Here is a 110,543-nt window from a genome sequence, read left to right as displayed (position 1 = left end):
ACGAGCTGAATAAGCAGCGAGTGTACTTCAAAAAAGCTTTGACTGTTAGTAAATGGGCCCTGAAGGCATCTTTGGAGGTGAGCTATCTCTGCTATGAAGCCGCATAGCATTGCTGAGACATTAATATTGCCAGCTGCCATCGAAATGGTAAAAACGATGAGCGGAGATGTCAATTTGTGCACTAATCCTGGCTATTCTGCATTTGCAACACAGTATAACAAACATGTTCAAAAACTAATTATAGCAAAAAAAAATTCTCTGGGCTCGCCAAAAACGTTTGATGTCAAAATGGGGTCACAGCCCAAAAAAGATTGGAAACCACTGGTTTACTCTCTCACATGTTGTGTGTAGATGGACAAATCAAGGATTACTCACCACCTTAGATTTATCTGAGTAGGTCTATCTGTTTTTGTTTTTGTTTATTTTGTGACTGTAAAGCACTCTGAGCTGCATTTTATGTATGAAGGGTGCTATACAAATAACGATTATTATTATTATTATTATTATTATTATTATTATTATTATTATTATTATTATTATTATTATTATTATTATTATTATTATTATTATTATTATTATTATTATTATTATTATTATTATGTGTGCAACACAAGATGTTGCGTTTTTACTACCAGTCTGTTTTTTTCATGCCATTTTGGACAGCAGCTTCAGAGCAAGTGACTCTTAATTGAACAAAATGCTAAAAAGGACTGGCTCTTTGCTGGGGATTGCTCTTGAGCCTCTAAACTTGTTTGTGGAGAGAAGGATGTTGCACAAGCTGCTGAAGATAATGGACAGCACTATACAACCCCTACACAGCCTGGAGTGTTTTTAGTTGGAGGCTACTTCAGATGTGTCTTGTCACACTTGATAATTTAGGGCACAATGGATGCACCTCTTCAAATTGTATCTTTTGTAATTGGCTTGTCGTCTCACTATTTTGTCTTCAAGTTAGTATCTCAAATGTTTCATATCATTATGAAATAGTAGGTGCCATACTTTTTGCAGTGGATATTATTTGCTTCTAGTGGTTTATTATGTGTATGATAATCACCTGACCTTTTCTGCACCACTGCTACAAGGAAAAAATTTCAACATATTTCCCCTCAGAACAGTTTCTCATAGACTCACACAGACTTTTCAGGCTGTGTGTCAACATGGTAGGCCTACTGTAAGATCTGAATCTAAAGCCGCCTGTACTTAATTTATTCATGATCTCATTTTGTTTTTCTCAGGATTCTTTACAATGGATTACTTCTGTGAAACACACCGGCCGTGTTATTGTTCACATTGACTTGGGAAGATGAGTCACTTCCTCCATCTGCCAGTAAATGGTTACCGGGCGAAACCAGACTAGTAAGAGCTCTCTGAGGCTCAGGTTACACTGTACCGCCCCTTAAGGAGGATAAGGTGTCATGGTGGTGATCCCGATAAGACACAGGCATATCAAAATAGTTTGCACTACAGTTACTCATTAGCCTGGGACAAAAATTAATAAGTTCCTGAAACAAACTTTGCCAAATTATAGCTACATTGTTAAAGGTGCTACGAGGAATTTTTAAATGTTTCTGAAACAGTCTAATTTTTTCTCTGATGATCATGAATGACATGCAACAGCCAACTAGACCATCTATGCAATGAATGCTATTTTATAGTCTTTGTTAATGCCTGTTTAATGGGTACTCTCACCGAGGAACAACAGCTGGCATTGTAAAAACACTACCGCTTTTGTCCAAAGTGGGTGCAAAAATGTACAGAAACTGCAAGTTCCTCGAAGCACCTAACATATAGAAACCGTTGGCAAGTGTATGTCCTGTTGATTTGGTAAAACCCAAACCTGCATATAGACATTGCAACTGGGAATGATTGTGTTGACATTGAGTTTGGTGGAAAATGTCCATGTATTTTTGGATGTTGAATGTTTGATCCATCCAAAACACAGGCTTAAAAAAACTTAAAAATCCAGCATTTTAAGTGGGTGAATATGTAGTTTGAAGTTAACAGCGAATTGTACTTTTTACACTTCAGTTTTTGAACGGATTAAAGGATTTTTAAACTTTGGGTATGCTGATTGATGGATATGTTAATTTTTAAAAGACCCATTCCAGCTGTTCCCAGCCTTTGTGCGAAGCAAAGCTAGCTGGCTGTTGCCAAATATGAATCTATTCTTTTCACACATTGACACATGTGTAGCAGAAATCTGTTCTTTCATGATTCTTATGAAACAAATTATGCATCCTGAAACCTTGCAAGTTCCCTTGTGATGTCACAGAATTCAGCTGAGTTTTTTAAAAATCTTACATTTCTTCACACCCTCAAATTCACAACGATGGGTTTGCCTTGTGTTTTATTGCAGGTTTTATTATGATTTATTTATTAACATTCAAAGGTTTAAAGATTATATTCCTTGAATGTATTCTTACAGACACAAACTGATATATAACTAATCCCATCCCTTTCAGGGATATTTGTTCTACCATGTTTATTTTTTATCAATTTTCCTGTTTGTCTAGGGACTGTTAGACCATTTTTCTTCTCTTGTATTCATTTGCTGCTTCACTCCGGAGGGGTATCTATCATGCATCAAACGCAAAATGAAGCCAGTTTTCTAACAGTAAACACCCCACTCCAAAATAATTAAGCCCAGTGTGCCAATAAAGCAGCAAGGACGAGCCATGCACTTGAGGAAAAAACTGTTCCAGACAGAAATGGTCGGACTTTATCCTTTCATTGGTTTGCTTTGTTTTTCTTTGATGTAGGCTTCACTGATCTAATGATGTTGTTTGAACTCACTTGGAGCTTTAATATTAAGTAGAAAAATAACTGAATGCAAAGCGCATTTTGAAATATTTGTCTTTATCACAATAATAAGAATGTACAGTGGTTAAATAAAACCTTAAATGTGTTCAGTAACTGGTACCATGTTTTTGCAAAAATAAACCTCACATTTAATTATTGAATTGTTATTATAAGTGAAACTTTCTAACGGTCCATTTACAAATATGAGAAGACAGACCTTCCCATTTAAAAGCCAGTTGAATGATAAGCTAATTCAATATTTAACAATTTGCACTTGAATTCTTGAATTCATGTGGGAGGCATCTTCTGCAGCTGATCCAGGGCAGTGGGAATCCAAATTGCAGTTGGTCCAATTCTAAAATAGATGCCTTAATCCAGGGGAAATACAGGACTACTCCTAATGTATCATGCATTTATTTGGGACGGGAGGAAACTCATATGAACATGGAGGTAAACATGTATGCAAACTCAACACAGAAAGACCAATGTTATCCAAAACATAGTTTAAACCCAAGTTGTTCTTGCTGTGAGAACATAGAGCTGTTTCTGAGAGTGTAAATGTGGCCTGATATCCTGAAAGTGCTCTGAAAAAAAGGAAGAAAAAAAGGAAGACATTGAACATCTACAGTATATTTCCACGTGTGCAACTCCATCTGCTAGATTGTGTGATGTGATTGAGATCCCTAGGAAAGCTACTGAGTGCACTTTGAGGGGAGATTAGTTTTGTCAGCTTCTGGTCCTAAAGTAAAAAATGATCTCTCATGACTGGAAACATTTGTTTCGAATTGATGACTGCAATAGGTTTAATGATATGAAAAGAAAGTTTTACCAGGTCTGGGATCATTTTATGAATTACATAAAGGAGGAAATAGCTGCATACAGTGGCGTCATTAGGCCTATTTTAGGGGGGCTTCTTCAATAGCTTCTAATTCATCTGACCCAGTGTCTCCAAATGATTTGTTCACACAAAATTCCTCAGATTTAGCCTCCTAATTTTCCTCTCAAAGTGCACCAGATTCATGCATTTCACTCTAAAAAAGTTAAAAAAAATCTCCCGGGGGGGCATACCCCCGGACCCCCCTAGGAAGGTCTGAATCTCGGCTGTCTAATGCCTCGTTTCCACCGAGTAGAGCGGGTCGGATCAGAGCGGCTCAGAGCGGGACAGCTCACTTTTAAGAATCTCGGTGTTGTTTCCACCGCGGACCCTACCCTTACTGGTGGGGCGGGGTTTAGGCTGGACTGCGATAGCCGCCTCCAGAATGTGGGTTAAACTATCGGGCTGTGGAACAACTGTGGTCAAGCCAGCGGTCTCTCGTTTTTGCTTGGTCAAACCAGCCGCTTCTTTATTTATTCCCCCCGTGTTGTTGTGAGCACAGAGACGGCTCGGTGCAAGTTGCAACTGATAGAGACAGTGAGAGAACAGCGCTGGCTGCGGCAGCTACGTGACATCGTAGCAGTGGGACACAGTGTAGCCAACTGATTCATTTAATGACGAGGAAAAACACCACACAATAAACAGTGCCGCGCTCACAAGCCAGCGATCTCTCGTTTTTGCTCGTTTCTTTATTTATTCCCCCCGTGTTGTTGTGAGCGTGTATTTACTAGCCTACTATCTATGGCGAAAACACACAGAGACGGCTCGGTGCAAGTTGCAACTGATAGAGACAGTGAGAGAACAGCGCTGGCTGCGGCAGCTACGTGACTAGTGGGACACAGTGTAACCAACTGATTAATTTATTGTCGAGGAAAAACCCCACACAATAAACATTGCTGTGCTCACATTTTCGCCAATACACAAGACTCTCTTCACTCTTGCCGAGATGGCTACACATGGCGGAAATGATTATTTCGACCAATCAAATGACGGCTCCGCCGTTTCGGCCCGCTTTCAGGCAGCTAGTACCCCTACGGAGGAGTACTGAGATCGGGAGCGGCTCAGAGCGGTTAGGTGCGCTTAAACTGTACCCTACCCAACTTTTGGCAAATGAAAAGCCAAACTACCCGGACCGAACCGCTCCGATCCGACCCGCTCTACTCGGTGGAAACGAGGCATAATATTTTCACACAGCTGCACAGTGGAGGCACTAGCAGAAAACACTGGGTGTGTGAATGATATTTAACAAAGATCTATAGTTTCAGCAGCGCTACAATTGGAGAGGGGCACCCTAATCATATTTCGCTTAGGGCCCCCTGAAGGCTTGGGCCGGCTCTGGTGAAATTAAACGTTCGCTCACATTCTGTGCATCTCCTTGGGGCTAAGCCCCCCCTGTCCTTAAAACCTAGTGACGCCCCTGGCTGCATCTAACATTTAAGGGAAGGAAGACTGTTAAGAAGGAGTCTGCTTCGGTGAAACCCTCTGTCAGCAGGGACTAAACACTTTAAATTAAGTAAACAATGAATAGAGCCAAATGCAATACATACACATGTGTACATGATACATGTTTCAGTAGTAACTATCTCATATACAATGCTAAAGATTTAAAACTGGGTGGGTTATATATGTAAAACTAACTCTCCAGCACCAAGAAATACAGAAAAGTTACACTATTTAAAAGTATAGTGTAGCCTTTATTTTACCCTGGGTTTGTGAATTGTTCAATGGAAGCTGATAAATGACCAATTTTCACAAAGTACGGTAATACAAAGAGAATATATCCGTCATATGGCTTCTTGGATTAGACAATTTCTTATTAAAAAAATATAATTACCAGAAATAAATTAAGAATTTTAATTTGAGTCATCACAGAACAATGGAAACCATTGTGCCGTAATAAATGTATTGAGTAACTTATTAAAGTTAATTAAAATCACCAGAAAATTAAGCTTGACAGTATATATTTTTTTTTAGGCAGGGCAAATGTTGAACCATTTGTATTAAACAAAATTAATGAGCCAGTCAAAATAACACATACAGCTTAAAAATAATTTAAGTTGTACTTTTTGAATGGTTAATAGATTTCAAAGCCAGTAGGTGGTGCTACAGTGCCTTCTGTTATTCTTGTCAATGGAAATTGTTATTTGTGTTCATTACACAGCAGTGTTCTATGTGATGGTCAGACTATAGTGCAAACAAAAAAGAAAAAATATGTCTGTAAAAGTGGAATTCATGTTTTATTCATCAGCACGATTTTAACAGCTACATTTTTGAACACACATATTGTTGAAAGGCTTCTACAACTCAGTCAGTGTCATTCCTTGAACATGAGCTGTGCCTTTATTTTGCTAATGCGCACACTCAGAGGTAGAAAAATGTCCCCCAAACGCTTTGACATGTGTTATAGAGCACAGGTGTCATTATTCAACATTAGCCTGAAAGTAGCACAACTGATTGAAATGTTATATAGAAGCTCTGCTTGCAATGTCAAAATGCACTGTGAGAAAGATCTGTTAAACATAACATTTTCAATCCACGTTTGAATCCCCCAAATCGATGCGACTTTACCCCCCCCCCAAAAAAATAATAATAAATAAATAAATAAATAAATAAATAAATAGATAGATAGATAGATAGATAGATAGATAGATAGATAGATAGATAGATAGATAGATAGATAGATAGATGGATAGATAGATAGATAGATAGATAGATAGATAGATAGATAGATAGATAGATAGATAGATAGATAGATAGATAGATAGATAGATAGATAGATAGATAGATAGATAGATAGATAGATAGATAGATAGATAGATAGATAGATAGATAGATAGATAGATAGATAGATAGATAGATAGATAGATAGATAGATAAATAAATAAATAAATAAATACACACACACACAAATTCCACGGACACCCTGGTACTTCAGGATTAGTAGAGCTCTTTACTTACAGGGGTGAGTGGGTCAACAGTTTTGAAAACTGTGTTCGAGCGATCAAAAACCAGCTAGAGTTTGGTCCATATGAACTGATGCTGTGACAACAGACTGTTAGAGTGTTAGAGTTTTGCACATGTGGCTCAAATTGTGCCCACTTTCGTTTAGAAAATCGAAAAAATACAATATGTCCTGTAAGGGTCCAGGACATATTGAGTAGGAGGACACCTGGTGTCATGCGCGCTATACCTGCAACCTTGTTTGGGACAGAGTCCTTACTCATCAAGCCGCCCTGCAACCAGAAGGTGCTCATTCCCAAAATAGCATAACCCAATAATTTCGGTGACAATGCACTTTGCAAAACTCAGAGGCATCATTGGGGCAGGCAATTTCCTTGGGCCTAGAAGAAAATATAGGAGATTCTTCTTCTGCTGTACGAAACCAGTCAGTGTAATGTACTGTCTGCCTTGGGAGAAGTCGCCTGGCCTGGTTCAGTGAGGACAAAGGAACTAATGTACTGGGCAGTACGAAAACATCTCCCCTCAACACCCAAACAAGTAATAAAGTCATTTATCAAAATCACTCTGTGGCAGCTGCACTGAAGCCCAATGCTCTAGTCCGAACCAAAGGGCGGCCCGATAGGGTTTATTATCTTTTCAATGAGAGTTTATTGCTGCTATCATATGAGGGTTAAACAGAGTTAACAACTGCACAACACAAATTGAGATCTACAATTAACAGTCCTAAAAGATGCAGTATTTTTTCATGGCCATGGCTAACCGCTTCAATGTCTCTAATCTTTAGCGTAGCTAATGACTTTGCTTTAAAGTAATTGTGCTGGATTAAATCTAGTTTATTATAGGCTTTAAAGACACATTTAAGATCTTGATGATGCTGCTGCAAGGTAATAGCAGCTTCTAAATGCACAGAATATCACCCTGTTTTTGCATATTATTTCACAACAGCGACCTTGGTCTGATGTTTTTTTTATATCCTCCTTCGTGATAGACTTCATAATTGCTTTCAATGATAGATAATAGCGTTCTCATTTCATGTCTCCTTTTGCTGCTCAGTGTCAGGAATCAGCATTTTCTACTATATAAGTTATAAAGGAACAAGCTGGATTCCATAGGGTGTGTACGGCTGATCATGGTTCAGTGAATATTAATATCATATATTCAGAGCATGACAAAGTAACTATGATAGATTCATTTAACATAGCAAGTGCTGTCACACAGCTAAATGTCCTATTTGTCATTGAAGAATGTATATAAACCTTTAATGAAAAGAAAGAAACTAGCTGTGCCATCTCTCACGTACATACATCCTCTAACCCCCTTGTTCGATTCTACGGAATTAATAAATTAGGAGACACAAATTAAAAGGGCTTGACAGGATTTACAGAGACAGGGAGGATACCCTGAGGGGAGTCAACAGTATGGCTTCCACTAATGAGTAAATATGAAGAACATGGATAAGATTATAGATCTGTTTAGTTTTTTGTACTCAGTATGATTTGACATACTCCCTACTCCTTACTGTGTTTCTGTTTATCAGCCGATTTTAAAGTAGGCTAGTGAAAAAGAAAAACAGCTCAATACCAAATATGTGCAATATAGAGTGGCGCTCAAAATCCTCCTCTAGTCAATCTGAGATGGCAGAGTGAATGGCAGTTGCATGCACTGCACGGTTGGACAGATGAACTGCTTTAATCGTATAAATATTGATTAGATGTATTGGCATTTCTTCTGCCTTTCTGGGGCATTCTATAGAAGCCACTCAGCATAAAACTAATACACTGAAACATGCAGAAGTTTTTGAAAAAAGCGCTGAGATTTCAGCCTGTTGAAAGAGGTTTGGGCCATCATTCAACCACTCACTCCACGCTGTTGGAAGGTCTTTTGACCAAATTACTGAATATTCATTATACAGAGCACAATGGAGTCAAACAAAATCCCTGATTGTCAGTTTATGACAGGATGGATACAGCCCAGGATTTTGACATAACAAAATGTATTCTACATAACATGCCATTTTCCCCGCCAGACCACTTTCAGAAAATTTGCAGAAATTGTATATTTGCTTCTCAATTCTGCTTATTGCACATAACATAAATGTCTGTCTCTTTATGTAAATGTAATTTATAAACAAAATGGAAATTATTGGAAGAGATATTTAGGTAGATAGATGGATGGATGGATGGATGGATGGATAGATAGATAGATAGATAGATAGATAGACAGACAGACAGACAGACAGACAGACAGACAGACAGACAGACAGACAGACAGACAGACAGACAGACAGACAGACAGACAGACAGACAGACAGACAGACAGACAGACAGACAAACAGACAGACAGACAGACAGACAGACAGACAGACAGACAGACAGACAGACAGACAGACAGACAGACAGACAGACAGACAGACAGATAGATAGATAGATAGATAGATAGATAGATAGATAGATAGATAGATAGATAGATAGATAGATAGATAGATAGATAGATAGATAGATAGATAGATAGATAGATAGATAGATAGATAGATAGATAGATAGTCAGATATATACACTCACCGGCCACTTTATTACTGTAAGTACACCTGTTCAATGGCTTATAAAAACAAAAAGCTAATCACAGGGCAGCAATTTACAGTTTTTCTCAGTTGCTTTGGTGCTTTTCTCAGATCAGAATGAAAATTCTCATAACTATTAGTTCAACCTCTGCAACATTTAGTCATTTGAGCACATCATAGTAGCAATTTCTCCTTCCTCTGAACAAATTGCAAATTCTTTTGGACATGTATCAGTTGCTTTCATACAATTCTCTGCTGTTTTATAACATTGTCATTTGCTTATGTCATGTCAGTAAAAATGAACTATACTTATGGATGCTGAATAGTCGTTCCCAATAAAACTAATAGTCTTCATTTCATTGTTTGAGTCATTACATACAAAATTGTTGAACTAGTTATCAAATTCTGTCAAGCAAATTTTATACCTTTTCTTTATCATAGATACTTTCCTCGCTGCATTGCAAGGGATAATATCCGTTGTGATGTAGATGAAAATATGTGGCCAGACAGAAAGGAACGTCTGGATGTGCCAGAATGATTTACCTATATATGTTCAGTTACAATATGTCCTGTTATATTGTTCACATTTGTGCACAGCTCTACCAAAAGGGTGTTTTTTTATGTTTGTTCTAAATAAGTGACTGAAGTGTATTTTTCTTTTGCACAATGCTGTAGAATTGCAAAGAGCATATACAGTAAAAATGTAAAACACATGTATTCAGTGTCTTGTACTCACTTACTCCCCTAACTACAGCAATGTGTAACTTTACTGTAGTTTTCAAATGGCTGTACAAGTAGTGTATAGTGCTGTCTTGAGCATTTTCAGGTAGTGTCAGTGACCTTTTTTTTGCATTGGAAAACACTGAGAGAATAAACTGTCATAATGAAAACATGACAAAGCCATTTGACTATCTTGTTCATAAACGATGGTGTCAAGACTTCTCATTTTGATGACACAGGCAGTTTCATTGACATGAATACTTGCTTTTGAGGAATAGACTATCCATTTTGAGCAAGTGACGTACTCTTGCAGGTTATCCACCAGGTTTTGCAGTTTGCACTAAGTGTTTTGAGAAATGCACTAACTGCTGCGCAAATGTTAATAGTGATGTGAGAAAAGCACCAAAGCGACTGAGAAAAACTGTAATGTATTTGCATGTAGATGTGGTCAAGACAATGTACTGAAGTCAAACCGAGCATCAGAAAGGGGAAGAAAATCCCCTCTTTTTCCCATTCTGTTGCTCGGTTTCAACTTCATTACAGTTTTTCTCAGTCGCTTTGGTGCTTTTCTCACATCACTATTAACATTTGCACAGCAGTTAGTGCATTTCTCAAAACAATTAGTGCAAACTGCAAAACCTAGTGGATAACCTGCAAAAGTACGTCACTTGCTCAAAATGGATAGTCTATTCCTCAAAAGCAAGTATGCATGTCAATGAAACTGCCGGTGTCATCAAAATGAGAAGTCTTGACACCATCTTTATGAACAAGATAGTCAAATGGCTTTGTCATGTTTTCATTATGACAGTTTATTCTCTCAGTGTTTTCCAATGCAACAAAAAGATAAGAACTCGGTGACACTACCTGAAAATGCTCAAGACAGCACTATACACTACTTGTACAGCCATTTGAAAACTACAGTAAAGTTACACATTGCTGTAGTTAGGGGAGTAAGTGAGTACAAGACACTGAATACATATGTTTTACATTTTTACTGTATATGCTCTTTGCAATTCTACAGCATTGTGCAAAAGAAAAATACACTTCAGTCACTTATTTAGAACAAACATAAAAAAACACCCTTTTGGTAGAGCTGTGCACAAATGTGAACAATATAACAGGACATATTGTAACTGAACATATATAGGTAAATCATTCTGGCACATCCAGACGTTCCTTTCTGTCTGGCCACATATTTTCATCTACAACGGATATTCTCCCTTGCAATGCAGCGAGGAAAGTATCTCCTGGAGTGGCGAATCCACCCTCTATATGACTCTGCTGTAATGTCATCACATGCTGCATCCATGGCTGCTAGCAGGGTCATTTGCACATGTGGACTGGACGCCGGTCATACACCTTCCACCTCCAGGCAGAGAAAAACTCCTCTATCGGATTAAGGAATGGGGAGTAGGGAGGGAGATATTCAACCAGCATTCTGTCATGTGCTGCAAACCACTGTGTGATCAGATGTGAGTGGTGAAAACGGATATTATCCCACACAACAACATATTTGATAACTAGTTCAACAATTTTGTATGTAACGACTCAAGCAATGAAATGAAGACTATTAGTTTTATTGGGAACGACTATTCAGCATCCATAAGTATAGTTCATTTTGACTGACATGACATAAGCAAATGACAATGTTATAAAACAGCAGAGAATTGTATGAAAGCAACTGATACATGTCCAAACGCATTTGCAATTTGTTCAGAGGAAGGAGAAATTGCTACTATGATGTGCTCAAATGACTAAATGTTGCGGAGGTTGAACTAATAGTTATGAGAATTTTCATTCTGATCTGAGAAAAGCACCAAAGCGACTGAGAAAAACTGTAAGTTGTCCCGTCCAGGTCTACATGCCTAAATGCATTGAGTTTCTGCCATATGATTGGCTGATTAGTTATATGTGTTAACAAGAAAATGAACCGCTGTACCTATAATAAAGTGGCCGGTGAGTGTATATGTACAGTATACAGATAGTTAGATAGATAGATAGATAGATAGATAGATAGATAGATAGATAGATAGATAGATAGATAGATAGATAGATAGATAGATAGATAGATAGATAGATAGATAGATAGATAGATAGATAGATAGATAGATAGATAGATATTCAGACAGAAGGATTATGGCAGGCTATTTTTGTAGTTGAGTATAAGTTCCTGCAATTTAGCTCTAAAGAATGACAATGTCTGACATTTTGACATCTTTTTTTTTCTTTAATGCATTCTCTCTCCCTACGTTCCTGCGTCACCCTCCGTGTTTCTCTCCTCAGGCTGAGATGTATTGACACTGATAGCTGATTCCCTCGTGGTACAGGCTATAAGGTTTTGTTCCAGGAGTGCATTACACATGTTGACAGATGTCTCCCAGCATAGACTGAGACATGGATAGATCCCGGTAGAGCGTAGTGACAGGGTGAGGACTCAGCTGAGACAAACTCCATTCAGGCTGAGGTAATGTGACCAGGCCTGAGGTTGTTTGCTAAGCACAGGGGGGAGGAGGGGGAGCTGAGCTTCTGTCTGCCGAGCTCTTCTAGCATCTGTGTGTCTGTGTGTCTGTCGCTCTGTCTGTCTTTCTTTCTGTCTGTCTGTCTTTCGCGGTACTCAAGTCTGGTCTAGGAAGCACTGAGTTCTTGTTCACTGTTTCAGTCTGTCAGCACAGATCAGAGTCATTTTAGACATGCCTGAAATGTACCTGCAACCTCAGTCATTTATCTACACAGCAAATCCACAGAACATCTACACAACACAACATACAATTCAACTTGTAACAAATTAGAGAGAAAGAGCGTTTGGTGATGTAATAAAGTGACAATGTAGTGTGTTTGGACACTTTGGGCAAAAATTAATTGATGATAAATCCAGCTAATTTCCTCTCCAGATATGATGTGATCTTTCTCCTCTGACAAGTAGCTAAAGCCGTTAATAATTGCTGTTCATACATTTAGTTGTTACAAATATGTAAAAATGTCTGAATGTGCAATCAAGAACATCTGCTTGGTGAGAAGTTAACCAAGAGCTGCTAATATCACCCCAGTTATAATGAGTGACAAACACATCATGTGATGCTGCAAATGAAGCAGTGATGGTGTCACACAACATACAGCCTCCTTTAGATCAGTGCTATTACTCTGGGTTCGCTTCACAATGGCACTATTGTGGAGGCAGGATTTGTGTCACTTTGGATATAGCTACGATGCGCCTTACTCATCCTTTTGAGTTCAGTTAGCACAACATGCTGTTTGACAGGATGTGCTGTTGGTGTGGTGTGGCAGGGACTTGTCATATATGTGGCCTGATTTTGAGGATGTTCTACGCCTGCAGACATCCACACAGTGTTGAAGGAATAATAAGAAATAATGTAATTTTTCATTTGTTACCCAACACTTACTATTGCTGTGAAAAAGGGTGAGGGTGTGTAAAACGGGGGAAAACAGTTGGGAGGAAGCTCCTTTTTTTAACATTTCAGAATGCAACAACAAATCTTGAGCCATAAAACTAAATGTTGCATGGTTGTGTAATCATTACAGACACTCAATACCCAAAATATTTAAGCGCCATCGCCATAATGGGGGGCCTAATGGACCATCAAGCTGCTGTTCAAAAAGAAAAAAATTACAAAATCCTCCTCCAGCTTCCCCGCTGCACTGAAAATCAAAAGCCTATTGAGGCAAAATATACTTTGCTTTCATTCTAACTTCAAATGTATCTGCTTTACTTTTCGCCAACAAATCCCACGAAAAGACCAAAAACCATCCCACTAAACAAAGTGTATTTTATGCGTAGCCAAAGTCTGATGAATTTATATAATAAATGTACATATACAAAAGCTGTTAAAAACATATCAGAGCCACACTGTTGCAAAGGGTGACATGTTCCCAGACATGGGCACCGTAGTTATAGTCAGGGGGCCAAAACTGATATTAAAACTTTGTCGGACACTTTTTGTTACAAGCATACAACCTATCCAGTATTAATATTTAACCCCTAAACATGTATTCTAGCCAGGTTGTCAGCTGAGAAAATGTTTTTTTGTCCATTTTAACACTATATTCTTAAAAGTGGTAAAAGCGGATTTTTTCCCAAAGTGCTTCCTCTTTCTTCCATGTTACCTCCTGGAATTTGGGGCAAATGTGCAATATAATCCAATGCATGTGCAAGCATGATCTTTAAAAAATAATAATCAATAAATACCAAGAATATCACACCACAAGGGGCACTGTTGTGTCAGCACAGCTGTGATTTGGCATGAAGCAGTAGATCCAGTGAAGATGATCACAGCAGTTGTCAACAGTCAGAACAAAACTTAGAAAGGAGTATATCACACAATCACACAACAGATTAAGTTGGTCTATTTGTCTACAAAATACATGACCCTTGTGTCTATTCTCCTGGCATTCACAAAGGCACTGAGATGTGGTGACTGGAAGCTTTACATGTCTGCCTTCAAGAGCATAATGCCCTGGTTTGCTGCATATGATCACACCCACTACACAAGATGGTGTGCTGTATACATAGCAGACATGGAACATCTGGCACGGACGGCACCACAGGTCTACCAGGGCTTCCTAGATGGTGATTTTGTAGCCAAACAGGCCAAACACAGCTTCAACAAGGTGCCATTTGATCTTTGCCTTGAGCACATCAACAAAACCGGAAAGGTTGCTGGAGGATTGGCAGTCATTACTCGAAATGAGACAGCTAGAAACCGTTGGTCCATCACCTACAATGAACGTGCATCTTTAGCACAGGACACTAGATCCCTGTTTGGACTGACACATGATGGAGAAGATGATGAAGACAACCACGAAGACTGCCTTCCATCAAGACTCAGAAGGGATAATGATGATGTCATTCAACTTGTAGACCAATTCCAGAGATATCATGTCTTCCAACTGGAGAATATGTATGAGTCGGTGTCTTTGACAACCGGTTATGTTGCTTCAGAAGATATACTGAATGACCTAACACATACTGCAAAGACTGGGAAACAAATGGTAACTGAGCTGGTGAAAAAAAGAATGAGCACAATGAACACAAACTTTCAGAACAGCCTCACTAAGAGAACACTCAAAACATTCTCAAATCTTTACAGAACCGATAGCAAACTGGGAAAACTCAAATCCAAGTGTGTGAAGGCTGACAGGGATATTTTCTGTCGCATCATTGTATCCATGCACAGTGGCAGAGAGGTTAACATACATGGGCTTCTCCAAGAAGAACTGTGTGCAATCCCCCCCTCACTTGCCACAACAGAGTCAGTGCTCAGACCTACTAGCAAAGCTGACTTAGCCACCATACTACAAGCTGGTGCAAAAGAGACAGGGCTAAGTCCATCTTTTGTGAGAACATGCACTATCATTGATGGAATGGCTTTAGTAAGAGCAATAGGAAAACCTCAAAATACACAAACCTTTGGGGATTATGCTGACATTTTCATACAGAAAGTGACTGGCAATCTACACTCACCGGCCACTTTATTAGGTACACCTGTTCAATGGCTTATATAAACAAAAAGCTAATCAGCCAATCACATGGCAGCAATTTAATGCATTTAGGCATTTAGACGTGGTTAAGACAATGTACTGAAGTCAAACCGATCAGAATGGGGAAGAAAGGGGGTTTAGGTGACTTTGAACATGGCATGGTTGATGGTGCACGGCTGGATGGATCCATACTTTCATGTTGTTTACGCCAAATTCTGAACCTGCCATGTGAATGTCGCAACTGAAATCAAGACTCATCAGACCAGGCATGATTTTTCAATTTTCTATTGTCCAATATTGGTGATCCAGTGAGAATTGTAGCCTCAGTTTCCTGTTTTCAGCTGACAGGAGTGGCACCCGGTGGGGTCTTCTGTTGCTGTAGCCCATCTGCTTCAAAGTTGGACGTGTTTTGCGTTCAGAGATGGTATTCTACATACCCTGGTTGTAATGAGTGGTTATTTGAGTTACTGTTGCCTTTCTATCATCTCGAAACAGTATGCCCATCATCCACTGACCTCTGACTTCAACAAGGCATTTTACGTCCACACAAATGCCGCTCACTGAATATTTTTTTCTTTTTCGGACCATTCTCTGTAAACCCTAGAGATGGTTTGGAGTGAACATCCCAGTAGATCAGCAGTTTCTGAAATACTCAGAACAGCCCTTCTGGCACCCTCAACATTGCCATGTTCAAAGTCACTTAAAACCCCTTTCTTCCTCATTCTGTTGCTCGGTTTTAACTTCAATAAGTTGTCCCGTCCAGGTCTACATGCCTAAATAAATTGAGTTTCTGCCATGTGATTGGCTGATAAATGTGTTAACAAGAAAATGAACCGCTGTACCTAATAAAGTGGCCGGTGAGTTTACATGGGAACATTACTAGAGTGGATCTAGTATTTGATCAATCAGTACCTACAGAACTCCATAAAGGGTGGAACCACAGCAAAACGCAGCACCACTCTGCAAAACATTTGCACCATTGTAAGTAATGATGTAAATATGTCAGTTAACTGGAATAGTTTAATTGAAATGGACAAAAACAAGGCCAATCTGACACAATTCCTTTCAATTGAACTTGAAAGGCATGTCATTCAGTATGGTCATGAAATTGTAATAAGTTGGGGATTTGATGATGTTGAAAAAGTGGCAACGGCAGCTGGGATGGATGTTTCCCACCTACCACATGAAGAAGCAGATACCCGCATATTACATGCTGTTGATGCCACAACCAAAGGGTATGGAAGGCTCATCATTCAGAGACACAGATTTACTCTTGTTGTTTCTTGTGTTTGCACTCCTGCTGAGCCCAGACATTTGGATGAAAGCAGGAACTGCCAAGAAACCACGCTACCTTAAAGTGCATGGTATTAAAATGTCAAATGAGATTCTGAATGGTCTGTTGGCATGTCATGCCATCACTGGATGTGACACTACCAGTCAGTTCACTGGAATAGGAAAAAAGGACGTGAAAGTGTTCCAGCAGTGCCCTCATCTTCTCCACAACTTTGGTGAGGATGAAGTACCGAGTCCAGCTATTCCATCATAAGCAGAACAGTTTGTCTGCTAACTTTATGATCCAAAAACGACCAGCACTTCAATCCATGAAGTTCGCTGTGCCCTGTTTCGGAATGTGAAAGCCAATGTGGATAATTTACCACCAACTCAGGATGCCTTATCTCTGCACCTCATGAGGGCCCACTATCAAACAAAGGTGTGGAAACAGTCACTAGTGAGGGACCCATCCACAGTTGCTCTCACCAACCAGTTGTGGTTGGCACATGAAGGATGGCATGCTTGTCCCCCAGCTTTTAACCAAAGAACCTGTACAGGCCAAGTGCTCGGAGCTGACGATATGTGGATGTAAGGAAAGTGGAAGTCAGTGCAGTACCAGGCACCCTTGGGGTAATCCATGTTTTTATTGGGAAGGTATTAATTATCAAAACAGTAAACTCTTTTGTGTCCCTGACCAGTACTCAGACCTAGCACATGGTCCCTGGGTGCCTTCTGTTGGCTGCATACCTGAGTGCCACTGCTTGGATGGGGAAAAACATACCGTTGCCATATGACTATTATATAGTTATTACGACTAACTAGTCACTAACCCCTAACCCTAAGTGAGAGAGAACTAATTTTTAGGATGTAATTAATAACTATAGTGATACTGTATGTCAATTAAATATAATTTGTGTTACAACCTGGTACATTAATGAAGTCAAATAGCACCATAGACCACCATAAACTGTAGTGTGCTACATTTCCGCCTGAACATGTAAGTATTATAACTTGTGCAGAATTGCACTGTCTCTCCCTACAAGTTTTAAACTTGGCATGACTCATTCCCATAGATAGGGGTACTGATTTATAGAGGTTTTGGGATACCATGTTATGTTTCCAAGCTGCTATTCACTTTGAAAACTGGTTCTCTTTAGGCGGAGATAGTTTTTTTCATGTTCTAGTTCTGTTTTCTCTTAAACTGTACAATAAATGTTTATTCTGACACTTCAGCAGACATCCCATGAGTGTTAGCTTTCATTTGATACCATTTTTATGTATATGGTCCTTGTGGTTGTGGAGATATTCAGCATTTATTGTTGGCATGTCGTATTGAGAAGGAAACCAAAAAATTGTCCTGAAATTGCTTGTAAAAGTCACAAAAATAAATTTTCAGCTTGACAACCACCCTAACATCTTACCTATGGGTGTCTTCTAACTAAAAAAATAAGGTGACAGCTTGTAACAAAACATGTCCGCAAAAGTCTTAACGGAAGCCCTTTTCAGAATTGGCCCCCTGACTATTAAGCTTGCCTCATTCCCACATACACCCTGTTGCTGACAGGTTTTCAGTAGCACAATAAAAAAAAAGTGTCAAAAAATTTCAAATGTAATTTTACTCTGGTTTGAATATTTTTTACTTATAACTTCAGTGTTCATGTGTTTTGGAAATGATCTAGCATAATCAAGCACTTGAACACATATTTACAATCATTTTTAAAGGCTTGTGTTCAGAAGGTACAAACAAGTTTGGAGCTATGTGCCACAGACTAAATGTAATATCGGTTGGATATAAGAGTTCCGACAAATTGGAATCCATACAGTAGCTTTTTTGTTAATTATATTTATCCATCAACCCACATGCATAACCTGTACTCTCACATTCAACTTCATTTTTTAAACATCTTGCTTTTACGACATAAGCTTGTTTTTAAATAGAGTGCAATAAACTGTACAGTGAAAGGGTTGTGCTGACATGCAGGCGACAAATCACTTTGCAACTGAGAAACTAAGTGCATCTCTCAGGAAAAATATGTCTCTTTGTGATGTTAAAAATACTAAACTAATTTAACACTTAAACCCGCCTCCCCTCTGTTGGTGCTGACGCTTGTTCATCAATAGGTGAGAGAGAATCTTCAAGGACCATTTGGCTTTTGGATAATCAAACCCTTTTTACAGCACAGTGAAACTCATGTGAATGAAGCAACAGAGTGTTTCACATTGAACAGTACACCCACCTCTCCTGGTAAACAATTGAGTGAATAAACCTCACTTTGTTTTCACTAAACATAACTGTAAGGCATGATGCTATCACTCCAGCTTTGTTTCTTCTTCACATCCTCTTGCTGCTCAGTGTTTTCCTTTTTCTTTGTTTGTGCTTGAGCAGGCACTTCAAGCAGGTTGGAAATAAACCGTTTTAACAAGGGGATTCCAGGTGTTTGGACATTTTGGTATCGACAGTTTATGAAATACTGTATGTCAGGTAAGCAGATGATTGAGTGATATTAGAAATCTGCATAGTTTTCCAAGTGTATAATTTTCTTTCTTTCTGTGAGGGTACAGTGAAACCATGACACCTTGAAGTCCTGAACACTCATGCCTTTCATGGCTCATGTGCACGTGCTAACATTGTAGTCCCACCAGGCCAGACGGCTCTCCTTAAAAATGTCTCTTTAATGGGATGACTGTTATTTAAATTTTTCACCAAATTGCTGAATTTTTCTTATACATATGCATACTGGAGTCATCAAAATTCCCTACATTTAAATAATTCACATCAAGAATGCAATGTGATCAGAATAATTAAGCTGGTGACTTTGGTGCTAATTGCTTATCTCCCCATAACCTTTTAGCGGAGCTCCATGTTTACTACATCATGTCCCAAAATAAATCCCAACTCCCCTTCCAAAATAATTACATAGAGAAATATTGATGCCAAACATATTTAGAATGAAAAGTCCTGAAATGTATTTTTTTTATATAGGCTTTACGCTCCCCTCCAAATGGCCTAATGTCTGATTACTCTGGAGTCAGGTCAAAAGCTGGGGCCCAATAGGAAACTGGCTCAGCACCTCCCACTCATTTTGCTGTTGTGAATCAGCCTCCTTCGATTAGGAGCCCAAAAGTCTGCTTGAGTCTGTTGTGCTCCATTAAATTTCTAATGATCCTCTTCAGTTCAAATTAAGAATCCAATATAACTGTCAGCAGCAGATGTTTATCTGCATGATACTGGATGAGGAGACTAGGGAAAAAAATGCTGATCATTTCACACCAAAAGCTGCAATACACAGAGCATGTAGTCATGGTGGTGAGAATAAGATGCTGTATCTCATTATTCCAATGTTTCGTCAGTTTTATTTGCCTATGAAACAGCATATTACCATGCTATTATGATAAGGTATATGTATGTATAACATGCTCATTATGGCATTTCTTGGTCTTTTTGTAAGAATAGAGGCTCATATTATGTAAAACTCTAAAGGAAATTCCTCAACTTTCTCAATTTTACTCTCACTTGACACTAATGGCTGAATAGTAAAATGTATATGTGTCCCTCTAATCAGCCCATTTATGACGCAAAGCCGCAACCGTGTGCAATTTCTTACAGAGAGACTGCATCATATCAGTATCCTACTACACAACGCTATAGGTGTCAGCTGCTGTAATTAAGTAATCCATGCACCATAAGTAATGAAACACAAAACGTGCAGTGTGTAATATCTTAATATTAAGTGGCATCTAGTGGTGAAAGTGCTAGAATGCAACGCTCCCTAGATAACTCCTCACTTTCTATAATAACAGAAGCTCCAGTTGCCTTCAAGGCCAAGAAGCTAGTTACTAAAGATGGCATCATCCACCACTGCCTCATGTCTTTCCAAAATATCAAGTGATGAAGTGAAGATGTATTTAGTTATTTATTCTATAATACTTCTTCTTGGTCTTCCAACAGGTGCATTTCCCCAGGACACCCACTTTATCAAATGCAAATCGCCATTCATCTAGTCCATTTTGTGCTACCGTAAAACCATGGCAGTGCAAAATTGTGGCCTCCATCTAGGGGGGACCTGCTCCTATGTAGATATATAATAGGCTAATTCTAAGGAAATAAAAGAAAAAACTAATTGTATTTTTAAGCTATTATATACTATTTAAAAAATACTTGTGAAAATTACATTACTTTTTTACCAAGTATGTTCTGAAAAATTACAATACATTCTACATACTGTTCCTTGAAGATTATAATGTCCCTGCACCTTTGAGTGCACATCGTTTAGTTTTGATTTTCTTCATCTTTAAACATGGGGTATTACTATATAATATGCAAAGATAATTATGATGAATCAAATTTTTATACCAACATTCATTTTTCAAAAATATTTTGAGCAAACTGCTTTTGCTCCTGGGATTATGTAAAGGCAACACTGTCTGTACATCGTTGTACTGCAGACGAGTTGCAGAGAGGTGGTTGTGAAGGATGATAAGCTAGCACAGATCTACATCGCCCAGTAGCACTCAGTGCTGCACCACTGAAAATTGAGCATGTATATGTGGCTATAACAACACATTCATTTAGATGACACTTTTAATCGAAAGTGATTTACAATAAGTGCTTTTAATCATGTGGGGACAACCTCAAATTTGCAAAAATTGTGTAAGTACCGTCTTCATCAGATAAAACTGCTACATAGTCAAACAATAAAAAAAATCGCAGAATAGTCTTTATAGGCTGTCTTAACAGATAGGCCTATGTTTAAAATCTGTGAGGAAGATGTGTGGAGTTCCTGCTAATGGGAAGCTTGTCCACAATTGTGGATTCAGCACCCAACACAGTTGTGATTTTGTTGACTTTTTTGTGAGTGAGTACCAAGCTGATAACAGTAGCAAAGTATATGACAGTGTCTTGGATGTCGTATGTCGCTGAGCCATTTGCAGCAATTAAGGTAGACAAGTACCAGTGTCTAGACTCATATTCTAGCAGCCACTGGTAGCCACTGTAGGATACACTTAGCCCAATTGCTCCTTGACCACACTAAACACACTATGAATGCAATTATAATCCACCAACAGCTTGCTTTGGGAATGCTCTACATCCAGAGAATGGTACCAAGGTAAATGGAATTTGAAATATCTGACATTTGTATTGCAAAATGCCTGCACATTTGATTTTAAGTCCTTTGTGTTTTTCCATGATATTTTATAATCCAAACTACATAAGCAACAATCAAATTTAACAAACACAATTAAATTTTTTTGCACTCAGCTCATCTTCAAAAGAAGAAATACAGTGATCCCCCTGGTACCACATATTTTCCTTGCCTTTAAATGAATATGGATTTGTGAATATAAATCTTAGTCGGTGTAGCCTCAGCTATTCTGAATTGGTAATGTTGAATATCATTGGGCTGATCCTCGACAAGATGTTATGCAGAGGTAACTGCGAAAAATGTATGTCCATTTTCTTGCCGAGTTGGTGTTTCAGTGGAGTGAGAAGAACTGGCAGATACAGTATAATCCCAAAACAATGTCTGTCCTGAATGAGTCCTCCTCGTTACCTCCCTCTACCCGAGGGTGTTTGAAAAAAAAATTTGGGAGCTCAAACCACTTCAGTTGGCTTATCTCAGTGCAGTGGCTGGATGCCAAGGTCCCCTGGAATTGCAAATCCCTCATTCTGTCACTCAGAGTATGGCCAGCTCCTTTCCAGAGGCATCTCATTCCAGGTGCTTGTGTAGGTGATGGTCGTAATGAGGATTGGTCGGTAAATCAAGGGCATTGGTTTGTGCTTTGGCTCTTTTTTCCCCTCACTTCCAAGGTCTGATAACAAGATGCGTGGTGCTTTGGTTGCAAAACTGCCATGCACCACAGCCATCAATCACACAGCTCTCCTTGCCCTCGTTCATGACCCTGGGTGACTCCTTTAAATGTGCCAAATACAGCTCAAATAGGCAACCTTACCTGTAAGTCAAAGAGTAGGGCTCAGCTGCAGAGTTTATTGTGCAGGAGGCTGTTGAAGTTAAAGTGCAGCCCTGCTCTCTCACAATGGTGCAGACAATATGGCCATCCATCATCCAACACATACTGTACCTGTGGGCATTGTGCCTTTGCCTTTGAATATGTTTGCTTGTGTGTGTGTGTGTTTGTCTGTTTGTGTTGGCTCTGCACATATGCTTGTGGGTGTTTATTGGTGTTCCTTTCATGTTTTTTTTTACTGACCGAGCTCATTAGCATTTCAAACAGTTTCAGCATCTAAAAATCTGTCACATCTCCTATTTCAGGAAAACAAGATCAGAGTGGCTCAGACTGCTGCCTCATGTTGCCCAGGTCATTTGTTTTGATTGAAGATGGTGGAGTGAGAAGGATATTTAAGATGTGATTGTTAACGAACTGCCCTCTGTTGTTTTGAATTATCCAAAATGGGCGCTTTGGCCCCATTTAGAAATGAGGTCAGAGGATCATCCAAAGTGTCCAGATAGGTGTAATGATCAATCAGTGCACATCCCTTTCTCTTGTCTGCTTTGTGAAATTTCTACAGTACAAAACTGTGGTTATTAGCAGAGTTTAAAACAACATTTCAAAATACTGTAACTCATCGTATGTCATGTAAAAGCCTATTGGTAGATATTTGTTTATTTGCAATGGAAATGGGATCCAATTACCCTGGAAATCCAGACTTGCTGCAAGCAAATTTAAATTTGCTCCGCAGCTTACTTTGGGCACGAACCATTGGAGCTCATTAACTATGTGAGGAAATTTCGATTGACCAATCAAATCATACTATCTGATATGGGTGGATGTATCCGGCTGACGACAGTGCTGTGCCTCGGAAGTCGTGATTAAGCAATAGCACACGAGAGGGAGCATGTTGTCGCTCTATATCAGGACTAGAGCGACAACATGCGACCTCGAGTGTGCTATTGCTTTTATACAGCAGTTTTACAACTGAAATTCACAAGTTAACTTTAAAATGTTATCTTTAATCATTTAAGAATGTATTTGCTTCCGCCAACACTGTCACTACTTCAGCCACAATTTAGTTTTTTGTCACTTGTCTGTTCCCTCAGCTATTAGCCCCACAGTATACTGTGGGGCTAATAGCTGATGGGGAGCAGGTGAGTGTGGTTAGGCCAGGTGGAAGTAATCAGCAGGGAGTGCAGAGCAGGGGGGAGTGGACGGGTCTGAAATGACAAGAGAGTTAATATGGGAACAGACAAGTGACAAAAAACTAAATTGTGGCTGAAGTAGTGACAAACACAAATAGTTCGACAACAGCAGTCAGAGCGGAGCGCGTTGCTGAGCAACAACTTTACGCGAGTGAGCTCGTCTTGCTTTGTTTACTCTGGTAACATTAACCACGGCGGCCCGATGTCCCGTAAAAATCACCAAAGAAACGGAACGGCGGATCTTAATCTAGTTGGTAATAAAGTCCGCTGCCCAATCCAAACCCCCACGCTTCATTTCCCAGAGTTTAAGAGTGTATTTCGGCCCGGGGGAAGTAACGTTATACAATGAGGTGGGAAAGCTAGGCTAAAGCTATGCTGCGCTCGTATTATTCAGCAGCCTGAGTTTATCTCCACACACTATTGCTGTCTTCAGTAACGTGAGTGTGAGCGACTACCGCACACTGTCTCTGTCTGTGTGTCTGTGTGTGGCAGCGATGTCCTCTCACAGGGGAGAGACTCGCCACAGTCAACCTGAGTCACACACACACAGATAACACACAAGTGAAGCTCCGGCTCATCAGTGAGCCGCGGAGTGATTTTGACAGTTGGTCTACAGTTTGGTGAACAGTCCCGAGTGATGTTGTTGGCTAATATCAGCACTCCTTCAGAACGCTCAGAAGGTCTCTCGTCCAATCAAATCACTCGCTCAGAACCAACTGCTGTATAATAGTAAATAACAACGGGTGTGGATAATTTGTAAGAAACAGCTTTTGCCTCGACACCTATTAAAGCTCCCATATTATACACTTTTCGGTACTATTATACATCATATTATATGGTCTTAGTGGTCCCTAATACGTTTTTCTTTAATTGTTTGCTGAAAAAAACTTTCAGATAATTTATTGTACTATGCTGATGTTCAGCTAATCTCACAATGGCCTATTTTTTAAAAAAGAGCTGCAGCTCCCCTCGTAAATATACAATCTTTGAGCTCCCCCCGCCCCCTGTCCGGAAGCGAAGCCAGATACGCCTCGCCCTCTGTCTGTCAGGGCCGTGGACCAATAAGAAATAGGGGTGTGGGCTGCACAGTGGAAGCTTCTGGCTTTCCAGTTTGTGAGGTCAGAAACGAGGAGAATTCTGACTGGAGTATATTGGGGGGGGGGGAGGGGTGGGGGTTTCAGAAAGGGGGAGAGTGAGAAAAGGAGAGATTGTTATTTTTAAAAATATTTTGGCAGTCTCTAGGCACACCGTGGACCCATGGATATGTTAGAACACATTTAAAAAGTGCATTTAGCATAATATGTGACCTTTAACAGAAAATGAAAAAATTAACAGAAGGCAACTTTCAAATCTTTCATTAGCAAGAAAGATTTATTTGCTGTTTTGCCGACCTTATATGGCAAACATTTCATTTACCAGTTTGCCCCACTGGTCGCAAAACAAATGGGGCTTACGTCACCTTGTTCATTACTCTGATTGGTCGTAGTCAGTCGTAGTGCTAGCCAATTGCGTGCCTATTGCTCATCGCCAGAACCTATACATACATCATTCTAGACGTGGGTCTGGATTTCCAGTCTAGGATCCTATGGTAAAATGGATCTAAAAATACAGTTTATTTCCACTTTGGTCAACACAAATGAAGACTTGAAAGCCAGATTGGAAAACACAAAAGCTTCCTGTTCAATTTTATGGCTTCTGTTTGCGATTATGTGGTATCTGCTTCACAAAAGCAGCTAATTACACAATTAGTGTGTGTGACTATCTTCTGCAAAGGGAGGATGAGCTGAAAGGCACATTTCAACTGTGGATTTATGAAACATGCGATTAACAACATTCAATAACATTTACTAAGGCCACACTTTGTTCATTTAGAGCATTTCAACTCATGACATTGTAACAATTATGTGCAGTTGCACAGCCAATGCTGTGTCAGATTCTGACCAAATAAAAAAGAAGTCTAAAAGGAAATTCTTTGGTAGCATCCCATCTAACTGACAACAGCCGATCTCTGTCTGAAGCCTGTGGCTGTAGCATATACACGCAACAATCTGTCGTCCCTTTCTGTTTCAGAGAGGTGAACCATCACAGTGATGTGCTCACAAACGTGTTCTTGACACATCTCCATTCATTGTCTAATTAGCACAAACCTAAGCTCAGCTGCATGGGAACATCGACTGATCTGACCTAGTCTTCTTCTCACCCACTGAGACCCCTGTTGATCCAGTCCAACTAATAGATCCTCACTTATTACAATCATTGACTTGGATCCATCAGCTGTCACCAGTCTCTGCCAACTCTCATGTTCACAAATGAGCTGCCCGCTAACGTGGCTTTGGACAATAACAGTATTTACCTTTTTTTAGGGGGATTCTGTGGTTACACCTTATGGGAATCATTAGAAATACAGTATTTGCTTTCTGGCTGAGAGTTAGACCGAAAAAATGTAAACCACTTTCATATCTGTTTGTGAAATACGTGTCTACAGCCAGCAGGCAATATGCTCTTGGCACTTGGGTTACAAGTTTGGCATTTTCTTGACTCCGAGCAGATAATGGACCAGTAGCCTACACGCTCCCGGCCAAGAAATAGTCTGGCATTTACAAGTAGAACGTGAAATTCTCATTTTAATTTGAGATAATGATTGAAAGTGAGCTGTAGAGGTGCTGGTAGGAAGATGGTTGCTACCTTTGTACTTATTTCTGGTCTTAAAAGAGTATTTCCCCAAAATTTTGATTTTTTTGACCTGAAATAGTAATTCTGGACAGCTCTCACTTTATCTCAAAGAATATTTGTTCCTAATGCTTATTTATTATTATTTTGCCTAGAAGGACTTGGAATAAGCAATCTGTTTTGTTTCCATCTCTCAAAACAAATATAGTCTCTGTTTTGTCAGAAAGTCAGAAAAAGTCAGATTTTTCTAAAGTCTGTTCAATCCATGGATTTTCTGCTGCAATATAAGGAGAATGAAAGCTTATTGTGTGGTGTGTACTTGTGATAATTTCAGAGCCAGGTTGCCACAGAATGAGCTTTTCTCTTTCTAAAACACATGATAAGGTTACTGCGCTCAGTCTGCTTGGAAGATGCTTTTTGCCTGAATTTTCTCGGTCAGCACGATTGAACACATCAAACGGATGATAACATGAAAATAACATGAACAATAGATTTAAATGAAAGATACAAAGTATTTACTCTCCCTTCACTGAGTGCATGTGTCACATTAAATGCAATTTACAATGAAAGCAAACAGACAAAAGCTGCAGGATCATCACATTTGAGAAGCTTGAACCAGCTTGGCATTTCTGATGAATTAAAGACTTGATATACTGATGTATTATATATATATAATCTTTCCCAATGTTTGTGTTTATGGTTTTCATCATGTTGTATTATATTTACAGATCTGAGGTGACGCAGATTAGCTACTTGCTCCTCGAAGACCACTATCCGTTCATGTGGTGACATAGGGAGGAGAATCCTTAACTGCTGAAGCATTCATGATCAATAAGTCTGTTCGGAGGGATTTTATTTCCAATGCAGGTCTGCACGTGGGACGACGGGAATAGAAATAGATCTTAGCTCTAATGCTCGCAAGATGTCTATCTCAACAGTGCTGCATGAGCAAAGTCTTAATCCAGATTGCAGTGATTAGCCATTGTTGGATTGTGTCTGTGGGTTAATGGACTTTTCTATTTATTCAGTAAAGATGTGTCTGGTGTCCTAGATCAGGGGTGTCAGCCATTCGTACTGCTGGTGAGCATTCAGGAGGCAGAATATTGCGGGCAAAGTAAAATGAACCATTAATATTTATCTTCTCTAACCTAATATACTGTGTGACAAGCAGAGATTGAATCACCCTTTGAGGTGAGATTAAATTTGCATCAACCCAGTCTGTCTCAGACTCTACATGGTGCTGTTTGACTTGACAAGCATGCCTTCACAGAGCCAAACTGTTTTCACAACATCAGTTCATATATATTAATAATATTAATTAAGTGTGAGATATATAAATATATATATATATAGCCTATATATATATATATATATATATATATATATATTAGTGGTGGGCCGATAACGGCGTTAACGTGCTGCGTTAACGCCAGACTCTTATCGGCGATAAAAAAAATATCGCCGTTAATCTCTTGTTCCTCTTATTTTAGCGCGGATATATACCTGGCCGAATTGCACTGTAGTGCACGAGTCAGAACGAGTCCGACTTCGCACCTGTGTAGCCTACCACATCAAATGTAACGTGCTGACATGGATGCAGCTAGGAAGCCGCCGGGTTTGCTTCAGGGAAAATGTATTTTTAAGAAGCTTCCCAATGGAAACCTCGACAAGACCAAGGTTGTTTGCACCTTGTGCAATGCGGAATTGGTTTACTGTAGGAGTTCTAACAGTCTGTGCTCTCGGAAGCGGCCGGGGCATGCGTGTGTGCAATGGGAGAGCTTTGTGTGGAGAGAAAAAAAAGAGGCAAGGGAAATCGCCAAAGCCAATGCATAGCCTCGACTCATTAAAGGTTGAAAATCACTGAATTACACAACATGTAGGCTAGCCTATGGCTTAAGGCTATGGAAATCATTATGGAAACAATATTTTTCTTTATCAGTGATAGCTCAGCTGATCTCGTTGCTATAGAGACCACGTCCGTCCGCTTTGTTTGACAACTGACAGAGCTGCCAAGTCTCACCCTTGTGGCCGTGAGACACACTCATATCAACCAGCTCACACTCTCACACGCTAGCCTACAACTCAAATTTCTCACGCGGAGAAGTTAATCCCCAAAATAACGATTGTTTTGCGGGACTTTTATTTTGACAGTCTTATATTGAATAGCTAACGGACATGAGTTCCGTGACATCCTCTTTCTGCACGCAAGTTAACTTGATGCATTAGGTGTGCACCTGCACAGGAGATGAGCCCCTGGTCTGATGCGCCACCTGGCTTGAGAAACACGTTCTCAAAGACTTACTTTGAGTCATTATTTAGGGAGCACACACATATTATGAATGAATTCAAATGAGCCATTTTAATCTAGATTAATCTAGATTAATTCCAAAATTAATCTAGATTAATCTAGATTAAAAAAATTAATCTATGCCCACCTCTAATATATATATATATATAGGGGAGAACGGGGGAATCTGAGGCATCGGGTAATGTGAGCCACCCCCTGTATCTAGGCAACGGAAAACATTTGTGGTCATGTGAGATATATGTTTTCAAGCCCCTCTCATTTCCCCATGGCCCTGAAAGAGAGGACCTCATGGTGCTGTGGTAAGCATGTTTTTTTCACCAAAATAGGTATTTTGCATGTAAAAGTAAATTTTCTTGCTGTCAACTTAATCAACTGTTGTGCCAAAGCAAATGTATTCACGTAGAAAAACTTCTATCATACGTGTTGATGAACTACCAACATATGAAACCATGTGATACTGATAACTGAAGATTAGCCTGAAATGCTAAGAGAGGTAGTTTTTTCTCAAATTGTGGTGGTGGGGAAAAGTGAGCCAAATGCTGTGAGGCACAAGTTAAATTTATTCTTAAACATATTTTAATGTAATATTACATAACATATGTTTTATTTTAATGTCATACACATTGTAGAAAAGCCATCATGCCAAGGAAATACACCAGGAAGACGACCTGGGGCAACCACACGGAAAGAGCACCTTCTCATCTTTCCCTGTAACCTTCAGGGCTGGAATGTAGAGTAGGCCTAGTTGTAGAGTATGACAGGCTGATGTTATAATCCAGTTGGGTCTTCTCCTGTGTTCTGAGTCCCAGGCTGTTCTCGCTGGTTCTGATTTTCCTATGCTTTGACCCCCAGACACTAGCTGGCTCTAAGGGTCCTGTGTTCTGACCCCCAGACTGTGTTCTAATCTAACTGGTTCTATCTTTCATTTGAGTCTTATTAAAACCTTTTGAATTATAATATATTGTATTTGATTTTGTTCAGAGCTACTTTCAAGTGTTTAGAAAATTTGCTTTGCTTAATTGACCAAACCCCATCATTCTTTTACAGTCATATGAAAAAGTTTGGGAACCCCTCTCAGCCGGCATTATAATTGACTCTGCTTTCACAAAAAAAAGATAAAAGTGGTATGTCTTTAATTTACCAGGAACAGCTAAGTACTGGGATGTTTTCCAAACAAAGATTTTTTGAAAATCAGTATTTGGTTGTGTGAAATAAAATAAAATGTGAAAAACTGGCTGTGCAAAAATATGGGTACCCTTGTGGTTTTGTTGATTTTAATGCCTGTAACAGCATGTAAAACTGATGACTTTAAACACAAAGTTGGTTGGATTATGTTGTTAAGCCTTGAACCTCATAGAAATGTCTGTTTAATCATGAGAAAATGTATTTTAGGTGCCTAAATGCAAGTTGAATCAAGTCTCTTTGACTCTCTGCTGAAGTGAGACAGAATGGGACCATCAAAACTGCTCCCAAAAGATCTTAAAAACAAAGATTATTCATTATCATGGTTTAGGGGAAGGCTACAAGAAGCTTTCCCAAAGGTTTCAATTGTCAATTTCTACTGTAAGGAACGTTGTCAGGGAATGGAAGGACACAGGCACAGTTGCAGTTAAACCCAGGTCTAGCAGACCAAGAAAAGTACAAGAGCGGCATATGCGGCGGATTGTGAGAATGGTTGCACACAACCCAAAGATCACCTCCAAAGACCTGCAAGAACATCTGGTTGCAGATTGTGTATCTGTACATGGTTCAACAAATCAGTGCAATGTTGCCGGCTGAGAGGGGTTCCCAAACTTTTTCATATGACTGTACTAGTCCAACATTAGTTCTGGAATGTGTGGCTAGCTTTCAGGATTCTTACTGTTACAATATGTGTTGTTATGGTAGTTTCAGAGTGGAAAAAGTAAGTGGATCAGTTTAACCCACAGCTGGGGTAAACTGAGCCACATGACAACTTTTTTTAAAACAATCATATTTTCACTGCCCTTTGTCTTTAAAAAAATCTGCCAATGCCCATTTCTATGAAACATCCTGAATTAATGGGAAATGTGTAAATTTGAGTGATAAATCATTTTAGCTCCCTTAGAGGGGAGCAAATGTAAAAAGTGGCTCAGATTACCCCCGTTCTCCCCTAAAAATATAAAATATGAATTAAGTGTGATCAGTGTGATACATATATATATACTGTATATTATATAAATTAGGGCTGTCAAATTAACGCGTTAATTTCGATTAATTAATCAGAGAAAAATTAACGCGATTAAAAAAATTAACGCAGATTAATCGCACTTCTATGATGCCCTTTGACCCGGTGCAAAAGTGGTGTGCAGCTGCACCGAGCTGAACCTGTAGCTTGCATACACGGCCCGCACGGGTGAAAGGGAGAAAAGTAAAGAGAGAAGCTGGGGGAAAGGGTGGGGCCGAGGGCTCTATGGACGGTTTATGGGATGCTTCGGGCAAATAAGCATGAAGGTAGGAAGACATCTTACTTTATTCTCCGCAGTGTCTGTGCATTATTGATTTAGTGGGTGCAACAATGTAGGTTCAAAAGTATCTCTCAATCTTCCTCCGTGTGTACAATTTTGTTTGCTAGCTGTCTCAACTCCCGCGTAAACGGACATGTGTGTGTGTGTGTCAATATTTTTGCCTATGAGTACGACGATGGGGAATGAATCGGCATAGGCATCTGTGGCAGTGCAGCGCTGTCTGTTGTGGAGACAGAAGTTACAAGAGACGGAGAGCGAGAGAGAGAGAGAGAGAGAAACAAACTGTAGCAGGCTATACAGCTGTTTTTATTAACAGGTATAAAAGTGTCATAAAAGTATGCGATTAATTTAGATTAATTAATCACAGAGCCTGTAATTAATTAGATTATTTTTTTTAATCGCTTGACAGCCCTAATATAAATATAGATAGATAGATAGATAGATAGATAGATAGATAGATAGATAGATATATAGATAGATAGATAGATAGATAGATAGATAGATAGATAGATAGATAGATAGATAGATAGATAGATAGATAGATAGATAGATAAAAGGTATTTCATTTTCATTTCATTTCATTTTCCTTTATTTAACCTCGAAAGATCAATTGAGGGGTGACCCTCTTTTACAATGACGTCGAGTTTATACATATACACAATATACAATGAGAATACATAACAAGTTTACACACACACACACACACACACAGACAACAACAATTTAAAACATTCAGATCAATTGAATGAGAGACATAATAGCCTAATTAAAACAGTTACAAGTGTAGAGGGGCTGATTCAAAATAATAATTTTAAATTGGTTAACAGTTATGAGTGTATTTATTTTAATTGTTTGTTGTAGCCTGTTCCAGTAGCCTGTATGGTGTTGAATCTAAAAATGCAAGAAATTACCCATTTGATAATATTAAATTAGAGAAAGTCTGATGATTACCTTATTATAAAAACATTTTGGGGCAAATTTTCTTGCTGGGAGGTAGATGAGAAGATTGGTATCGAGTGAAATTATGAGGAGTCTGTTAGATTATCTTAGCATAACAACTGGAAACAGTTAGCTTGGCTTTGTCCAACGGTAACTGTATGGGAGCAGTGACAAGATGACCTGAAATTGAACAATTCAGTTTTTTTGTATGGTGTTAACACAACAACAACAACAACAACAACAACAACAAAACAACAGCAGAAAAAAATAAGATGTTGTATGTTGAAGTAGTGAGCTTTAGAGGTTCTGGTAGATATATTTTCTTACCTTTTTTCAGAGCCAGACAAGCTGTTTCCCCATTTCAAATCTTTGACATGTGATCTGATATGATATGATTAAGTCTTACATCAACTGTCAACATGTTTTAATGCAAATGTTGCTAATTCCTGTTATCCCCGTGATAGGACTTTTCTTTCAATCAGAGCTGCACTCATTTCAATAATACCCAGAAGGAGAATAGGGAGAAATTATGTTGGAGAGGTTTTCATTCAGGATAATGTATTCAGTATAGGCCTGACTCAGCTTTTATTTAAACTAAGTGAATCAAGATTGTGTACAGTGATTGATACAGTCGCAGCTGATGCCTTATTCAAAATAGTCATGCTATGAAAAAAAGACTTTCTACATTAAGACACATTTAACTTCTGGAAGAAGTTACTAAAAGCTCCAAGCAAATAGACTGCAGGTAATGCAGTCAATAACCATTTTCACTGTTTAGTCTGATTTATGGCTTCCTCATGGAGCCTCATCAATCTCTGTCAGAAGCCAGTGTAAACTGTGGCAGATAAAATGTCACAATATGTGCACCCTCACAGTTGTAAACACTTATGAATAGAACAATAGTGGTACACAAAGTAACGTTTAATGAAGGAATGAGACTAATGGTTGATGATTAACTTGACAGTAAGATGGAACATGTGACATTTTTATTTTTTCTACTTTTTTACTTCTGAAACAAAGGGACAATTAATGAGCCGCAGGATTAAACTACAGTAAAAGAAAAATAGTTTGCTCGACAAATAACAAGTAAAGCTGCACTAATTAATATTTAAGTATCAATTGATCAAAACATTATGTGTAATCTGAAATGTGTCGTCGTAGTGCTGACCCCACAGAGAATCAGAACGCAACTCTAAAGTTTCTCCTTGGCTCTAATGAGCATTTGAGTCTCTAAGCCCTGCAGATTCATTGCATTGGTTCACCCTCTCTCCTGAAAAAAACCTATCAACGATGGAACACTACCTGACAAAAAATAATCGCCTTATTAACTTTATGAAGTGATAATTCAGTGTGTGTCAAAATGGTAAGGTGAATATAATAATTTATTTATTAATTCATTATTCATCCTATTGATTAAAGGTGCTCATGAGGAACTTTTTCAATATTTCTGAAACAAGTCAAATTTTTCGTCAACAGCTGGCGTAGTAAAAACACTACCGCTTTTGTCCAAAGGGTGTGCAAGAATTAACATTAACTGAAAGTTCCATGGAGCACCTTTAATTAAGCAACTTCAAGTAGATTAATATGCACACAGAATAAGCTTACATTATTTCAAATTATGTCTGTAGTTATGAATCCATTTCCACTGTAATTGATGGCATTTCTGAAAGTTCTATTTTTTTATACAGTAGGCTACTTAATTTACAGTAGATTAAGAGTAGTACATGCTCTATTCACGGATAATATATCTAATGCTATAAAGTGTGTGACAATTTCTAGGAATGTTTTTACATCATGCTATTAACATTCATACCAGTAACCTGTTTAGGGTGAAAATCTCCTGTAGCCCACTGAAGCACGTCTGTCTGTCTCGCTAGAGATGATTTGGCCCTCCCTTTCAGCCTTTTTTCATTAGGACTTCTGGCGTCCACTTCATCTTTCCCCAAGTGGAGAAATTAATTTCCACTGTCGCAAATCTTGAATTCACCATTATCCTCTTATACTTCATCTAGGCTACAGCACGGACTAAAATGCACCGCCCAAAAAAACTAATGAGATTTGTCAGCCGGTTCATTCGTGTAGAAAGAAGCATTCAGGCGTGACATAAAAAAAGGGCAAAGATTAAAGTTACATCTGCATCTGCAAGCAATTACATCAGTTATTTTTAGTTATTATGCTCACCTATGGTCTGATGCCTGTGGGATATCTAAGAATATGTGGTTTAGGATGTGTAGCCATGGCAACGCAGTTGCAACTTAGATGCACTTGCACAGAAAAAATAAAACAATTAAAATGTTTCCGCATGTGAAGCATTCCTGCTGCTTGGTGAACAAAGATTCCACACCCACATGCATTGTTCTGCTACATCTGTTGATCTTGCTTTCACATTCCCTCCAACACTGGGAGTAGGCCTAGACTATGGATTGTTTAGCGAGAAGTCATTTTTATGTCTGGCAGGATTTAATGTTTATTTTAAACTGCTTCGACTACAGTATTCCCCACTTCCTGAGTCTGTGAGTGTGTGTTGTCCCACACGCCCTGCGGCAGCTTCCTCTCACCTGTGCCTCACCTGTAGGAGAGAGAACAGAGCAAACCTTCTCTCTGGATCCTGGGGTGCGTTCAGATATTCTCACTTCTGACAAGCTGCTTCCCTGTTCGCCATATGGCATTCAAAACTCTGCTGATTCCCCTGATCACACCCCGAGTTCTGCCAGGAATATATTCCTCAATGTTTTATGTCTCTGCGTCGGGGGGCAGAAAATAATGACGAGACATGATAGGTTGCCTCTCACAGTATTCTACCACAGTAGGCAAAAATAAATTAATAATAGACGCAGAGAAATATACAGGAATAAAGGCGAGAGGGAGGCAGAGAGAGAGATAGAGAGGGAGAGAGGTGTCAGGGGTGACTTTGATTTTATTTTAAGCAAAAGCATTCTGGGAATCACCATTTTCGTTGAGAGTTATCTTATATAATAATACCATAATAATATGAAAAAAGGTTGATAAAATTCACCTGTCTGCATGGTAAATATGAAGCTTCTGCAAATTAGGCTACATATTGTGCACAGAATAACAATAAAATACTTGCTGTACCCATAGGTACGAAGGGGAAAATGCAGGGACCAAAAGTGGAACCAAAATTCCTAGCACTCAGGTAACACCGTAAATACATGTACCAGTACATATAGAAAATTAAAAGGTGCACACATTTCATTGAGGGGTGAAATTAAATCAGTATTTTTCTGGAAAGTTTAAATGATTCCTTATTTTTCTAAAGCTAATTTCTTTTGGCATTTACCTGCTTTATTAGAAAATACAGAGAGACATATTGGAAATGGGGAAGAGAGGGATAAGACATGCAACAAAGGGCATCGAACCCTGGCTGCTGCGACAAGGACTTGGTTATAACGGTTAAGCTACAGGGGTGCTAAAGGAAGTGTAAATGTTTAAAAATCCTCATATATTATTTAAATTTTCATGGCAGCTGTAACCAGGAGATGTAACCGGTTAAAGTCAGTGTTTAATTCTCATGCAAGACAAATTACCGTCACGTTTGCAAATGCTAGACCTCAAATGGAAGAGCGAAATATTATCTCCGCGGCTTCATCAAAACCAGGCCAGCACTTCTCGGAGATATTGCATGTGACTCATGTTCAAACCGAGACAGCTCTGCTCAATAGTCCTGAGGGACACAGTTAGATGTTTCTTTTACTCCAAATATGAGTAAATGTAATTTTAAAAGTATGATGATAGAGGTTGAGCAAATGTACATACATGACACAGATTCCCCATCTACAGTAATTTTAAAATTTTAATTAATCCTTGGAAAGTGCACCTGCAGGCAATCAGGAGGAGAGGTCAACTAAAAAAAGGGTGTGAGGAATGTGCTGGGGAATAGTGTTTTGTTGAATTTCTCTCATTCAAAAGTTTGAGCAGGCGCTCTTATTGCATATATTAACACACTTTAGTGAGGGAGGTCCTTTTGATGAAAGTGGGTTTCCATGTATATTTAATGCCATGGTTTCTCTAAGCCTTGGGTGAATGTGGATGGTAATGAGGACTGGCATGTTGAAAAGAGGCTGTGCCACTCGTCTCCTCCCCAGGTGCCGGCAGAAGACGGAGCAGAAAGCGGCCCCGTTTCTCAGCTTCTGCTCCTGCATTTGTCATTACAAATAGACGACATCATCACTTCCATGTCTTGCTTTTTTCTAAATGCAGCATGTACATTAGTCTGCACTGTTCAATAAAAAGTCCCTTTTATCGGACATACAGTATCTGTGGTGGCTCTTGAGAGGTCAACACAAGCCAATCAAGAAAACATTCACCAACTTGACAACACAAACACAGCACAATAAAATAACTTTGCAGATATAGAAAACAACCAAACACAGAAATGCACTTAGGTTGACCACCTGTCAGTAGGGTTGGAAAATCTCAAACTTAAATAAACTTTAAGTGTTTTCCATGGTGTCTGATAGTATGATTCTCACATTTCTGCACAGCAAATATCTACAGTAAATACAGTGTCAAGGTTAATAAAGCCTATTAATGCTATCTGCATGTCTACAAAGATATGCTTCCATTTGAATCAATACTGCATTTTTATGTTTCAAGTTTGTTTTATTTTATTTACGGGCCTAAAGTTAGAACGTGTTGGGCTTCGATCTCTGCAAAACCTCGAAACTGCGCTTGAACACATCCTGTGTATACATACTGAGGACAGAATCAGTGGCTCTTGCTAACATGCTGCTCAAGCTACATCTCCTGTACAGTCAGTGTAAGTCCTAAGTAACACCATGAGCAACAAGCCATGACTTATATCCCTGAGAATTTTTATAAGATTTATTGTCCCCTTTTTAAAGTTCCCAGTTTTGCCATGAGCAGTATTTATACTTTTGCTTCTGTTTTTTCTGTGTGAATGTGCACTGAACACACAAGAAATTCCTGACAGTCAAAAAAAACATTTCAACAGTTTCGAGTCCTTTCAATTTCAATGATAGGGCGACACTTTTCAGTTAAGACTTGAATCAGGGACTGTCTTTAACAACAAAAGAAAAAAGACACTTGCACTCAGTAGTTACATAAATTATTTTACTGTTACATATGACAAATATTCGAAAAATCAACAATTTTGAAAATAATAATTTTGTGATTTATTCTAACATTTCCCCACAGCCGCATAATAAACCTACAAACCTGAGACACTAAAAGAAAATAATTACAGCAGGGACAGGTTTGGAAAGCTTGCTACACAGTAGCAAATATGAACAGTACAAAAAACATATTGGACCCATTACATCTTTAAGTCAACTAAAATGTTTGACTGTACTGTATTTACCACAAAATATACCAAATATACTACAATTTCAAATCTGCAAAACATTCGCCAACAACTATGGCTGATCCTGTAGGCAAAATAAAATGTTTAACATTTACGATGTGTCGACTGCTCATCAGAGGACATCGCAGTGCTCAAAATGATCACGTTCAATCAGGCACCGCTCTCCAGTCGGACTCCTGCTTCTTAACCTTTCACACAAACACGCAGCTCCATCCAGTCAGGTGTGCTATTCACTCCAGTGTTCCTTTCCGCAGATGATCATAAGGAGCTGCTAAACAGCACGTTGGTGATAAACCATTTCTGTCCGGTGCATTTCTGAAGTGTCAGTTGATAGCCAAACTCATTGTCACTGCTCGCTACAAGCTCTAGGCATCTCTTGGATTTCCTGTTCTGAATAGAGCCTCCCTGAAAAGATAAAAGCAGGCTGGTTAAAAGTGTGCGGGATTCCAGAAGAACGATTTGAGTGCACAAAATAACTTGTCTCACTTTGAACCCACACTGGTCTGAATGGATATGGATTTGAGCCGCTGAAGTGCCTGTGAGCTCTGAGCGTTTTGGTTGATTCACACTACCGTTCTCATTTGGGGCCCATCACCATGGTTTCAAGGCAAAGACAACAAAGCTATTTCTAGTGTAGCCATTAACGTTTTCTGTAGGGCCAAGATGTTGAGATAATATACCGGGTAAAAGAGTCAAACAAGAAAAACAAGGGAAACAAAATCAACTACGAAAGGAAAAACACCTTAGGATTGGACAGGAGTTTGGCCTGTCTGTGAGGTCCAACTTCTATTTTTTTTAAGAGATACTAGAGATTGGTAACTCCTGAAAGTGTTGTCCCAAGCTAGCCCATATCAGCTACATGAAACCTGATTCATTACAGATCCCCAACGTTTATACTACTCTATATTCTTTACTCTGGGTCCGACAGCTTTGGCTTAGTTTTTTCATTAAACTGCAGTTTGCAAGTCCAACTTTTAACCTTCGGGCTAAATCATTATGTGGCTTGATGGTGGAATGGGGGAAAAAATACTGTATTGACTTTTAGTTTTGACAGCAGAGAACAGTGCCCAGCGAGAACACACAATCTCCATTTACTGATAAATGTTTCTGTTGCGGACACAAGCTACATGGCCTTTGTTTGGGTTAGTTTTAATTTGGTAAGGCTAGATAAGATCCAGGTTCAGTTCAGGACCTATTCAGGGACTGACGGGTACTCCTGGTTGATGTCTCTTAAGTTCTTGACCACAATGTGAAACAGTTTTTACTGTTGTTGGTAATGTCTATACATTTTTTTTTTAATTTTCCAAGTAAGAAACCTGCAACATGATAGTGTAACAGGCTGAGTGACCAAGTAGAATATGCTCTGTTTACGAATGATTGACAAAACCTGGTAAACCACAACAGTCTTGTGCTACAGTTTGTGAAAAACAAAATGACTTAACATGCAAGGTGTTGTTGACTGCAGAATCCTAAAGGCTTCAAAGAATGGATATTTAATTTAGAGCGACTAACACTGACACAATAAGCTTTTTTATTTGAATCAGTGCCACTTTCTTTGGATACACGTCCATACATCTTCTTAAACACATGATCACTGTCATGCAAGTACTGGAGTTAAATTGAAGATGTGGGTGGTTGTTCAGAGGCCTGAAACGAGGCCAAAGTAAAATGCAGAATTCCTGCAAATCTGGAACGTGATTACTGATTAAAGCAGCTGTGCTTACTTTTACTTAGCCATGTTATCTATATAACATGTATGTAACATCTGTAATAATTTAAACAGCTTTTAGTATGTGTGAACATATAGAATGTCGGACGGTTGTTATTTAGAATGTTGTGGTTGGTTAGGCTTTAAATACAATGTACTATGCTATAAATACATTTAGTGGTTATTTGTTACAATACGATTAAAAGGCACCACTCACACAACCATGGAAAAATCAGAACCTACCAACATGTGACAAATCTCTACAGTACAAACACATATTCAATCTCTTTTACAAATGAAGGCTCATCAAACTCACTTCTTCTGTTATAATAAGAGCTTTTTAAAGTGGATGAGGGAAATAAAGCAAATGTGCACATACCACTGGGAAGAGATGAAGAAAATCTGATTTACTGCAGGATGAAGCCACATTTGAGTTGAGATAATACAAAATCTTTCTATCTATATCATTTATTCAGTGCTTCATTCCCCAAAGTTGCCATGGCTGCATCAAGAAAATTTATTTCGGTTTGAGCTTGACACTTTGAACATATGCAGTCAAAGCTGTGTCAATAATTGATGCCATCTTTCAGGGACGGAACATTCTCCAACCTCGCTGATGTGTGTCCATCCCACTTACTAAAATATTCAAAGTTTACGTAAACTGCCACTTAAGAGTTCAGTGTGAGGATATGTGACGTATGATTTCAAGCATATTAAACCTTTTTTAAATTGTGTGCCCAATACTCAATTAAAACCAAATAGACAGACCTTATGAGGCCGCTTGGAAGTCAAACAAGAATAATATTGTTTCATACTCATAACGAGTGTCTCATATGGATCACATTTGGGATTGCGTACATATTTGCTTAATGAGGAACAAAATCCATAATTAACGCTGCACTGGCAGCATAACAGACAACAAAAGGAGTGAGGTCTTTTTAGTCCAAAACAAAGAATGTTCAGACGTTATGGGGAATTTCATGAAGTGACTGCTTGTTCTGTTTTAGAACACAGTTTGCAAGCACAGAGCCGCTAATGAAAAAAAAGACAATAATTGAGTTTCAATGGCTCTTCATGTCTAAAAGGAGGTGCAGGACTGAGGGGGGATTCATGGTCAAACAGCAAATCAAACCACTTTCAGGATTAGAAGCTAGCTCCACAGTTGGTTTTCAGTTGAAGCTTAAAAAAAACAGCAGAGGTTAACATTGTGTCTTTCTGCGTGGGGTGCTGTGTCATGGGGTCGTTACCTGAGTGAAGAGCCAGTGAAGCTTCATGCGTTTGGCTGCGGCGTAGCTGCACTCCACGAGGCGAGGCCTGCTGTTCACATCCACCAGGCACTTGTTGTCGTCATCGTCAATGGTGGGACTAAGCAGCCCGATGTGGAGCTGCTGAGTACTGGTGTAGTACACGTTCTGCAGGAAAAACACCACATCCTGCTATGAATGGCCAGTGTAGTGTCAGTGTGTGTGCTGTACTGTATGTCCAGACCTGCTGGGGCTGACATTTAGATAATGGCCCTTCTGGAGTTGTATATGACCATGCAGGTAATAAACTATGCAGCAAATGAGGCTTGCGCCGGGGGTTGTCATTTGTTATGAAAGAGACATCGCTGAGGCTGATTTACATACCTTAAATATGCATATGCTATTATTCAGAATGAATTGATACAGTATAGACAAAGCAATGCACATGAAATAAACTCATTTTTAATGCAGTGATGGAGAGAAAACCTGAATAATTGTGCCCCTCTCTGATGGAATCCTTCCCCACTGCTTCTTTTAAGAGCTGACAAAGGCTGAAAATCATTCATAAGAATAAAGCACGAGAAGCATGTTCTGGATTCAGGCAGAAAAAGGCTTTGTGTGTGAGCAAAGAAAGAGAGCGAGAGAGAGAGGACAGACAGCAGTCGGAGTCTATCGGCATTATGCTGGCTTTAGTTTGGGTGCACACAGAGTGACAAACTAGGAGGGATTGTGTTATAAAGTTGCTCATGTGCATCTCACAAAGGTGGAGAGTAAAGTGCTGTTCTTAAGTATAAGGTCAAGGTACTTACAGTAAGTTAATATGGTAAGGTTATTAAGTACACTTCTAATCCACAACATATAAAAAAGCTAATGTTTTTATAATCACTATTTACAGAATTAACATACAAATCTATGATCGGCGCAATGCCTATAGGTTGGCTGGACCTACCTAACTTTACACTGTTGACCTTACTTAGCTCCATGTCGACCAGCTACTACAACATTTACATGCTACATACACACTGATGCAGAAGTATTTCAAATCTAACAATGATAGAGGTCATATACAGTATAATAATTTGTCAGTCAGAGGGGCCCTGGCTGAGAATATTTGTACTTTTGATATTTTACATATGCACAACCACTTTTGAATGACGTTTTTTTTACTTGCAAAAGTTTTTTTTTACATTGTAGTTTAATAACATCAGTAAAAGGATCTGAGTCTTTGTATGGGAAAGTAAGATCCATATCAGATTGAAATTGTTTAGTAAGCAGAGAATTTAACAGGTAGGGACTCATCCTGTCTGCAGGAGTGTGTGCATTTGATGAGTGTAAAGTGTAAAGATTCTGACTCACCCCCATAGTACCCTAAGCGCGTCAGCCTTTTTCTATTACTTTCCTTCTCACCCCTCTCTTACTCTAATCTCATTTGTCTGATAACGCCCAAACCTCAGGCTCCAAGCCTCGTTCACAACAGACGTGAAACAGTGTGATTTCTTTTATCGGTGCTGCTCATTTCTGGAGCAGCAGCAGCACTGACTGTCGGGCCCTTTGTCGCTGTGGTTTCCATTGTTGCCGTGTCCAAGTCGGTATGTTTTATTACAGCTTGAGCAGAAAAATACTGCTGTACAGTACAGTTTGTTGACAACGTGTTCTCCCAAAGTCAGTCACTTGTTGGATTGTGAGCTTTGAAATATCCATCCTTTCATGTGTGTCTATGAAATTTTCTTTCAGTACGTTAATCTACCGCATTTACCGCAGCGTCTTGGGATACAAAGTCTAGCTCTGCCCAAGCAAATCGGTAACCAGTAGCAATGACACATTTTGACTGACTAGAGAAAATATTTACAATGTTTATGCCCATGTATCATTATAGAGGCAATCCAGGGGCTAATTCCTCTCTATGATGTAACACTAAACAGTGAATGATAAAAATGGGGCAGACTGGGCTTGTCTTGCAGAGGAGATTCCTAATCTCATAAGGAATGCTGGTGCAACTCCAACGCCTTTGTTTTACATGCCTGAATTTGAGAGAGATTTATAGCATATGAAAGATTCATAATTAGCAAGTTTTAAAGTTATCTAGGTCTTGGAAAGGACGGCAGAAGTTGACTTAATGTTTTTTTTTGTAGGGGAAATGCTTTACTAAGATTCCACAGGATTATATTTTCTCCTGAATCCATTTTAATTTGCCGTGCGGTGTAAATGTCAATATGGGGCCGGGCATGTCAGTATGGGAAGTGTGAAACCTCCAACAGATTCATTTGCATTTGGAGGGATAACGTGAGCTTAAGCCTCACTCCATAAAGACAAGTTTACAACTGTCACGGCAAGGTTAAACAATCTCTAAAGACAATCGGCTCAGCCATAATGGGATGGAGGGATCGATAGGAGCTGGAAGTGATGCTGGAGAGTGTCCTAATGTTTAAAGATGCTTAAATGGTCCTTATTTGGGCTGATACATCCTATACAAGTAGTGAAAATATGTGGTTTGGCCGTGACTGAATCCAATACTTTAACTGTTTAACCCTTTTTCATCCTTACACAATTGCGTAAAATTGAGGAAGTTAACGTTTTGACATTTGACTGGAAGGAAGCTGGAGACGGAGACAAATGTCCCGGTACAATCTAACTTTCCCCAACAGTGACATTTTCATTCTTCAACCCTAAACAGAGGTGTATAAAGCACCAAGGACTGTTTCTGTAAAGGGCAAAATAGAAAAACCTGATCCACTTTAATGAGGTACTGCTCCTGCAGTTTGATCCAATCTCAAAGCTGAGGAAAGGTGAGGTATTTGTGTGCGAGATGGAGCAAGGTTTATTGAGAAAGAAAAACCCTGAAAGAGAAATAAAATCTGAATAGGATATATTAAATCTGGCTTTACGTTACACGCTGCATGAAACCAATGGAACTGTGGTGCAGTCGAGAGAGAGAGAGAGAGAGAGAGAGAGAGAGAGAGAGAGAGAGAGAGAGAGAGAGAGAGAGAGAGAGAGAGAGAGAGAGAGAGAGCGAGCTTACCTGAGGAGTCATCCCGTGACAGAGATACAGGATGGGGACATTGTCATTGTCGGGTCCCTGGTCCAAACACAGATCAATCTTCAGAGAGTTTTTTAGCTGATGGACAGGAGGAAAAACACACACACACAAAGTTAAGAAACACATAAAGAGAGAATATACTGGCGGTAAAAATCAGTACAAATCGTGCACAAACAAACCCACTTATCAGTCATATTCAGTTCATGTGCTGTTCACATGAACTTTTGATACCGCATGACCCTGTCAGTGTTGAGCGTATTGTTTTTTTTACCTGTGACAACATAAAGCAAGTGAGATGCAGAGCAGTGTGATATTCCATACAAGTCAATCACAATGCACACCACGCTCCATTCACCTCACCAATTGTATTGACAGAGCAATGAAGATAACTGAAACGAAATTACGGGAGGACACCTTTCAATGGATCCTATTGTTCTGCTGGATTGAACAGTGAGAAGTGTTCTCAAGGGGCGGATGTCTTGAAAACCTTTTATTCGGAATTAGCTTCTTAGAAATGATAAGGTCCTACAAAGTTTGAACAATTTGGGTTAGTTCACTTAACATATTTCTGTATTTGTTTTTTGTTTTCGGTCTGAAGTGGGCGGGGTTGGAAGACTGTGATAGACCGTCACATATTTCCGTGCAGCATCAGAATGCTGGTTTTCTAGGCGATTGTCAATCAAGTCTGATCAAAACCACATCCACACATACCCCCCCTCCACCAACATGATCTAGTTCTGGGCTGGTGCTGGTGCCAGTTCACAATGGGTTCAACTTGCCAACCCGTGTCATCATGTCACTGTATACGTCTCCTGCTCTCCCAGCAGCATTGCTAGTGCCAACTTCAAGCACAGCAACTACAATGGCGGACTACATCACTTCTTTACTATTGTGTGTGTCGAGATCAGGCACTGGCTCACCTTGGTGAGAAAGGGGATCCAGTCCCGACAGAGACTATAAGCTGAGTTTTTAAGTGCGAAAACTCGTGATAAATAATACCTTAAAATACATTTTGATAAAGCAAGGTTTGAAGTTTGAAGTTTTCAGACGGTTTAAAACAAACTTTGAAAGTAGTTTGGGGTTATCCATGAAAGAGGAAGAGATGAAAGAGATTTCAAGTTTGCTGTATTTGAACATAGAATTTGTTGCTTAGTATTTAAAAATGGGTATTAAATGTTTTTACAAACTGATGGGTTAAGATGAAGGGTTCTATCTGCTATATATAACATCCTTTACATATGGTTATTGTATGTTTTGCATTAAAAGTTGTTTATATTTATAAAGTATTATCATTATGTATTGTATGCTAATGTATGATTAGTATTGACAGAGATGTATAGGTCACGTGGCAGATTAATGGACTGCATGTTTCATAGGGAAACACACAACAGCCATTTAGACAGCCCCCAGATTGAAGGAAAGAAGCTGTACATGTTAGTGGAGTTGAATGAACCACTGTGTCCTGGAGAGACATTGTGCAGCATCTTCTTCATTATTATAATTTTTCAAATCTGAATGATAATGGAAGCAGATAATTCCTGGTGATGTGTAGTGTTGACAGATAAAATCCTCTACAGACAAAATACAGTGAGAGTGAGGAAGCTGAATAAACCGCCTGTTCTGTTCGAGTGCATTAAGTCTCACACAGGGGAGAGAAACTATTATCAAAAACATTTAGTACTGTTCACTGTGGAGCTCGTTGTTAACTTGAAAATCGGTCCACAAGATCGCGTCTCGCTTTTTTTTTTTGCTTTATAAAAATGTAAATCAGAAGTGTCACGCTGGATGGACATGACTCAGACATTTGAGGCGCAGAGGCTTATTCATGCGCATCATAACAAAAAGGTCTGCCTGATTATTTGTGAGACACACACTGCACAGCAGGGAGCTCCAGGGATGGTGGTTTGTGTGGGGAGTGAATTAAGTAAAGATGTGAGATCAGAGAGGAACACAGCTCGGGATTGATTCAGCTCAGGAGATGACTACCTCTATCTGATATCAGCTGATCCACACACATGCTCCCATGCCAAAGCCGAGGTCTAAAGATTTCAAGGGGTAAGAGTGAACTAATGGCAAATATGCAACACCTCTAACACCTGAGGGCACCTTAGCTTAGTGTCAGGCCATTTAGAGCATCTTTTTCGCTTTTATAATTACATTAGGTTGTTAGTTACGTTTCTCCAAACGAAACCCTAACACGTGGGCGTCGTTGAGTTACACAAGACCTCTTTGCTGCTGCTGTTACGTGGGTTTTGGGGGTGACACAGAGCTGTGGGTGAGATACACTGCTGTAGAGGACAGCTGGCCTCCATCCGCTCTTCTCCTCACCCACATTGGAGGAAGAGAAATGCATAAATTAGACCTAGAGGTGCATTTGGTAAAGTGAAGCAAATCCACCTCGACTGAAGAGCCTGTCCAGGTTACGTCTAGGGCATAGAATAATGAGGTCACCTTATTCTGTGAAATGTATGTAACGAGGCTGCCTTATTTACTCGCTACATCCTTTACAAGAAAACATCCTTCATACAACATAGAAAGCCATATACTACAGGGGTCTGTGTCTCACTGTGTATAAGGGTGCACCACAGTGATGACTGATGAGATGGGAGGAGCGTGGTAATAAGAAAGAACAACAAGGAACGGGTGGAGAAACAGCCAGCATGCCCTGCCGGCTGTCAGTGTTTCTGGCTCCTCAGAATAATACAATTCTGCTGCAAGGCTCTCCATTGGGAAATACAATTTAAATGTAGTAAGCCACAATTAATCTACATTATGTCTCTATATTTCTACATCCATCACATTAATCCATTTTGAAAATTATTTTTCAGTAACTTCTGAAGTGAGAAGGAAAGAGTCAAAGTGTCTGGAGCAAACCTCCTTAGTGTGGAGTGTTTGTGTTTGCTGACAGCAGCCATCCGGATCCCGGCACAAGGAAGGGCAGAGGAAATAAAAAAGAACAACAATGAATGGGAAAAGAAACACAATGACAGCCAGCCGGGCAGACTGTAGCAGGGCATGCTGGCTGTCAGTGTTTCTGGTTTCTCTGACTAAAACAATTCTGCTCTAGCTCCCCACAGGGACATACTACATCTGGATTTAACATAAGCTTCAATTCGTCTATACAGTATACTGTATGTATCTATGTTTCTGTGTCCATCACGTTAATCCAACTTGAAAATTACTTTTCAGTAACTTCTGAAGTGAGAAGGAAAGAGTCAAAGTCTCTCCAGCAAACCTCCTCCATGTGAAGTGTTTATGTTGCTGACAGCAGCCAACCGGATCCAGAGCACAAGGGATTAAAATGATTTGCTTGGGCACGGTTTAGCCTTATTTTGGCTTTTTGCAGACACCGAATAGGATCTGGGATGAAGAGGGCGGAAAGGGCAGCAGCGGCTTACCACTCCATATGCGATGGTTTCGCTGTACATCCTCATCTCTGGGTAGATATTGACCAGGTACCATCGGAACGTTTTACACTGCAGCCTCTTCCTCAGAGCCTTCCTCTCGGAAATATCGCCGATATCAATCCCAGAGTCCTGGAGTTCAAGCAAAAACACACGCGCACACACACGCACGCACGCACGCACGCACGCACGCACGCACACACACACACACACACACACACACACACACACACACACACACACACACACACACACACACACACACACACACACACACACACACACACACACAGCATAAAATTGATTAATCGTGGCCTCTGGAAAGGTGGATCCGATAATGGGGCCATTGAGAAACACTGGGCAGCCATTTGTTGTGTATTTGACATAACAGGGCTTGGAACTTTTTTTCCTATTCTGACTTGAAAAAACATCGACAGAATCACTCCAGCTGCCACATCCCACAGCTACAACATTGGTACCTGTGAAATGTTACCAGTGATGGAAAATAACTACTGCTACTACTGTACTGTGCATTATTGTGAGTGTTTTTTAGTTGTTTGTACATTCCTTTTTCCATTGTAAGTGCAACATTTTATATATACTTTTATATCTAACTGCATTTCAGAGGCAAATGCTATACTTTTAACTCTACTACATTTCCAGTATTTTAAGTAGCAGCACCAAACCTTTGGAACAGCTTAAAATCTGGCTCCACTCCCGAACAGTCCAAATCAGTGTTAAGGACACACATAATCTCTTTGGCCTTCATCTATAGATGAGAATGTTTTGTTTTATTCAAGCAGCTTCTACTAGTGCTTTATTATTATTTTATAATATCTTAACATTTACTTTGAATACTTTTTACATGTTATTTTATGATGTATGTGTGTCTATTGTTTTACTCTGTACTGTGCATCACTTTGGTCTGCCTCTGCAGTTAAAAATGTGCTGTATAAATAAGGTTGACTTGAATTGACATGTATCTGATGTCTGTAGTTACTACAATGACAAATGAAGCGAAAACCTGAACAAAATAGTGGAGAAACATAACGAATGCAGATGCTTTGACACAGGTTCACTGCATGATACAATTAAACAATTAACATCCAATCATTTTATGTGGCATGTATAAAGAGGCTGAGCAAGCCCAGCTGATTTTGATTTTGTATCAAGATGGCAAGAGGAAAAGATCTAAGCGACTTTGAAAGAGGGTGCATCGTTGGGGCACAGACGGCAGAAACTTGTGTCACAAACTGGCTCGTGTTTTAATAGGATCAGTGGCTACTTTGACATCTGCATTTAGATGTCACAGTGAGGGAAATACTTTAATAAATTGGGTTATGGATAGGGTTGGTAAACAGGGTGAATGTGATGACCGGGATGCTTGTGCATTAGTGCGCTATGCAAGAAAAAACAGAAGAGTAACTCTTCTTCAGGTGACTGAGAATGCCGTTGACGGACGTGATCAGACTGTGTCAGCAAGGAAAGTCTGTCAACTATTACAGAGGGATATTATATTAGGGTTGCCGTGCATAAACCCCTCATTACATAGAGTAATGCACATTGTAGAGTGCAATGGTGCTAACACTACAGTCACTGGTCTACTGAGATGTAGAAAATAGTTATATGGTCAGATGAGTCATCCTTTACAATACTCTTCACAAGTAGTCCATTTAGTATGGTGTCCATCCCTCCAGTAGAGTCCAGATACTTGGATAATTGATCCTAAGGTGCATTGAAGCTGTTCTGGCGTCTCCTGTTCCAAAAACTAACTATGACACTTTATGTTGGGTTTTCCTTTAATTTGCCAACTGTCTGTCGTTACTTTTTAAGATTGTACATGGATGAACATGATAAGCTTAGTAAATACAACGAATCACTCAGATTAAACTAATGGCTCCCAACACAAATGAGAAAATAAATGTTTTTTAGGGGAGCCCAGTCAATTTTAAGTTGTCTACAAGTTGTTAACGGATTTTGCCAAAGAGATATTTATCCTCTCAACTTCTCAAATGGGTTCATTTAAATAACTGTTTGAGGTTTGGGTGCAGACTCAATACGTACACCGGCACTGTGTGAATTTTTATACTCTCAGAGGTAAATTAACACTGACAATTTTACTATGTAGTTAATCCATGGGGCTAAAGCTGGGGCAACATTTCATGCTTCTTGAGTACAGACTCCGTTAAACGCCTCATTATTGACTGAATGAATTGCCTGCAGATGTTCATCTATTCATAACGTGGATTTACATATTCAAACAGATTATGCCGTAGAAGAAAAAAAGCTGCAGTGAATAAACATTTGACTTCGCCTTTGAGGGATGCTACATTTAACATGGACGTAGAGACGACATGGTGCGATTATGTTCTTTAATCTACTTTGAATTCAAATAGAAAATCAGTGTCTGGTGAAAACACTGAAATATAACAAGTTAAAACAGAAGACAGCTTGTAGCATAATTTTGTTTGGATCACTTCGATTAATGGTGACTCTGCAAACTTCCAGACATTTTGTACTTGTTGAGACTGCAGATGTCTACATTCAACATCCAAAGTCATACAATAAGGCTCAGAAGAAGAGATGGAAAAGAATAAACAAACTGTATTGCTTCTGAATAAATATGTAATTTAATAAAACTAATTGTGCACATCTTTATTTTCTCTGTAATAATTTTTTTCTTTCTGAATGAATAATTATTTTGTCGCAGTTGTGAATTCCATATGATTTCCTTTAATTAATGCTATTCTGCCGTTCTTTGCATTAAATTATTCTAACTGCTATTGTCGCTATTTTATTGAATCATATTTAGTATTTATTTATTCTGTGGCACGTCTTTAATTCAGGCCTATCTGAAAGTGACAAGAAATTCTTTCGTCAGTGCCTTCTGGAGGTGTCAGGGGCCTGATTGATCTGACATCTGCGAAGGGAGGAGCACAGCTAATAACAGATGACACTCAACCCTGTAACATTTAGATCAGACGACTGCAGAATAGAGCTGCCTGTGTTTTTGTCTTTTGTTTTACTGCAACAACAAATCCTGCTTACAGTTAACATAAAAAACAAAACAAACTGATCAATGAAGCTTTGTCAACATATGACTGAATCTATTCCTATTGTCAAATTGTCTCCATTAGGAATGGGACAAATAATCAATAGAGCAATATATTGTTGAAACAATGACACCTAAAGTAAACTGTGACATTCCCCCATGTGTTATGGAAGGAAAGAGGTGTTTCCTTCCCTCAATGCACAAGTGACTCTGCTATCTGTCAGTTCAGCCTGTAGCCAGTCTGTAGTGGACATCTGGCATTTGAAAAGTAGGACATGTACTGTACCTACTGAGGATTGTGTTAAAAGCATACACTTAGCAGTTTCATCTCAGCCGTGTATAAACCGTGAAATGATGATGGATTTCTACAGAAGAAATGATGATGGATTTCTTCTGTAGAAGAAACTGTTTAAGGGGCATTTTCTCCCTCTCGAGTCACACAGATTAAGGCTTGTAATTTCCGGGTTTGACCACTTAACAAAAACAATAATTTTTTTAAAGAGGAATAGTTTAGTTTAATGTAATGCACTGCTTTTTATATAGATTTAATACCCCTACATGTCCATATTTGGTATTTCTGCTCCAAGAAAACAGTTAAAAAAGCCTTCTGCTAGTGAGCATACCTCTGAATACTCCTCTATTAAGACCATTAATTAGAAATGGCTAATGTGCTGCGGGAATGATAGAATAACAGCTGAACTATTAAGTGGCTGTGCTTGTATGTGTATTGCATATTTTTCAAACCTTCTCACACCTGATTTTTATTCTATCATTGAAAATGTGATCCGACTTTTCCCTGCATCGCTTAATATTCAAAAAAGTTCGGTCACTTTTTCTAACAAACAACAAAAACAATGGCGACTTGATGCATCGCAGATAATAAGACAAGGTTAACGCCTGAATTATGACACCAAAGTGATATAACAAACACCACAGTTGACATGATCACTCACCTCCATGGGGATATTCCACGCCATGTAGACATGGCTTTTAAACTCATCCATCCAAACTTCTGCCACTCTTAGGGCGTTTCGCCGCACGTGAGAGGTCAGATCCTCAGTGTAGGGTTTATGAGCGCGCTCTATGTGGGCGATGCGAGCACATGGCAATACCTCGACACTACCGCCACACTGCCACACCTGGATACAAAGATTACAAACAAAAAGAAAATAGAATCTCGATCACTCATCTACCCAGTAATAAGCAAGTCTGTTTTCACTTCTAGACTCATACTCATCAAGACACAGCTGCACTAAAAGGCTGCACAGATGTTGCTGTGACACACTGTATAGGGCCTTGCACCTGGTGTTCATGCTAGCTAGGAGTTAACCTTCTCCGGAGCATTGAAATAATCCCCCCCGCCCCATTCCTTGTGCTGCAGAGGACCTATAATCTCGATAAAAACACAATTTTACTACTGACTTGTATCTCTGTTCTGGTGAGACTGTTCCTCAGGTCAGAGAGCAGTATGGGGATTTCCACAGTGGGTGCTATGGGCTATATTGGCATCATTTCAAGGCTACTTAGAGCACTTTTTTGCCCACAAGCACAAAAAGCAAAGGCCCTTCATCACCTCTGCAGCTGACTGCATCCTCGACGGTGAGGAGGGAGTCCCCATGGAGGAGAAGGTTAATATCCCAGTGCCCAAGAGGAGAAGCCCTTTGATGACCAAAAGCCAGTGGCACTAACCCTTCACATAATGAACACCTATGGGAGGCAAGAGAACCTGGTGCAGGGATATGTGCCAATCTCTTTTTCATCCAGCAGATGTTGACGGGTAACAATAAAAGATTCCTTCATAAGACTAAAATTGTGCAGAGTCAAGGACAGTAATAGTTCCTCGGCATTATAACATTTTCATATTGTTCAAGGTTTATGTTCTCAGATAAAGTCAAACCTCAGCAAAAACTTCATGCAGCACAGAACAAAGAAACACACTTATTGCATAATTAGCCTTTTCCATACATTCCTTTGTACATGCAATCAACCATTAAAATGGCTGGTATACGGTTATGGTTATTTATATAAACGGTTTGGATTTCTATTCTTAATTGCATCCTTTCCCGTATTCTTTATCAGCTCTAATTGAGCATATGAGTTCAAATTTAAATGATTTAGTCATTATTTAAATGAACATTAATACATCAAAAATTAAAAGAATTTTCTTAGTTAAAAAAACTTTCTAAAGAACTGCAAGAGAGCTAAAGCTTGGAAGGGAATGAATGACAGGATGAATTACGCCACACAGTGCTGCTGATTAGTATCTGAACATTTTGAATTCTATCTCAAAGCAATTCAAGGACTCCACAGTGCTATTCTGTTTAAATGCTCACAGTTGTATGGGGTCATTGAACGAGGATGATGCTACCAGAGCCTAAGGAGGTTTCTCAGAAATCACTTTAATATGCTGAGCTTAACATTAGTCCAGGACACCCGGTGTTTCAGCATGAATACGGTGGACAATCATCACGCTGTGCTGTTATGGCCGGACCAAAAAGCTACAGCTGACATTTTTTCATGTTGGAAATGGAAATGTGCGGTATATGTACAGTTTTTCACAGGATTTCTCTGGGAGGCAATTTATCAAAATATCAATCCAACAGTTCATACTCCGAAACTATCAGAGGAACATCTTTTATAATTGTTTGACCCAATTTTAGGATATAGATAGAATTGAGCTTGTTATCTCAGTCTGACTAGGTGTTCTGCAAGAAATTCTGCATTAAAGGATCATGTGTACCTCAGTGCCTTAAGAGAAACGGGTCAATTATTGCAGCTGCTGTGGTATCTTGGCATCTCACTGAAAACCAGGTAGTCAATTTATATTCTCAATAATGTTAATTCTAACATGGAAACATTTGTACAGCAATTACAAAAAAGAAAGTCCTAATCCAGCCATGCTAACACACAGACCAGCGCACTGATTATGTGATACATATTCAATTATACGAAAAAATTAATAGACAGTCTACACCCATTGTTGTGGCTCCGGAGGCTCTTACTTAGACAGTGAAATGCTTACATACTAACATGCTCTCAAATTACAATGTTAACCTTTGAAGGCAATGAAGGCATCATGTTTAAAGTGTTAGATTGCGAACATTTGCTAATTAGGACAAAGCACAGTTGAGGCTGATGGGAATGTCATTAGTTTTACGGATGTTTGAATACTTGTTATATACACAAGTCCTAAATGCATATATGAATGTAAATATATTATGTCATATATGAAAAATGAAAATGTTGACTTGATATTGGCACTGGGTAAAAGGTGTCACATTTCAATCTTTACCACAAATGTCGATTTCGGGGCGCTAAAAAATAAAGTCATTAGGATTCATCCTCTGGGCAACATTAATATACAGTATGTGCTGCTACCTTGAATACAATATGTAAAAAAGTGTTCCAGCATTTTCCAAGACACATTCAACTACAACACTGCTTCTATTCTTCGATGTCTACTTTCATTTCTGACAATGAAACTCATGCCTCAGAATGTTTTCCTGTTAGATCACAGTTAACTACTAATTGTCTTATTCCTTTTTACAAATGAATCACTATTAATGGATCATTACTGAAGTCGGAGTCTTTCATTTCTATGGGAAACTCTATTGTTACTCCATTCAAAATAACCATTTACACAGTTGGATATTCCTGAAGGTGCACTTCCCCTCGCATGATCAAACCCACTATATCTAATTTGCATGGTGATTGTTTTCCAGTGCTCTGCTGAAGCGGAAAACACGACTCAAAAGCATTACAACAAACAATTTCACTTTACTCCAAGATGGTGGCACAACATTGGATGGGAGACCGCACTCCAACTCTGTGCTGTCAAAAAGTTATAAAATAGCAATAAGGCTTAAAAAACATCTGACCATTAGACAGTGTCATTTAGGGGTGGTATCAAACTTCACCCGCACTGCAGTGCAAACATATTAAATCACCTCTCCAACACTTTTTTTTGCCTATGTTTGAGTCCACTTTCTGTTATTAAAAGTCAGGTCCTCAGTCCACCCAGACTTCACAATGATGGATCAAGCTCAGTCAGTGTGGCATGACCACTCCCTTATAAACTGAAAACCCATCTCCTCGAGAGCTACCAAACATCCTCCTGCTGCCACTTGCAATATCCCTCCAGAACATATGCCCCTGTATAAATCTAATCTCCCCTACCATCTTGTTTTTCTCCCTCTAATTTCTTTTCGCAGAACTGTTCTGGCAGAGAAGTGGTCTCACATTACAGCAGTGTTTGCTTGGATCTATTACCAGGACACCTGATCTGAAGCTAATTTTACTGTTGCCCTCATCATAATTTGCTTTGGATAAGAGTAAAAGCTAAATACCTCTAATGTTAATGTAATGCAAGGGGAAGTTCTTTAATCATTTTTCTGTCTACAGTGTTGCCAGCTACCAAACTGAGTGTCTAAGTGGCTTGAAGTTTGATGGGAGCACTCACAAGCTTATTGGAAAAAATCTTTGAGGATGTGAAGCATATTAATAATATTAATAATGCAGTTTTATGCAGCAATATGTCAAATAAAATGAGAACAAAATACAGTCTGAGGCTAAATGATCTACTTAGAAATGTTCAAAACCGTTTGTAACCTATTTTTGGTATTTTTATTTAACCTTGATTTATACAAGTAATCTCATTGAGACACAGGGTATCATTCTCAAGGGAGCCCTGCTATTATGGTCCGTTGCCCTAAAGTACCCCACCTTAAATCCATCTTTAGTTTGTCATGCACTCCCCCTCCAAGGCTTTGGAATAGGGACTGCTACATATTTGTGTTTTATTCTTCACTAAACAACAGCAGCAGCTGAAGTCATGTCAGTTACAGAAGATTTCAAAATGTTCACAGACAGAAAAAGGATCAAGACATTCAAAAAGTCTCAACTGCAGCGTAGAACCATTCTCTGCTGCTTAATGCGCTTACACATTTCACACTAATATTACTATGCTTGATTTTAATGTAGCGATTATGATTGTCAATAATAGTTTAGTCACGGTAATTAAATGCCCGGAAGGGGGAAGTTTGGGATTTCTCTATGTTTAAACTATGACAAAGGGCTAAAAGTGATACTGCAGTGTCGTAATCAAGACCACCTAAACCAACCATGTTGTCTTCTGTATTTGTTGTTGGTGTATTGTGTTTATGTCTTTGATTTTTTTTTTTTGTAAAATAAAAGTTGAAAAAAAAAGCTGAAAAAAAAAGACCGCCTAACCCAAGCCCATTAACAAGAGTCATCACTGCAAGCTGGAGGTGGGGATGTCATGGGTGAAGGTGCATTTCCATGATAAACATCATGCACCCTAATTCAAGCTGGCAGACATTTAAATGACACTATGTAACCATATGATGAAAGCACAGCCTCTTCTCCAGCAGGATGAAATGAGGAAATAAAACCCAGTCAGCAAATTTTGGATTAGAGACAAGATGTAAAATACAATATATTAAATCTACAGATATTCAGATAATTATTTCATCAGGGCTAAGACATTACAGACATGTCTCGCAAACTGGAGTCTAAAAGTCCAAAACCTCCTTTATTAATTTATAATGAGACATGAGGCAAAGATGTAAGCATCCTTTCTCTGAAAATGTGGTGACACCATGTCATCGATAACTGTCAAACTAGGAAAGCAATGAAACAGCAAAAGAAACATACTCCTACAGGCTGCTGACAACAAGAGAATAACCTCTGTAACTTCTTGCAACATATACCCCTGTGATTTACTATGCTGCTTTATATATTTTATACATTTCATACTTGTCTGTGTATCTGAAGCTATCTGCTTTCATCTACCTGCACCACCTCTCCTGCCCGCCCCCACTGGAAACCTTGGCTTTAAAAAAACAACGCTTAATATTTCCCACGGCAACCATTTCACGTTGTTGTGATACCAAAACCCCTCACATCAAAGCGTAGTCTCACTTTTTAAGGTAGAGCTGAGCCTCCTCTTTTGCTGCCCAGAGCACAGAGTTAAGGCAGTGCAGACAGGAGTTTTTCTTAATGCATGTGTGTCAGCTCGCACTGAAAAAGGGGAGTACATTCCCATCCTCATGATAAAGGATATATCTCCACCACTGCTCTTCAGAAAAAAATACATAGGCCTGCACCCATTTTGTCTAGCTTTGTTCTTCTTGTTGTAGCCGTTTTTCTTTGTGCATATCCTTCCCTTTGTTCTCAGCACTGTGTCTGAGTACATCCTATTAAGAGCCACCGGGGATTGCAGACAAATTCCCTTGTATGCCTCAACAAACGGCCAAAAAAGCTGACAGTGACACTGAACCTGAAAAATGCTTCAGCAAGAGAGTCTCCATACCTAATTTCCTGTTCTTTTTACCTATACTGTTGGACTCCAGGCAAACAATATGATATATGGTATATCTTATTAATGATGACATTGATGAGAAAAGTGTGTAGACGTCTTCAGGTTTGATTAGACTAGCGAGGACCCTGGGTGAGTGTCCCTCGCAATGACTAATGTCATTAATTAAACCAGAGATGAACAGTCATTCAAATGCAAAGCAACTATTACAATCCACTCACTCACTGACACAACATGTTCCCCAACTGAGAAATCAGAGAACTTCTTTTTATCATTATTGTTTTCTTCTTCAAATGTTATGTGTAAAGAAGTTTTGAAGACCTGACTTTGGGTTTGGTATATTCTAAAATGAATTTTTGACTATTTTACAGGCCAATCGGTTGATTGAGAATTTTTTTTCGCATGGGTAAAATATTTGATTGTTACAGCCTATTTAGAAATGCTTGTCCATTCTTCTGTACATCACTTTAGTCCCGCTGAAAATATCTTGAAAATTAATAACTTTGCCTTTAATATCCCCATGACCTTGTGTCCCCAAATAACATAGTGACTGGAGAGTTTTTGAATAATTGTTTCAATGCTGTGAACACTGAAAAACCCATTTCATCCATCTCTGTTGTGTTTGTGTAGAGGCAGAAGTCTCCAAGACAGATATCTTAACACCTAGACCAATTAAACTGAAGCCACTTGCATGGCTCAATACCTCTAGGAGCAAGTGAGAAAATATGTTTTTCTTATTTTTGTAATTGGGTCAACTAACCTGCTAAATCCTTAAAATTCCAAATGCTGACTGCTAAATTGACATGGGAAATTAAGCCAGTTCTACTTGCCTATCCACAATACTTCTTATACTTTACCCGACCGACACTGGACTCCAAACGTTGCCCTTGGACATAAATGGCTAATGAAGAAAAAAATGCATATAAATGTAATTTATAGCAGAAGGAGCAGTGGTAATCCATGGAGACAGCTATGTGAAGAGTGGTAGCCTTGCATTGTTTATGTACCACATACAGTAATTATCACATCCTGTCTTACTAAGGGCATGGGAGATTTCTATGAGGCTAGAGATGTTAGGGAGTTTCCTGATTGGATGTTTGTGTTATCTAATTATCCAGGGACTGTTAATGTTGCATGGTCTGACTAGCCTCATTCTTGTTGTCTCCTTATTTTCACATCATATCTTTAGAAAATCTTAGTCTTGCTGCATTACTTTATAAAGGCATAGGAAACCGCTGGCCATGTATAAAGCCTTTGTAATGGTGAAGAAAATGAAATTGAGCATACTTTGGAGTTTCACAAGCTTGGATTGATGTCGTTCAGAATTTAAAGTAACATCTTTTAAATAAACTATACATTATCTAAAATATTTAAATGTTTTATTCACAAGTCTGAATCCGGTCTCCACAGAAGAGTCGTTGCTGGAATCGCTGTAGACAGATTCTATCTCTGGAAGCAACACTATAAAGAATTTAATTCAGCAGGCTTAATGCCAAGTCTCTCCTGGCACATCTGTGCTGAGGAAATCCCACCAGTTGGAACCACTGGAGATGTGCTTTTTATACAGAAAAAAAACCCGAAGAGAAAGCCTGCAGTCGACGAACACAGACAAGCACAGTTTTGTTGTGTCGATTTGAAATTAAACCCGCTGAGAACAAAAATATATTTTTGGCATGGGACTTGATTTATTATTCCGAAACAGTTTCCTTCCTCCTTACAATTGTAATCATCAGCCACAAACTATAGTGTGAATCTGAGAAAAGATAAACACTCAAACCTGTTATCATAAATCATAACAAATTTCTTCTAATAGAAAAACACCATTTTAGGGTGAAACACACAATCATCAAGCAAGTCTCCATCTGTCTACACAATAACCGTTATTAGCACTTGATGCATAACACCAAGAGATACAATAGGCCTATATACACTCAACAAAAATATAAACGCAACACTTTTGTTTTTGCTCCCATTTTTCATGAGATGGACTTAAAGATCTAAAATTAATTCCAGATACACAATATTACCATCTCTCAAACATTGTTCACAAATCTGTCTAAATGTGTGATAGTCAGCACTTCTGCTTTGCTGAGATAATCCATCCCACCTCACAGGTGTGGCACATCAAGATGCTGATCTGACATCATGATTAGTGCACAGGTGTGCCTTAGACTGTCCACAATAAAAGGCCACCCTGAAATGTGCAGTTTTGTCTCACAGCAAAATGCCACAAGCATTGAGGGAGCGTGCAATTGGCATGCTGACAGCAGGAATGTCAACCAGATCTGTTGCTCGTGCATTGAATGTTCATTTCTCCACCATAAGCCGTCTCCAAAGGCGTTTCAGAGAATATGGCAGTACATCCAACCGGCCTCACAACCGCAGACCACGTGTAACCACACCAGCCCAGGACCTCCACATCCAGCAGGTTCACCTCCAAAATTGTCTGAGACCAGCCACTGAGACAGCTGCTGAAACAATTGGTTTGCATAACCAAACAATTTCTGCACAAACTGTCAGAAACCGTCTCAGGGAAGCTCAACTGCATGCTTGTTGTCCTCATTGGGGTCTTGACCTGACTCCAGCTCGTCGCCGTAACAGACTTGAGTGGGCAAATGCTCACATTCGATGGCGTCTGGCACGTTGGAGAGGTGTTCTCTTCACGGATGAATCTCGGTTTACATTGTTCAGGGCAGATGGCAGACAGCGTGTGTGGCGTCGTGTGGGTGAGCGCTTTGCTGATGTCAATGTTGTGGATCGAGTGGCCCATGGTGGTGGTGGGGTTATGGTATGGGCAGGCATCTGTTATGGACGAAGAACACAGGTGCATTTTATTGATGGCATTTTGAATGCACAGAGATACCGTGATGAGATCCTGAGGCCCATTGTTGTGCCATACATCCATGAACATCACCTCACGTTTCAGCAAGATAATGCACGGCCCCATGTTGCAAGGATCTGCACACAATTCTTGGAAGCTGAAAATGTCCCAGTTCTTGCATGGCCAGCATACTCACCGGACATGTCACCCATTGGGCATGTTTGGGATGTGCTTGACCGGCGTATAGGACAGCGTGCACCACTTCTCACTAATATCCAGCAACTTTGCACAGCCATTGAAGAGGAGTGGACCAACATTCCACAGGCCACAATTGACAATCTGATAAACTCTATGCGAAGAAGATGTGTTGCACTGCATGAGGCAAATGGTGGTCACACCAGATACTGACTGGTTCTGAGTCCCCAGACCCCCAATAAAGCAAACAAATTCACATTTCAGAGTGGCCTTTTATTGTGGACAGTCTAAGGCACACCTGTGCACTAATCATGATGTCAGATCAGCATCTTGATGTGGCACACCTGTGAGGTGGGATGGATTATCTCAGCAAAGCAGAAGTGCTCACTATCACACATTTAGACAGATTTGTGAACAATGTTTGAGAGAAATGGTAATATTGTGTATCTGGAATGAATTTTAGATCTTTAAGTCCATCTCATGAAAAATGGGAGCAAAAACAAAAGTGTTGCGTTTATATTTTTGTTGAGTGTAGATATCTTTTTTTTAATAGGAATCGAAGCCCATGAAACATTTACAAAAAACATTAATTTTGTTCATGATAACTGTTACGCGCTCCCACCTTTCTCCTCCTCCCTCCTCTTGCCCCCTTCATTCTCTCTCTCTCTCAGGTGTTCTGGGGCCTGATTGGGGCCAGGTGCTTCCAATCCTGTGGAGTTTAAAGGCGTGGCCGGGGCGGCTGGCTCGGTCTCTCTCCCTGCCTGACTGGAGGACGGTGTGCGGCTGACCTGCTGCGGCTGCCGGTTGTCGCCTTAGTTTTGGTTGGCTTACTTATGGGGGGCTGCTAGGTTGTGTTCTGTTTGTTTATCGTAGTTTAGAGGGGCCGGGGTTATAGTTTAGCTGGAGGAAGACCTGGGCAATATTGCAGACCAACTGTGCTGCCCCAGGCTTCCTCCCGTTTTCCTTTTTATTTGCAGCCGCCTGTGTTGAGTTGTGTTGTGGGATTATTTTTAATAAATCACGTTACTACTTTGATTGTTTTGTTTCATCTGGTTTATTTGCATGTTTACTGGCCGGCCAACAAGCCTGGGGCCCGGCCGTAACAATAACAAAATAATCGAATTTGCAAAACATTTTCATCAGGGCTGTCAAATTAACGCGTTCATTTCGATTAATTAATCACAGAAAAACTAACGCGATTTAAAAAATTAACGCAGATTAATCGCACTTTTATAGTGCCCTTTAACCCGGTGCAAAAGGGGTGAGACAATAGCGCAGCTGTACCTGTAGTTTGCGGACACGGCCCGCATGGGATTAATGAGTAAAGAAAGAAGCATAGAGAGGGTTCGTTTTATGGGAAGCGTCGGGCAGATAAGCATGAAGGTAGGAAGTTATTTTATGTTATTCTCCGCAGTGTTTGTGCATTATTGATTTAGTGGGCGCCTAATTAACAATGTAGGTTAAAAACTCTCAGTATCTCTCAATCTTCCGTCTCACTTTTGTTCGCTAGCTGCCTCGTCTCCCCCATAAACGGACCCCACCACCCCACCCCCTGTCACTCTTCCTAGCATATGCAGCCTGCCTTTTTTCCTCTTGTGTGTGTGTGTGTGTGTGTGTGTGTGTGTGTGTGTCAATATTTTTGGCTATGAGTAGGACGATGGTAAATGAGTCGGCGTAAGGCGTAGGCTAAGCGAACCTGTGGCAGTGCAGCGCTGTCTGTTGTGGGAGATAGACAGTCTTCATTTAGCCTGCTTGTTTTTTTGTGGTTTTAAGTAGGAAATTCGGCGAAGTTCCTAATTTTATTTAATGTAGAAAGCTGGCTGAGGGGAGGGGACAGAAGTTACGAGAGAGAGAGAGAGAGAGAGAGGGAGAGAGAGAGAGAGAGAGAGAGAGAGAGACAGTAAATATAACTTTATGAAGAGTAGAATGAAACCACGGATCACAGCTCAGGAAGAAATGGAAAAAGAAAATAATGAATATTGCACAAAGCCACCAAAATCTGATCCAGCATGCAGCAGGTTGGCCTTCTACTAGATCTGTCAAATTTGATGCATCCTCTCTGTGTGGGGATCTATGTTTCGGCTTAAGTATTCACTCGGTGCTATCTCCCATCCAGAGGGTGTCTTGAAAAACTCATCCACTCTGTTGCAGCCATGATGTGTTCACAGTCTCACAAAATATCACACCCCCTTCGGCCCATGGCAACAATGCTGTAAAGGAAACCACAAGCCCTCTTTGCTGCTTCCTTCGCTGGATGAGCTTTGCAGTTGGTCAAGCCAGCTTTTCCCCGTGCCTGTAAAAATGGCTGAGCTCCCACTATCAGCTCCATCTGCTGCCCCTTCAGTAAATCAATCCACTCAAGAGTGATGTTCTTATGCCTATGGGGTATCATTTTGTCTGGTTTTAAACAAAGTTAGAGAAAAAGAAAAGGAACTTACCTAGTAAAATATAATACAGCACTTTGAGAACTTTATTTTACTTCAAATAAACCGTAGTGTCCATTTAATGTAGTACTGTAGTTAACTATTATGCTTTTTTGATACAGAAATCACAGCAACCTTGGTATGTTCATAATCAAAGACACGTTAATAGTGTATTACAAAAGCAGCACAGAATAAGAAAAATGGGTACAAACATAATTTGGATAAAATAAAGGCTAGTTTGGTTTTAAAATGTTAATATGTGCGTTCGGCATCGTATTTTCCTGCAGATAATATAATCTTTTTTTTTTTTTACAATCAATTTTAAAACCAATTAGCTAGAATGAATTGAAGCTCAGAGTTATTGGAATTGACTTGAAGAAAATATAATTTAATTTCATTGTTTTTTTTATTGGGCGACACACCTATTCACCCCTGTCATACACAAGACTTCCTCATTGATTGTCCTGTGGGCTTGAGATTACTCAGTGGGATCAAATAGATTTTGCAGCAGCTCTTTGGGGTTCATAAAACTCAATCAGTGCTGATCTATATTTAGTTTTTTTGGTACATCCTTTTGGTATTCATCCTTTGTGATTACAGAGAATCTTTTGTACCTTTCAAATGATAGAAATGCATTTCTTCATGGTTACCATTTATGCTGAATAAATGAGGTTATGTCTTCTGTAAAAGTTTCATTCACTGGAAATGTGTGTTACAAATAAAGTTAAAATAAACAAGATACTGTAATGAGGAATTTAAGGCTCAAGTTTAATGAACCTGTTTCAAAAAGCACTGCAGCGGACATAAGTCATTTGTTAAGGGCAACAGATCAAGTATTACTTTTAGTTTGTGGATGAATGCTTTTTCTTTTAATTGGCAATTTATTTCATTGTATTTTTAAAATGGTTAAAAAGGATAACTGCATAGTCCTTAATGTTTCATTGGTCTGAGTCGTATTTGTCCTTTGTGCTATCTGTACATTTCACATTGCTGTTTAAAATGCTAATACAGATAATTTGACACGTTGTTTGTACTGATAACAAATTACATGCCCAACATTTGGGCGATATCTAGTGTGTAAATCATTGTTTTGACAGTAATGTTTTTTATTGCCCTTTCCATAAATACTGTGCACAATGCCCGCCTCATAATTATTTGTCATAGCCCTCAATGATCCTCATTTCTCAACACAACCTTCTTGGCACCGATTGAGAGTGTGCTGTCTACTCTGGTCTTTGTGATGCATTGTTTCAGGCTGGTGCCCAGCATTCACAGGTGTTTTGGGAAATCATGTGTATTTTAATTCTGTTTCAGTCTTTTGTCCAAATCCACTGTGTTCTACCGTCCGGTCTGATTTGAAGGTTCACCTCGCAAAAACAATATTTTATGTTGCGGCACATACATAACCAATCCAAAAAAACAACACATCGGGACTTGAAGCTTAAGAGGACAGCTGTGACTCTAGTGTTGTGGCTCTGCATTGTGTTTTATAGTAGACAAGGATCACCCTTCCCAGGTTTATCTTTCAGCAATTTATTGCGAGATGCCACAGATGGCCTCAGCATAACTTTACCTCAATCACAAGGTCTCTTCAGAAAGACAAGGAAGCTGACTAGAGACTCCCAAAATATGAGAAAAAAAAGAACCCTCTCTTTTCCTTCTGTCATAAGTGGAAAAGCCACACACCCCCATTACCAACCTAACTGAGCACTACCTACACCTGTGATAAGCACAGCCCACAGAATGTTTCAGATAGAGAGGAGATTCTGCAATGCCACTGCAAGAAATATAAAGTTTTTTTTTCGGACACTATACCATGAAAACAGTTTCTAGTAGAAACCCAATTTACCATATTGAACCTGAAAATGCCAAATGTATGTGACCTTTAAAATATGGGATGGGAAAACCACCATATGGGAATAATAGGAAAAATAACACTAGCACATAGAATTTCACTGGGATTTGTAATGCCCTTTTCATAATTTAGCAACAACACACACCCACACCCACACCCAAACCCACACCCACAGACACAGACACAAAGTAATGTTTTATGACACAAACACATGAAATAAATGAAATGTTTGTTGTAATTTGGCCGAATAAAAATGACACATTTTGGACACAATGATAAAAATATTCAGCTCCCACTTTGTGACCGAATGTGAAAAGAGAGCAGCGGTTAATTTCGCCATCACACTGCCCAGGACATCCCTTTAAGCCTCAGCCAAAGCCTGTGGCTGATGGCCTGGTTCGAGTGTGTCTCTGTGGATATGTCAGCAGCAGCCAGTCTCTGTACTGGCAGGTGGTCTGGAGGCATGACCAATAGGCTGTAGACAGTCAGACATGCATGCATTCCCTATGCAACTGCTAATCCAGGGCCACACCATGCAGGGTCCTTCGGTGCTGTCCCCCCTTTGTTTCAAAAACATTACTGAACTCCAAACAATGTTAACCTCCAAGCAAGGGCGAGTTCCTTCAGTCTAATATAACCAAGAAAGTAAACAACATGGAGTCAAAACTAAGACACGGAGCAATGGACCTAAATAATGCATTAAACTGTTTATACAAAAGGGCTAGGACCCCAGTATGTAATGTACGTGATAAAATCATTAATGCGTCTGGATGTAAATCAACCAGTGAGGCTATTATCATCAGGCCTAGGACTTCTAAGAGCATGTCATTTCTGGAGGAAAATTACTCGCGGGGCTAATCTCCCTCCTTTTACTGATGATTGCATCTGTGTCATTAGCGAGGATGGATATTTCCACAATTCGATGTAAACTCGTCTCCGTTTCCTTCTCACAGAGCAATCTAGATGGAGTGAGGCCGAGGAAGAGTTGTCCCTTGCTTCTCGCTGTTATTGAACCGGCTGATAGCTGCATTAATGAGTCTGTTCAGTGGATGTGTGCTATCATTACCTATCCCTATGGATGGTTTGTTCTTTACTCTGGCCCGTCTGCTTTTGGCTCTGTCTGCTGAACTGAACGCGCACCAACCGATATTTGGTCCAAGTCAGAGCTGGTGATGGTCTACAAATGAAGTATAGCACTGTGAGAGCAATTTAACACAACTGTGGACATGGTTACTCTTCAAACTTTACGCTAACAGTAAAAAACGACCTTGAGTCCTGCAGCCTGGGGATGAAGGTGGTTGTTGTTTAGACCTCAGAACTAATTAGTGGTGTTTATTTACTCTAGGTAGAATGACACAAGAGAGAGTGTGTCACAGTGTGCTCTGTACACTAAATGAGCTGTCACAGTGTTTACATGTTCCTGCCAAGGCAAGTTAGCACTGTCATCACATGAGCTACCCTGTTTAAAACCGTTTTAAAGGATCAGGTTGGTGATATCCTATATTTTTTCCAAAACCAACAATAAATTAATCCTAAAGTGTTGCCTGTGTGTGCCTCTTTATTCTACAATTAAAATGGTTCACATGGTATTTATTGCATATGCTGATTAAAGGATTTATTGACTATTGACATTAGAATTATACTTTTTTTTTAGGTCAACAAGTAAAATTCAAACACATTTATCTGAAGGATAAGACAAGAGGCAGAGCTTTCACAGAGTACTCACACCTTTATGTTAGAAAACTAAATTTACAGAAACAAATGATTAAACAGTAACACCAATACATGAATGTGAAACAATTGAGATTGTACATACCTGCAGAACCTTGGGTTACTTTCTGGCCCTGGCCTACTGTAATTCACTGTCAAACCCACCACCCACCATCTTGCTGTAGTTAATACTCACTACTAGAGCATCAAATGCGAATAAATCCAAAAAGAAAGTAGTCCCAAACCAATGTAGTATGTACTGCTGATTGAGCACCGTTTTGCTAACTATATATTTTTTAAAGTTTCAAAGTACTGCTGATGAAGATCGTGCAATCTAATCAAAGGCTTCAGAACAGCTGCTGAACAGAGTCCTTGAGAAATGCAGAATACCATCAGCCTTAAAGTCATAATGTAGCTCTGAGGATAAATCCCATTCAACCCATGTAGTAGATTGTCAAGAGCACAATTTTGACAGTTTTCAAAACTGTGAAAAAAGGATAATCTAATGACCAAATATCTAACTTTCATATTTCATTAACTAATTGGCATTTTACCTCTACACCCCTTTAAAAAAATGCACTGACCACATTACTCCAGTCATTGTAATGTTTTGAACTACTAGGCGTTCAATGACATTGCTCCCAATCACCATTAAGTGTCATGATCATAGCTAATTTTCCACACATTACCTGGATGAACAATGGCCCATTGCCGTATACACACAGGGGGGGGGGGGGGGGGGGGAGACATTATTACTCACCCTGATGGCCAGCTCCACATTCTCTCCCCCGTACACCTCCATCCCCTCGTCCAGCAAACCAATCTCCTCAAAGTACAGCCTATCCACCACGAAGCAGCCAATCAGGGCCGGGCTCCTGGGGGATTTAAGATAAAGATCAGTTTTGGTTCCTCTGCACTGGTAATGTAAGCCATGGCACAGTTGCTATAGTGACAGCAAAGACAAAAAGAGAAATCTGACCTTGCAGCACATATAATTTGTTCAGAAATACTGCATGTAGAATTTACATTTGTTTACCTGATGTCATATAAAAACACATCATATTATATCATTTGATTCAAGGTATTCATGGTGTTCACTCACTGGATTGGTGCACTCTTGTTGCCCTTGTGCCACCAGGACTTGGGTGGGTTGAGGTAGCGGCACCACAGCTCCCAGTCGAAGCCTTGGGCAGACAGCGGATACTCTTCAATCTCAAACGTGTCGTACTTGATGTTATCAAAGGATGGGGAGATTATTCGGGTTCTGTCTTCTTGAATTCTCTGAAGAACAGGTTCGGCCCTTCAAATATTGAAAAAGGGAAATTAAATTTTGCTGTGAACAATTGTTTTGACAGGCTTTCTCAATTACCACTGCGATCATGCAAGAGCTACTTCTTTCTAAAAAACTATTTCATTATGTCAAGATTAATTTAATCGAATATATTATTATCGCAGTGCCTTGCTTCCCATCTGATCATTTGATGGATAAAAAAAAACATCAAAACATGAAGGGATAAAATATTCATTAATTTGGTAAACACTTGACACTACCTCTACGAGATCATTTAACATTCATTTGTGCATCTTCCACTCCCCTTCTAAATAGATAGCAAACATCCAGGACAAGACCACGTGACACGTTTTCTGTCAGAAAATTAATTCAAAAGAATGCAATATAAAGAATAAAAGCAATAGTTCTATATATTGGGTAATAATAGGTATGCTTTTATTATTGAGAGTTACAATAAGATAATTTTTTATACCATATACAATACTCCAGGAGTATATTAGCTTAGCTTAGCATAAAGACTAGAAACGGGAGGAAACAGTTACCAAATCATCACGTGTTTGTCATTCATGTTTCTCGCTATGCTTTCTATTTTGTGTAATGTCTTTATTTTCTGTATGCCATTTTCTTTTCTTTTACATACATTTCAATCGATCGATCGATCAATCAATCAATCAATCAATGACTGAAGAAAGCACATGCAGTTTATATATTTTAAAGATATTTGTAAAATAAGGATTTAAAACCACATTAGCTCAATGATATCTGGTCGAGTGTGAGTATCTTTGTATAGATATTGTTCTGATCTTGTCCATAGTTTGATGTAGTTGTACATCATATGAATAGTTTCATTAGAGACAGATAATACAGCAACTTGAAATAAAAAATTCAAATATAACTTATCTCTTAACCCATACAGACTCATCGCCAGTGACTCACCAGCCAACGTTGAACTCGACGTGGGCGTCAAACAGGGCGACAACCGGGGCAGTGGCAGCCCTCCACCCGCTCACTCTGGACCGGATCAGACCCTCCTGCTTGGCATGCCGCACCACCTTAATAAATCTTGGACGGTGGCTGTTGGTCTCAGACACAAAATCCTGCAGCTTCTCCTTCAGCTCATCTACAGACAGACAGACAGACAGACAGACAGACAGTCAGACAGACAGATTAATTCTACATCAACATCTGAAGTGCTTTTTGAAGACCCTGCATGAGATAGTTGGGTAAAGTGAGAGCTGCTTGTGAGCAAACTTCCTCCCACAACACGTCGCCCTGTCCTCCTCAAGTAGGCAGTATTTCATTGGTATGAGGCCAGAAGTACTCATGCTTCACTGCTTTGATCACTGGACCAAAGAGGCAGCAGCTTGAGCCAGCACTGCAGGCCTCCATGGGGCTTACCAGTCATAACGGGATATTGCAATGTCTAGGAAGCCTCCAATGCTGTTCAAAAGGGAGGAAGTCCACTGGCTTCAATGTTTAGCTTCAAAGTTTACCTCATTTTTACCTGAGCTGTAAAATGTGCTACAATATAATCATTTTGGCAGAGTATTAAAGGTTCTACAAAACACATTTTAGGTCAAGATAAAATGATGCATCATCTGATTTACTTATCAGCTGATCGCCGTTTCTTAAAAAAAAAGGTCACGCCTGGGAGAAATGTCAACCAAAGCAAAGCTATGTATCAACTCCATACTTTTTTATCAACTGAATAAAGCTGGGGGAAAAAAAGAAGATTTCAGCACTGCTTTTTATCATCCTTTGCACAAATCACCCTTGGCAGTATTTTCACTATTTAATTTTTAACCACTGATACCTTTTTTTTTTTTTTTTTTTATAGAGTATTGCATACATCAAAACATTGTTTACAAGTTATTTCTTGTTGTTGATTACAGAAAATAAAAAACAGTACAAGTGAAACAATCAATGATCGTAACCAGCAAAACCTTAATACTCCCCTTTCTGTTTTTTTTTTACTTTTCTAGAACAATGTAACAGGGATGCATTGACAATAATAATATATCAATATATCAAAGAGAGAGAAGAGAAAAATAAAAAATAAAAATAAATAAAGAAAGAAAGACACCTTTTGAAGGGGGATAACCTAGCACCTTTTAGAGTGGGTGTATTTTTTACATCAAATAAATAAGAAAAATAGAAATAAGAAAAACGTACCATGTTTTTTCTAGACTAGAAATAATAGACATAAATAAGAACCACAGATACCTTTTGACTATAAAAGTAACAGGGAGAAGACAGAAAGCTGTGACATCATGCTGTGTTTGGATTCTTCAGAGGCAGGTTGACGTGTTTTATGAAGTCGGAAAAAGTTTGATTTTCAAAAACCAAATGAACTGGGAAAAAAGGTCTGTTAGAGAAGTAGATGATCAGATGATGTCGTTTACGGAGAAGAAGGCTGTGGTGTGGAAGTTACTGTGTTACTAAAGCAAAGTGTTCACATGATCAAGTGATCAAATGCGTAGCATTAAAGCAGCACGTTTTCTTGAAGAAGGTAGAAAGTCCCTCTGCACACTTGAAACAGTTCTCTATGAACATGCTTCAGCATCGATTTATTTGAATGTAATGTAATTTGATTTAAAAAAATAAAATAAAATTCCCTCCTACTTTGCAAACAAACAACAAACAAATACAGGCTGTTTGGTGTGGTAGTTAATTTTGGCACCTGTTCGTAATGTATCTCAGTATATCAACCAGTGCATATACAATACAACACAATCCAATTTCAATAAAATGAAGAATTTGTAATGTAAATTATTTTAGACTATTTTATTGTCATCAGCAACCCCTTTGGAGGTTGGGAGAGCAGTATTTATCTTCACCCATATGTGTGTTAATGTCAGAAGGTTCGACAGCTCTTCCAAATAATATTTTGTCAATCATTTTCTCTTCTAATTTACAGGTATGCACAACCAGTTTTGCGCACACACACGCACGCACGCACGCACGCACGCACGCACGCACGCACGCACGCACGCACGCACGCACGCACGCACGCACGCACGCACGCACGCACGCACGCACGCACGCACGCACGCACGCACGCACGCACGCACGCACGCACACACACACACACACACACACACACACACACACACACACACACACACACACACACACACACACACAAACCTCTTGGCTTTGTCCAATTACCTCAAATTGTCTAAACTGTTCCACGGGCAAGGGCTGACCTTCTGAGTCAGCAGGGAAATACATTCTAATATTGTATTAAAAGGGATCAGAGTTTTTCACTTATCACAATAGTGGATTCTGCTGATCCTTGAAACTAAAGAGAACTGCTGCTATTTCTCACCAGTCAGAACAACAATTCTGCAGCAGAATAATACTAACTCATACACACCACATGCAACACTGAATTCGATTGTACATTCATTAGCAGTGGTCGGTTTGCTATCCTTCCTAATTTACTGCAATCAGCAGGCATCCCAGGTGTAAATCTGCCCTTGACTAGATACTAGAACTTAAAACAGAGGGAGTCTGCCAGGGCCCAGAAACACTTACTTATACTTATTCAAATTTTAGCAGACGTAGTAGAAAAATATCTATTAATTCTGACTAAATAAAAGCTCCTGCAGCTACTCATGCGAGCAGCTGCTGGTGACGGCCCACCAGATTAATGTGTCTGTAATAATTTTTAACTCATCAATAATTAAGACATTGTGATGTGTGTGTATTGAAAATAAGAACGATGGTGTCTTATGCCTCATAACAAATCATAATAAAGCACAGTTTATATTACTCCAGGAATGGCTAATGGCCGACACTCATTAATCTTTCAGGACTGGTGCTGAAGCCTTGGGCTGTGGGACTTGAAGAACAAGCAAACAGGTTTCTGACACCACTACGCAGCCTAGCAGTAAATCCTGCAACATACTGTATTCATAATGCATCAAGAAAACTGGCTTTTGTCAGCAGATAAAATGTTAATGGTGAACTGCAAAATTCACCATTTGCCATTTAGCTCACCTTTATACTACCCTCAGTGTGATGTAACACCATAAAATTGCATGAAGCCTGAATATGGATGCTGCTTTTACTTAATCCACAAGAACACACTATGAAAGCTTTCTACATTTAAAACTAGGGCTGTCAAAATTAACGCGTTAACGCAGGGTGATTAATTTCTGGAATTAACACGTTAATTTTTTTAACGCAATTATACTATCTATGCAATTAACGCATGTGCAGAATGATCCACCCCGTGCATCCCACCCGCTCTGCACTACAGTCACTCTAACGTTGTGGCTGACCCAGGATCAGTAGCTGTGTGCGGCCAAACATAGCAGCACGCTAGTCTGTGTTTTAAACTGCTAACCACGGACCCATAACTACTGCTAAAGGCCACATCTGTGTCGCGGGCGGCAGTTGCTCTCGGAAGCAACAGGAGAAACATTCTGCTCCGTTCATGGGAGGAAACAAACGTCTGCAGTTTTCAGAGGTGTGTGTGATTAATACGTGACGTCAACATGACGTCGGCTTTCTGTTACAAATGAACAGTCCCATAGAACGTGGCCGCGCGACGCGTGCAAACACACACACACACACGCACTGCAATCAGGTTGTATTCAGGGATGCAAAACCATGGATTCACCAAATAAATGCTATTCTATAGCCTATCCTATATTTGCTCAAATACATAGGAATAGAGACAGCCAAATTTAAGTATGGTGTGGTAGCATATGTTTTAGTTGATTATAATTTAATTGCAGTATTTACACCATCATTTGGATTTTCAATGAATAAAAAACTACATTTAAATGTATACAGTATATTCACCTTCTGTCCTTTATCTTTCCATTCATACAACAATATACAGAGAAAATGGTAATTTTTCGGGCCTATTTCGAATGGTAGAATTAATCGTGATTAATCCACAGATTCCTGTGATTAATCTGATTAAAATTGTAATCGTTTGACAGCTCTATTTAAAACAAAACCGGTCTTCTAATCTACAACCTGTTCCTGCTTCAAAACAGTATGTTAATGTACGTCTGAATTGAGCTTCAATCTGAGCCTCGAATAGTGTTAGTTCTCTTCATGCGTGTTTGAACTAAACACCATTTATGACCATACAAGCCTTACTGTTAGCACAGCAGATGGCAAGTCGGCATTGATACGGGTATCACAGTTGCTGTGTAGTTTGCACTACACCACTTGGCAATATCTCACTACACAACTCTGCAGGTGTGAAATTCTCTGTTCAGAATATCCCATTGACACTTACTCCTCCTCCACAATTTCTGCAGTCTCGTATACAAATCCCGGGTTGTCCAGGTTTTGGAAGACTGGCAGCTCATTGTGAATACGTGTTGTTGAAGCTCCAGTACAAATGTGCACTGCTTGTATTTTATAGTTGGCCGTTTATGTTGTAAACTCAGCTTTATTGTTTTTTTTGCTGACATCATCCCAGCTTTTGCATGTCCTCCAGCTTTCATTGGCTGGACCTGCAGCGACTGCATTCGAACTGTTCTTCTCTGGATCCGTCATATGTTGACTCAATCCACTTTATGTCATTCCAGTCCCAGCGAGGCACAACAGTTCAAAGAGAGTAACGGCAAGAAGCAGTATCCTGCCAGCAACACATTGCCAACAAGGACTGGGCCCTATGGGGGGGACGTTCCTCTCTATAACCCCTACACTAGGGGTTATAGAGAGGAACGTCACATTTGTAAGGAAAATGTATTTGTGGGATGAGCAGCATGTTTAGTATGTGGTTTGCGTCCACCAAATCTTCTCTGCCAATGCCAAACAGCTTATTTCATTGTAATTTATTGGATTGGTTAATTAAAGTCTGATGACACAAGACATAATTGCAATTTAAGAAATTATTCATTAACAAACAGGGGCCTCAGTAGCATGTGGGGGCGAGCGTTGATATCTTGGAGGATAGAGTTCGGTCCCAGACTGTGGAGATGGATTGCCACTGGTTGCAGAATCTCAACTCGATATACCAGTCAATAGCAAAATAAGCAAGTTAATCATGGGCGCAACCCACATATTAAACTCTGCTGCTCATACCACAAATGCCTTTTTCCTTACAAATGTGGCACCATTTAAAAAGTGAAATAATACAGGCTTTCCAATGGTAAGATTTACTGCCAAGAAGTATTGTTACACAACAAAAAAATACTCGACCAAACATATATTTCTGCTATGTTTATAATTAAATATGAACAGGTATTTAGATATTTTGGTTTCAAAAGGAAAATATAAGTGATTTAAGGACAACTTGGGCTCTGAGAGATTATTTCTAAAAAATTTCACAATTTTATGACATTTATAGATTGCTATTAATCAATACCAACAAAATAATCATTAGTTTCGACCCTAATACCAAAGAGACTAAAGCTCTTAAAAAACATTAACCCTAAAATATCTTAATCTCCCATATGGGCACATGAAGGGCGTCATTGCCTTCACACACTCAGAGAGTCCCTGGGGATCTGTCAGAGACACCTTGGGGAAAACAGATAGACGTTTGAATAACGGCATTAAATTATCTTTGCTGTCTACAGTTAGCTAGAAACTGTGCATCACAAAATCCTTCACCCTTGCATATACAAGACTGCATTGAATTATATTTAAGTTTAAGTATGGCATCATAAGTTCTCTTGACAGCCTGTCTAATACGTGAGACGTTCTCAAAAACCCCACTCATAGACACAGAGACACGGACGAGCCTTTCTCGGGCCACAGCTTGGGACATTATCCAATTAAGGAGGAATCAGCTAGGTCAATTTGCCCTTCTCTCCCTTGATAGCAACACATTCTCCTGCATGCTAATGCGTCCTGGAGGTGAGCAGTGACACTGGCGGATGACTAATGTAAAGCTGTGGATGCCTGGAAGGGTAAGCCGCGGACGATAACCCCTTCCACAATCGCCGCAGCATCTCGGGTCAACAGGCTAATGCCATTGAGCAAAGATAAGATTCACAGTCGTGGTTATAATGATAACACCGGGCCTATCTGACGCTGAGCGACAGAGTTCTCAGGCAAACAGGGTGAAATGCCATCGGCAAAATGTCAATGCGTGACTTGGGTCCCTGATGGAGCTGAAGGCGACTGCTCCCGAGCTCTCAATTACGCGATGAAATATGGATGTTTATTGGATTTGATGTGATAATTCAATAATGTGCTGGGAGTAGTGGGAGCAAAACTTTTTGATTGATAACTTTAGATATATTCAACTTCCTGTTCAATAATGTGTCCGTGGGGAGTGATTATGTCCCAGCGTGTTGATGAAAATTTACCAAGACATACTACAGTGATCTACATTCTGTTCCAGCAGACAACACGTTTAGCATTATTGACTTAGGGACACATACTCTTCCCAATGCCAGTATTGTCCATTTGATTGCCCTGTGCCAGTCCTTGTTACAAGCAGCGCAGCACATTTAAAAGTGAATTGCCTATAAATGACCTTGGCGCAGTATCGTTACCTTTTTATAGCCTGCTCTTTGCCTTTGTAATGTCTTTCACTGGAAATTACAGGTCCATTTTTCACAGGTGACTAGTCTATTTCTTGCACTTGCATGGCAGCCTGAAGTCACCTATCAGTGATCTCACACATCAGTCGTCTCCGTAATAAGAAGGTAACAGAGCTCGACAGCTACACGTCAGCATACACCGAATACTCCCCCACACCGTTTACACTACATCCAATGCATGCAGAGGTAGGAATTAGGGTAGACAAAACAAGACACATACAAACACTTCATCACCACCCTGGATTGTTATCTGCCTCAAGGCAAATTCCCCGGCTTTGCAGCTAATTAGTGTTATTCATCTATCGGTTAAATCCAGTGAACATGGGCCCTGATTAGGAACATTGAAGGAGTCTGGAGGCAGTGAGACGAGCGGCAAATATCACAGAAACAGATTCCTACACAGACCACAGACGGTGTAATGATATGTAAACGAAAGGAATCCTTTAACACAGAGCTGCTAAAGATAATTTATGGTTTTGGAAAAGAAAAAAACTTAAAACTATAAGCTCTTCAAATGCAGAGTATTTCTCTAACAAGAGCCCAATGCACACTGTCAACAAATTCATAGATTGCTGTGACATGCTGTGCCTGGATTGGGTCGCTAAAGCACAATTGCTTAATGTGTTGTATTATAAAATGATCTTGCTTACCGTTATTGCTGTTGTCATCCACTAGGATTATCTCTTTGAGAAGATGGGAGGGCGTCCTGCTGATGGCGGAGTGAATGGACCGCAGGATGACCGACAAGGCTTCATTCACAAAAATGAACACAATGCTCACTTGAGGGAGGTTTAAAGGATAAGTGATGTTTTTGCACCTGTGGAGGACAAATAACAAACCGTTGGTGAGGCAATGTTCACACCTGTGTCTTGTCTAAAAGGATTTACAGATACATTTGACAGTGATTCCCATAACAGATTTCATTTTGCCAACATGTGCACTTGGCAGACTCTGTCAGGGCCCTATTTTCATGAATCAAAGTATAAATGTAGGCAATGGCACCAGGAATTTTACAATGAAAGTGCCACTGCAATGGTGGTAAACCTGCAATGCAGTCATAAAAGGGATCCGTTCAGGGGGAAAAATTAACTGTGTCGTGTGGTGATTTCTGACGTCACGCTTCTCTCTTTCCCTTTTAGAATATTTTTTTTGCCACCAATTGCTGACATTTTCATTGCGAATAAGGAGTCCAGCCTGGGTGCCTGTTTCCGTGAACTGCAGAGAGAGCGAGCTGTAAAACTATGATGACATAGCTGCAGGTAACGTCCCATTTGAACGTCCGCTTTGAATTAAGGGTTTTGGAAAATAAATCCTGATCAAGTTTTCTGTGTGTAATGACACAAAAGCGTTGGGAGACAACAATTCACTTAAACAGACTGTTGATTGTTAAAAAAAATGTGTTGCAATGTCCCAAAAACAATCCTCTTGACATGACCATTTAATCTAGTTGTGAAGGGTAAATTGTGCTGGGATTGTTATTTTACCTGTTTTCTTCCCTGCCAGTTAACAAAATCCCATTCTGATACCACATCATGCTTTTTTTCTAATGGCCAAAAGCCTGTATACATAACGCCCTTGCTAACACCAGGAACAGTTTTTGATGAGTGTACTGATCGGGAATTGGTTGGATGGTTTTAGGGGATTTGAGCGATGTGCAGTGGAGGTAATAGCGTTAAGATCTTTGAGCTGTGTGAACTTTTGCACCAGGATGTTGCTTCATATACTGCTGTCACCTTGGCGATTTGAACATTGAGGCTGTGCTGAAAACAGGGTCACAGACAAAGAGTGTTAAAGAGGATGGTGTGTTGACTTAGCAGGATTGCGGCGCTATTTTTCCAGCCCTTTTAAAGTGCCAACAGTGAACAGATAGCTTCACCAAGCTTTCATTTAAAAGCTGCCAATGGAAAGCGGCCTTCAGATGGACATAGTGATTTGTTGCAGATATTGGTGAAGTAAGAATCACACCTTAATCAAGCCTACTACAAACAAGAGTTTTCCTTTTCCTTCAGTCAGCAGCAGTTAATTGCACTGAAGGCTGAAGGTAGAAGTTAATTCTTCATTGGTTTTCAATTTGGGGCTCTCAGTGCTTGAGAGGCAACAATTAGTTTTTCTGCATGGTGAGTGCCTTATGACTTCCTTTTTTATTTATTCCTGAAACTTGATTGGTCCTTTGCGCTAACACACAATATTAGCTTAATTACAATTAATGGTTTGATTGAAAAAAGCAATTATTTTGATAATGAGCTAATTGTTTCATTTTATAAGCAAAAAAATGACAAACCATTTGGTTCTAGCTTCTCAAATAGGGGAATTTCAATCTTTTATGTCTTTTATTACTAACTGTAGCAGTGTTTGAGCAAACCTCAGTCTTGGGTTTGTTTTAAATACATTCATTTTAATATTCAGGCGTATGTTTATTTATTTAAATTATTTACAAAATAAATGTGCTTTCTGCAAAATTGCCTCTGTAACATCTTCTGCATGTCCCTTCTGAGGTGGCTAGCTGTGTGGGTGTGTTGCTAATGTGGAAAATATTGCAAATTACTGAGCTGAACAGGGGTTTGTCCATATTGGATTTTTTTTCAACACTGTCAGTCTGTCAGTTTGCCGGTCGATCAACTAATGTGGTCCAGTCTGAAATATCTCGACACACTGTTGATGGGTCGTCACAAAGTGTTGTTCGTATATTCAAGCAACCTGATGTTGTATCTTGATTGTTCATGTGTTGCTTTTGCTTGATGAACATCATTATATCCAAATACATATTTATATCATAAAGATATTACATAATGTTACATATTCTGTGAAAAATGCATAAACACATTACCAACTACCATGCGGAGACACAAACATATTAGCCGATACCCCAATTATTTTTCACTACAAGTTTGTTTTGAAACAGTTATGTAATACTCCACCTAATTTGTGGCAAGTGAAGTCCCACAAGAAGCAAGTAAAGAGAAAAATATTGCACAGTCAAACTACTCATTGTGCAGTTGAAACATTTGGGCACATAACCTAATCTATAATTCTGACATGTCAGAAAACAACAGAGAAAGGTATCCGCATCAAACATAGTGTACTTTATGGATTAACAGCTAGCTCATGGTGTGGGGTGATAAGTCTATATACGACAGTGTTTGAGCACTGTTCTACCTGCAGTCTTACCCATCAGGCCTCAGGTCTTGTATTGGCCTGTCTAGAGAGAGACGATCACTGAGGTAGCCGTTATATCCGTAGTACTGGAACGTCTTAAGTGCCACTCGCCGGTTGTCTGGACTGAGCTCCTGACCCCAGTGAGCGAACAGCGATGAGTCTGAGAATGATGTGTCCGCCTCAATGTCCTCTCCCCGCCCTGGAGTCTCTAGGAGGCACAGGAAGACAAATAGCATGAATATTTGTCCTCTCAATCTACCCGTGAGGCTTTGCGGTAAGGTGACATTTAAGGAACGTGGATAAATGATAGCGCTAATATAATCCCTGTGATTGATGCCGTTTTTCCGCGTGCTGCAATGTATGTTAGCAGGTGAAGGGTGGCCCCTTTAATTAAAATGCTGACTGATTGGCCGTCCTTCAACTGAAAGACAACGGGAGTTCATGCATGTGAAGGGGGAACTCTGTCCTTGGACTAAAGATTAAATCCCTACCTGTAGCTGTTGGGTTGTTCTGTGGCAAACATTGCTGTTTGACCAACGCAGAGGGGGAGAAGGTTAAACTAATTTCCCTATGGGTATTGCCGGAGTACCACACACACATTTCCTTTAATAATTTATCAAGTGGTAATGTGAGATCATTTTTGGAGCAAGTGAACCTCTCTCTGCAAGGGTTGTTCAACTGCATACAACTGCAGAATATCTCCCTTTGTGTTTAGGAGGCTGGAAACTGAAGGGTTCAAAATGAGTGCAGTCCTGACTCATTTTCAAAGCCGAGGAGCACCGTGAGCAGTGAGAACACACATTTAGTGTGACAAACAGTGTATTACTGCTCGTGGCTCTTGTTGATAGACCCAGTTCATGTCCAGACTCTATAAAACACCGGTGGCATCCGTTAAATATGCTGTGCTGCTTCCAAAAGGGTTTAATGTGTCTTAGAAGCAAAGTTCTGGGTCTACATGGGGAGCTTTACTCTCAGGCGATTGGTTTAAAAAATCCCATAAATACAAAGGAGATAAGAAATTAATTGATACCATCTCAAAGAATATACAGTAAAGTCCCAACTGCACTTGCATTATTACAATCTGTAGCGCTGAAATCTCAGTGATAACATCTTCTATAGATTTATGTTTTGCACCATAAATAAAAACATGATAACAGTGGAAAAGCATTGCCAGGTTTTTCATTTACCAGCGAGGTCCTAGCACCTGTTGGAACATACATGCAGGTATTCCATAATGTGCCAAAATATGTTTTAACTATTGCAGAACTGTATATTTTCTAAGAAGAAAAAAATATTGAATAATACACTTCATAATAATTACAATTTACCTAATTGAAAAGGACAGAATTAAATGGAATTCCATGTCATGGATAACAATGGCATATTGTTAATCAAAAGGTCCTAATCAGCAGGAAATGAAATGTAATGAAAATTGGTGCTGGTAATCTGTTGTTATATAATCATTCCATTACAAAAGGGAAAGCAGCAGTCTCCAGAAGCATAGTGAGGCTTTACAAAAATTAAAAAATATATAATTTTATTATAAAGCTACCCAGTTTCAGGTTATTGTTGACAGCCCGAGGATATCAGAAATAATTCACAACCTACAAGACATAATAAACAAGAGTAAAATGAAATGCAGGCTAGTAGCAGGGAGAGAAGAGGTATTTCTTCTTCTAATTATTATTATTTGTCATAGTAGTGTTTTCTGTCGTTTTTTATTGTCCGTTTCAAATTATCTCTCGAGTTTTATAATACCAAAAAAGATGAATGGACTGCTTCGATTAAAAAATAAATGAGCGAAGACTTAGATCCTTCTCTTAAATAGTGAGGAATGAACATACACTCAGACGCCTCAATTTAGGCCGAAAGAGGAGAGAAATGGCTTTGAGTCCTCAGTGACACAGCAAGCAAAAGGCAAGGTTATGGGTGTGTTCAGTTGCTATGTTTTTGGGGATGGTTAATATTCATGAGCAAATTGTTTTAACACACAATTGACAAACAGGCAGCCATGTACGAACAAAGACGACAATATGGAAGCAGGTGTGAAGGGATTACATTATGAAGCTAAACAAAAATAACTGCAGGAGCTTACACTCAATGTCTTGGCAAGGTGAACAAAACTATTGCACTAGTTGGAGTTTGTATCGTGTAAATGTCGTAGCACCTCTAATCAACATTTGCCTATGAAGAGGTCATGCTTATATTCACCTCAACACTGAGTCTTACAGGCAACAAAGTAAGCATTCATCATATTTTGACAGCAAGTTTCATGAAATATTGGTTTTCAGGCTTCACCACAAACTAGCTGAGGGCAAGCTAACTGGCTGTAACTTCTTATGTAACCTACAGAAATTAAAGTCGTATTGATCTTCTCATTTAACTCTATACAATAATGCAAAAAGAACCTATTCATCTAAATATGAAACTATTCCTTAACATCGGTAGCTTGTGATAAACCAATATGAAGAATAGCTAACAGTACAGTGTGAACGCTATACGAGCCTGAGGCGAAATAACTTCCACTCCTCACATTCAACACGCAGTTGTTAAGGTTTCAGTGCTGGGAAGCAGAGGCAAAGTCTCTCAGCTCGCAATATGACAACACTGTGATTAGACGAAGTTCTGAAAGTCTTTCTGAAAGCACGCATGAAGGTCAGTTCATGTCACTGCTCGCCGTGGTGATTAATGAAGCCTACAGAGACAGTCTCCTCAGCGGTGAATCCCTGAAGTCACGGCTGTACACACAATCTGTTCAGTGTTGTTGTTTCAGAGTGACACACGCAGTAGATGACCAAGAAACATGTTAGTTCAACCTTATTGTGTTTGGTTAGAATATAGCACATAGAACAAAACAATTTCACACTGTTAAATGACTTGCTTTTTCACCAGGCAGGTCATGTGATTTACACCTTGTGTTTGGAGACTGAATGGTTTCCACTTGAAAACACACATTCACTCAGCTAACCAAGCCACTAACTCAAGTAAAGCACATCAGCCAAATACCTGAGGCAAAAACTACAGATTGAGTGTGTAGACAGGTGAAGTATTCCCCAAGCTTCCAGGCAGCACTCCAGGCGTGTGTGGAGTAGAGCACTAAGTGTGCTTCCATAGCGTGCACAGCAAGGCAACTGAGTTGTAGCTGTCTGGCTGTCACAGTCACAGAGGAGAGGCAGCGGAAGAGATATGCACATACAACGTGCACACACACTCTTTGTCATTCACATAACTGCAAAAACAAAAGAAATTGTTAGAGAACAAACTCCCATAACAGAGAAGTCACTGAAAGAGAACAATGAACCCCCAGGTCCTGTATGAACTTATTTTTTGGAGGCACTGCAGCACATGTTGAATTATTAAATTTCATCCCATAAAAGACAGTTCACAGTGATGGAACTGCCCCACATTATATTTATCCAGCCCCTTCTGCTCATGGAGGAAAATGTTTAGAATTTCAAGAAACAACACATCATAGATCTCGATGCCATGAAATGTCAACTTACAGATATAGACTGATAAAACTGCTGCAGGCCTATATATCTTTTTTTAACCTGCCTCCCCATCCTCTCAACTCTATGTTTCACTGGGGAGGGAAAAGGGAAGCATTTAGCCCAATTTGGAACAGGTCTCAGGTGTAAAAACTTTAGAAAATCTTTGTTTAGGCGCTTTGGGACGTTTTCTCCATGAAAAGTACCTTGTGTTTACAGCCTACAGTCACTTTTACTTGACTGTCTAGTGCTGGTGTGCTAGTGTGTCAGGTCTATGGCAGAGCAGCACTGCCTTTGATATTGGAGGGTTTTGGTGACAGCTAGAAGAGGAAGGCATGTCTGAAGGAGCTGATGTCTGCTGATGAGGATGTTTAGAGCAGTTAGAGTAGTCTGGAGCAGCAGGTTGAGTAGTAAGCTGTAAGAGGGCTTACTGCACATCACGCTTCATTTTCATACTGAACACTGCTTTATGTCATTTACAACGGTTGCAAAAACACTAAAAAACATGTTAAGTTACATTAAAGTATATTCAGCCTCACATTCGGCACCACCCACAGCCATCCTTTAGAAGCTGTAAATGGCATTTGCGTGCACTCTCTCTTAAGTGCTGGTTAGGGAAACACTTGTAAACATATAAGAGCTTCCGCAGAAACAACGTTAGAAAGTGCTTCTTATCTTCTATCGATCGTTATCAGGAAACAGAGGGCAGTTTCGGAAGACTGTAACACTATACGATGTGTAACAAGAAAAACATTCGCAATGAAAGGGATACATAAATGCTTTTATAGCTAAAAAAGGGTTTTGGAAGATAATCACATATGCACTGTTTTTATTTCTACACATTATGTGTTAAATGACTAATGGGTCTCTAAAGACCTGACATTTAAGGGTAACTGTTAACAGTCCCACTATTTCTGAATTTGTGGATGTGGCCATAGACCCTAGTTTACTTCTGTGGTTTGCCTGAATAATTTAAAGTCTATTTGCATTCTGATTGAACTCTGATAGATCAACTTAATCCTCAGATGTACACTTTTACTTCAGGCAGATACTGATGAAGTCATACAAATGTAACTAGAAAGTAAAAATGACAAGTGATCCCCCACCATTAAAAAAAGAAGATCTTTGTCTGTTCTGCAGATTTCACTGTCTGTAAATACCTTCCAATCACAGCAGAAACTTTGCAATTTATCTCCAGTGTTTGAGTCGTTTTACATCCAAAATAATGAGTGGGAGCATAAAGCCACATCATCAAACGCCGCGGTGCCGTCAAAATGTGCATTGTGTATTCACATTGGCACTAGTCTGGCTTGACCACTTCAGCCAGCGTCTATTAAGCGCTGGCGTCGGCAAACAACGCTACGCCTCCATTGGCTGCTTCCCGGGGTTAGCCCCGCCGTAGATGATTGTGATTGGTTTAAAGAAATAAAAACAGGCCAGCCCAGTTTCCCCCCGAATAGACGGCTCTAAACGGAGTGCTTCCAGACCATACTACTTGCTGTAGTTTGGTCTGGCTTTGCGAGACTACATTGGCACCAACTGACAGGAGAAGACCTTGATGCAGACTTCAGTTTAGTAAAAAACAACCAAAAAAAACACACATATTACATACGAACATTTCAGGATAAACCAGTGTTTCTACAACTTGATATCAAAGAAACTCTCAGCTTTAGGAGATCAAGTGTTATAAAAACTTATAAATAAATCCATTTGTCAGTCAGGTGTTTGAGCACATGCACTTGGGAGGCAAGTAACTCTCCAACCAGACACACTGAAACAAACAGAATGACGCAAGCTACCTGTCAGTCAGTCAATCCCTGAGTAATTAAATCAGCACCACTGTACTCACTGGTTTGAGTATTTCCTACAATTTATTGTCTTGCAATGTTTGCCTTAAATATCAGACTACAGATGCATTAGTATTCATTACAAACGAACAACACAACTGGTTTAGTGACAATTTCTTTCAGCTTCAACATATTTTTGTGTTTTTGCTGAACGACAATAAAAGGAATCTTTAATCTTAAATGAGCTTTAATTCCATGTTGTGACAAGTCCTGCAATCTGTAAAACACATTTAGCAATGAACACAGACCAAAATACAGATTAATATTAATAATTAATTTTAATAGTCCTTGTGACCTGATTTATTTAATTGCGAATGATATGGCATCAACTTTCCGGCTGCACTAAGCAATGTTTTTATTTTATCAGTGTGAAGAAAGGATGTGAATGTGAATTTGTTTTAATTATATTGACTAATCCAGAGATAATTATCCCTTGACACTGCAGTTTTTGCATCTTTGAGCTCTTTCTTTTTGGATTCTGGCCTCCAAGTTCCCTGGAATCTTTCTTTTAGCAGCGTGTCGTTGCGTACGCCATTATGAGATACTGGCATCAGTGGCATGTATTCATCAGCGTCAGAAGAGTTATCTAATTATCTTAGAATCATTATCAATAGGATTATTCATGTTTTCCTTTTGTTTCTTGATTTACAGCTTTTGACATTTATCTGTAGAAATTAAAATTAAAAAAATTAAATGAAGAGTTGAAATACGTATGAAGTGATTAGCGCTGCAAAGAGAACAAGGCATAATTTGTAACATAGCACTGGTATGCTATACCTGTTGAACACAACCAGCACACAAGTTAGCGACTAGCTGGTGAACATTGTAGGGCAATTAGCAGCTGAAGAGTCAGGCATTTGTCTCAGGAGAGAACAACACCAGAGCTAAAATATAGTGAACAATAGACTTACAATCATAAGGGCTTAAAATAAGACTCAATGTTGCTCTGGGTCTTCTGAATGTATAAATAGGCAACTGTCACTACAATGTTTTTCCACTACAACTTTATAGGATGATTATATGTTAGTGTTGTATTTATATCTGGTTGCGATGACCAAAAAAAGGAAAGCAGCTTCAATAAATCTATACATTAATTTATAATTTATAAATTGACTTGACTTCCCAAGCCCTAACAATCTACGGACTCCTGTTATTATAAACAAGATAATTGCGTTTGCAGAACTTAGCAGCTCTTGTACACTGACCCTGACCAACTGTGCATGCATACACAGTAACAAATCATGCTATGTTTTTCTTCCCCTCTCACTAGAAGTCCACTCTACCCTTACAATAAATACAGTTAATAACCAATTAGTCTGCTTACTGGGTCCATCACTGTTTTGGTGCTCTATATCTCTCTCTGCGACTGAATATTGAGGAAATTCTCTCATTAGGACGCATCAATAGCTGGCATGTCACCCTGACATTTCCTCCTGAAAGAGGAGAGGGCTGTGTGGCTTTGTCTTATTCTTTGTTTATTCCCAAGAGGCAATATGCAGTGGCAGAATTTAGGAAGAGGGTCATGTGTACTTTCAGCGGCCTCCGTCATCTCTACCCCTTTTTTTCATTTCTCCTCATTAAAGCACTGCAATCACCCGTGCCCTTCAGAGCATCACAAAGGCTTTCTTTGTGCATTTTCGTCCGGTCGGAGAAGAATTTCTCCACAAGAAAAATTCTACGTCTGATTCGGAGCAACTTGCTGCGATTATTTCCTTGTTTTGAATAACAACACATATTGTGAGACAGTGTCGACATTTGATCTAAAGCTCCGGACATTTTGCTCTTGTGCCACATATTCCAACTGTTCAACCTGGAAAGCTGGATGTTATTGTGACACTTTTCACTTATCTTTTCACTTTTTATCTTGCATGTTTTATCTGTGCCCTGCGTTTAACATCATTTGTCCCCTCCATGGGGTCGTTTCCTTTATAAATTGGAGTCTGGGCTGTGGTCTCTTCTCAAAAAAGCAACCATCGAGATTGGATATAAAATCTGAAATATTTTACAGTTCACCTGAGAGCAGAAAAATAAACTGATGTGGCCCCAAGGCATGGAAAAGTACAGGGTGCGAAATGGTATTGATCTATCACGTAAGACCTCTATCACTCTGAGCTGATACCAGTTATTAACTGGCAATAATGTTTCGCAGGATAACAAATGGAATTTTTCAACCAAGACCTATTTGTTCTATAATTGTCTATGAAACTGCTTTGCTGCTTTCGGGGCTGAGTTTCAGAGCATTCGATAACCACATGGGCTTTAACAGAACCTCACATTCTGGCAAGTTAAATTAAAAAGAAACTGATTAAATTGTGTTTTGAATGGGGATAAAAAAAAGGAAATTGATTGAAAAAAAAGATTACCGTTGAGAAATACCCCAAATAAAAAGAACACATAAAAAGCATTGTAAAATGTATAAGTAGAGAAGAAATAACAGAATTCTTAAAATATTTCAGCATCCCTTGTGAAGTGAAGAGAAAAGACAAATTGTGTCTTCATTAAAACGTTTTGATAAGGAAGAATGGAAGAAAAAAAACAGCAGCAAAAAAAATCATTAATTTAAACTAAATCATGTGACCTTGAAACTTGTAGATGCAATTGTGTTGTCATACATTTATTGTGATATTTGTTTTAGACTTAATAGCTCCCATACAAATAAATATATGGAATTGTATGAATAAATTAATCTCTTAAAATAACAAGAATTAACAGCCATTCTAGCAGATCTGAGGGACTGTATTCAGACGCAGCTATTCTTTAAGCTACGCATGAACAAGCTAACATGCCTTTAACCCTTTAACTTGCATTGTAACCACACGGTTTGAAGACATGCTGATGTTTAGCAGGTACGGTTCACCATGTTTACAACTTTTATTTAGCATGTTAGCATGCTTACAGTCACTAATAAGCACCACACACAATGTGCATAAGGCTGATGGGAAAGTCATTTATTTTGCAGGTAACCTACTTGGTCCAGAACCAAAGAAAGTATTGAAGTATTGGACAAATTAAATTTACAGGAATAGTCAAGGAATGACCAACATTATTACAATTTGTATTGAGGGGGACATGGATGTGTATGGAAAATGTCATGGCAACTCACCCAGTAGATGATAGAAAGATAGATATATCCTTTAAATATCCTTTGCAGGAAATTATAGACAGATAGATATAGAGCGTTCACTCAAAACCACACATTTCACAGCAATCCACAGAATGTTCCTTGAGACATTGTCATCCAGCCATGCAAATGTGGCTAAAAACCAAAAAGGTTTGTGTTTGTGAGATGCACAGAAAAGGGAAAACCATGCAATTCACACATTTTCGTATCTTTGCCTTTTTGAATTTTGCTATGTATGGCGATACAATTAAAGGGGAAACAGTTCCCTCTCCAGATCAAATTAAACTACATCCTTTAGCAAATAAACGCTTGACAGAGGAACAGTATAAGAATCACAATCAAATCAGGCTTGGCATCCAGTTCATCTAAAACAAATTATATTTTCTGAAGAGCAATAACTCAAGGTTTTTGGGGTATTTTAATATTATAAGTTATTTCACCTTCAGTATCAGAGAACGGCTATATTTTCAAAGTGTATTTGACAAGAGGGCGTACCGAGTTCAGATAATTTATTTTCTTTAATATTTTACTATTTGATGCATTTCAAGCAATATAAATCATTCTGGCCGAGCTGTACAAATATGTTAGTCTACAATGTCACCACCAATACCAATATATATTTTTATAATGAATAGGATGAATAGGGAAATATCATAAGATGTGTGAGGGTTTCTGACATACGGTGTTAATATTTCACTGAGAATGAGTAACAGAATCTTTAAGACATTGCAGAGTTTGCCTTTTTTCTTACCAAGTGAATGTAGAAACAGAAGTCTCTTCTCTATATTAATGAAGTCTACATGGATTTGGATGGCAGACATATATATCCAGTATTTTATTTTATGTTTAGTGTTTGATCATGGCCTCTGTTGATGACTGGTATGATGAGGCTGATATGAATTATTCAGGTGGGGAGCTTCTTGATTTTTTTCACTATGGGAGTTTTGAGTGATATAAGGCCAGAACTATTGTGAGAGTCTCTATTCAAAATTCTGCTCATCTCCCGGGGTTTGCTCTGAGGTTATAATTGTGATTGCAGAGGTGGGCAGAGTAGCCAAAAAATGTACTCAAGTAAAAGTAAGTTACTTTAAGATTATAATTACTCAAGTAGAAGTAAAAGTACTCATAAAAATTATTACTCGAGTAAGAGTAAAAAAGTATGCAGTGAAAAGACTACTCAAGTACTCAAGAGTACAAGTAGGCCTACTGAATGACTCCAGATTTATTTTTGAAATATACAGAGCAACACAAACGGTACAGAATAGACACGAACATAATATAAAACAGCAATGTTTAAATAAAGATATGTTAAATAACATCATTTTAAATAAAACAATAAATAAGGTGTTTAAAAATCAAATGAATAACCCTTGAACTCAAACAATAATACATTAATTATCTGCCAAATTAAATACATCACCCTTCAAATAAAATGATAATAAATTAGGCTTGTCCAAAATTATATTAATTAAAACCGATACACTTATAACACTGTTGCAATTGTTTTGCACATACACATTTTAAAACAAATTCCTACAATATGTCACTGGCCCTGAGAAAATTATCTAGGTTGTGTTTAGCCCCAAAAATATAAAACACAAAATTAAACTTCGTTACACATCAAAACCTGCTGGCACACTCACTTAACGTATAGTGGCTGAACAAAGAGACCACTCTCAGACTCTCACACAGCCAGACTGGGGCATGCGAAGTGGGTAGGCTACAGGGAGAACAGGACATGTGTCAAAAAAGAACAGTTTCTCTGTAATTGCGAGTGTGTGGGAGTCTGTGTTATATGCGTTTAACCTACATGGCACGGCCACGGACACAACATCGGTGCAGAACCGCAGCCTTTAAAAAAGTCCGCGGACATTGTTGAGCCCATGGTTGAGCCCTATGACAACATGACAACACTTGTCATGTGACTGAAGTGGCTGCATTTGATTGGCAAGCTTTTGTAATGTGGTTTTTATTGGTTGAAATAGTCACGTGATAGAGATGTTGGCTGAAGACGTCCCCGGGGAGAGAAATCATGAGAGAAATAGCTCTCGCATGTAATAAATAAAATATATAAAAAAATAAGGTAACGACCGTCACGTAGCCAAATGGAACGGCGTAAAAGTACCGTTCTTTCTTCAAATATTTACTCAAGTAAAAGTAAAAGTATGTTGCAATAAAACTACTCCTAAAATTACAATTTATTCAAAAAGTTACTCAAGTATTTGTAACGGAGTAAATGTAGCGCGTTACGACCCACCTCTGTGTGATTGTACCCTGAAGAAGGAGCTGGAATACAGCACACACCATAGAGAATGCACAATTCACACTCCGAACCTCCCTGAATAGGAACTAAAAAAAGATTTGATTGAGTTTTTCTGTTGTTACACGTTCGGTACATCAGTCGGGTACAATCAATGAGCAGCTCAAACTTGCCATGTTAAGATGCGCCAATGTAATCCGATTTACAGTGACCTTGTAACCTGATTGCTGTCATGCATATGACAGATATATACTGTATATCACTTTATTACGGGGGAGGAAAGAAGGCAAACATAATCAACATTATTAAAGTTGTAGTGAAATTATAATTCTCCTTGTTTTTTGTTATAATGCTGACACTGCAGCTTAGGTGCATATTTTATTTTTGAGGACATGATGAAACTGTTTTAGTACATATTTGACAACTGAAAGCTGATGTTAAGAGATTACGCTGTAACTAGTGTGGTAATCTACTGAGAGGAGCATATCCGAGCTCCATATGGCCAATGGACATTGACACAGTACATTTTTCAAGGGGCCTAGAGGAGGTATATTTGTACCTCAATAAGTATTACAGTGAGATGGAACACCAGAGGTAGTGGTATTCATAGTTTTTGTTAGAACATTTGCATATACACCACAGAGAACATGATGACTCCTATTGTCTTCACAACACAGAAATGGTAGTTTTGGCTCAATGTTATGCAGTGTTTTAGCCTGTAGAGCCGCAGTGATCGCTGATAAATCCTACGAGTCCATGTGTTGAACCCAAGGCAACTGACTCACAAAGCAGCAAAGCAGGCTCACACCAAAGAAATCTAAATGTTTAGTTGCTTCAGTGCTCTAATCAGAGCATAGCAGATTCACTTGTACGTTTCGCACACTTTGAAAAAAAGCTTTGTTTTACATCCAGCTCTGTTCTCACCAAGTCATGACATGAACATATAGGCCTTGGTGGCGGGAGAATTGTATCTAACAATTATTCCTACAACAATACAATGAAATGTATAATTAGCTCAAAAACTCTGTGCTGTGTCGCAAAAAAAAAAAAAAAAAAAAAAAAAAAACAGCCCAGTCCTTATCAGAGTACAGCAGATGCTCCACCAAAGCAAATTACAGTTTTGCAGTGTTGGTTTGCTACTCCAGCCAGGCGGCTAGACGGCTGCTGGCTGGTTGATGATGGCAGCCTCTGCCCTCTGTATCAGGCTGACAAGGCACTGCCTGATGGCTGTATCTCCCCCCCTCCAAAATGTTCCAAAACCTTTTACAGTTAAATCTTGTGAAAAATGTATGAATAATTAGGGACGCGGCTTCTTCAGTGACAGCTAGCCGCCCGCTGGCCCTCACTTTGCCTCTGAGGTATACGTCTGCTAGACGGGCGTATCTCCCTCTCCCCAACGTCACATCAATGCCCTTTTATGGTAAGAGGAAATGAGGCAGAGTCAAAATCTGACAAGATGGTGACGTGCATAAGCCAGGACCATTGGATGCAGTTGGAATAACTGAGATCAGTCCGGATGCTACATCCATTTTATATACTATCTATGGTATCAAACACCCTGTGATTTTGCAATTCAATATAATTTCTTGTTATTTACATGGATTTGTTCATTAAGAAATGAAAACAGGGAACATATTCTTTACTATTACTCAAGAGGCAAATTAACCTGTGACTACGTGCTGCAGGGTCATGCACAATGTACAGTGCACTTATTTCTGCAACTCAGGCACCATGTCAAACTGACAGTGTTGTAAAGAAATGATTGTGGAGCTGCAATGCACACAACGTTGTTCTCAGTGTACAATTAAGCAGACATCCCTGAGAAAATACAAACCAAGCTTCTTAAAATTAGATCTACTTTTACCTAAGCATTTTGCATTCTCGGGATATTTGTAAAACAATTTATGGCTGAGACTTGCACACAAGGAAGCAGCACAGACAGGAAGTTAGGAGGCAGAATTTGAGGCATCAACTGCTCCACAATACAACCTGGAATCAGTTGTATGCGCTAGTTATTGTTATCACAAAGCAAAGGGGGTTTCACAACTATAACAAAATAATAGTAGAATTTTGCTAACCCTAACTACACCACCTGTTACTTGTGTATATAAAGAGAGATGAGAGAAGTGCCAGAATACTGCAGCAGCAACAGTAAAGTGATCCATAGTCAAGTTACTTTAAACAGCCAAGTGAGAGGATAAGCTCAGGTGGATGTGTTTGTTAATGGCACCTTGCACCGTCCGGCATCCACATGTGGCGGCTGTAGCTTTTCACTTTATTGTCAGAGCGTATTTATATATATTTTTTTGAAAGCTGAATAAATCTTGCCCTGGAACTGGCAGAAACACTGGCCCAGTTGCATGAATACACATGTTTAAAAGAGTGTGAACATCAAAATCTATCACTCTATTCAAATCAGTCTATTTTAAAACGTTTGTGTGTAGATCCTTGGTGTGTGTCAGGTGTCATCTTCAAACACAGCGAAATCACATCATGTTCTGTTTAACATTATAGGCCATATTTAAATATTACAATTCAAATCATTATAGATCTTCTTTTATGGAGCGCAGAACAGAGGTTCGGTGAGCATATGAAACCTGTCCTCTATTCCCTGTTCACTAATGACTTCATGGCCACACACAGCTCCAACACCATCGTAAGGTTCGCTGACGACAAGACGGTAATGAGTCAGTGGTGTTTTATAAAAGTTGGAGAAGGTGAATGGAGCCCTGGCTTGTACCCGAGTAAAATACATTGCACTAGTCAAAGTGAGAAAACACAAAAGTAAGACAATTTGCAGTAAATTTGGATGGAAACTCTGCTAATCTCAATACAGCTTGACATACCATTGCTGCCCCTACATCCCAAAGTAATTAATTGGAACAGTATAAATTAGTGGGTTATTGCAATAACGATCAAATCACATATTGCTGACCTCCTCTAGAGACATAAATATTATCCAAACAGGGCTCCATGTTTTATTTTACAGGAACAACCCTGCTAGATCAAAGATAACAGACAAACCACACAAGGACCCAAAGAAATATTGTTCCCGAGTGAACAAAGTGTGATAAACTGTAGAGATTAATACATGTTGGCGGTTTGTTCAAGGATCTTAGACATCTGAGGTTTATAAAGTCCCTTAACAACAACAACCCTTATAATCGAATAACCCACAACATTCATTTCTACAGTTTTATTTTCTTTCTGGATGTGAAATTCATTGGTTTGTGGCAGATGCTACAGCTCACAATTCCTTTTGATCAGCAATGGATTAATTATGAGTCAAGGTAGAGAAATATATGTTGAAGGAGATTCACATCAGAGATTATGTTCATAAATCTCTAGCAGTCCGGTTTGCGAGTTTAGTTAGTTGAACTGTACTGAATGTATTGACTTTTTTTTTTAGGTGTGAACAGATTGTCTTTGTGACTACACACATGAACTGCTCATTACACATTTGCCATGCAAGGACGCACAGTGCACAGCAGGTTCGAATGGCTCATGAAGGCAAATTCAAGCAGCTCGTAGCTGGTTGATGTTGGGTAAACACAAACAGACAGACAGACAGACACTGAACGCACCAGCAGCAGCGGACTCCAGAGCTTATTTTTTTTTCAAGAAGCACATTAACGTTAAGATGATCGTTAAATCCAAAAAACAAACCTTCTTAAACTCCAGAGACATACACAACATTATCACAACTAGAAATTATCGTAGATTAAAGAGTGCCACCTATGAGTGGGTACTTGCAGGATTCATTTAAGTATTTATTAGTTTTATTAAATTTTCCCAAATCTTCCTCTCCCGCTTTGGCTGAAATTACACTTCCCTAATGGGATATTATCAGGTTTCATATCTTCTCTTCTCTGCACATATGGAATTTATGGAACAATGCCAGGGATTCAATACTAGGGCAGCAAGTTTAAAGCTGTTTACTACAGACTAAATTTCTTTACATCCTTAACAACACCTTTACTTTGTGCTGTATGTATTTAAAGCACAGTTTATGGACAGTTTAATGTGTAAATTTACTTTTAAAGCATGATCAGCATCATCTTGCACACCAAGGCATTGAGAAGCATGTTGCTCTTGCTTTGGGAGATGTGTCAAGAGTTTGTAGAAAAACGTCTAAAACCATATATGGCTTCTAACATTTATCATTAATGAGAAACATGGCCAAGTTTCCTTCACAATTAATATAATGAATATGATGCTATAAGTCAACACTGATCAATATTACAATTTGTTAAGCTGTGAAACAAAATCAATTCTGCTGTGATAAATACTACACAAACATAAAAAAATAAATATATTTTGTAGTTTATGTATTTTTTTGCTTCAGCTTCTTAGCTTTTAATATGTTAAAAAGTATTTTTGATTAAAGGCTCTTCCAGAGGTTCTTTCACTACACATATCTCTGGAGGAGAAAGCTTAAAGCTATGTATTGTCTGGTCTTTGATTATTTGGCATAAACCTGGTCACATTTACAGATGTGACCATGACATTTTGAATGGCTGCAGGAACTCTTGTCATTCTGCAGCTGCACCTTGTAAAAATAGGCAAACAGCTTTGGCTGTCAAAAATTATTCAATGTATTTGAAAATATGTGCCGACTGATTCAACCATGCAGTCAGAACGGGTCACAGCCAACAAAAGAGAACCAACTCCTGTCTTCATGAGAAGAAAAAAAAGTCTACACTTGTTCACACACTGTAGATGAAAACCCTTGTTGTGCATAATGGCCTGGGTGTGTTTGAACCAGGGCAGGCTTCCTCACTTCTAATAAGAGAGGGAAAGTACAGAGGATGGGATAGAAAAACCAAACACAACTGCAGAGAAGTCCAAAAAGCACGGGTCAAAAATTTCACCTCATCACTACTGCTGCCTTTACTAAAAGCTCAGATATTTTGTAGCATGGAGATATGGCTTCTCAAACGTGTAAAGTTGCTGCAGCGCACAATATGATTAGAATGGCATTTTCAATTGTTTGTTTTTGTTCATCAATGTTGGAAAATAGACACATTTTTCTTTCTTGCTGAGAGTTAGAGAATCAACTCCACTCTGCCTGTAAGGCAACTATCAAGCTACAACCAGCAGATGGATAGCTTAGCTTAGCATAAATATTAGACACCAGGGGAATCAGCTAGCATGGCTCTGTCCAAACAACATCCCTCTACCAGCACCCCTTACGCTCACTAGTGAACACTAATTCATAAAACATTTTTAGGACACAAAGTTGGAAAGTGGGCTTATGATCCAGATGTGTCTTAGAGGTGGAAAGAACACAGCAGACAAAGAGTGGACTGCAGTTCATGTTGCTTTAAATGGACTTGGTAAATGGACTTGACTTATATAGCGCCTTCTAGCCGATTTTCTCAGCCCCAAAGCGCTTTACATATCTTACCACATTCACCCATTCATACACACACTCATACACCGATGGCAGTAGCTGCCATGCAAGGCGCTCTCTGAACCATCGGGAGCAATTTGGGGTTCAGTGTCTTGCCCAGGGACACTTCGACATGTGGCGGGGAGACGGGGGATCGAACCTCCGACCCTGCACTCCAGAGGCGATCTCCCTACCCACTTCGCCACTGCTTAAGATGTGCTGTGAGTTTGTATGAGCTGTTTCGCCACTATCGGTCAAAACAGGTGTAAGTTTATCCCGAGAATATTTAGAGTTTCTTTGACCGACCCAAAGCAGCGAAGCTCATACCAATCCATCACTGTTTAGCAATGATAAATCGCTTATTGTCAACCTGGGCCCTAATGTAAATCGTATAAGGTCACAGATACATCAGATTATAGTAAGATTTACAAGGGTTGTTCTCCTATTTTGGTTGTCAGAAAATCAGCGGGGAAAAAAACTACACGAGAATCTTCACAATATCAACTGATCTATTTAGCAGAAACTGTCAGGGGACGACATTTGAATCGACACTCTTGTAAGAGGCTTTTTACACATAATTTATTCTCTTCGTGAAGAGATTTTTGCCCTCTGGAGCCAGGATAATTAATTGTTTTCATTACCAAACATTCTCCAGAGCACTCACGTCCCCGTATTTCAATAACTTCTCGATTTATTGGAATAACCACGAGAAAATCATCCCTGTTTTACATTATCACATCTCACCCCAGACTCTTTCTCTCTCTCACACACACTCCTTCTACTTATAGGCCCTGGTAGATGATTCAGACTTGGAATAAATCTACAGCAAAAAGTTCATAAAGACCATGGTTAAATTCACTTATAAAAATAAGTCTTGACATTCTGCCAACCTCGCCAATCTATAATATTCTCGTTTCTCAACAAATAGATTTAATCAGAGTCGTCTTCAGTATTTTAGCACATCCCAATTATGTCGATAAGCAAATGTTAGCATGCTAGCACACTATTATAAAAGGGTTTCTGTGTTGTCATTTTGAACATCTGTAAACTTCTGTAACATTGAAGTCGAACAACAAGTGCTGCTTTGAACAAAAACAAATCATTCAAGTCATAGTTAATTGGGATGTTGTACTGGACAGCATTAGATTGAACTGTGTTTTCCCTCATGTTTAGAACCCCATTGCCTTAGAAACACCTCTCAGTATAAGGCAGTTCAGTTTAACTCCACCGTCCACAACAACCTTATAAATAGACATACATTTAAATTAATGAACATTTATAAAAGTGTGTGGAAAACATCTAAATATATCCCTTTTTAAAGTATTTCCCCTAGGATTGAGACATAGCAGCGAGGCATTTGGGGGCACATGGATGTTTTGAGTATTTGCAAAAGAAAAAAGGAGATGAGGGTTGTCAGCCATTGAAAGAACACAGTATGCAAACTGGGTCGTGAATTAAGTTTGACTTCACTTGTCATACTACTCGTTAATTGCACTGCACCAGGGATACATGTCGCTCTACTAGAAACAACATGTCTAAAATGCATGATAATTTCTATAACATATTATGATGGTAAGTTTGTTTAAAGTGCCTTAATAGTCAATCTTATCGTCTTTGGAAAAATCAATCATCATCCATCCCTCCTATCGCTGATACATTATCCGATCGCCAATCGGAACGAGCCTAATACACAAATATTTAAAAAAAGTAAAATCCCTTACACAAAACTGTGTTTTAGAATATCTCTACATACACATGACTAAGCGTGCATTGTCAACGCTAACGCAATTGTTATAGGCCAGTATGTGGTGATAATCTGTCAGAAACAGTTATGACAATATTCGTGTACGTGTGGACATGGGGCCCTAGGATTCTCGTTTTTGCATAGGAAATTTCCTTTCCTAACGAGATGACCTGTAAGTACTTGGCAGATGTGTGGTTCGAATTCTAAAAATACTTAGGAAAGGAGCCTCGATTGCATCCTTAAACCCTCCTTTAGGTTACTCCTGACCAACCTTTACGAAAGGAAAGGAGATAGTGGTATCCCATAATCCTTTACGGCGGCAAGATTTGAAAGCAACAGGCCACCGACGGAGTTTACCGACTCTACTACACAAATATGAACGAGAGACGCGGCAACACAGAAGAGAGGAGAAGAGAAGAGAGGAAGATTTAACTCGGCTAAAACAAAATACCCCTCCTCCACATAAAGATAATAAAGAACTCATAAAAGACCAACATCATAATAGTTATTTTGGTAGCCCATAATTTACACCAGGGGTGTCCAAACTACGGCCCGCGGCCCACTTTTTATTGGCCCACGGCCGATTTAAAAAATATAATGCAATATGGCCCTTTGAAAAAAAAAAAAATATATATATATAGGGGAAGGTGGGGTGATTTGTGCATTTTGGAAGTTGCAAAACCCCTTGTTTCTAGAAAACCGTGGAAGAAATTGGAAATGTGACCACATATTTAAGAAGAGCCATCCATTTGACTCATCCTGTAAAGAAGGGAGACACAAGGAATAAGATATAAGCACATTTAAGCTCAAAAAACTGTGTTTTGCCTTTCAAAGTAAAATTTCCATGATCAAGGTTTTTTGATTATTGTGTCTGAACAATTATAGACACGTTTGAAAACATTTGACACATGTTTTAGTGCTTTGGTATGCTACACTTTGAGTCTATATAGTTAGCACAATGTCAACCCTAAATTGCTGCATCATGCCTATTATCCAAAATTCTGGGGATGGGGTGATTTGTGCGCAAGGGCCTGGGTGAGTTATAAGTAAGTAAGTAAGTAAAATGTATTTATAAAAGCACATTTATGACAGTTTGCACTGTCCAAAGTGCTGTACATAGTGCATTCAGTAGGTAAACAATGAAGGTAAAATAACAATAACCAAAATAAAAGACGTAAAGCCCATACATCCACATAAACACAGATAGTAGTGCAGAGGTAAGTAAGTAGTGCAGAGGTTAATGGGGAGGAAACACCAGGGTGTACATATGGGTTTTGAGCCTTGATTTAAAGGCAGAAATGTAGGGGGAATCACATTTGTCAGGTGGCAGTTGGTTCCACAAGCACGGAGCAACTAGTGCAAAGTACATTTCTGAGAGTTGTGCCAGTGGCATGGCTGTATACGCTGGTCACCAAAAGAAAGTGATTGTCTACAGTAGCTCAGAAGAGAGTGACATCTCAATTCCACTTAACGACACCACTGATGAGAGTTCAGATGGCCAGAAAGATGATGATGGTGACTTTGTCATTGTGACACAATGACGCACAAATCACCCCACTACGTGGGGTGATTTGTGCGACAAGACAACTTTTTTTCCGAAAGCTATATTTCTTAAACAGTTTATTCCAGATCCAAAGTTTTTATTGCCAGGGATGCACAACATCCTGAAATATATGTACATATTTGAGTTGGAGACATAACTGTCAAGGCCTCACTTTAAAATCACTTTGAGTAAAAAGTTGCACAAATCACCCCACCTTCCCCTATATATATATATTTTTTTTTTTTTGCATTTCTTAGTTAACCCACTAGTGCAGGGGTGTCAAAACTGATTGATTGGCCCTTGGCACATTTTAAAAATATAATGTAATATGGCCCTTTTAATTTTTAAATAATCTAAATGCACTCATTATATTACAGAGAAATATGTCCCATAAAAGAAAAAGAGCACCAAGGCCATCCCAGAGGACCCTGCATAATATTTAAATTTAAATTAATATTATTATGGAAAATCCATGTGTCCTTCTCCAATAGCTTCTAATTCATCTGACACAGTGTTTACATTTTTTTTCATACAAAATTCTTCAGCTTTAGCCTCTTAATTTCCCTTTCAAAGTGCACCAGATTCATGCATTTCACTTTAAAAACTTTAAAAAATCTCCCGAGGGGGCATACCCCCGGACTCCTCTTGGAGGGGCGGGATCTCAGCTGGCTACTATTTTCACCAAGCTGGACATTATATGTAAAAGCAGAAAACACTGGGTGTATCAATGGCATTTAACAAGAGGGGGGATGTATCTTTTTAATGTGCAAGTAAAGTGTTGCCATGAAGAAGGATTACAATTTACGAAGACACTATTAAACTAAACATCAGAGCAGCTACATGTCCTGATAAATGTGTTATTTTTGCAAAGTGGCCTGGCCCTTCGTAGATTTTTCTGTATGTGGCCCTCAGTGAAAAAAGTTTGGACACCCCTGATTTACACCATAAGAAAATAAAATGTCAACTTCACATTTAATGAAGACTACTGGGGGCACTTCATTTCAACATCAACATAAGTGTAGCCTCTTTTTTTCACATGTGAATTGGGATTCAAGTGGCCTTAAAGATCTCCTATTACACTACTTTTCTGGTCTTAATTTCTCATTAATGACTGCTATAGAGCAACCTGACACGAATCACAGCACAAAAAAACTATGTAGATTTTCGGGAAACTCTCCCTCTCATCTGGGTGCATTCAGCATTATCTGTCAACACTAGGCTTCGTCCTTCTCCGCCCCCTCCTGCCAACCCCACTCCGTTGTGATTGGTTACCTTCCGGAAGATTTTCAGCTGCGTGCGCAGATTTGAGCAGGCAGGTGGGGGCATGGCCGGAGCATGCCTGAGCACGTTGCAGCATTACCATACATGGAAAAATCCGGATTGCTCTACGTAAGGCAAGGCACCCCAAACTGTAAACAGGGAATACATCTAAATGCATGCAAGTCATAATTTGACACTTAAGTATGGTTAAACATGACTATAAATCATTATAACAACGTCTATAGGTCATAGAAGTTGAAAAAGCATAATAAGTGCTCTTTAAATATTCCCCTTGGCCAAGTCCGACCTAAGTGATTCTCACTCTGTTGGCGACAACCTGATTTAAATCAATATGACAAGAACGCATCGATCGAAATAGCGCTCGTTGTAGTCCATTTTCGGAAAGTAGTCTCGTGCTAGAGACTTACGTCAGCAATACTCGCCACCGCGCAATGACGTCGGTTAGGAAAAGTGTAGTCTGTCGGGGAAATTCTATATTCCGACATGCTGTAATAGAAAACTAAACTCTCAGAGAATTTAAGAATTGAATTACCTTTATAATAAGACAAAACAACAGAGTGTAAAGCCTCAGACCTACACGGTCAGCCCCCGATGGGACTGACAATATCTTTTGGTCGAACAGAGTTTTTAAGGCCCCCTTCAACAATGGGGGTGTCAACTAACAGATGGTTAATAGAGTAAACAGGTCTCAGGGTTTATTGTGGTCAGCCACAATAAACCTTAAAATTGTTTAAGCAACTGTTTTTTCAGCACATTTCTTAGAGGAAATGCACATGTGTTAAACTGATGTGATATACATATGAAAAACAGATCAATTAGATAGTTTACAAATAAATCTGCCCTCACATAGTCGAATTCATTTTAAACAGTGCTGTCTTTTCTTATGTTCGAAAGGAAACACCTTTTCATCTCCCCTTGACCCCGATGACGTTTAGGGTTAAGGTATGGTAAAGGAGGCTTAAAGGATAGGAGATTTGACTATACGTAGAGGCCAATGGCCTCAGACTCTGCTTTCACTCTGCACCCAGCATGAACACTCAGCTGTTCCTGATTATCACCTGCCAGCACACCTGCCCCTAATTTGCATTAATTAGCCTTTCAGTTTATGCCCACTGACTGATTGCCACAATAGAACCGGATTAATTTGCTGCAAAGATGTCCCTCATTCCTACTTTCTTTTTCAGTTTTGTTAAATATTCTCTGTCAACAGAACCCATCATACCTTAAGGTCATGCTTTACATTTGAGAAAAAAAATTACAATATCATGCAGGCTAATTACCAGGCAGCATTTAACAACCCAATTAACACTGGAAGTCACTACTGTAAGTCTAGTTTATTTTCAGCTTGTTCTGTCATTTGATGATTTAAGTATGAATAGTATACAGAACATGCCTTGATAAATTTGCATTTAATATACATTATTACATATTTTTGTCACCTGTATCACACACCAAAACATAATATTGTCTTATGTATATTGTTTTATTAGAGGTGAAGATCGTCTTCCGTTACTCTAAAAGGACTGAGCACTTTAAAGGAACTGGACATTGTGAGTGCAACTTGTACTTAACTGAGCTGCATACCACAGCCTGCCTGCACAAGCATGCACGTGATGCAAACACCTGCACAAACCATGTTCACTCAATTCATACTACTACTGCACTCATTGTCGCTATGGAATATGGCATCAGATAAATACCCAAAAGTCACTTTTCTGGACATGTAGTCAGATTACTCCACTACACTGGAAATACAAATCTTCAGGGGAGAAACTAAGCCAACATCATCAATTAAAACAGGCTTCAGTTAAAACCCCAATGTCTTTCACATTATACATTCATACACGTTTCACCGCTGACAATTGTTGATTGTTTTAGCTTTTTTAACAAAGACAACAGCTGTGAAAGGAATCACTTTTTGAATGCCAAATATTCTACTATGCCTCAAATTTATACAATTCAATTATACATTGATAAAGAATTCTAAATATCGCAAAGTATGTGAACATATGCACATCGATTTTCAAAATCTGAACAATGAAGTATTTGCAACAAGTATGCAAACATAAAGTGATCATTTTAATTTGAAGTGAAACCTTACATGGACAATTGTAGACAGAATCATGCTGCTGCAAAGGTTTTCCTCATTTTTGTTTTTGGTAGGACGAGGCAAAGACTGCAGCAAACAGCCCTCATGGTGGGCGTGTGTGAACCTGCTCAGTCCAACTTGCCAATACATTTTCCTCGGCTGACTGTACTTAATACAAGAAAGAGTTCTGTTGGTTGACGTGCTGTTGCCACGTGGCTCTGTCTTGGTAACAGGCCACTTAGCTTCATCACGTAATGATATATTACAGAGAAAGCTGACACTGGAGACATCTCTTATGAACGTCCCAAGTGAGTTGGCTGCAGTAAATGTTTCATTCTCACATGCGCTACAGCTGTGAGGTTTGGGGTTGCACGCTGGTCTTACAGTGCACTGAAACAAAGTGCTTGTGTCTGTGCGAATAGTGCACCAGGACCCTCTTAAGTGTGCAAGTCACAGAACCAAACTAAAGAATGCAGGAGTCAGAATAGACAATTTCTGAACTTGTCTCCCAACACGAAATGGGAAGAAAATGTGTTTGAGAGTGCAGCTAATGACTCTGGCTCTGCCCGAAGCTCACCGAGTATTGACTCGGATTATGGGTTTATATTTGCAGCGGATGCATCCAGAGCAATTATCAGGGAAATGCAGACAATATGGCTCGTACTTAAAGTGACAGGTCAGGAATTTGTTGTGAGCAGTTTTTTCTTTGTTGCAAATGTGCACTGATAGAAAATCAACAGTCTCCTCCAGCACTCGCTCCAGCACATTCTGCTTAACTGTGCCCCTAAACTCTAGAAAATGACAAGCACGGAGACTCGATGTTGGTATTCATGTGATCTCTGTCCTGTCCCTGCAGGTTATGTCAGGGGTCTGGAAAAAGGTTTCACAAATTGAAATTTGGACAAAAAAACAAAAGCAACCAATAATGATGCTGGACGACTGTGCATGTGGGCTAGACGTGTGGAAATTTCTCGAATTTAAGATTCTGCATCAATGCAGAGAGACACACGGCATAATCAATTGTTTGCTGCCAACACAAAACAATTGACTGACTTACTAACATTGATGATTTGGTTTGGGCTGAAGGGACAATACAATTAAGTTTAGACTGCAAGCAATGTGACTTTCTTGCACTGGGGCGAACCTCTTTTGTATAGAGTCCATGAAGCTAAGGTAAGTGTAACGTAGGAAGCTATGGCGCAGGCAGGCAGCGAGCAGTGAATATCCAAGCTTGATGCACATTTCCCCATGTTCTTTGCATTAATGGACTTAAGTCAAACTTTGCTACCTTTTATACTTAAAGTCTCTTCTCTGAAAAAGTACTCATGTGCACTGTGCAGAAATATGGAAGATCAAGGACGCAATACATCGGAGACGCCGCAAGCATCGTTTTGCAATCAGATTGTTGACTGATTGGTGAATGATAATCCAATCGAATATTCGCAACTCTAGCATGAGCTCATGAATGCAAAAAAAGTGATGGGCACTAATTACAGAATGACTGTCCTAGTTTTGAAAGTGGCCACAGCTATGTTTTTAAAGGAAGAGTTTGACATTTTGGAGGAAAAAGCTAATTAGCTGTAATAACAGAAATAGCTGAAACATGGACTTTGGAGGAAAGTCACTGGGGGCACCTGAAGAAAACTCCACCCATGCCTATGTGGTTGCCAAGCTGAAATGGAGACCTGCCTCCAGGAGGAATGTTTACCCCGAGCTTAACACAGAGCCTTTATTGCTTGCAGCGGAATGAGTAGATTCCTGTCTTCATTTTGCTCGTGCACCAGCTCTGTGCCTTTTCAGATCGGGTCTGCCCAAAACGAGCCCCCCTGTGATGACAGGAATAGCATCTCGGGTGGAAAAAAAAATAACCGTGTGTGATCAAGTGTGAAGTAACTGTACACACCGGGAGTGGAGGGAAATGCTTGGAGGAATTTGAGAAAAAGGATTCTAGACATTCCTAAAAAGCAAGGAACAAAATATTGCATACGGAGCCGAGATTTCAGTTTGAACCCTTCTATAAATATTCCCCAGTAACATTGATCAAATAAGTACTAAAGTAAAGAATTAATGGAGGGACGGATCAGAAAATTCCTTTAGCAACTTCTCCACGGTCCTATAGTTAGATAAGGTTCTGCATGGAAACTGAACAATACACTGTGCTGTGACTGTATTTCTATGTAGACATTCTAGTGCCAGCACTAAACACTTCATTGGATTTTGGCTCTCTCAGTGAGGAGGTATTATGTTGTGTCACACTTCATTTTCAAGTGGCTCACCGTTCAATACATCATGTAAAGAATATGCAGCTGGTTTCACCGTAAACGGCATTCAAATCAACCTCATTGAAGAGGCACAAACCTGTATTTATGAGCATCAATGAATGAGAAAGCCTACACTGCCTGTACAGGAGAGCAGTGTGTTATTGTATGCTTTAAATTTAACTCCATTCTAGGTTCATAGTGAAATGATCACACTTTATTGCATTAATTAGGGCTGAATTTTCATATGTTTTTCTTATTAGCCTACTTAGGCTATAGGCTACCTTAGTATAGTATGTCTCTCATGTGTGCTGTGCCATTCTAAAATATCTTAGGTTGCAGCCTCACTGTAGCCTACTAATCATTTTCTTACTGGCTTTATCCTCTGACACGCCATCCAGATAACCTGATCTTTAACAGACAAAAGAGGTCCTGCAGTATCATTTTCCAAAAACAAAAAATGCAAACACACCTTGTAGTGATATACAATGAAATAAACTTCCTTTCTGTGGAGGTAGGAAACAGGTACAGCGGTGCAGGGAGCGCACATGGAGGCTTTACCTTGAATGTGCTGGTTGACCACATTCTCCAGCCGATCGAGCCTCTCCATGATCCGGAGAGTGTCCCCTCTTTTGTCGCCCTCCAACTTTCGCTCCGGTAAAGGCATCGGGACTTTGATGTAAATGTTGGCGATGTAGTTAGTGACCCATCCGACATAGAGCAGGCAAACAATGTTGGTCATGCCGCTCAGGATCACGCATGTGGACACCAAAGTTTTGGTTCTCCTGGTGCAAGCCATGCCGACATCCCTCCATACAGCCTACAGGATCCCTTCAAACCGGAGGACAGGGCGACAGTCGCCCGAAAAAAAAAAGAAAAAAAAAAGAATAATTAAGTTATTTCCAATGGATGTGCAGCGATGCGATATCCGAAGCGCATAACCTTTACTTCAATAGTGCCATGGTTTTCATTCTTTCCTCCTGGTTTTGTCGATGGCTAAACACAGGTTGTGTTTAATATCTAGGCTACAGGTGAAGCTCCCTCCTCGGTAAATTTCAAACCTCCGTCAGCTCCAGTTGCATTTGAGAATAAAGGAAACAGGAGCGACGCGAGGCATCTCTGCTGCAGCCAATGAGGAAGGATGGCGAGGACTGACAGCAGCCCCTGCTGCACACGCGTCCCCGATGCGCACTGATTCACGGTAAAGTGGATCTGACCGGTCTAATTCCGTAGACCAAGATACAAAGTGTGTGTGATGTAGCCTATGTGTGATTTCTTCCCCCGAGGAGTGAGTCAAGTCGCTGAAGCGCAGAAGCTCTGATAGTTGGCGATTATTTGTTTCAGTCCCTAGAAAACACTTTCCATTCGAACACGAGGGAGTGGATTTGTTGCTGCAATACTGGAAGAAGCCACGAGATAGAGACAGCGTGTCTGCGTAATAGACCATGGTGTGGTAGGGACGTAGGGTCATGTTAAAGGTCTGGCTGTGGTCCAGCATAGACACACAGGGTGCAGAGAAGAGGCTGCCGCTGCACACATCTCTAACGCAATTGCACCTGCTTAAAGGGCGAACTGAATAAAGACAAAGTATTGTTCTAACTGGCTATTTCTGTTTGATGATTAACCTCACCTTTAAAACATTTTTAAGGCATGTGTGTAATGTGATTGCCTCTGTCTACTGGTGCTATGTGTGTCTTGAGGTGATTATTGGATTTTAAAAGGTGGAATCGTCTTATAGGCCTATTTCACTCTTTTGTGCAGCAATTGATGTGTGTAGACATTATTGATTTTCATTAAATGGTACAGCAAGGATAAAATGTATCCACTGTGAAGAGTGTATTGCCCATGTTCCCTCTCCAAGCCTTCTACTTTTTATATGGAGAGTGATACGTAAATTGGTGCCTAGGGATTATACACAGCTGTTGCTTCAATATCCTTTACTGTGTCTCTGAGCCACATTGACCTGTCATTTGTCCCAAGAAATCCTCCTACATCAAAGATCTGCTTCAGGACATACAGTATCCCTTAAATGCACACTGAGACTGTAGTCATTCTAAAAAAATGTCAAATCTTTTACTATATTTTGACTGTTTTGACAGTATTTTTCAGTATCTTCTTCGCTAGTTGATTATTTGCTAATGAAAGCCTCTGTGATCCAATCCACCAGACAGCTACGGCACAGCAGGCTCCCACAGTGAAAGTCTCACATTCAGTGATGAAAAAATAAATGTTACCTCAATATGACACATCATTTTCCTAAAGGGAATTAATGACACCTGAACGACAGTGTGTAAAGTATGATGGGGAGAGGAATCAACACAGACGCTGACAGTCTTTTGTTTGCAGTCATATTAACATCACTGTGTTTTCAGAGGAAAATGCTATTGAATTGCCCAATTGATGGCCGGCTTTATTACACCTCCAATATATAGAGAATGGCAGAAAGAATATGCTGCCATTAAAAAAGAAATACAAATAAAAACCTGATCATGTTCAACTTCAAAGAATATATACCCTCACTTTAAAAACACAACCTCACATTAGAAGCTTGGCATCAATTATTCTCTTAATTAATTGTGTCAGTCGAAGAGCGTTGATGATGTTACCTACATTTAAGCCTTTCCGCCATAATCCACATCTACAGCTGACTTCACCTCTTCTCTCCTGTCTCCAGCATCCACTTATGGCTGTGAAATGATCAATGCAGGAGCCTGCCGCCCATTCATCTCGACTAAAAGTCCTGCCAAAGTTCAAAATGGTTGTTTTTTAGTTTGCAATATGCGAAGGCTTTTTCCATTTATGTGATGAGAACGTGCAGTCAAGTGTTTTTTTTCACTCATTTGATCTCATCTTAACCTTTACTGAGTACATTAAAAGTGAATTAACTCCTTGGTCCATAGTTGCAGTAAGCAATGTCAGTGTAGCTCTCTTAGAGGTGAAAACATTTAAGTGAAGAAGTCAAATGTTTCCACAAATCCACAACTTGGTTGATAATGGATTAAATGTTTACTTTTAATTTTACTCAGCCAAATGTTTACCAGTTAAAATTTCTAAATTGTCAGGATTGTCTTTTTGGACTGTTGTTTAGCTTGGCTTTTAGGATAAATGACAATTATTGTCATTATCAATCATTCTGCCACTTGATTGATTTGTCGTTTAGTCTGTAAATGGCCTAACATTTCCAGCACTCTTTGTTAGAGCCAATGGTGACGAAGATGTCTTGTTTTTCATCCAAAACCTTAACATATTCAGTGTCAATTACAGTATATGAAACAGAGAAAAAGGGGCAAACGCTCACATATACGAAGAAGCTGTTTGTAATTTTTCTTCAACTAAAGCAATTCATTGATTATTTAAATAATTGATTATAATTGTCAGCTTGTCACTAGTCATCACTCACAAAGTCTTTTTGAAAGAAATTGGCTATAGGCCACATTCAAGTGTTTTATTACCATATTATTCTACTAAATTCAAACAGCCTGGGCGATGCTTCTCAGCCCTTCAAACTGTGCACAGTGTAGACATGGTTACAATTAAAATTCAATTGAAATCATAATGCGACAATTATATGTTAGCTAAGTCACAACACGGTCACATTGAAGGAGCGATTCACAGATTAGCTTGCTTTTGTTAACTGACTCACCATAATGTGATGTTGGTGAGTACAGCTGTGTTTTAACTTTGCTAATGTTATTAACGACTCTCATCTCTGTTGAAAGGGACACACTGAAAAAAAACAAGCTTGTCCTTGTGAGTTCAATCACTGGGTGTCCATGGTAACACAAAGCATTAGAATGAAGACAACCTCAAAGCAAATGATATGCAATAAATTGACACGCCACAAACAACAAATGTTCTGGACCTGCAACTTTCTATGGATTTAATTTCATTTGGAGCCAGGGGACACGTTGAGGCCTGGTACTGGAGACCTATGATCCTCCCACTGCAGCTGTCACATTTAGTCTGAGAGAATGGTCTTCTTGTGGGCTGATTAATTACTGCGTGTGAAAGGTTATCCTGTAATCATCGCTGTGAGGTCCCGGAGACAAAGTCACTACCACTGTAAGTTCCTCAGCTGCGGAGACAGCCATCGTAAATCAACAGTCCGCACATGACATGTAAGCATTACGACACAGCAACAGATAAGTGAACTAGTGTGATAAATTTCACATCCACTTTTAAACCCTCTCCTGGAATGATGCCTGGAATGAACAGCTGGGGGAAAAAATGGTCCACTTTGAAGCAGAGATTTGGGGGAATGACACTGAATCTCCTCCAGCTTGAAACTGTGCCGCTCCCCAGGCTGACCCCCTTGATTGCATCACAATCCCACCCATTAAATGGAAGAAATGGTTGACACAAATCCACGTTTCATGTGGAGTGGGAGGCTGACCCTTTACCGTGAACTCTCTGTGGGCAGGGTGGCTGACAAGAAAAAAGGAAATTTCCCTCGAGACACCGGATCACTCTCATTTAATACATGTTGAACTGGTGCACTGTGGTAGAAAAAAAGACAAATTGAGTTAAAAAAAAATCCTACACCATTTAGATAAATAATAATAACAGGTGTAAGATTTTATTATTAGTATATCCACAGGTAGATGCGTAGTTTATTTGAATATGCAGGACAGTATTACACTAATTTCAAATGCTGTAAACACAACCAGTATCTACACATTTAGCAACACTCCCTTTTGTATGCTGTATGTTTTCCAAGTTTAACCTCTCTGTAGTCCAAACATAATTTAAATAGAAGAAAACAATGTTCATAATGTCACTTGACAGAAGCTTGCCTTTCTTTTATGGTCAGTATGTACAGTATGTTCGTTCATGGAAAACTGCTAAATTTATGCTGTTATTCTTTAGGTGCCTATGCTCATATTCAGGTTAAAATTTGTATTTTCGGTGTTTACTAGAAACTACCGCACACCAAAGATTTACATATGAATCACTGTAGTTTTTCTTCTTGGAGATGGCACCAGTGCTTTCAGTCTCCATCTGACTTTTTAACCACCTGCACCTTGTTAAAAAGAAGCCTGAGTGGATTCAAGTCATATATAGTCTTCACTGCCAACCACTGAAGAGCAATACGAATATTTTTAAATAAGCCCTGCATATTAAGGTAAGAGGCTGAGCGGCTCTATTTCCTGCTGTGGAAGCAAGGATTGTCAGATGAGAATCACACCAAGTTCAAGCTCATTTATTTATTGAGCCTTTCATCACAACTATGTCTCAGAGGACTTCACAGGGAGAACGTACGAAAAGCTTTTTTCTCAATGCCTCTTTTCACAATCGTTCACATGACAAAATGAAGTGCTGTAATACATGATGAAACACGTGAAATGCAAGGCAAACAACTTCACACGTCTAATTAATCTACAAGAGGTGGATACAACATCACAGGTGCCTACACAATCTAATGCAATCCAATACAACAGCCCCGCAATACATGCTACTGCTTGGTATCGTTTTGGTTGAGAGCAAGGGAATGAGGATCTGACAGGTTTATTATACTGTGTGCTGTTTATATTGGATTGAGTTATATTTTATGGTATTCAGCAGAGCTGGTGGGAACACCTTTACATTTAATACATTTGCTGGGAGTTATTTATTTATGGTGTCATCATGTACATACAAGAGCCCAGCCCACATGGTCTTTATATTGTAGCAGTTGGAATATTTATCCAACATGTACAAAAGTTTTGCACATTATATTGCAAAAAGGGAACTGTTTCTTTTGGCTTGTTCTATACAAGCCACCATAAATTCTGCCTTCCTATTACACGGCTGGAGTTTCTTCTAATCATTCATCCAGGAGAACTCATTAGATATGAAGGATATTTTACAAAAAAAAGAGTAGCCCTTGAATCATCATATAATGCACCATAAAACATTCCCTCTGTCTCCAGTTTTACCTTCATCTCTCTCAGTCTTTTCTCTCCAGGGTGACCAATAAACCTGCCTCTTTCAATAGCTAATAGTAGTGTAACTAAAAAGAACTGTACAAAGTGATCTTTTGGACTATAGCTCTACACAGTAGTTACTTTTGTGGGAGAATTGTGCATGATTGCACCAGGCTGCCTAGGTTATTTATGACATATGTCTTCCTAGTCTTTGTCCACATTACAACACCAGCCTTGAACCTGCAGAGATGACGAAGAAAAACCTCCTACTCTGCTCTGTGTCCACCTGGTGAAATGTAATTTCAAGCATCCTCGCCATTAGAATACTTTCAATAATCTCATCTCTCTGCATTCTGAGGTCAGTGCTCCGATGTTAATAACCTGTTGTGCTCTGCAGGCATGCCTGTGAAGTGCAGCATCTCATCTTTTCAAATAAATCCCGAAAAAACCCAGAGAAGCCACAGGTCTCAAGTATGCACACAGCCTTAACGGACCGAGAAGGAATGCAAGACGTGTGTGTCTTGTGGCAATTATACGTGCAGAGTAAATTCATTCAGAAAATGTCAGAAAATGAAAAACCAAAATCAGAACGTGACCAATGAGGTTATTTGGTTTTAACCTTCTCAGCAGGGGAGAAACAATTCTGTAAGATGAAGGCAGGCCAGTACATTTTTCTCATTCATTTTTTCATGTAATTCATGTATCAGAAAGTGACTGCAGGGGGTTTGGGAAGAAGCAGCAGTCGGGTTTGGCAGAATATTGAAGGAGAAATGTAGGTGAACTCACCTGGGCGTTCGAGGGAAAAGAGTTTACAAGCTCAGTTTGATGCCCTCAAAATGAAATCAGGTGTCTTTCCCTGTGCAAGCAGGAAGGAGTCATGCAAGGTTATCACCATCTGTGCCTGAGGCAGGAGACAATTTTGAAAAGTAAGCATAAGCATAACTGCTGTCTTTGTATGCACACATCATTGAAATTAAAATCTAAACAAGGGGGAATAAAACAAAGAAGGAGAAAAAAATACTTTGATTGCAACAGAAACAGGGCAAAACAGACATGATGGCAGATAAATGTTGAGAAGGATTATCACTCAAATACAGTGTCGCTGCAGCTTTACTCCTCTGTATATATCCTTTTGTCTAAGGAAAATGTATGGTAGTTTTGTTTCCAAGACACATTGTTTTTATGTTCAGCTGTGACTACTCAACCTCATGCATCATGAACTGTAAATATATGAAAGTACACCTTGTGACAGCTTGAACAGAACACAAACTACAGAATATTGGTGTAAAAACATTGATCTTGTTAGCCTGGAAATCCAGACCTGCCGATGGCAAATTAAATTTGCTCAGCATGTTGGTCTGGGCAAGCTCCATTGAAGCTCATTAAATATGTCAGAAAATTCTGAGCTACGTTTCAATTGGTCCAATCTGAAATGGGCAGGCCAGTCGACAGTGCTGTGCATGCGCCGTTGAAGTCGTGATAGTATACAACAGAGATGGCTACGGATATGTTGTTTGAGTTTGAGACAGCTTTGGCCTCGACACTTAACGATTTGGAAGACAGCAGTCAAATCTTTCATTAGCAAGTAAGAGGAATGTTCTGTTTTGCCGACCGACCACGGCAAAAGTTTAATTTACCAGTTAATCCCGCTGTTCGCTAAACGAACAGGGGGATACGTCACCTTGTTCATTGCTCTGATTGGTTGTAGTGTTATCCAATTGTGTGCAGTGGTATTTGAAATGCACATGTAGGTGCCGCCCCTTGAGTTGGGAAGGTCTATTGATCATGGCCAGACCCTATATCGTCCTAGATATGGGTCTGGATTTCCAGGCTATGATCTTGTAGCTTTTCTTCTTGATTTTACACAATGTGACGTAACCTTTAACCCCACATACTGATGTATGTGCCTCACATCAGCACTGATTCACCGTCCATCAGGATAGTACTCTTTCTACTCGCTTGCTTGTTCAATCTTTAAATCCATTTTTGCTTTGCTCACTGGTTGCCTGTCTGTCCTCTTCCAGTTTTCCCTGGTCGTGACGAGACGGTGTGGATCTGGTCCCCCCTCCAGTAACATCTGAGAATGGACCATCAACGCGGAAGATGTTGCAATGGTTAAGGACGCCACCTGGAGACGTGGGATGTAATCCCGGCGATGGAAACCTTAGTTTTCCCTGGTGGAGACGAGACGGTGTGGATCCTCTGGCAGCATCTGAAGTCTTCCTGCATCCACACTATTCACACTTTACTTAGTATTACCATGTAATCACCTGGT

General features: G+C 39.4%; 1 protein-coding gene across 1 annotated transcript; it reads right to left on the bottom strand.

Moving 5' to 3' along the window:
* Positions 1-37,418: 37,418 nt before the first annotated feature.
* On the bottom strand, positions 37,419-103,401 carry galnt18b (UDP-N-acetyl-alpha-D-galactosamine:polypeptide N-acetylgalactosaminyltransferase 18b). Its single transcript, XM_080037263.1, has 11 exons — positions 102,927-103,401; positions 77,355-77,550; positions 74,837-75,003; positions 67,600-67,783; positions 66,475-66,672; positions 66,133-66,247; positions 50,985-51,170; positions 46,974-47,111; positions 43,558-43,653; positions 40,542-40,706; positions 37,419-37,991 (listed from the first exon to the last, which is right to left on the bottom strand). The coding sequence occupies exons 1-11, from the start codon at positions 103,162-103,164 to the stop codon at positions 37,845-37,847; spliced, it is 1,830 nt and encodes a 609-aa protein (XP_079893389.1). The 5' UTR covers positions 103,165-103,401; the 3' UTR covers positions 37,419-37,844.
* Positions 103,402-110,543: the final 7,142 nt, after the last annotated feature.

This window comes from Ammodytes marinus, assembly GCF_949987685.1.
Source record: "Ammodytes marinus genome assembly, chromosome: 1".
In the NCBI taxonomy this organism is placed as follows: Eukaryota; Metazoa; Chordata; class Actinopteri; order Uranoscopiformes; family Ammodytidae; genus Ammodytes; species Ammodytes marinus.
This window is presented reverse-complemented; position numbering and strand designations above follow the sequence as displayed.

Excerpts from the sequence above, each read along its gene's own strand:
- galnt18b (XM_080037263.1), bottom strand. The coding sequence starts at position 103,164 with ATGGCTTGCACCAGGAGAACCAAAACTTTGGTGTCCACATGCGTGATC. Across the intron at positions 77,551-102,926 it reads GGTCAACCAGCACATTCAAG|AGACTCCAGGGCGGGGAGAG; the intron begins GTAAAGCCTCCA and ends TGTGCCTCCTAG. Across the intron at positions 37,992-40,541 it reads TTCACTGGCTCTTCACTCAG|GGAGGCTCTATTCAGAACAG; the intron begins GTAACGACCCCA and ends TTATCTTTTCAG.